We start from the raw sequence: 144,179 nt of genomic DNA, 5'->3' as shown, positions 1-144,179 counted from the left end.
CAAGGGCTCTTTCAGAGACCTAGATACCAAGGAAACAAGAACTTAACCTGACCTGGATTTTAGGCTGCCTGCCCTCCTCCCACCCTCCCTGGGGTACATAGCTCCCTGCAGCAGCTCATCATCAAGCCTTTTTGAGCTGATACTTCTCAGGCTTCCAGTCACTTCTATGTTTCAAATGAGCTCTCTCTTGCTTAAGTCCTTTGTTTTCTTCTTATTTTATTTTTCATTCTGCTTGCCTTTCGCTATATCTGGGTTGATTTGGTTTCATCTCTATGCCTGGCCAACAGCCATTGATTGAGCAACTGCTTAATATGCAAGTCACCTTAAGAAAGGGAAGTAAAAAAAAGAAAAGAAAAGATCCCCAGGATTAGCGACCACAGAGCAATATCCTCGTCCTGATACCTGCCCTCTGATGGTGCTGAGCAAGGAGCATTTGGCCATTTTCAACGCTCACCAATGTGACTGACTTCAAAATGAACTTCTCAGCCACCCTCCTTGTACTTTAATGTGTGTTCACATAGAGCCTGCAGATTATGCTCAGATTAGAAAATTTCAAACAAGTAATTGTGGTATATCGGCACTGTGTTTTCTTTGACTCCGTACGTCAAAGGGCCAATATTTCTGTTGTTTTCCCAAAGAGGCCTCTTTACCTGTAAGTCATGTGCTCATGTTCTTTATAACAATGCTCTTCCATAAAACCTCCTGTCTCCAAATAACCCTTTCCAAATGTGTACATCATTTAGAAGACTGTCCAATTAACAGAGATAAGCAAGTAGTTAAGTAGCTATAACACGAATAATGGAACTCGCCTCAAAAACTAGTTTCTAGTTAGTAACTACTGATCATCACAGAGCCAAGGGACTACACAGTGGTGTCCAGAATCTCAGACCCTCCAGAGCTGTCTACACTGTTCAATAAAAATTGGGAAAGAAAACCCCCCTACTCAAAGATCCCATTAAAACATGGCGGCTAAGAACACAGACTCTGGACCCAGACTGTCAGGGTTGAAATCCTGACTCTCGTTTACCAGCTGTGAGGCCTTGGGGGGCTTACTGGACCTGTCTGTGCTTCACTTTCCTCCAGTGTAACAGGGAAATGATGTTCCCCACCTTGTGAAGTTAGTCGAGGATTCAGCAAGCACTTGGGACAGTACCTAAACACAAAATAAGTGTTACATAAGTGTTTACTCTTATCACTTAATCGATTGATGGATCCATCAAGAAAAGATGATTACAGGACGAAAACTTTCCTACTGCTTTGTTGAAACTGGCACAGTTGTACGGTTTGCAGAAACGACATCCATGATAAAAATAATTTGATTTTGATATTACTTCAAAACTCAGCATAGAAAGGATCCACCCCAGCTCTGCAAAACTACAGCCCCTTCTCACTGCAGGCAGGTGCCAGAACTCAGAAGCTCTGAAAATGCTGGGGCATGTTCCAGAGGAAAGCCAGGTGTCAGTATTTGATGTCAACTTGTTTAGGTCTACACGGCTAATATATGGACACAAGAACAAAAAGTAATGTCCATACAGCTGGCCTGGGAATTATTTCTAACCTGCAGCTTTGGGCCTAAAAGAGGACTCTGAGCAAGTAGCTGAACTTCTCTGCTTTCCATTTCCCTGTCTGTAATAAATGTTAAAAACAAACTAGAATGAGAGCTCACAGACTGGAAAAGAACCTTAAAAGCCATCTGGTTGAATCCCACTTCTATTCTCAAAAAGACATGTAAGACATTATACCTACTTTCACAGAGTGGGGTGGGGAAGGCATGCAAAAGGCCAGGCCGAGGTAGGTGGCTATTCTGGCTGAGTAGAGCATTTGCCTCGGTGACAGGTGGTGTGGGAAGAGTCTGGACCAAGAGGCAGAAAACTGATTCAGGGGCCTCTGTCTCTATGTCCCTTAGAAAGTCATATTCTTTCTGAGCCTTGGATTCTTAACAGTAAAATTAAGGGAAAGGGGGAAAAATTTAAGGAAAAGGAAAAGAAATGATATGTATTATGTCTCGGTATTTATCAGGCACTGTACTAGGCAATATTTTCCCATGATTCATTTACTGAAATTGTTACTGAGATTCGGCTACATGCCAGTTGGTGGACTGTCTAAAATGCATATTCCCTATCCTCATCTGTAGAGATTTGGATCAGCAGGTTAGGAATTAGGCTCAAAAACCCACATTTTTAACTGAGGTAATACTAAGACAGATTATTGTGGGACATTATAGCTACTCCAATAGATGCAGGAACGTAAATATGAAAAAACATGGTCTGTGTCCTCTAGATGCTCATGTTTAAATTGGAAGGTAGCTGTGCTTGTGAAAAATTATAATAGAAAATGCTAATTGCTAAATTAGAGTTGTTTCCAAAGGAGGGCAGGAACATAAGAAGATTCCTGTCTATCAAAGGGCCTCAGTTAAGATCTCCCAAGAGAGGCAGTGTGTATGCAGAATCTTAGAGGAGAATGGCAGGGCGGGGGTCGGGGGGGCGGGGAGTGTGGTTTGTCATAGGGACACATGGAATGAGGCCACTCCTGGCAGAAGGAACAGTATGTACAAAGGTGCGCGCATGAGCATGACTTGCTTCAAACAGTCCAGTATTGAGGAGGGTAAGGGGCGAGGAGAAGGTGAGGCAGAGTGTGGAGGCAAAGCGGTGGGGTTGGTGTCTCTGATCATGAAGTTTCATAGGTCTTGCAAAAGAGTTTGGATTTCACCCTATAGGGTCTGGGAGTAGGGAGATTACATGTTCACTCTGGCTGCAATGTTGAAGAGAATTCCTAAAGTTCAGACCTAAACTAGGGAATTGGCCAAGTAAAGAAAAATGAGTATTCTGAGATATTTAGAAAGTAGAATTGTCAGAGCTTTGTGATTAATGATATGTTCAGGGGGAAATAAAACCAGAGTCAAGAGTATATTGCCTGGCGCAAAGGAGGCATCCAAACGTCCTTGCTGAGTTGGAGAGTTGGATGTAAACAGGTGCCATGCCTCCACAAGGGAACACGGGAGAAAGATTCAGTTTCAGAGGAAAGTTATGTTCATTTCTGAGCCTGCTGACTCAACAGGTCTAAACTGCAAAAGAATGGCCTGGCTGGGAGAAGTAGCTTAAAATCTCTTGGTTTATAGGAAATAGATGAAGGTCTTACATGGATAAGACACACACACACACACACACACACACACGCAGGCACACACTCAAGGAAATAACAGAGGAAGAATGGCTCACAAAAGACCTTCTCTTGTCTTGACTACCTCGCAAAGAAGTGATGAAACAGTATTAGGAGTTGAATGTGATTTCTAGTCCCCTATCTGGTCATATTCCCTCTGCCTGGTGCCTGCTAACCCCAGTGCAGATCCAGGGAACTCACTCCCAAACCAGCGCAAGACTTTCAAACCCAAGTGACCAATTCATGAGGTGTCTTGAAAACTAACTGGGTTCTCCACAGTAGCCATGACTACAGGATGCTGAAACACTTATTCAAAGAGTGAAAAACCCACTTCATCATAGCCAGCAGTTACAACTCATGGTTGAGGCAAGTAGGAGGGCACATAATTGAGGTGAAGGAAACAATAAGGCACCATCTCTGGGTATTGCTCACAGCCAGGTATTTTGTCTTGAAAACCCCATGCTTGCCAAATAAAACATTCAAACAAAACCTCCATGGGCCTCCAGCCAGTTTAAACCTCTGATCTCAGTGCTTCTAAATCCTTGTTAACATGTTCTAGGTCAACCCTGGGGAACTGCTGTAAGTTCTTCTGTCTTCATCCAGCATGCCAGATCAGCCTGCTGTGTATGTGGTCTGGAGGTGTTCATATGTTGAACATATGTTCATATGTTCTCTGCCCAGAGAACCCATTGCCAGTCCAGCATCCCTTCCCTTCTTCTCTTACTAGATTAGTTTTTAGGGCTTCCGTAAGAGAGAACCACTAACTGGGTGGCTTATTTATTGCCTCACAGTTCTGGAGGCTACAAGTCCAAGATCAGGGTGTGTGGACGGTTGATTCCTCCAGAGGCTGTGAGGGAAGGACTTCCTTCAGGCCTTTCTCAGAGTGTCGATGGCTCTTTCCCCTACATCCCTTCACACTGTCTCCCCTCTGTGTCTTTGTGTCCAAATTTCCCCTTTTTATAAGGACACCAGTCATGGATTAGGGCTCCCCCTAATGACCTCCTCCTAACTTGCCTATCTCTGTAAAGGTCCTATCCCAATAGGGTCACATTCTGAGGTGCTGTGGGGTTAAGACTTCAACATATGACATTTGGGGAAGACAGAATTCAACCCGTAACACTTATTCATTAACTCAAAGCAGATATTATCAAGAAAAAGCTCTCCTCTTATTTGGGGAGTGGAATTCAGAAGAGACCAGAAGATGTCCTTGAGCCCTCACCACCAGGAGGACAGAAGCACCGAGTTCCGCAGGCAAATAAAGTTAGGTAAAAAAATGCTTACTAAACTCATGGAGACACCATTGAATCCCTCTTCCCAACTGACTTCCCTAAATCATCCTCTCCCTGAGAAAATGCTGCCTTTCCTCCTTAAGCAATGAAACACTTTCCCATATTGGAACCGCCCCCTTCTCAGCCACTTCATTACCTCAGCGGCTACCACACGGAAGGGGAACAGGTCTAACAACTGGGAAATTCAAAATATGGGTCTTTTTGTTGGTTTTCAGACATCTTTCTTCTTTTTACCTCCTTCCCCAGAGCACTGGCCACCAACTCAACCCAAGGAATATATAAAATCAAGTCCCAGATGCCTCCTTTCGATCACGCTGGCCTAAGGGACTCCGTGAAAAGCACGGAACAGTCACTCTCTCAAAATTACAAAGCTTCCCACTTCACAGCAGAGAAGCCACAAGCCCGAGAGAAAGATTGTCTAAGACCCCCAAAGGGCAAAGACTCCAACAAGGGCATCTCTATTCTGTGTCAAGATCAAGATGTCTCTATCAACATCCTAGACCAATGCCCTGGTTCCAGCCCAGCTGGTGGGAGGGGAAAAGCACACACTGATGAGGCCAGATCACAGGATGCCAACCTAAAGCCAGACCCCAATGCTGGCAGACAAAGTCCCCTGAATCCCAGGGAATGTGCAGGAAATTTGAAACACGAGTCCATAACACCTACCTTCCTAGAGCTGTTTGTGAAGGTCAGAAATGCCCACTACCTCCAGCACAGGGTTCCCCCTGAGTCTGAGAGGTTGCTTAGTATTGGGGAGATATTCGGGCACAAGGAGTCCTTCCAGCCCAGAGGAGGACAGGAGTATGAGAACAGGGCGGGCTTCCTTCGTCTCTAACCACCTAGCATAACCTCACAAGAACATCTTTCGTACTCGGTAAAGAGATGTGTGCCTCAAGTAACTGCAGTAATTAAGATATATTACATATATATATATATATACATATATATATACACACACACATATGTCATTATATATATAATATTAGTCAATTTTATTTTAAACCCTCAGGTTTTTCTTTTTTTCCTTTTACGGGGATAGAATCTTTCACTGAATGAGCAATACAAGTATATGAAAAATGAGGGGAGAGATGAATCTTCTGAAAACACTTTAAGGGGTGCGCACATGTTGCTGATGTCAGCAAAACTAGGAATCTACTCTGACGACTAGACTTTTCCTGAAAGGAAAAATATGAAGGGTCCTGCTGAACGTTGGCCAACCCCTTTTCCTCTAGGAGGTTCTTATGGTGCCACCTGCTGGCATAAGGACATAGCTGTTCTGTCTCAGTTCACTTACAACGGAATAGGAACGCAGCTGGAAATAGGTATACTCATGGGTTCCATAAATAAAACCTGCTCACCCACCCAAGTCCGTCCTTCCTTCCTCCCTCCCTTCCTTCCTTTCTCCCCAGGCGGCTCCACTTAGTTTCCTCATTCCTGCTTTCCACCTGCTCATATCACACTTTTTGGATCCTAATAAAAGAATAATAAACAATTTACATTATTTCCTCTAACATTTCCCCCCAGGAAGAAAAGCAACCGATGAAGGCAGGCCGGGAGACAAAACTGATTCATGGACACTTATTTTTATTCGCACTGGCCCATGACCGCCGGGCTAGCAGGGGACAGGGTCCCCCAGTGTAGAGAAGCCCCTGCAAACTGCCCCAGCCCTTTATTATATCTTCACTATATGTCCTTCCTCCTTGTCTGCTCCTTAAAGCCCGTCTGTCTCCATTACAATCCCACTCCAAGGGTGAGTTTCCAAAATGATTTATCCCACTTCTCCGTGGGCCTTTGCTCTGGGCCAGCCACTGGAGGGCGCAACCATCAGCAAGGCAGCAGAGCGTGGCCTCAGCGAGGACCCCTGCTCCACACACGCCATCAAACCCCCCACTCCACGTACACCCCAGCCTTGTGAACTCGAGAAATAAACATCCGGCTCGGTGCTCGGAGTAACTGTGCTCGTGTCTTCCTGCATCAGACAGGCCCAGACCTGTCTGCGTTTCCTACTCCAATATTGCATACACTCTAACGTAAATGACAGGTCCTGCGTTGCCACAAAATTGTGCGTTTACAAATCTTCTAACCACACAGATTTTATATTCTCATCATTGAGTCCAATACATTTTCCTTCTTTGATACAACAGACACGATACTTTTATTCACACAGCTCAACACAATCAAGTGGAAAGCCGCTGCGGGGGGCCTTGGCTGCCCTAACTCATCACGTTCTGAAGGACAGTTCAAAGCCCTTGTCTTCGCAAGGCATTCTGAGCTCCAGGATGGAACACTGCCAGTCAGCTTTACGTCATTCATTCCTACCCTGGTCCCAACTGGGGATAAGTGTGCTCCCCAAAAGACACTGGGCAGTGTCCAGAGACAGTTTTGGTTGTCACAAGCCAGGTGAGGGGGTGAAAAGACCCCGACCTATATACCACTGCATTAAATCCTGGCAAAAGCCTCCGAAGGGTAGGAAATCAGTGAGATAGTTGTCTCCATTTTACAGAAAAGAAAACTGAGGCTCGTGATAAGCAAAATGACGCTCTCCATTCGGGAATGTGAATGAGGAACAAAGATGTATTAAGGAGAATGTCTTCTCCATTAGGAAAAGGGAGCTTTCACCTTGTTACCTGAACCCATCCAGCGAGCAGGGAATCCACGCTTCACGCGGAGGCAGAGGCGTCTGGAAACGCTGAGGTGGCCGGTGGCTCAGCCTCTCACCCAGGGTCCCAAGGTTGTGGAGGCTGCTGAGAAGGACCTCAAAGGTTCTGATAACCCTCAGTGATCGGGTAGGTGCTACCAGTAACTCCGGAACAACAGCCCCTCTGAGGGTGAAGGCAAGGCAGAGGGAGGGGAACCTGGAGGGCTTGGCCCCCACACCAAGAGCCCCGGGACCGAGGAGCCTCCGTCCCAACCAAGCAGAAGTCAACAGCCCTACATGGCCAACGACCGCCTGTGTAGCAAGAACTACCGCGAAACTAAAGGGAAGCCAGAGACGTGTGACCCCAGCCCGAGCCCAGCTCTGCGCAGGCGTTTGGACGCCGAGGGCAGAAGGAGGGAGACAGGGAGGCCGGGCCTCACGCGTGCGCAGAGCCCGACTGCACTGGGAGGGGGGGGCGCGTGGGGGGGGAAAGGACTTTAAATTGGACGAGGACCCTAAGTAATAATACCGAATGTGGTTGCAGAATGTCTCCCAGAAATAAAAGTGGTAAAACAGAAGGGACTGGAAGTTGTTGGCTCCGCCTGAGAGAGTATCAAGCAAAGTTGGTCGCAGTTCCCGGGAGAGAAGCCCCCGCCCCACGGTTACATCTCACCGAGTTGGGATTTCAGTCGGATCTGTATGGAGCGGCGTCGTGCTGGGAAACACTGAGTACAAGGAACACAGGTGCTGATCACACGTCCTCATCTCAGATGCGGCTGCGGCCCACCTGAGATTTATAGGAGAAAAGGGCTTTTCCTAATTAGATGTTACATGAACTCGATGCCAGTTCTCCCATCTTTCCGCCAGTGCTGTGAACGCGCCGCTGTTCTGGGTCCCGGTAAACCGGCACCACTTAGAAATTGCGGAGGAGGGGCGCCTGGGTGGCTCAGTCGGTTAAGCGCCTGCCTTTGGCTCAGGTCATGATCCCAGGGTCCTGGGATCGAGCCCCGCATCGGGCTCCCTGCTCCGCGGGAAGCCTGCTTCTCCCTCTCCCACTCCGCCTGCTTGTGTTCCCTCTCTCGCTGTGTCTCTGTCAAATAAATAAATAAAATCTTTAAAAAAAAAAATCTTAAAAAAAAACTCATTCATTAAAAAAAAAAGAAAATAGTGATAATGAAAACCAGAATCTATGAGAAATAGTTAAAACAGCTATCAGAGAAATATTTATGATACAGATACCTATATGAGGGGCGCCTGGGTGGCTCAGTCGGTTAAGCGACTGCCTTCGGCTCAGGTCATGATCCCAGGATCCTGGGATCGAGCCCCGCGTCGGGCTCCCTGCTGGGCGGGAAGCCTGCTTCTCCCTCTCCCACTCCCCCTGCTTATGTTCCCTCTCTCGCTGTGTCTCTGTCAAATAAATAAATAAAATCTTTAAAAAAAAAAAAAAGAAAGAAAGAAACTGCGGATGAAATTTAATGTCATTAGTTCAGTTACTTTGAATCACTCCGGTTTAATTCCACTCAAGTTGTACCATGAAGCTGGGCAAGGAAGAAACCTTCCCACTAAAAGGAAAACACACAAATACACATATAAAGACTCCAAACGTACTTACACACTGCTTAGAATCAAACCCAATGCTAGCATGGAGCTTCTCGACTCAAAATTATTTCTAATAAAATATTATTCCAGAAGTGTGTGATAGAAAATGTATGCAAGCTATATATAAAGATATTAAATTTTGCAATTCACTACGGGGAAATTTGTGCACACTCTTGCTGAAGTCTGACCTGGAGAGAGCCCCAGGAAGTAGGAAGCAGGTCCCTGTTTGTCTCTCAGCTTAAGCTCTAGCAACTAGGCTAGTATGAGCAGAAAATAATGAGTGATTCCAACAGTTATTTCAATGTTATTGCATCAAAGATTAGGTGGAGTTTTGTAGAATATGTATAAGAATTCCTATTTGAATGGTATTTTTCCTGAAGAATTTCCCTTCCTTTTTTAGGGGGTCGCACTCACACAAACGCGCACATACAACACCCTCCTGACCCGGGGCCCCGTGGTCTCCAGTGCTGGTTCACTACCCGGGCTGCCACCAACAACATCGCAGAGCTCGGCATGCACATGGGAGCTGATGCCGTTTCAGGGAGCTTCACCCTCAGTGTCGGACGGGAGATGTGAACCATTGCCCCAATGTGTCTTTCACATGCTAGCAAATTTGGGAAAATTTTTCAGCAGTGCCATCATCCAGGTCCATCTGGAAATGAAAGCAATAGCTATAACTTGGGTCTTGAAGAAAAGGAGATTCACAAAATTTGGGTTAAAAAGGAAGGCATTTAACATGTATAGGAAGAGAGTGAAAAGCTATGGATGGAAAGAGATCAGCAAACTAGGGCTCCTCTAGGAATTACTGGCAAGTAAGACATGCAATCTCATGGTCCCACCTCTGTCCCTTTCCAAGCCAACTGGGACCCTCGTAAGTGGAAAAGCTGACAGATCTGAGCTTTGCTGCCCCCGTTGCCCCTGTCCTTGGGGAGAGGCTAGCTACTGGTTTCAGGACCCAAGAAGAGGCAAGCCCCTGCATTAAAAACACAACAGGGACCTCAATTCTAAAATCAAGACTCTTTCATAATTATCTGAGCAACTCTAAGATAAGTAACCTTTTCTTCTATTGTAACAACTGATTCCCAACAGACATTCCTTCAGTATAGAAAACAAGCAATAATTGTCCATCCATATCTACTATACTTTCGCCTCAGAGCCAGCCCTGCAGAGGTCCTAAATAATTTACACTCAGGGGAACATGCCTTCTGAAATCTGACTCAGAGTGATCAGAATCCCTAGGTTGAAGAGTACTATAGCTCACCCTACTTTACTGTTTAATCCTAATTATCACGAAAAAGAAAATAAACAAGCCTGTGTTTGGTAACATACAAATAACCATCTTGTTTATACTGGTCATCTTGGAGTTTTTCCATAGTGTATTGGGGTTGGTAAAGGCTTTGGAGATAAACCACTTCAAGCTCAGTCCAGAGGTATGAAATGATTTTTTTGAAACAAACAGAAAATGAAAATACTTGTTCTCAGTGAATTTCCCACCAAGACTTTGATCTAGAGTTGAAAGTCTGTTCACTCTGTAAACCAATGACCTTCCCTAGTGGGGGAGATGGTAGGTTCGAGCATGTAAACTTGAGAGTCAGGGGTTATTAGATGACTGTTATTTCCCAGAGGGTACTCCCACAGATGCTGCAAAGTGCTAGAGAAAAAAAGGACTCTGGGTTCAACTAAGCTTGGGGACATACAGATTGCCAACAGACACATGAAAAAAAAAATGCTCCTCATCACTTGACATCAGGGAAATACGAATCAAAACCACAATGAGATACCACCTCACACCAGTCAGAATGGCTAAAATTAACAAGTCAGGGGCGCCTGGGTGGCTCAGTTGGTTAAGCGACTGCCTTCGGCTCAGGTCATGATCCTGGAGTCCCGGGATCGAGTCCCGCATCGGGCTCCCTGCTCGGCGGGGAGCCTGCTTCTCCCTCTGACCCTCCCCCCTCTCATGTGCTCTCTCTCATTCTCTCTCTCTCAAATAAATAAATAAAATCTTTAAAAAAAAATTAAATTAAATTAAATTAAATTAAATTAAATTAAATTAAATTAACAAGTCAGGAAATGACAGATGTTGGTGAGGATGTCGAGAAAGGGGAACACTGTTGGTGGGAATGCAAGCTGGTGCAGCCAGTCTGGAAAAGAGTATGGAGTTTCCTCAAAAAGTCGAAAATAGAATTACCCTATGACCCAGCAATTGCACTACTAAAGATACAAATGTAGAGATCCGAGGGGGAATGTGCACCCCAATGTTTATAGCAGCAATGTCCGCAATAGCCAAACTATGGAAAGAGCCCAGATGTCCATCAACAGATGAATGGATAAAGAAGATGTGGTGTATATACATACATACATATACATATGTGTGTGTGTGTGTGTGTGTGTGTGTAATGAAATATTACTCAGCCATCAAAAAGAATGAAATATTGCCATTTGCAATGGTGTGGATGGAACTAGAGGGTATTATGCTAAGTGAAATAAGTCAGTCAGAGGAAGACAAATACTATATGATTTCACTCATATGTGGAATTTAAGAAACAAAACAGGTGAATATAGGGGAAGGGAAGGAAAAATAAAATAAGATGAAAACAGAGAGGGAGGCAAACCATAAGAGACTCTTAATCATAGGAAATAAACTGAGGGTTGCTGGAGGGGGGGTGGGGGGATGGGGTAACTGGGTGATGGGCATTAAGGAGGGCACTTGATGGAATGAGCACTGGGTGTCCTATGCAACTGAAGAATCATAAATTCTACCCCTGAAACTAATAATACACTATATGTTAACTAAATTGAATTTAATAAAAAAATAAGTTTAGGGAAACGTGGGTTAAACAATGAAAACAAACCTCTCTCCTGGGGACCTCTTTAAACCTTTAATAGGCTAAGTTTATGATGAATGTCTGGGGAGAAATTATGTCATGCTGAATTCCCCTAAATGATATGACCATGACATTTTTGTGCATAAATCATCTTCAGAGACTATGATAATTCACTAATCACACCTTAGAAACACTGTCTTGGAATAAAAACTAGATTAGGAGGGGGGTTTTTTTCTCATGTAGGTCAAATAATCAGCAAAGATCTTACAAATTCCAGATGGCAATAGGAGGAACGACACTTTTCAAAGAGAATATTTTCCTTTTAAGTGTTCCCCCACACACGCGCGCACACAAACACACACACACACAGACACACACACGTGACAACAGCCTCATTCAAAAATTTTCTCAAGGTAAAATGATAAAAATGGTAAGAAGGTGAGGTAATGTTTGTGGCTGTTTCAACCACTTTATATAGGTTACATGTGTTGGGAGGTAATCTTTGCTTCATTTCACAGATGAGAAATCTGAATTCAGAAGTCCAGCTGGATCCTACTTAGGCAATAAATACAGAGCTGGGATCAAGCCCATTTCTGTGTGCCTCCAAAGCCCCTGCTCTCCCCACATCACACCACCTTGCTTACTTCCATCCGAAAGTTCAACAACAACAAAAGTTGCTAACACCAAGCACTGGGCAAGGGCCTACAGCACAGGCCAGACCAAAGATGAATTCAATTAAAATTGACATTGTAGGCGCGCCTGGGTGGTGCAGTCTGTTGAGCATCCAACTCTTGCTTTGGGCTCAGGTCGTGATCTCAGAGTCATGGGATCGAGTCCCACATTCAGCATGGAGTCTGCTTAAGTTTCTCCCTCCCTCTGCTCCTCCCCACCCCTCTCTAAAATAAATAAATAAATCTTTAAAAAATAAAATAAAATAAAATAAATGGTTGTCCATTCTCTAACACCTATTCTACCCCAAATGATCAAATAAAACCAGTCATGGTAATTCTATTCTGCCTGCCAGGAACTCATTCAGGAAAGGGCATGTGCCTCTGTTGCTGACAATCAGACTTGAGGAGAAGTCAACCGAGGGCTCTGGGACAGGTCTTCCCATCCCCAAGAAATCAACAGAGAGAAAATGGTTGAACTCATCTTTTAGACACTGTCATATCTGCCTGTGATTCCCTGACCTGTAGTCATCCTGCTGTAGACTGAGGAGGAAGCCCAGGCAGTGAGGAGCCATAGGCAGAGCTGGAGAAGTAGGTGGAAGGCAGATCATTAATGGCTTTATGTTTTGGGTGACTATGTAATCTACCATCCAACCTGGAGCACTTCTGAGAATGAGAAGGCATGCTACTAATAAATAAGCTGAGCTAACCGGCACAAAATGGACATCCCATGCTAAGGAGCATGGGCTTTGCCTGGGTCTGGCCACTTCACGACTTTGAAGGAAAGAAAGGTTGTAGCCCGTGGGCAGCTTAGATGTGCCTTTCTGGCCACAATGGCAAGAAGAGGTTCACAGGACAGGACGAGAACTGGGATAAAACTGGAGGCATGGTCCATACGAAAGAGGCTAAACGACTGGCTAAGCACAGGCTGTAGAGATGGGGAGGATGAAAAATGTTTAGGAGGAAAAGAGGAGAACCCAGTGGCTGAGGAGGTGTGAAGGGAGGATGCAATTTGGGACTGAGATGGACTCCAGTTCCTGGCTTGGACATCTACATGAAAGATGGTGCCACTTCCCAGGACTGGGGCCACATGAAGGGTACAGCCCCCGCCTCACCCTGGGAAAAGCCCAGGTGGCCAACCTCTGAAGCCCAGGGGAGGCTGAGCTCAGCTGGACCCGCTGAGTAGGCTTGTGTGTGAGATGCATCTTGATGGAAATCGTAGAAAGGAAATTAAGGGTGGGGGAAATTGTTCATTCTGGCAAAGATTAAGGAGAGAAAAATTTGAGGGAAGTGAATCCATTAGTGGCTCATCTATCAAACTATCAACAAGAAAAGATTGAGGGCAACATATTGTAATGTGTCCGTGGCCCAGGACACGTCAAGGAGACAACCTCGCCCCATGCCTGGATTTTAGATCACACCCCTGCTGTGGCTCTGGTCCAATCATTCTCTTTCTCCCAAGAATCAATCTCTCTCCCTCGTCTCTCTCCTTGTGATCTTATCAGTTTTAATACAACTAGGGGGCCCGACTTTTGTGAAGCATTCCAACACCCAGCCAAGATAAGAGATGCAATGTGGTAGTTGCTGGCCAGGGGACAAAACACCCACTGCCCTATTGCTTGAGAATTCAGTAATTCATTCATCTAACAAATATCCCTCCTGAGCACCACGATGTGATAGGTCCGGCCTTTCATTACAAAAGAAGAGGAAATGAGGCATGATCAGTGTATGCTCAGCCAACTTCCAGGCTATTTGTTCATGCCTGTGAATCTAATCCAGTAAAGACATCTGATAGGGGCGCCTGGGTGGCTCAGATGGTTAAGCGTCTGCCTTCGGCTCAGGTCATGATCCTGGGGTCCTGGGATCGAGCCCCGCATCGGGCTCCCTGCTCCTTGGGAGCCTGCTTCTCCCTCTGCCTCTCTCTCTCTTTCTCTGTGTCTCTCATGAATAAATAAACAAAATCTTTAAAAAAAAAAAAAAAAGACATCTGATAGGCTGGTGTTTGTCTGGAAAACACACCACTCTCTCTCTCCTCCCAATTTCCCTTCCAAATCGATGACCTCGCCACATACTTTACAAGAGCCAAGAGAGCAAAAAATGAAGAAGCTAACTGACTTAAGCCTTGGGTGGGACCACAATAAAATAACATACAGTTTTTGCAGGATAACAATGAGGTTTTCTTATTATAGAACCTTTTAGAGTTCTGAGTCTAAGAAGACCTTCCCTCTTTCTGTAGTCCATTTTCCGTGCCTTCAAAACAACAGCGTCTATTACAAACTACCAAAGCCGGTGGTGCTCAAAGTTAGAGCGGCTTTAGGATGACTTCAAAAGTAGTTCACCTCTTTAAAAAAAAAGTAGTTCACCTCTTAAGGGAAAAGTACTTTCAGCTAATCAGAGCTCTCCTTATTTGGCCGTTCATTCAAAGTGTATTTATTGTCTACTCTATATAAAGTTCCTGTCCCAGGTGTTGGGAACGCAGAAAACATGCATATGTAACCCTCCCTCTTGGAGCATTTTTACTCTGGCAGGGGAGCCAAACAATAAGAAAATGATTATTCAATTAGTTTTTTCATCGCAGTTATAACGAGCGCTAACATATTACAGATGCTAAGAAAGCCTAGAACAGGGGGCCTGACCTTGTCTGGAGAGACAGGGAAGGCTTCTTTGAGGGCCGATGGTTAAGCTGAGACCTGACAGGAAAGGAGAAGTGGGCAAGGTGAAAGGGGAGGGGGTGAGGTGAGTTTCTAGAAGGAAGATGAACCTGAGCAAAGGTCCTTAGATGACAAGAAGCATGGGGTTCGGGGTTCCTGAAGGAGGAAGAGTGTGGCTGAAGCTTAGAGAGAAGAGGCAGAGAAAGGGCTTGTAAAAGAGGCAGGGGCCTCGCTACTAAAAGTTTTCAGTTTAACAATGTTCACATAACTTACAGCTGCCCCTTGAACAACACAGGTTTGAACTGTGTGGGTCCCCTTATAAGGGGATTTTCTTCAAAAAATATTACAAATGGATTTTCTCTTCCTTATGATTTTCTTAACATTTTCTTTTCTCTAGCTTACTTGATTGTAAGAATACAGTCTGTAATACATACAACATAGCAAATATGTGTTAATCGACTGTTTCAGTTATGGGTAGGGCTTCCGGTCAACAGTAGGCTATTGGTAGTGACGTTTTTGGGGAGTCCAAAGTTACACACGGATTTTTGACTGCTCGGGGGAAGGTGGGGGTCAGTCGATGCCCCTAACCCACGTGTTGTTTGTTCGAGGGTCAAGTGTACTTTGGGGGGGGGGTTGATTTCATTGTTTCAAAGGCCTGTGGTAGTGCTGTGATGTTGGTGAGTGGACCGGGAGACTCCCACTTTCGCTGGAACAGGCACCACAAGAGAAGAAATAGGAATGTGTGTGACTCACGCCTACCCGAGCCGAGGGAGGCTGTGGCACTGTTCGCTGACACTGAACAACTTCCAGGTCCCTTATTCTTATATTTGTTCTTTCTCCAGGGATTGCATGTACCTGGAAAGTAAGCCAGAGGAAGGAAGTGGGACAAACTGATGAGCAGTGTCCTCGTGAATTATTTAAATCAAACAAAGTCCCATTATAGCTGTCTCCTTCCCTTAGGGTTATGGAGTTGAACTTAGCACGCCCTGTGTCAACACAAGATACAAATCCCTAATCTCCTGGGACTTGAAAATGGGTTGGTAAGACATGGATCTAAACAGACCCCTCAACCATAACTAATTCAACATGTGTTCTAGACATCACTTGGCATAGAATTATTATTCGTCTAGTTTTCCTAATAAAACTGGAGACCAGACACATCGAAACCCAGGTTAGACACATAATAAAGGGCTAAGCCTTATGCCTACTAGAGCAGCTCATCCTTCCCAAATTACCGAAGAGGACAGCAAACTGCCTCTCTCACACAAGCTCAAACACTGATGTGAGTATAGAGATACATACGCGCAAGCATGTCCGTTTATACATATGGAAATAGGCACATGAATATTCATTACCATATTTCATCTGACCCAGGACACCATATTTTATGACACACACCATTATTTTCTGTATGAAAGAAAAACATGCTGCCAATTAAACTGACATGCTGTTGACTGGAAGATACAGCACAATTTCAAAGAAGTTGAAATATGAAAATGTAAATTTTAGAATTGAAGAAACAAGGTCTGAGCGTGTATACTGCATGCATGACACACACCTACTTTTTCTCATGTCTGTCACCTGCAAACAACTAAACATCATGTTAGAACTGGATAAGGTCTTGGGTGATAGTCTCCTGTTGCCCAAATCATAAGAAATCAGGAAAAGGTCACATTAGCTAAACACTTAGATTATGCTGAAATCCCTTTATTCCTGCTGAAGTCACACCTGATGCATGAAGCCTTTCCGGACGATCTCCCTTCCCATCACCACTAGAATACCTGCCCTTGTACTCCTCCATCCAAAACTCGATAGAGAAAGTCTGGTTTTGGGCGCCTGGGTGGCTCAGTTGGTTAAGCGACTGACTGCCTTCGGCTCAGGTCATGATCCTGGAGTCCCGGGATCGAGTCCCGCGTCCGGCTCCTTGCTCAGCAGGGAGTCTGCTTCTCCCTCTGACCCTCTTCCCTCTCCTGCTCTCTGTGTCTCATTCTCTCTCTCTCAAATAAATAAATAAAATCTTTAAAAAAAAAAAAGAAAGTCTGGTTTTCACCTGTCACCATTTCTGTATTTCAGTGGTGTTTCAGGATAAAGGTCCCTGCAATGTGTGGGGGGGAGGGGAAGGGGCGGTCCACTGGGGGCCACAGTTTCTATCTACCACCTCCCACCCCCACCTCAGCTTTAGCAAGCACATCCATAAATACCCATGCTCTTGACTTACTCTCCCAATGCTCTAAAATGCAAAATGTGAGAGCTCCCAATAGGATGCTTACTAGTATTCCTGGCGATTTTCAAAAGGAGAGAAAGCCTCATGAGAAAATCAATGTAAGATTTCTCCCTCAGACTATACATTTCCCTTTCACTAAATCCTTTACTTTTAGTCCAGCCAACAATTATAAGGGACTAACTAGGAGCAAGGACTACTAAGCTAGTGTGGGAAATGCAAAGAGAAGAACTATAGCTCACTCAGCACTCGCCCTGTGCCAATGAGGGCCTGAGGCTGCTCCCAGAGAGCCTGGGGCAGGGGACAGACACACCAACGTGCAAGCAACAAAGGCTTGGCACATAGGTTCTTTTCTCATGGGCCATAATAACAGCTGCTTTTGGATGACAGTGTTAAGAAGGATCCTGAGGTTCTAGCGGTTACCAGCTCATCTGTGCCACCGGAAGGCGTCACTGCAAAGGAATTCACGGAAAGCACAGCTGAGCAAAGAGTGGTAAGTCACTCACTAACAACTTGCAATATTTGGATAGTTCAGCCAGGGTCATAAAGGCCTCATTTTTATTTAATCATTTTGTGGTTGAATCATGTATGTTAATTTAGATTTTTACGAAGTACAAAAAATGTTACAGGGTCCGGGGGTGGGGTTGCTAAAATATATATACACAGTTCCACCAGGAAGAGGCAACACTGTTAATATGTTAGCATGTTTCTTTCCAATTTTTTTTTTCTAAGCATTGTCAGAAAGGAGAAACATTAAAACAACAATAAATATACAGAGAAGCCCTCTACCTTTTGGTTTCTGTTAAAGGACGGAGAACAGTTCCCAAAGTGTATCCACAGGTCATTCTTGCCACAAGATGCTCTCAAAAAAGGAATCTGTGTTTAAATGCATTTGGGATACACCTCTGTTCTGGGGTCGGGGAGGGACCCTGGTAACACGGTATTAGCATAACAAGGATCTTGGGAAGTTCCACAGTAAACAACAAATTCCTCTGGAAATTTTCCCTTTTTCTTACTTTCTGTCTTCCTCCCTCCCTCCCACCCTCTCCCTCCCCTCCTCTCCCTCTCCTCCCTCTCCTATCCCCTTCCTCTCTTTCCTGCTTACTTGCTTTTATTACCAACTAGCATCTTGCAGCAGAATCACATTCCTACAGAACACACTTGGGAAATCGTTTCTCCAATGATGTGCCCATATTCCCACTTTTATAGGCTTCCCAGAGCCAAGGAGCCAACATGAGGGAAGCAGGCCTATCTCTTAAGACACGAAGTGCTAAGAGGCTTGCAGGCACCTGGAACACTGCCTCAGAAAACCCCCGTGGGGGCCCGAACATGACTGTCAGATGAAAACCCTGCCAGGCAGCACCCACTGGAATTGGTAGGATAAAGTCAAAGTGAAGAACCAATAAACTTGGAAAACTCTTGAAACTTTCAATTTACATAAAGATCTGCTTTCTCCCTTTCCCAAAGCTGAAATGCATCTTCTATGATCCAAAGTGAATGCCTTTTTATAATTCTGACAGTTCTTATTCGCCCACAGCACGACAAGCGCCAGCAGCCTCCACATGAAAGGAGGCAGAATTCCAAATGTCAGGTTGGCCGTCACTGCGCCTGGGCAGACTGCAGGGGAAGACAGGCCCGAAGGACACGGAGAGAGGGGCTGGGAGCCTCTGGGGTCCTCAGATACATAGTAAGTTGTGAGCATCTGCAAGGTACCATCCAAAGTAAGCGTTCCCCTAATTCCCTGTGAAAATGGAACTCTGGTCAACAACCCTGTGCTATGTGTCCACTATATGAAAAGAGATGGATTATAAAAGAAAGCCTCTACTCCCCCAGAAACTTGTAGTATAAAAACACTGGCAGCTATCCTGTGCCTTTACCTAAGAAATGGCTGGGGGATGGGCAGTGTTCCCGGAGGTATACTATCCATCCCCTCTAGCTTGAGGTAGGAACTTCCAGCACCAGAGAAGCCTCACACTGAGAGGCCTTGCCTGGGGCCCCTCACTCCAGAAAATTCTGCCCCTGTAATGAACATCTCGGTCTGCACAGAATTTATGTTGGCTTTTATTTATTTCATTTCATATAAAGGCACAGCTTGATCCTTGGTGATTGTTACCCACAGCAGAACTGCTTTGCTATTTTATCCAGTTTAATTTTTGGTGATTTATTTTAACTATGGATAATTTCTCTTAAAAACTTATTTATTACATGCAATCTTAATTTTAATTTATGTTAAATCTTAATTTTAAATAATTAAGATAACACTCATGTTATAGACATATATTATAGGAGTCTACATAATTACATTATATAATAACTATCATATGTAAACTTATAATAATTATTTTCAGTAACAAATGACTTTCATCTTAATTTTATTCATTTAAGCGAGGACCAGAAAATGCCAATGTATGAGAGGGAGCCCATGTTTGACCTATGCCCCAAATAAAAAAAGCCTACTGCCTTTCTTCCCCTAGTCAGCAGGACAGAAAGAAGTCTGTTATCCCTTACAGCACAACTCCTATCGAGCTCCTTATGTGGTTAAGCAAGAAGCTCATAATATGCTCTGGGGAAGATCAGGTAAATAGCCTTAGACTCAACATCACGGCCCTTGGCAACTCATTATTTATTTATTATTTATTTATTTTAATAAACACTAATATAACAGTAGCTAATGGATGCCAGATACTGTTCTAAGCATTTTATGAAGATTGACCCAGAACTTCCCCCAAAAAGAGTAATGAGTCCTATCTCAAGGAGAGCTCAGAATTGCTGAGAGAGCTGTGTTTCTATCTTATTTTTAGAACTAACACACGAAGTCCCTAGGTGGGGAAATCTCAGAACTAAAACTCGGGGTCTCCAACAGATCAATCAATATTAGATAAAAAAGAACAAAGGAGGAAGTCACAACCTAGTTGGGCCCCTCATTATAATTTAGTTACACCCACTGTTCTGACCGCTTCCAGAACTTCCTGGGAGGAAAAGTTTCCCTGGTGAACCTAGAGAAAACACCAAGAAGCAGTAGTTCGTCTAGAACAATGGTTCTTGAAGGAATGGAACAATGGTTCCACTGATCCAGGAAACTCACTCAGAGAGCCTCTGAGGTCGAAACGATTTCCATAAGAATACATTATGGCCTTTTCCACTCTTTTCTCTCACATGTGTATACCCAAAGTTTCCAAAGGCTCCATGACATGGGGCCCCATGACATTGCTCAGAAGTGTCCAGACCTCCCCGTGGAAGGAGGGATGACTCCTAGGTGAGATTAAGCAAAGGGAATGAGCAGGTGTGCTCAGCTCTTTCAGAGCTGGCTTGCCCACAAGCAGCATAAACTCTTCTCTTTCCTGCCTGCACACATAAGGCAGGCTCTGCCACAGGGGGAAGGCTGAAGACCTACATCCACGCAGGGTAATCTCAGTTCACAGAGAAAGGACTCGGAAAATCTACTTTTAGCCTCAGGTCCAGTTTTGCCAGAAATAAAGTTAATCTGGGAATCCCTGTGTGCCTGTTACTCAGTGTGTGAACTGGAAGGAACGGTGAGCAGGGGCCTATTAATGCCTCAGACCCCAACGTGTGACCTTAGGTAAGTAGTGTCCTCTCTGTGTCTTAGTCACCTCCTCTGGAATAGGGAGATATTCATAAGCTGCCTCACAGGCTTATGAGCTAATTACAGATAAAGAGTCCAGAACAGTGCCATCGCAGATAGCTATTGCTTTATTATCATTCATTAGATAAATGAGATGCCCCAGGAGAGCTTCAGAATGCCAAGAGCTACATGTAAGTAGAGAGCCATGAATTCCTTTTCACTGCTCCAGAGAAAGAGAGAGAGAACCATGGCTGCAGCTAGAGCTCTAAGGGGGCCCCTGGCTCCAGAATGTTCCTTCGTGCCAACTAGCCACACTTGGATTCTACCTTGTCCTCACAGCAATTCTGCTCAAGTGTCTGTAATGTTCTTTCTGAAACGAGGGCAATTATCGGGCGGTCAGTCTCATGATCAGGAATTCAACAGTAATAAAGAGACTCTTTCCCTGCCATTTCCATATCACCAAAACAGTCCGCACCTGTTGGTCCAAGTCCTTGTTGAAAGCCACAGTCAGTCAGTGGTGTATGTGGAAGAGCCATAAGGCTCCTTCGTGGCCTTTGCGGTGCGGGGGTCCTCAAGACTGAGGTGAGATTTCACGGCGCCTCAGGATGACGTCCAGATGAGCTGAGATGGACGGTCAGGGTGACATAGGCCGTGTTCCAGCTCTAGAAACCAAGGACACACAACAAACAAAACTGGATCTTGAAAACCAGCTCACTTGTAGACACGGTAAGGTGATACTGTGATTAAGAGTAAGACATACACATTTGGCCTTTGTCCCCCGTTCTTGGCACAGGGCTCCTAAAATCTTTGGCATTTCCTAAGTGAGAGGCAAGAAGAACAGAATCCAGAGAGAGAGAGAGAGAGAGAGAACCATGGCTGCAGCTAGAGCTCTAAGGGGGCCCCTGGCTGGCACTGTGGCCTCCGGTAATACAGAGCCTCTTCCGAACATTGGCCTAGCAGGGAGGGGCCCAGGAAGGAAATACTCCAGCTTTCCTTTCCTCCCATCTGCCATCTCTACCTCCTCCTTCCGATGGCTAAAACCAACTGGAAGCCAAGATGGGGGGGGGGTTGATCATTGATAATGGCAGCGTCTCCGGCCACACAACAGAGTAGACAGGGGCAGTGTGGATCTAGAGGTGTATACAAACCACAAGGACTAAGAACTGCCCCCAGAGAACCCCAACATTTAGAGTACACCTACTGTAATCTGGATGCCAAGGGGGAAAGGAACAATCGGCAGGTAGGAGGACAATCAGGAAGCTCTGCGAGAACGTGTCTGAACAAGGTAGAAGTGACCCACGGTGTCAGTGCCTACTGATGGCTCAGTTAAGGTGAAGACATTCCAAATAGCAGTGAGGGTCTTTGTTGTGATGCTAAGAGCTGTTTTTGGTACAGAGGTGAGAGCAAAAGTCTGACTGAAGTGGATTTAAGGGGGAAGGGAGGAGGAGCCTTGAAGACAGACATTCAAGACAGATCTTCTTGAGCTTTGCTGCAAAGCAGAGCAAAACAGCAGAGTAGTCCGGTGGACTGGGGCAATGGAGTAATAAAGAGTTTTTTGTTTGACTGATTTTTGTAAAGAAGGAAGACCCTGACACATTCATTTGTTCCATGTCTGACTAATTTCCTATTCTATCCTGAAAAACAATCCAATTTTTGTAGCATCCCGGAGACTTTGAATCATATTAAAACCTCCGTGCCCAGCAGCATTTCTCATAATAGCAATTTTCCTTTCATAATATGCAATACCAATTTCCACCTATTCATCCTATTCCGTGTCCCCTTATGTTTTGCCACCACTATTTCATACTTCAAGGACAAAACTAGGCAGAACAGTAGACTTTGACTCCAATGAATACATCTAGAAAGTCGAAGTTACCTTGAGAAGAGGTCAGAGAAAAACGCTTTCATGTTCAGCAGAGGATTAAGCAGGATTCCAGCATTTAGTTATGCATCGTGTAATCTCCAGGCTGTAAGTAAAACACCAGTGTGGTGTTGTTAGCTGCGACTAGAGAAACAAGGTTACGCCCCCCTCCCAAACAAGGGGAAAGCACTGTTCTCTTCAAAAGTAGACGGCCAAAGGGGGTGGTGCCCAGGATCATCAGGTTCAACAGTCTACCTTCCATCCAGATACATTTGCAAGCTCTTGTTGAAGGGACCTCTCTTGAAGGGAAGACCCTTAAGGACTTCCAATCAATCTTGATGTTTACCGCCTTGCAAGTCGGCACCCTTGCCCCTCCCTCAGCCACGTGAGACGCCATGTCTCCTCACGACAACCTTTCCCTGGGACTCACCCCCTCCACCCTCGCTTGACCTTTTACACCCTCACTTTGGGATGGTGTCAGGTAGGGGTAATTTTTCTCAGGTTCAAAAACCTGACTTTGACCATTTGCACTCCAGTCAGGAGCCCAAGGAGAGATTTTTGTTAAAACCTCACAAATCCCTTAGTGAAAGGGAGGCAGGAGCCCAAGCTCTAATAAGCACTTCCTCAGGATATTGGCAACAAAGGGGAGTCTTCCGGTTCCATTTCTCCACTGAGTTTATCCTAAGGCTAGTTCTCCTCTTGCACTGGTTGTGCAACCAGGAACCGAGAACCAAGAACCGAGGGGGATTAAATCCATCAATAGCAGGTGTAAAGACAGTAGCCCCATGACCCACTTTATCTACTTTGTATTTTCTCAAGCAGTTTTTGAGTCCTTTAGGGGCAAGTATGGTATCATAACTAAGTGTAATCACAGTTAGGAGTGAACAACCTATATTTTCCGCATGGATGTCTGAATGAATTCATTTTTCAGTCAGTATGAGCAAATAGCTAGTGTTAAGAAGAGGAGCTCAGTGTAATTAAGCCTGTGTTTGGCTTTGTGACACTCTTTTCCTTGAACCCATTGGAATTTCCGAAGGAAGAAGGAAGGAAATACAAAATGGGGACCAGGAAGGAGATGCTAGGAAGAGTGGGTGCCCAAGGATGCAGGCGTCCCGATGGCGCAAACGGGACTGTGTGTTTAAATGACAATAGCCGTGACTTATTAAATATATCTTCCCCCCTCCATCCCACACGGTGACAAATGTTTAAACATGCTCTAACACATGCTGTGAAACATTCCGTTCGGCAGCTTTGTGAGCCCCGAATCTAACGCCTTTTTTCACATTCATTCACACACACACACACACACACACACACACATATACACACAAGGATAAGCTGCACATACCATGCTGTCATGAGAAAGGACTTATTTTTTAGTGCAGTAGTTAGGATTACAGCATGTGGAACTAGACTGGCTGGGTTTGAACCCTGACTCTATTGCTTACTAGCTCTCGAGTCGTTGGGCAGAGGGGAGGGAAGGGCGAGGATTCGCTGGGTGCGGCCAAGGTGCTCTCATGCACTAAAGAGCCGTTCCAGTTAATAGAGAGTGTAGGTAAATATGATCAGTGCTGTGTAATTTCTATTGAACCCTTTAAATCTAGCACCCGCAGAGACTATAAATTGGACTCCAAAAGTAACAAAATGTATTGCTTGATGTCTAAAGCCTTTTCTCTCCATGGCCCTGCACTGGAAAGGCAAGTAAGAAACATCCAGGAACAGAGCCAGCATGACAAGGCACTGGCGTTCTGGTTGTCTTCGATCCTGTCCATGTTCAAAAGGTACAGAGTTCTTCCCTGCAATCGGTTAGTCATCGAACAAGAATTGACAGATACCACCGAGCGCTCAGCACAAGCTTCCCCAGTTTCTATCCCACTAGATAGTCGGGAGAGAAGCCGTACTCGTCACCCAACGGGAAACCATCGCCTGGTCTCGGGGGTCAGGCCTACCTGCTGGGGCTCTGAGCCGAGTCGGAGTCAGAGAGGGTGGCTACTCTTGTCCATCACACCTGGATCACAGCTCGGATCTGCGTGGCGGGGTCTCCGGTGGCAGCTGAATCGGGCTTCATTGAACTGCGCGCTCCCTGAGCCCCCGCACGAGGAGCCGTTGGGGGCCGAGCTGGGGGGCTGGGTGGCAGCCGCCTGGGGTGCAGCCTGCAGGTGCCTCCGGTGGGGCCCGCGGGGAGGGGCTCACCTGCTCGCCCCGTGACCCAGACCACCCTCCTCACCGGCGTGGCGGGCACGAAGGGCGAGTACCCCGCAGCGGGACCGCACCGCACGGTTTTCCAGAATTGATTTCCACCCGCGACGGATCCTGCGGCCCCGCCCACGGCGCAGCCCGGGGTCCCCGGCCCCTGCACCTGTGCCCCACGTGCCCCGCGCCGCACCCAGCGGGAGGGCGACCCCTCCTGGCCGAGCCGCGTGGCGGGGGGTGGCCCCTCCGGCCACCTGGCACCTGGGTCTGCACCTGGGTGCGCGCAGCCTCCCGTGGCCTCTGCACGCGTCCTCCGCCACAGGCTCGAGCTGTTCCCAGAGCTTTGTTCCCACGAGCTAACATTCTGAATCATTAGTCCACTTGTTCTTTCGCTTCGTTTTGAATGGAGACGTCGAGCCAGTGTGTCATTTTTGAGTCCACGTTCCAATCCGGCATCTCCTCCACTTTCCCTCCATTGCCACGACCCTCTAAATTGCAGTCACCCTCCAGAAAACTCTCCATTTGTCTTCATTCGGCTGAAGCGGGAAGTAATCTGGGTTTTGGTAAGGAACTGTATGTACTGTAACAGGATATATACTTTCATGGTGTAGAAGAGGTGATCCACTTCAACGGCGTGCAGTTAACACGGAACCTCTAGAAAATATTTCAGTCCATCCCCCACCCCCATCACTTTTTCTCTGCTTCTCAGGGCCGTCTTCCCAAATACCGCCCATCAGAGGAGGTGGCCACCCAATGTAGGATGCCTGGAGGCAGAGAAATCTGAACGAACCGTTTAATATCCTAGAGATTTTTTTTCTTTTTGAGTAATACATGCTGGCAATTAAAAATAAAATAAAACATATAAACTTCAAATTCAGTGCAAGAGAAATGCAGAGGAAAGCGCTTGTCTAGTTCAGCTTCCCAGAACAACCAGTCACTGTCATAAAACCTTGGTTTCTTTCAGTGCTTCGAGATTCTGTGTGTGTGTGTGTGTGTGTGTGTAACACAAATGGAAGCAAAATAGACACACTTCACAGCATCTTGTTTTTATTCACTTAATAACATCAACCCATATATTCCTACTTATATTCTTTTTACTTCTTTTTAATAAATTTTTATGACTTTAAATATTTTTCTAACATTTTTATGGCTATGACATCATTCTTTATCCAGTACCCTTGCGGCTGGATAAAGATGTTTAAGTTCTTTCTACTCTTTTGCTGTTGCAGGACAAAAAAAAAAAAAAAAGCTGCAATGAATGTTCTTGTCTAAAATCCCTTGTCTGCGATTCTAAAGCTCAAACAGCTTAAAAAACTGCAAGTCTTCTCAAATTTTTGGCACAGTCATTTGGCAGCTAAACTATAGCTGAACGAATGTGAAGCTATTTATAGTCTTTATACTACTTAATGTGAATTCATATATCTTTTTGCTGACATATTACTGGGTTTGATTACAGGTTGCTATCCCAACTCCCACTAGAGTTGTTAACAAAAAATATTGTGTTGTATGCACGGACTTATCTTTCTAAATCCAAGCAATTTTAAGTTCTGAAGCGCACTCAGCACTAACAGTTTTAGCACAGTGATGGGGGCCCTGTATGGATATCTTTGTACATATTTATGAGTTGTATCTTTAGGATAAATTTGAAAAAGTAGAGTTGCTAATGAAATGTGCATGTTAAACTTTGACAGATAGTCTCAAATTGCTCTTCAAAGGAGTAAACGATTTACATCACAAGCATTATTAAATAAAAATGCCTGTTCTGGGATGCCTGGGTGGCTCAGTTGGTTAAGTGTCTACCTTCAACTCAGGTCACGATCCGGGGTCGTGGGATCCAGCCCCGCATCAGCTCTCTGCTTGTCCCTTTCCCTCTGCCCACTCCCCCCACACCGCATGTGCTCTTTCGCTTAAATAAGTAAATACAATCTTTATTTTAAAAATGACTGTCTGCCCGAACCATGAGAGACGATGGACTCTGAAAAACAAACTGAGGGTTCTAGAGGGGAGGGGGGTGGGAGGATGGGTTAGCCTGGTGGTGGGTATTGAGGAGGGCACATTCTGCATGGAGCACTGGGTGTTATGCACAAACAATGAATCATGGAACACTTCATCTAAAACTAATGATGTAATGTATGGGGATTAACATAAGAATAAAAAAAAAAAGAAATATCATGAATGCCACACAGTGAGGACTGCAAGCAGCACAATGCTTATTTGGGTGTCTCGTGTGCTTTGCATAACTGGGACCACTGGGAGAAGGAATCATAGATTGCACAGCATTCTCTCCAGAGACCAGAAAGTGAAGCACCAGCAGAGAGTCTAATGCCCTTTGTACATGATAGGTACTACAAAGAAGCATGATTGGAGAGTAGTCTGGAGGACTTCCTATGGGCACGTGTAAAAAATCTTCTGGAGACTCCCAGAAATACTGGAGAGAGGGGCTGTATTTTGAGGGGGAGTGAAGACCTGCCATCAGCAATTTTTGCATTAAAACAATAAAAAGTGACATTACAAAAAAAAATGACTGTCTGCCTGTTCTTTCACATGCAAACAAAACTTTTTGATGTTTGCTAATATGATCAGTGAAAAGGTGATAACTCATGTAGTTTTGAGTTCATTTTATTATGGGTGAGATTAAGCATCTTTAAAATTTACCACTGATTTATGGACATTCTTTAAGCATTAGGTTAATTACCCCACTGACTCTCAAAATGTGTTCCAGATATTTTTTCCCAGCTTGTTGTTTGTATTTTGTTTTGGTTTTATGATAATTTATTGTACAGAAGTTTTAATTATTTTGTAATTATATTCATTCCTCCTTGATCCATCTGGAATTTATTTTGATGTAACAAATTGTTTGCATGCCATAACAAACTGTCACAAACTTAGCGGTTTAAGACAACACAAATGTATTCTCTCTCAGTTGTGTAGGTCAGAAGTCCAGCACAGCCTGATTAGATTCCCTGCTCAGGGTCTCACTGCGCTAAAATCAAGGTATTGGCCAGGCAGGATTCCAGCTCCTTGCACAGTAGGTGAGAGGTCCCTGTTTCCTTGCTGTTTGTCAGCTTCTAGAGGACACCTATCCTCTCTGGCCACATGGCCTTTCCCCAGTGTGGTGATTTATCTCTCGAAAGGCCACAGGACAGCATCTACTGTGACTTCAGATTTCTCTGACTTGAGCTCTGCTATCTGTCTTCTGCTTTTAAAGGCTCATGTGATTACACTGGGCCTGTTTCAAAAATCTGGGATAATCTCCCTATCATAAGGTCAACTGTGCCACAAAGATAACACAAACAAGAGAGTCACTCTGGGCAAGGATCAGGGGGCATATTTTGAATTCTGCCTACACATCAATGAAGTAAGAAAGACTCCAACTTCTTTTGATTACTAGCCTGTTGTCCCAAAATTATTTTGAATAAACCACTGATACCAATTTGTTTGGCTGTTTGAAATTTGGATTGCTGGACGATTCAGAGATGTCATTGATCCAAGTGGAACTCAGCCCCTACCTTTCTGCCACTTCAACTCCTCTGGGGGCAAGAGATTAGTATTTGAGAGCTCCAAAACTCCTGGAAATCAGATAGTCCCATTCCGGGACCAGTCCCATAGACTCGATATGAAAGGTCCAGGGCTCAGGGGTGCCCCGTGAGGGAAGAAAGAGTAGAAGCTCAGGGGTCTGGTTGTTCCACGAAGAGCTCACCCCTGTAGAGAGGAGGGAAGGGTCTGGATCTTGTAGGTTCGGTGCTCATTATACTCTGGGAATGACAGCCGGAGAAAACTGAGCTCCAGGAAGCACCAGGGCATTGGAGCCCACCCACACCAGGTAAGAAAGACCGAGTTGCTTGTATTCCCAGAGACTTGGCTTCAACTTCAACTTGAAAGTGGCAGAGGAGTCAGGACAGAACTTGGGATGCTTGCAATGTCATTTATTTATGCCATTAAATTGCTGTATGATGTAAAGGGTAGTTGTCATAATATTATCCTTTTGTCCATGTCTCTATTGTGCTTTCAACAACTCCAGTGTTTTCACCTTGATTTTTGTTCCGTTGTTGTAGATATTTCCGTTTCTGGACACTCAGAAGAACAGATTGGTCGTGATAACCCTATTCCTGTACAATGTTTGATCCAGTCCCTTACAAATAATCTACCAACTCTGTCTCTGGCTGGTGATGTACTATTTTTCTCATCCATTTCTACTCTGAACTTGAAAATCTAGCTCTGATTCCCTCCGTGTGCCTGAATTCTCATAGATGGCCACAAATAAAATGACTTATCCTTAGCTCTTTATGACAGAGAACATCCGCTTCTCTGTTAATCTCTCTGGAATGAGCTTAACCTCCAGTTGTAAGGAGGGGAAAGGGAGAAGCACTGCCTTGAAATCAACTACTCCCTCCTTTCTTTTCCTTCCCCCCTATCCCTCGTATCTGTTCTTTTCAAATCCCCATCCATCCAGCCTGGCTCAGAACTAATGCACGTGATAAGATTGTTGGTATGATATTTTTTTTAATATTTTATATTCTTACTCATAGTCGACAAAATAAAAAAATCATTTTTCCTTTCTAAAACTCTCAGAAATGAGAAAATGTGTGCTTGCAAACATGCTTTCTTTTCAATTACAGAATGTAAATGATAGTTATAAATGGAAATCATTTTGCGATCAAAGACATAGAGAATATAGTATGATTCCGGAGTTGTTAAATAGAAAAGAATGGGATAGAGGTACTTCCTAGCCAAAGGAAGAAAGAAATCTATGCCTTGCCTCTATCTAAAGCTGTATCTAGGACACCTATCCACATTTAAACCCATTTGTGAATCACTAACAACAACAACAACAAAAATGTGTGTTTCTTGAACATCAAGAGTCTCTGGGACTTTTCTTTCCCACTACAAATCCTCCATAAAACCTTCCAGAATTCCTGTCCTTGAAGCAGGAGTCAAATTAGATGCAAGGAATGGTGAGACAGGCTCTCTCTAACCCAGTATGTTACTTTCCATCATCAACCAACCCTTGTCTCTATTCCATAACTATAAAAAACATGCGACTTATCAGATAATGGAAATACCTCAGATTTTTGGGTGCCAAATAAAAAACATGGAATTTTTTTTTTTTTTTTTTTTTTGGTGGAGTTTCATTACTAGGAATAAGACTCATTCTACACTCAGGTTGTTCTTAGTACTTTTTTTTTTTTAAGATTTTATTTATTTATTCATGAGAGATAGAGAGAGAGAGGCAGAGGCAGAGGGAGAAGCAGGCTCCCCGCGGAGCAGGGAGCCCGATGCGGGACTCGATCCCAGGACCCTGGGATCATGACCTGAGCTGAAGACAGACGCTTAACCGACTGAGCCACCCAGGCGTCCCTGTTCTTAGTACTTTTTAAGTCTTTCCCTTGAGGAGTAATTATATGTATTAGCACAAGGTGATTTCTAAGAGGACAGTAATAGCAGAGCCTCAGTAAACTCTGGCTTGGTACTCCCAACACCATTCCAAATCAAGAGTGTGAATTGTCATCTAATTGGTTTGTTTCCATTTTAATGTGGCTACAATAAAACAGTTGATTAAGGCCATAAAACAGAGAACTATCAAAGAGCAAGGTATTTTTATTTAAATAAACTTTCGTTTAATCCATTGTTCATACATTTATGTATGCAACAAGTATTTAGGTTTTCTTTATTTTTCTTTCTTGTTGTTGTTGTTGTTACCTTCTTGTAAACGCATTGTGGTCAGAGAACATGGTCCAAATAATATACATTCTTTAATATTTGCTGAGACTTACTTTGAGGTCTTAATGTTTGATTAGTTCTTAAATTGTTCCATGTGGATTTGAAAGGAATAAGGTTCTCTGCAATGGTGAGTTCCTTGTACATATTCATCAGAAAGAGCTTATTGTGTTCTTCCGTATGGTTCCTGAATTTTTGTGTGATTAAAACCATTGAGGTCTATTAAAATCATTAAAATTGTGAAATTGCCAATTTCTCCTTGTAATTCTGTAAACTTCTGCCTTTTATATTTTAAGCATTAAAGATACACACAGGTTTATAATTATACTAACTTCATGGTGTTTTATCTTGTCATTTGGCATGAACTCACTTAGTCCTTAAAAATACTTTTGCTTTGAAGTCTATTTTATCTGGTATTTGCATCCCTATGCAGCCTCACTGGCTTCCATTAGATTTGCTGGGCATACATTTTCTCAACTTCCTACTTTCAACCTCTATATACTCTCACATTTTAGGAGTTGTTGTCAAAAAAAAATTTTTTTAACCCACTCTGATAATTAGTCTTTAACTACCTTGTTTATCCCATTTATATTCATTTTGACCTGTTTAAATATATTTTAAAGGTCTAATTTGATTATTCTTATTTTTTTCTATGTATCCTACCCTTCTCCCCTTTTCCATTCTTTTTTGGATGGCTTGGGTGTTCCTTTTTTTTTTTTTTTTTTTAAGATTCCATTTATCTATTTGACAGAGAGACACAGCGAGAGAGGAAACACAAGCAGGAGGAGTGGGAGAGGGAGAAGCAGGCTTCCCCCCAAGCAAGGAGCTCAATGTGGGACTCGATCCCAGAAGCCTGGGATCATGATCTGAGCTGAAGGCAGACACTTAACGACTGAGCCACCCAGGCATCCCATGGGTGTTCCTTTTTTTAAACCACTTTTGATCTGGAAATTGTATATCCTATTTGTGCATCATAAGGTTGCTATTAAAAGTCTAATACGTACCTTAGATATTTTGTCTAAAGCTAACCAAAGGGGCGCCTGGGTGGCTCAGTTGGTTAAGCATCTGCCTTTGGCTCAGGTCATGATCTTAGGGTCCTGGGATAAAGCCCCGTGTCGGGCTCCCTGCTCAGCAGGGAGTCTGCTTCTCCCTCTCCCTCTGCCTGTTCGTGCTCACTCTCTCTCTCTCTCTCTCTCAAATAAATAAAATCTTTTAAAAAAATAAAGTTAACCAAAATCTCTTTCTTCTGAGTGGTATCTTGAATATCTTTTTTTAAAGATTTATTTATTATTTGAGAGAGAAAGAATGTGCATGAGTAGGGGGAGGGGCAGAGGGAGAGAAAGAGAGGGAATCTGAAGCAGACTCCTCACTGAGCATGGAGCCCCACGCAGGGCTCAATCCCAGGACCCCGAGATCATGACCTGAGCTGAAACCAAGTCAGCCACTTAACCAAGTGAACCATAGAAGTGCCCCTGATGTCTTGAATATCTTTAGTCGACTAAACTCCCCCAGCTTGCATATTGACACCTTGCCTTTTTTCCTTCTGAAACTAGGCATTTTTATTATTGTTTTATAAAGTCAAAGTTGAAGGCTTATCTACATGTTTGCAAATATCTTTACTCATTATTCTTTTTGCATCTCACTTCTCCCTTGTAGGATCCAATTTTCTTTTTCAAATACCTCTTCCAGGTATCTTTTTCAAAAGAGGAATGTTAGAGGTAACCTCTGTCAATAAGGGTTAGAAATAAACTTGCAACTTTTGTCTCAAAATTTTATTTCAGCTTCACTCTGAAGTTACAGCTCAGATGGGTTTGACTTCACTCAGCACTTACTTTTTTCTTGTCTTCTCAAAAGTAACACGGGAAGAAATCTGCCCTTAGTCTCAAGAACTCTCAGTGATCTCTTTTCTCTGGTTGGCAAGTCAGTTTCTCGGGCTCTCTGCAGTTTCACCGTATCTGAGTTTGTTTGTGTTTGAGACTTGTCATTTTTCCTCAATCTGATTATCATAGCTGCCATCAACTCTGACAAATGCTCGGCTTTTCTCTCTTCGAATATTGCCTCTTTCCCATTTCTCAATTTCTTCTTTCTGGAACAGCTATTAAATGCATTTTGAAATGCCCCGTTCTATCTTCACATGTCCACTCTCTATCCTCAAAACCCAAGAGTGCTGGGCATAGGGCCAGTGACTGATACATAGCTGCAGAATGAATGAATGACTTGTACTAAATCCACCATGGAAATCAGAGTAAGTGCAGCAATCCAAAGAAATCTGATTAGCCAGTTATACAAGAAAAATCAGGCATCTCCTGGAGCCCAACTCCTAGTAGTTGAATCTTCAACCTAGTAGCCAAGTTCAGGTATAAAAACTGAAATCTGGGATAATTTTAGCACAAGAACCAAGTGCTGATGTATGCCACTTAGGGTGTGCACTTGGGAGGGGCAAAGGGGGGCTGCGATTTGTTCTCCATTTCAAGGAAATTTGATAAAATGGCTCAGAAAATACACAGAGCATCAACCTACTGACACATCATGAATGGCATGATACCAGGATTTAGTTCCCACTTAAAGCCTCCTTTGGGGCACTTACAGTAGAACGGGAATAAATAATCCAGTTTGTACTGACTATGCATCTACTAGGACATAGTCTTCCAATTCTTCAAGGTAAGCACTGGTAGCAACATTTTTGTAATTAAATCAGGGTATAAACTGAAGTAATCTGCCCTAAGTTAGCAAGTTAGTTAACGACTAAACCCAAATTTGATCCAGTGTCCTCCCCATCCCAGTGCCCATGCCCCTGTCCCGGTGCCTTCTTGCTCGTCTAGATGCTGCCTCCTGAGTGAAGGTTCAACGTTCAGAAAACCGAACTCTCAGTCAGACAGGACAATGTCACTCAGAGCCTTACATTGCATCATTTGAACCATGACACTCTGGCTTATCCGTCTCTAAGAAAAACCGTATTGTCATCATTCTCAAAAATGCTCTTTATTCATTCACATGTGTTGTGGCATTTAACGTTCCTCCACACCCGCGAGCAGAGGAAGCAGAAAGAGCATGACTCCACTTTACAGATGAGAAACCTGAGATTCACAATGAAGTGCTTCTCGCACACTTGCAGTGTGAGTGATCACAAGAGCACAACCCAGCGCTGCTCTCAGCTCTCCAACCTCACCCTTCTCAAAGACAGCGGGGAGCGTGCAGAAGCATTCAGCCCTCGTTTTCACATACAGAGGCTTAACTTTATTAAAAATATCTTTACCAACAAAATGAGGGGAACTATAACCAAAAAATTCATACTTAGAATATACAGAAACTATATTTCTATACAATTTTTCACTTTTATTAAGTCATCCAAAATTTTGCTCACTTTATTATATTCCAGGTACAGTGGTTATATGTAGGGTAAAAACATCTAGGCATTTTAGCATTTTTGTCTTTATATGCGAACCACTTCCAACCACATACCAGCAGACACCCAACCTGCAATTATTCAGTTGGAAAATTTTTTTGAAACAATGTGAATAAATAAGTTTTTGCTGCACGTCTGCATACATTAAAATATAATCATGAAAAACAGGCTGGTCGGCAATGAACAAATTTGCAAACGGTGTTAAAGGTCAGGCCCAACATTAACGCAGACCACCTTGACATCAATGAAAGACACTTCCAAAGGAAGAAATAATTCAAGTGCCCAAACACATATATAATTTTGTTCCTGCGATTAACTACATGGGTATCTGTATTAGGACTGTTAGGATTCTAACAATCTCGGGATTTTTAAAGATTTTCTTTATCTGAGAGTGAGAGCGCGTGTACGCACGTGAGCGGGGGGAGGGGCAGAGGGAGAGGGAGAGAGAGAATCCCAAGCAGACCCCATGCGGAGCACGGAGCCCAACTCGGGGCTCAATCTCTCGCCCCTGAGATCATGACCTGAGGTGAAATCAAGAGTCGGACGCCTAACTGACTAAGCCATGAGACGCCCCACAATCTCGGGATTTTTAGAAGCACCATGAGGAGGAAGAAATAAGGTACAAGACCTAGAAAACTGTCCATAAGAAAAGGAACAAAGCTCAGATTATCACTCAGAGGGTGCCCAGAACTTCCTCCTGCTCGGGCAGGCCAAAAGCAGGGCCGGTGAGTGCCTGAGTCATGAGTACTCGAGTCCACACCTCATCCCACCACGTGGAGCCTGGGCTCCAGTCGGCAGAACCAATAAACACATCCTTGGTTGGGTGACTCGAGCACAATTTTGATGTGACACCATTCTGGAGAACAGCTAACTCGTATTTTCCTTATCGATCTTTTTCTCACATGCACGCATCCAGTCTTAGAGATAATCCTGAAAGGAGGGAAGAGACAATTCTAGCTCACTGTTTACCACACAGGCACATCACCCAACTCAACAGAAACCCAGAAAGCACAGTAGATATGCGATGTTTCAGAGAGTGCCACCGTCAGCTCTGATGATTTGTTTTTTGAATGGTGTCCCTAATACGCTTTTCCAGTTCCAGTAAGTTTTGGTAAAATTTTTCAGCAGTGTCTTCATCTAGGTCCATCTGGAAAAGAAGCAAAGACAGGGATGAACAGAAAGGAAAAATAAAACGAATGGCATTTGTGTAAAAGGAAGGTATTCAACATACATAAGAGAATAACACATCAACAAAAACAACAGGGCTGGTAGGTCAGGGCTGGGGTTCCTGACTCTGAGATCCTGAGGACGTGTTCAGTCCAAACTCCACCCCTCAGCAAAGCTATCGATGCTGCCCTTACACAGCAAGACTGAAAGATCTGGTTTTGCTCGCTCCCCAACTCCTGTGTATCCAGTCATAGGAGGCCCCAGCCAAATGAGATATGAGGACAAAAGAGAAAAATCAAAAGTTTTTTTGCAATTAAACTGCCATCCACCTAATGTCCACCTTCTTCCCAAGCTTCCAAGAGCCCAAGCTTTAGCCGGGTTTGCCGGCCTCCAGACTAAAAGCCTACATTGCCAGGCTCCACGGAAGTGACTCTGCTCTGGCCAATGAGATCTGAGTGGACGTGGGTAGTCCTGCCCACGAGTCCCCTTCGAAGGTATGGGCACGCCCATCTTTCCCCCTTCTTCCATCTTGCTCTCCTGAGCCAAAGAATGAGGGTCACACCCCAGGGATGGCAGAAGAGTGACTGAAGGACCCTGGGTGCCTGGCAATTTGGGGAGCTGCCACACCAGCCCAAGGGGACCACTCTCCAAAACTGCTTTTACATGTGAGAAACCTGAGCTTCCATCCAGTTGAATCTGCTGTTAGTGCACACCCTCTGTTTCATGTAGAAAATCTAATTTTAACTGACACACTGTATGTAAAAGCAAACTCTCAGCTTCTATAAAAAAATAAAGTGATACCTCTTTTCAGGTCAACACAGAGCCTAAACTTTTTAAAAAAGGCTCTTTCTTCACAAAGCTGAAAGGCTGAAAATTAAAAACTTTTGAACATTTTTGGAACTAACACTTACATTCATTATAAATCTCGTCAGAGTTTTTCCATATTGGAACTGGATCCAATAGAGAGCTCATTCAACCCCACAATCCCACCTCTGAACAGAGAAGAAAGCGGACTTCCCCAAATTAATCAACGTTTTTAAAACACTTTCTTCAACACATTTCCATAAAATGCTAATACAATATTTTGGTTTATAGAATGAAGCATTTTCTCCCTAGTCATTCCCTCGAGATTAATTGATAGTATGTTCAAACAAACTCTGAGGGCCTTTTTAAAAGGAAGCTTATTAACTTATAATAGAGTTTCCAAGGCGTGTTCTCTGTGATATTAAGTACTACATAAAATGTGAAGGAAAAAAAAGTCACGTAGTCAAGAAAAAATTATAAACGGTAGGATGAAACATTGCGCACGTGCACACACACACACACACACACACACACGTGAACTGTGGCAACTCCTCGGAGCCTTCCCTGGGCAAATGTGCTTTGTGGAAGTCTCTGAAAGTGGGAAGTAAAATATGAAGCATTTCTCAAATTTACTTGGCCGACAAACAGCTTTTTGCAAATCTTCTCAAGGAACTAGAATCCCACAGAACATATTTTGGAAAACACTGGAGGTTCATAGGTTCATTTTTAGTAAAGAGACACCATGGGAAGCAAGAGAATGGTTCCCCTTAGACCTCAAACTACTGACACAGACAAGATCACTGCCAATTATTTGACATCGCCGAGAGAAATTATTTGTCTCAATCTAGTTTCATTTTATGCCAGCACCTCCCACATAAACTAGGCAGTGGAAAACAGGAGGCTGATATAAACCTTACTCATGACAAAAATACAAGAAAAACAGCTTTATAAGTTCAAAATAAATTTTCTCATTTTCTTATATGTAACTCCATGTTTGGCTTCTTTTTAGAAGACTATACAGAGTCTAAAAACCACAGCACCAAGGGTTCTTTTTTTCCATACTTCATCCCCTGACTCTTGAAAATACCAATGGATTGAAGCTAATAATTGTCACAAGCAGAACTGAACACTCAAAGGGAAGTGAACTTCCAGAAAGACACTTTATGTGTCATCCACCTTGCAACACGTTTCTTGAGCACCTACTATGTGCAAGGCAACATGCTAGGGAAGGGGGTATAATCCTCCCCCTCACAGAGCTTATATTCAGACAGAGGAGTCCAGCATTGAGCGAATCCTACACAGAAGAGGTATGAGATGTCAAGAAAGCCTATGATGGAGGCACCTGACCTGGTCTGGTGGGTCACAGAAGGCTGAGGTACAAGCTGACATCTTAGGCACAGGCAGAAATCAATCAGTTGAAAGAAGAGGGGTAAGAGGTATTCAGGTGGACAGAAGAGGACATGCGAGGCTCAGAGGCGGGAGAGAGAGCAGACAGGGATGAAAACAGGCCACTGTGTTGCTAGCGACCAAAGAGGGAAGCCAGAGAGGGAAGCCAGGGAGCCGGGGACCAGTTCAGCAGCCGAGCAGCAAACGGTCTCCACGCAACAGTGTGAACGCGCTTACCTTCTGGGTTGTTACGTAATTGCTTCCAAAGCCAGTGGTGGCACTCAGATATTTGGTCAGAGGATTAAGAGACTCGGGCTTTTGGTGGAAAAGCCATACCTGGAAAGGAAGAGGATGTCAATGATTTTTTTCTTCTTTGGCCCAAGATGAGTGAGGCTGTGGGGAATCTATAATCAGCACTTAACCATGCTCTAAACAAACTCTAAGATTCTCCTGAACATCATCAGCTAATGGTGATGTCTTCATGAGCCACCAGTGTAACCTGCTTAATAGTATCCTTTGAACATTTATTTAAAGCAGAAAAACCCTCATATTTTAGCTGTCTCTTTCCTTAATCCCCAAGTTAGAGTTCACAGCACACTGACTAGCTTTTTCAGAGTTGATACTCGGCCCATGCCACAGTAAGTACAGGTCACTGATGTAATATTTCATTTTCTTAGTAGATAAGCATGACCATGCACACCATTCAGAGGATGTACATGGCAAAAGGTGAGTCTCCCTACCTTCCCAATTTTCCGGCCACCTAGCTGTCCTCTCTGGAAGCACGCACTCTTGCTAGTATCTTACATATTCTTCCAAAGAAAATCTGTTTACTTAAAAACACATATATCCTCTTCTCTTACTTAAATGGAAGCAAAATATACATATTATTCCATACTTTGCATGGAAAGTTATCAAATTTTGCGTGACTAAAATCCTCACTATAAATACACTCCAAAGACTGACCACGATGTGGAAGAAAATTAGCTGCCACTCGTATCATAGGAAAGGGTTCATTTTTATACCAGTTAAGGAGCTTCAGCAAATCAAGAGAAACAACCTGCTGGAACAGTGGGCAAAGGGTATGAACAGAGAATCTTTAAACTGTCTTAATCCCATGAAGAGGCGCTCAACCTTATTCATGCTAAGAGACATGGAAATCAAAACTAACGAAAGACTGTTTTTCAGCTCTGATTAGTAGAGATAAGGAAGCTTGGCACTTCACCATCCTGGCAGGGCCGTTGGGAGCGAGCACTCTCCCGCACTGCTAGGGGGAGATAGACTGATGAAGCCTGTATCCAGGACTGTTTAGCAAGATCATTCAAGATAACACACACCCAGCCCTTTGACCCAATAATTCCATCTTTGGTAATTATCTTATAGAGGTACTCAGATTCACATGAGGTGATGTATTCATCATTCACTGCAGTGTGGTTTGTAATAGCAAAGATTGGAAATAACGTGTATGTACATCATTTGGAAATTGATTACATAATTGATGGTCCATCCATGAGATGGAATACTGGGCATCTTTAGCAACGAATGAAACAGCTCTCTATTTGCTGATTTGAACATATCTCGAAGGGCTAGTATAAAAATGAACCCTTTCCTATGATACAAGTGGCAGCTAATTTTCTTCCACATCGTGGTCAGTCTTCGGAGTGTATTTATAGGGAGGATTTTGGTCACGCAAAATTTGATAACTTTCATGTAATCAAAATGTTCAGGGCGCCTGGGTGGCTCAGTCGGTTAAGCGTCTGCCTTCGGCTCAGGTCATGATCTCAGGGTCCTGGGATCAAGCCCCGCATTGGGTTCCCTGCTCAGCGGGGAGCCTGCTTCTCCCTCTCCCTCTGTCCCTCCCCCGCCCCACCGCTTATGCTCTCTCTCTCTCAAATAAATAAAATTTTTTTTAAAAATGCTCAGTCTTTTTTCTTGCAGTTCCTGGGAATAGCTAAGCCCCCACACTCTTAAACTATTTAAACATGTCCCCATATTTCCTTTTAGTAATCATATATTTTAACTTTTATGTGTAACTCTTTTATCTAGAATTTTATTTGGGTATGACGTATGAAGAAAAGATCCTATTCTCTTTTTCGGCAACATTGGCTGAATAACCCCTCTCCCCCCCTAATTTGGAATGCCATCGCTATCATACACCAGATCCCTGTACGGTGAGGGCCTGTCCCAAACTTTCTATTCTATTCCACTGATCTGTCAAGTCACATGCCAACACTATACTGTTTTCATTGAGATAGTTTTCTTTGAAATCTTAAATGCTGAGGAGGGCGGAGCCAGATGGCGGAGGAGTAGGAGACCTAAATTTTGTCTGGTCCCAGGAATTCAGCTGGATAGGGATCAAACCATTCTGAACACCTACAAACTCAACAGGAGATCGAAGAATAGCAGCAATTCTATGAACAGAAAAGAGACCACTTTCTGGAAGGTAGGAGAAGTGAATCCGAGGCGATATTCGGGAGGATAGACGGCGGGGGAGGGGGCCTCCATCAGCTGCTACCCGCAAGTGATAGAGCCGCAGAGCACAAAATCGGAACTTTTAGAAGTCGGCTCTGCTGAGGGACATCGCTCCAGTGGCTAAGCAGGGGGTGGAACCCACCGGGACAGTGTGGTCTCAGCACCCTCGGGGTCACAGAAAGACTGGGGGTGCCTGAGTGCGGCAGAGCTCCCAGGTATCGGAGCGGGGAAGCCGGCTGCAGTGACGGAGCCGAGGAGCGGGCTCTCAGCTCAGGGCTGCCATAAACCGTGATCCGTGGCACAGTCGGGCCACTGCTCCTCCAGCAGGGACCCAACAAGTGGCAGATCCTTCCTCCCCCGGGAGGAGCGGCGCGGGAGCGCACCACAGGGATCTGCTGGGTTTGGAGACTCTGCACGGGGTCGGGTGCCAGAGACAGAAACGCTTGGTCACAGGCTGGGTGAGCACGGAGTGTGGCCGGAGACCGGGGAGACGGCAGTGACTGACTGCTTTTCTCTGGGGGCGCACTGAGGAGTGGGGACGCCGAGTTCTCGGCTCCTCTGGGGCAGAGACTGGGAGGCCACCATTCTCACTCTCGACCTCCAAAGCTGTACGGAAAGCTTGCAGGGACAAAAGCTCCCGAGAGAAACCCGAGCAGATTACTTAGCCCGGCCCGGCAAGGGCAGGGCAATTCCGACTCCGGCAAGGACATTTGGGAACCATGGCAACAGGCCCCTCCCCCAGAAGATCAGCAAGAACAGCCAGCCAAGACCAAGTTTACCCATCAATGAGAACGGCAGAACTCCAGTGCTAGGGGAATAATGCACAAATTATATAATGACAAGACGGAAAAACTCACCTCAAAAAAAAAAGAACAAGAGGCAGTACTGACTGCCAGGACCTAATCAATACAGACATTAGTAAGATGTCAGAACTAGAGTGCAGAATGACTATTCTAAAGATACTAGCTGGGCTTGAAAAAAGTATAGAAGATACTAGAGAATCCCTTCCTGGAGAAATAAAAGAACTAAAATCTAACCAAGTTGAAATCAAAAAGGCTATTAATGAGGTGCAATAAAAAAATGGAGGCTCTAACTGTTAGGATAAATGAGGCAGAAGAGAAAATTAGTGATACAGAAGACCAAATGATGGAGAATAAAGAAGCTGAGAAAAGAGAGAAAAACAACTACTGGATCACAAGGGGAGAATTTGAGAGATAAGTGATACCATAAGACAAAACAGTATTAGAATAATTGGGATCCCAGAAGAAAAAAGAGAGAGAGAAGCAGAAGGTATATTAGAGCAAATTACAGCAGAGAACTTCCCTAATTTGGGGAAGGAAACAGGCATCAAAATCCAGGAAGCACAGAGAACCCCCCTCAAAATCAATAAAAATAGGTCAACACCCTGACATCTAATAGTAAAACTTACAAGTCTCAGAGACAAAGAGAAAATCCTGAAAGCAGTTCAGGACAAGAGGTCTGTAACCTACAACAGTAGAAATATTAGATAGGCCACAGACCTATCCACAGAGACCTGGCAGGCCAGAAAGGACTGGCATGATATATTCAGGGCATTAAGTGAGAAAAATATGCAGCCAAGAATACTCTATCCAGCTAGGCTGTCACTGAAAATAGAAGGAGAGATAAAAAGCTTCCAGGACAAACAAAAACTAAAAGAATTTGCCAACACCAAACCATCCCTACAAGAAATCTGGAAAGGGGTCCTCTAAGCAAAGAGAGAGCCTAAAAGTAACATAGACCAGAAAGGAACACAGACAATATACGGTAACAGTCACCTTACAGGCAATACGATGGCACTAAATTCCTATCTTTCAATAGTTACCCTGAATGCAACTATGGGCTAAATGCCCCAATCAAAAGACACAGGCTATCAGATTGGATAAAAAAACAAGACCCATCCATATGCTGTCTGCAAGAGACTCATTTTAGACCCAAAGACACCTCCAGATTTAAAATGAGGGGGTGGAAAACCATTTACCATGCTAATGTACATCAAAAGAAAGCTGGGGTGGCAATCCTTATATCAGACGAATTAGATTTGAAATCAAAGACTATAATAAGAGATGAGGAAGGACACTATATCCTACTTAAAGGGTCTATCCAACAAGAAGATCTAACAATTTTAAATATCTATGCCCCTAACATGGGAGCAGCCAATTATATAAGCCAATTAAAACAAAATCAAAGAAACACATAGACAATAATACAATAATGGTAGGAAACTTTAATACCCTCCTCATTGAAATGGACAGATCATCTGAGCAAAAGATCAACAAGGAAAATAAAGGCTTTAAATGACACACTGGACCAGATGGACTTCACAGATATATTTAGAACATTCCATCTCAAAGCAACAGAATACACATTCTTTAGTGCCCACGGAACATTCTCCAGAACAGATCACATCCTGGGTCACAAATCAGGTCTCAACCAGTACCAAAAGATTGGGATCATTCCCTGCATATTTTCAGACCACAATGCTTTGAAACTAGAACTCAATCACAAGAGGAAAGTTGGAAAGAACTCAAATACATGAAGGCTAAGAGCATCCTATTAAGAATGAATGGGTCAACCAGGAAATTAAAGAATAATTTAAAAAATTCATGGAAACAAATGAAAATGAAAACACAGCTGCTGAAAATCTTTGGGATGCAGCAAAGGTGGTCCTAAGGGGAAAGTATATAGCAATACAAGCCTTCCTCAAGAAGCAAGAAAGGTCTCAAATACACAACCTAACCCTACACCTAAAGGAGCTGGAGAAAAAACAGCAATAAAGCCTAAACCCAGCAGGAGAAGAAAAACAATAAATATCAGAGAAGAAATCAATGAAATAGAAACCAAAAGAACAGTAGAATAGATCAACGAAGCTAGGAGCTGGTTCTTTGAAAGAATTAATAAGACTGATAAACCCCTGGCCAGACTTATCAAAAAGAAAAGAGAAATGACCCAATTAAATAAAATCATGAATGAAAGAAGAGAGATCGCAACCAACACCAAAGAAATACAAAGGGAAAAATGAAGGGGGGGGAAATCGGAGGGGGAGACAAACCATGAGAGACTATGGGCTCTGAGAAACAAACTGAGGGTTCTAGAGGGGAGGCGGGTGGGGGGATGGGTTAGCCTGGTGATGGGTATTAAAGAGGGTACGTACTACACGGAGCACTGGGTGTTACACACAAACAATGAATCATGGAACACTACATCAAAAACTAATGATGTAATGTATGGTCATTAACATAATAAAAAAAGTTCAAAAAACAAACAAAACAAAACAAAAAAACCAAACAATTATAAGAACATAGTATGAGCAACTATATGCCAGCAAATTAGATAATCTGAAAGAAATGGATGCATTCCTAGAGATGTATCAACTACCAACACTGAACCAGGAAGAAACAGAAAATCTGAACAGACCCATAACCAGTAAGGAAATTGAAGCAGTCATCAAAAATCTCCCAACAAACAAGAGCCCAGGGCCAGATGGCTTCCCAGGAGAATTCTACCAAACATTTAAAGAAGAACTAATACCTATTCTTCTGAAACTGTTCCAAAAAATAGAAATGGAAGGAAAATTTCCAAACACGTTTTATGAGGCCAGCATTACCTTGATCCCAAATCCAGACAAAGACCCCATCAAAAAGGAGAATTACAGACCAATATCCCTGATGGACATGGATGCAAAAATTCTCACCAAAATACTAGCCAATAGGATCCAACAGTACATTAAAAGGATTATTCACCACGACCAAGTGGGATTTATCCCTGGGCTGCAAGGCTGGTACAATATCCACAAATCAATCAATGTGATACAATACATTAATAAAAGAAAGAACAAGAACCATATGATCCTCTCAATAGATGCAGAAAAAGCATTTGACAAAGTACAGCATCCTTTCCTGATGAAAACACTTCACAATGTAGGGATAGAGGGTACATACCTCACATCATAAAAGCCATCTATGAAAAACCCATAGCAAGTATCATTCTCAATGGGGAAAAACTGAGAGCTTTCCCCCTAACGTCAGGAACACGGCTGGGATTCCACTATCACCACCGCTATTCAACATAGTACTACAAGTCCTAGCCACAGCAATGAGACAACAAAAAGAAATAAAAGTATCCGAATCAGCAAAGAAGTCAAACTCTCACTCTTTGCAGATGATATGATACTTTATGTGGAAAACCCAAGACTCCACCCCAAAACTGCTAGAACTCATACAGGAATTCAGTAAAGTGGCAGGATATAAAATCAATGCACAGAAATCAGTTGCATTTCTATGCACCAACAACAAGACAGAGAAAGAGAAATTAAGGAGTCGATCCCATTTACAATTGCACCCAAAACCATAAGATACCTAGGAATAAATCTAACCAAAGAGGCAAAGAATCTGTACTCAGAAAACCACAGAATACTCATGAAAGAAATTGAGGAAGACACAAAGAAATGGAAAAATGTTCCATGCTCATGGATTGGAAGAACAAATACTGTGAAAATGTCTATGCTACCTACAGCAATCCACACATTTAATGCAATCCCTATCAAAATACCATCCACTTTTTTCAAAGAAATAGAACAAATAATCCCAAAATTTATATGGAACCAGAAAAGACCCCAAATAGCCAGAGGAATGTTGAAAAAGAAAAGCAAAGTTGGTGGCATCACAATTCCGGACTTCAAGCTCTATTACAAAGCTATAATCATCAAGACAGTATGGTACTGGCACAAAAACAGACACATAGACCAATGGAACAGAATAGAGAGACCAGAAATGGACCCTCAACTCTATGGTCAACTAATCTTTGACAAAGCAGGAGAGAATGTCCAGTGGAAAAAAGTCTCTTCAACAAATGGTGTTAGGAAAATTGGACAGCCACATGCAGAAGAATGAAACTGGACCATTTCCTTACACCACACACAAAAATAGATGCAAAATGGATGAAAGGCCTAAATGTGAGACAGGAATCCATCAAAATACTTGAGGAGAACACATGCAGCAACCTCTTCGACCTCAGCCACAGCAACTTCTTCCTAGAAACATCGCCAAAGGCAAGGGAAGCAAGAGCAAAAATGAACTATTGGGACTTCATCAAGATAAAAAGCTTTTGCAAAGCAAACAGTCAACAAAACTAAGAGACAACTGACAGAATGGGAGAAGATATTTGCAAATGACAGATCAGATAAAGGGCTAGTATCCAAAATCTATAAAGAAGTTATCAAACTCAACACCCAGAGAACAAATAATTGAATCAAGAAATGGGCAGTAGACATGAACAGACATTTCTGCAAAGAACACATCCAAATGGGGACGCCTGGGTGGCTCAGTCGGTTAAGCGTCTGCCTTCAGCTCAGGACATGATCCCAGGGTCCTGGGATCAAGTCCCACATTGGGCTCCTTGATCAGCAGGAAGCCTGCTTCTCCCTCTGCCTGCCACTCCCCCTACTTGTGCTTTCTCTCTCCCTCTCTATCTCTCTGACAAATAAATAAAATCTTTAAAAAAAAAAGACATCCAAATGGCCAACAGACACATGAAAAAGTGCGCAACATCACTCAGCATCAGGGAAATACAAATCAAAACCTCAATGAGATACCACCTCACACAGGTCAGAATGGCTAAAATTAACAAGTCAGGAAATGACAGATGTTGGCGAGGATGCGGAGAAAGGGGAATCTTCGTACACTGTTGGTGGGAATGCAGCTGGTGCAGCCACTCTGGAAAACAGTATGGAGGTTCCTCAAAAAGTTGAAAATAGAGTTACCCTACAACCCAGCAATTGCAGTGCTGGGTATTTACCCCAAAGATACAAATGTAGTGATCTGAAGGGGCACCTGCACCCCAATGTTTATAGCAGCAATGTCCACAATAGCCAAACTATGGAAAGATCCCAGATGTCCATCAACAGATGAATGGATAAAGATGTGGTATATATATACAATGGAATATTATGCAGCCATCAAAAAAATGAAATCTTGCCATTTGCAACGATGTGGATATAACTAAAGGGTATTACGCTGAGCGAAATAAGTCAATCAGAGAAAGACAAGTATCATATGATCTCACTGATATGAGGAATTTGAGAAACAAGACAGAGGATCATAGGGGAAGGGAGGGAGAAATGAAACAAAACTAAACCAGAGAGGGAGACAAACAATAAGAGACTCAACCTCAGGAAACAAACTGAGGATTGCTGGAGTGGAGGGGGGTGGGAGGGATGGGGTAGCTGGATGATGGACACTGGGGAGGGTGTATGCTAAGGTGAGCACCGTGAATTGTGTAAGACTGTTGAATCACAGACCTGTAGCCCTGAAACAAATAATACGTTATATGTTAATAAAAAAAAAAGTTAAAAAATAAATAAATAAATACAATTTTTTAAAAATCTGAAATGCTGAAATACACAAAATCCTTTATGGTAAGCCTCCTCTCATGTATGCCCATAATTCCTGCTTTACAGATAATAAAAGGCTTAAATGAGTGAAAAAATGTGCCCAGTACTTCATAGCCAGAAACTGGAGAAGTGGGATTTGAACAGAACCAGTCGAACTCTAAAGTCCACATGCTGAACCATTGTGCCTTCGGCCACTCCAGCTTATTAGTCCACGTAAGGAGCTGAAACTCACCTGAGGATTGCAGAGATTCTTACCACACGTGCGCTAGGCCCAAACCCTCATCCATCCATATCTACCAGCATTTACAACCATTGCTAAGTGGCAATCGAGGCATCCATCCACATTTTAGGAAATTCCAGCAGGGTCACAAAGTTTTTAAACTGTGTCATGGGTCATGCTGTCCTATCCAGATCCAGCTCATCCTTCAGGGCCCAGATCAAGCCCTACTTAGTGAGGAAAGCTTGCTCCCACCAGCCCAGCTTTCAATGATCCTCCTTTCTGATCAGTCCAACTACTCACCACCTGATGACAAAATGTCTTATTTTCTCGCCTCTCTTCTATATTCTTTTTTTTTCCCTGAAACATGACCCTAAGCACCTTAGTAAATGGAGATTTTGTCTTCTAACTATTCTTCGCACCACTGATACTCAATATATACTTGACCTCCACACTTGATTTTTAGTATCTGAGTACATGTGTAGAATGAGTAATCTCTAAAGGACCACATACTATTTCTAATGCTTTGGCAAATATATGAAGGACTAATTAAAACTGGTTTAAAAGCACTTGCTTTGACAATCAATTTGTGTTCCTACGACAAATGCATTTATTTCTGCAACGTTTATCAAAACAAGAGTGCCAACTGCTTCCCTCAATGTTTTCCTTAGTTAATTTCAATGCAGCCAAGATTTAAGAATCTACTAAGTATGAGCACTACAGTGACAGAGGACAAAGAAGCTTCATCTCGTGGGACAATTCTGATCCATGAGCAGAAGGTGCCTTTGGGACCTTTTGTTGACGAATCATCAGAGACATGGTTTGAGTAATGAGTAATGTCTGCCATTGATGAGGAAACACATGTAATCCATTTGCCATTTAAGGAAATGCACTGCCTTTCTAATAAAGTCACAACTTGATTCTCTTCATATTTAAACAGAGGAAAGAGAATCGTCCTATAAGGAAATGGAGTTGGACTGTGTCACCTTTACTCTTGGCCTACAAGACGCACCTTCTCCATGGGAACGGGAACCGTTGGCCTGGCTACCATCTTGCTTTGCCTGCCCCTGCAGTATTCCGCTGCTCTGCCCTCTAGCTGCTGTGTACCTTGTTTCTGCAGAGACACTGTCCCTACGACACGGTATCCAGCGCTGTGGTAGATACTACACTTCTAAATTTCACTCCTCATCCTCTGTCCTCAGGCTCATGGCCCCCCTTAGTCCAAAACAGGACCTTGATTATTCACAGAGCTTATCTTTTCTGTTGAGATTGTTCCCACTCCCAGTGAACTTCAGTTTATATCCGCTAAGCAACCCTACACGCAGCTGCAACTCCAGCAACGTACCAGGGCTTCTGTTCCGTTGTGCGGCGTCACAGTGAAAGCATTTGCAAAAAAGCGAAGCTGAGGAAAAGAAAAGAACCGTCATTTTGTGGCGGTGTAGAACAGAGTCACAAAAGCATTATTCATTTATATACTAAAAAAGATAATCTGCACTTCTCATCAGAGAACATTTTTTAAGTACCGAAAACTAAAGAAGTCTAAAAAAGAAATATCACTTAATCTCCATCACTCTGAGCCAACCACTTTTAACATGGGGGCATAATTCCTTCTCATCTTCTTCTTATACCTGCCATCATGGAGGGACATTTTTTCCAGAGCTCTGCAAGAGAGAAACATTTCCTATAAGTAGCATTTTCTAATGGGGAAGGAACGCTGGTTCTGCAAGACGCTCAAAACACAAAACTAAAGAACAAGCAAAAACATGGTTCCGTGGCCATACAGTGCACAACCATCCCCTTCTTGGGAACTTTTAATGCATATGACCACATTGAGAGCTCGGAGAAATCTAGTTGAATAGCACTTAACACAGGTTTCTCAAAATTATGTCATCCTAGAATTCCTGGGAGCTATGGTGTGTGATCAAAGACACAGCCGCTGACAGAGAAGGGGACATTCGGATGGTGAGGCAGGGGGATAGCAGGGTGTACAAAGCAGAGGTTACACCGTGAGGAACTTCAAAAACCTCAAATGAAATGAAACTCTGCCACCTTCTGGTTCGACTTCTTAAATCAGTTCCCAACCCTTAAACACACCTTTTTGGTCCCCGGTCGAAGAGCTGAAGTGTTCATCACTTACCAGCCATATGATGGGCAGCAGTACTGTCCACACACAGGGAGGGAGAATTCCACAGGTCATACTGGTCACCATTGTGCCTGGGCACACCACGCTGGAATACAGACCCTGGGAGCACAGGGAGGAGCCAAAGTAAGATTCAAATTCAGTGTTTACGGACGCAGCCCATCCACGTGCTTGTGAATAAAGGACATATGCAAATGAATCAGGAAGCCAGGGCATGAAGGATTTATGCTCTGAGCTGCCCCTGAAGCCTGGCAAACCGTTTCAGTGAAAGAATCATGTCCGGAGGACACACGAGGAGAGGCGCTCAGGATGCAAAGATGAGTAAGACAAGGTCTCTGTTCTCCAGAAACTCACAGAACAAAGAATACCCCAACTTGGGGCTGGAAGAGAAAAGGAGGATCTGGTTACTGGAGTTTGCCAGGTATTGGCTTAATTGAAGATCGGTTTATTGATCATAATAAGCACTTCAGATAAAAAAGACATCTACAACACAGTCTCTGCCTTCAAGAAGTTTCTGGTCTAGTAGAGAACAGACAGCTAAACCTAAAGTTTGTGTCTATTCCCCTGCAGGTACATAAGCCGCACACTTGTAGCTTGAGGAGGGAGCTCCTGTCATGAGAGGTGAATGAAGGGCTGCATGTGGTTCCACAAAGCACCTCCCCCAACTAAAGAGTTCTACATCAGGTCCTTAGCCTGGGACCTGTCATTTTAGAAAGATCTGCCCTCGAAACAGAGCCCAATTAACACACAGCGTGTGCTACCAGGGAGGGCCCTGTGTGGGCTTTACGAATCCTTGGAGCACTGGGATTGGTTTTACTAGCTGACTTAATTCAATTTTTACTACATTTTACCTTATGTAGCTATTGACCATTTAAACTCTTATTTTTATTACTTTTAATTTTATTTTTTCTTTCAAATGAAAATAGGAAGTACCAGTATGACACAAACAGTTCAGTGGGCAGAAAGCACCCCGAGCAAGAGAAGCTGGAGCATTTTCTTCCTTTATTCGGGGCTGCAGAGGCTCCGTGGTACCTGACAGATTATCCAATCCCTGGAGGTCCCCTTGATTTACCAAAGGTCCTCTGAAAAGAAGTAAGAGCCTGGACTCAGCAGAGACCAAAACTTCTCCCCAAGAGAGTAACAGATTTTCCCCCAGCGATAGCTAAGGAAGATTTCTTATTCTGGGAGCTAGCTAGGAACAGTTAGGGACTCTTCAGTCCTAAGTAAAGACATCTGTGAACTGAAATCCTGGGTCTCTGACACCTGTAATGTTCTGATGTTGAGCGACAAAAGAAACAAACAAGGAGGCAGCCTCATCCGAGAACCCAGTCCCCCTACATGTCGCAAGGATCAGCTGTGACAACCTAAGTGTTGTTATGAGACGTGGGTGAGGGGTGATGACTAAACTCTAGCAGGTGGCCCCATGGACCAACAGCATTCCCAGTGATACAAGCCTTCAAGAGGATGTCGGTCCCCCTTCCTAAAAGCCAAGGAGGAAAAGCCGTGGGCTGAAAACCAATCATACAGGTTTTAGGAGACAGCAGTATTAGCTAAATCTCTCTTTCTTGTAAAAGATGAAATCCCAAAGCTTCCTTGACAATTAAAACTTAAGTGAAATCCCAGAACATTTTATGAAAAGAGAAGCTAATCCACTCTGACCTTGTCCCCAAAAGGAAGCTTCCGGAGCACAAGCAGTCGTGACAACTTTTGAAACACCTCAAGAAACCTCAGAAGGAGGCTAACCACCGGACCAACACACTGAACTCAAATAATAACAATAGTAGTAATAATAATCGTAATGATGATGATAGCCAACATAAACACACACACACACATGCACACACGTGGAGACCACACGCCTCCCATACACACAAGATGCCCATACACGTGCACATACCACATGTACAATCACAGCACACACATATACACACACCCACAAACCCAACGTGTGCACACGGATAGTCGCTCCCCCCACTCAATGACACCCACGTGTGCACACATGTGCAGACACACACATGCTGAGACTACTAGCTACTGTGAGTGCTTCACACCATCCCTCTCATTCAACCCTCCCAACAAATCTGTGAAGCAGGCACTATTTTTATCCCTATTTTTCAGATGAGGAAACTGAGGCATTGGGAGATGAAATAATCTTCCAAGGATTCAAATCCAGTTCTAGGAGATGCTCTTAGCTTCTACGCTTAGACCATCCTCTTTCCTAAGAGGGTTCCAGGAGAGAGAGTTCTATCTGACAGACAGGATAAACCCATTCGAGACCATCATAGGAGGCTCTGACTGTGTCTGATGCATCACCAGAGAAGGTCCTGCAAGGGCAGAAAGTTTCTTGGTCACCTTTTTCTTTCTGCTTTCTCCTCAGCCCTAGGCCTGGCCCAGTGCCCTAAACATGGTAGGTCTTCTGTAAATATTAGTGGAATTAAATTTCTCCCCAGCCCCACACTCAAACAGCAGAGTCAAAGCAAACAAAGGAAAATGCCGTGGGAAAGACTAGAGATTTTCAGTGAAGATTTTAGGCCTGAGCAGGAGAGACATCCAGAGAGCAGTAAGCTCCAGACCAGAGGCCACAATGAGCCTGGCAAGGCTACTTTCTGCAAAGAAACACCCCCAAAACCCAGAGTCCTCAGAAAGACAGAGCTCTGGACTCTCACCAAAGACCACCACTATCCAGAAGGCTCTGTAACTACTGAAGGTCCAATAGCATCTGATATGACAAACACTGGGACACAGCGTGGTTTAGTGGGAAAATTCCAACCTACAGTCAAATAGCCCCAGGCTCAACTCTGAGCTCAACCATTAACTAGTTGTATGACTCTGGGTAAATCACCTAACCTCTCCAAACTGTGGTGTCCTCACATGCAAATGGGAATATTCAGACCTACACTCACTGTGACAGGAAAGGCACTGAACGCCATACACAGGTAAGGAGTACAGCACCTCAAGTACGTGCTTTGTCAAGCTGAGCCAGGCCTCACCCGTGGGTTGAAGTTCCGGTTCAGCGCCACGCTCAGGAGGTCAATTGCGTATTTGGAGGAGCTGTAGGGCTCCTGGCCTCTGCTGTGCTGGATGTCCTCAAGATGGAAGTTAGATTTCCTTGCATTGCGAGATGATGTCCAGATAAGCCGGGAAGGACTGTCGCTGTGACAGAGGAGAGCTTCCAGTTCCTGAATCTGATAAAAAAGGAACAACAAAATGGATCAACACCTGCTGGAGTAGAGGATAACAGCTGTGAAGCCACTGTAAACGTGTCCTGGAGCTGAACAGGAATGTCACTGCTGAAGGGGCTACTCCAGACACGCGAGAGAGGAGGCTGGAATGACCCATGCGGGTTAGGGTTAGGGACATCGGTATGAACAGACGTTTAGCTTCATAAAAATAGAGATGGTTACATATAGAAATACTTATAGGGGTTACCATGCACGTATATCTCCCTGTTCTGTTAGCCTAGAAGCTACTGATCCATCAGTAGTAACAAGCACCAGATCTTGGTTTCTAATACCATTGTCTAATAAGAGGAACCAGATCTTGGGATGCCCGGGTGGCTCAGTCAGTTAAGCATCTGACTCTTGATTTTGGCTCAGGTCATGATCTCAGGGTCCTGGGATAGAGCCCCACGTGAGGTTCCACGCCCAGCAGAGAGTCTGCTTGAGGATTCTCTCCCTCTGTTCCTCTCCCTGCTCAAGCTCTCTTTCTCTATCTCTCTCTAAAATAAGTTAATAAATCTTAAAAAAAAAAAAAAGTGGAACCAGATCTCCTTAGGGAAATGGCTGATTCTAAGACTGGGGCAGGAAATATATCCGATGAGCCTGAACCATCTTGTAGTGCCAGAAAGAACATGCTCAAAACAGAAAACCACACTGATGAGGCTATATCAGAGATATGCAGGATCCAACATGAAGAGCACCCAATGGCCCAAACTGGAATAATTTGAGCAAGAAAATAAAGTAGTGTTTCCAACTCAAAGTAGAAAATAAATATCCACAAGCCCACAGGAATACAAGTTATTTTCGCAGCTTTATTGAAGTATACTTGACCAAGAAATGACTGAGTAAAGCATTAGATAGAGAACAGACAAATCTCTCTTGCAGAAAAGTTCCAAATCATTTATGTAGCTAATCGACCCTTTGGGGCATCAAACACAACCCCTTAAGTGCGAGCTACACATAGTAAGTCTCTTCCAAAGAGAACAATATGGAAAGGGAGAGAAAAACAAAAAAAGAGACTTCATGATGAAAAACCTGACAAACACGAGCTGGGAGATCAGAGAGAACGTCAATGCTGACAAGTCACAGTGACATTTCATGTGATGTGATGTGACGAGAATGGTCTTCACCTCTGTGGTCCTCCTCCCGCAAACGTGTTACTCAAGTCTAACCATGAGAAACATTTCAGACAAATCCCAACTGAGGACAAATACCTTAGCTGGAATCCTCAAAACTGTCAAGATCATGAAAAACAAGGGAAATCTGAGAAACTGTCACAGCCAAGGGGAGCCTGAGGAGACAGCTAAATGTACTGTGGTGTCCAAGAAGGGGTCCTAGAACTGATGAGGGGACATTAGGCAGAATGGAAGAAAGCTGAATAAGTTTGGACTTCCATTAATAAGGTATCAGTATTGGTTCTCCTACTGCAACAAATAGTAGTAGTAGAGAAAACTGGGGCGGAGGGGGATACAGGAACTCTCTGTACTAGTTTTGCAGTAATTCTGTAAGTCTAAAACTATTCTAAAACAAAAATTGTGTTAAAGAAAAACCTAGGAAAGCTTCCAGATGCGCTCCACGTTTGCAATGAACAAATAAGTCAAATGCAATCAAGATAACTCATACACATGAGATTAAATCAGTTAACTGGTTCCTGGACTGTAATACTATGCTGTGCTTGGAACTTCACGGAAATTACCTCTACTCTTCATAACAACGATAAAAGTTTGGTCATGTTACAGATAATCAAACTGGGGATGGATGATCCATTTATACAATGCATTTACACCTGAACCTAGAATCCAAGTTTGTGTTCTAGAAGAAGTGGTAAGATTCTTAAACCTAATCTGAAAGGAGTGGGAAGCATTCTAAGCCCTCTGACGACTTTATTAGATAAATCCATTCCAAAACCCCTCCTGATATGCCTCCCTATATAAGGATACACAAGGATAGGTCATGTCATCAGGACACCTATGATCATCATGCCCACAGCCATGACTCTCCTCTGCCATTCCCCCAACCCAGATGACCCAAATACCTGATCTTCTGAACAACTTAATTTTTATTTTATTTTTATTTTTTTTAAGATTTTATTTATTTATTTGTCAGAGAGAGAGAAGGAGAGAGAAAGAGAGCACAAGCAGGGCGAGCAGCAGAGGGAGAAGCAGACTCCCCACTGAGCAGGGAGCCCGATGCGGAACTCGATCCCAGGACCCTGGGATCAAGACCTGAGCCGAAGGCAGACGCTTAACTGATGAGCCACCCAGGCGTCCCACAACTTAATTTTTAAACACTAGATTTATCAAAAATTTAACAGACTAGTGATAATTATCTTCTATCATTACCAATTAATTTAATAATTCAAAAAGAAAGCAAAGAACGAGTATTATAAAAAGATAAAGGAAATATTAGATAGAGAATCTGTGTAAAGGTATAAAGAAAGACCAGACAAGAATTCAATCCCATTCTAACTTTACATTTTAATTAACTTTTGTCATTGAAAAAGTGACACCACATCGCATGAAATGAATAGCACTAAAGGTTATAGAATGAAACATGAAGCTCCCCCTCATCCCTGATATCCTGGCACCCCAGTTAATCAAGGCATAAAACTGCTCCCAGTTTTATCTGCATCATTCTAGAAATATTATATACATTTATATACACTACATAGAGATGGATTTTCTTCTGTTTCTACAAATGAGCTCACACTATACATACAGGCCCCTGCTATTTCTTCTTCATAATAAAATATGAGAGGCTGTCCCACATAAGTGCAAAACATTTACCTCATTTCTTTTAGTGGGTCCACAATATCCCAACATTTGCCTACATCTTCATTTACTGTAAATACAGGCGAGTGCTCAAAGAGTTCCAATGTTAAGGGAAATGGGGCTGAAGGTGAAGAAGAGTGGCGGTGAATAGAGAGGCGTCAGAAATACAGGCTCTGTGCAGGCCAACCCAGCATCGGGGTTCCTCCAACACCGGGCAATGACAGGCCACCAGCGACACTGTTGGGCATTATTTAATCTAGACAGTAGAGCTGTCCCCTGGGATCATGCCTGAGCAAGAGTGCAGAACAGGTGAGACAAGCTACATGTCTCTTGCTTACATGCATGTGTGCCTGGAACTATAACACACGGTATAGATGCCAAAGAATCAGAAGTCAAGATAATAAGAGACTAATTATGGATTCTTGTTTAACAGTGGCTTGCCCACTCCCCTCTCCTATCTGGCACCAAGCCCAGTTTCAAAGACCGTTCAGAACAGGACTGGTACACTTCCTCACAGTTCTGTATATTGTTTCTGAAGGCACCTGTGTGTTTCTTTCTCACTTTGTCTCTGCTCTCTAAAATTGACATCAAAAGGAAAAAAAGAAAATATATCAATCAAATGCTTTAGGGAAGCAATGTTTTCACAGAGTGCAGTGATCACCCCATTTAAATACTCAAGGATTTCATGCTAGCCATAAATTAATGAGCTTAACAAACAGGCCTGGGACATGTCCATGCCAGCCTTTAGGATTCTAGCACTAATATGAGCTTCTTGAGCCCAGTCCTTTTACCAGAATAAAGTGGCCAAAGACGTTGGTTTCAAACACCTCCTGGAGCCCATCGGCAGTGACTTTATCTTCCTGGGTCAGCAGTCCTTCAGCTGTGGAGAACATATGAATCACTTTTCTGAAACAGGAGAAGACAATTGTATGCCTTTTAAAAGCTTCTTTAACTGAAAATACTGGAAAACCCTCCCTGCCGCCCTCCCCGGCCCAAAACTACATTTTCCTTGATCCTATAAAAATACCTATTTCTCAGACTGTGTTATTGTGTGTATATAAATAAGATGCAAAAATGCTTCCTTTCCCCCAATTCAGAGAAGTATTTATATTATAACTCATACTACCCATTGGACCCTGACTCAAAAAAATCTGCTGCTAAAACTCTTTTCACTTTTTTTCCACATCAGGTTGCAGGTGAACTTCTCTGGGGGAAATAACAGCCGTGCCAAAGGAGAAAAAGTCTTCCCCTGAACAAACTGATGGTTAACTGCCCAAGTTACACAGGTTGGTTTTTTACTGGGAATTCTTAAAGCACCAAACACATTAACACAGTAATTTGCTGTGAGATCCATTTACTAGGTCAAGACCTGTGTGTGTGCGCGCGCGGGCGCGCACGTGTGTGTGTGTGTGTGTGTGTAATGGAAAAGAAGTAAAACAAAAGTAGCAATGTACAAAGAATGCCCTAAGTATGTAAGTCACAAGATAAGATTTATTTCTCACTGTAGGTTGTGATCAAACATTTTTGGAAGCCACTGTGCTACTGTGTGTTAAGAATCTCCCGGGGAGACCTTTGGTTCTACGCATTTCCCCCGCCTCCGGGGCAGAGTACCTGCCACAGAGCTGGGAAATGCTTCCAAAGCAGCTTTGGTACTAACAACTCGGACAATCTCACTGACAACTCTGCCCAATTCTGAGATGTTCTTGCTACTAGACACATCCCGGCAGATCAAACATGGACCTTCCGAAGCATCTAGCCACTTGGGATGTCCTGGAGACCTAGAGCACCCATTCCCTGCAATACTTCCTGTCTTTATTCTCCTCAGCCGCCCCTCAGCCCCCTAACTTAACCTACTGAGGGCAAAACCAGGCAAAAACAAACAACCGATTCCTTCCACTCAGTTCATCTAGAAAATGGACATTACCTTGAAAAGAGGCCAGAGAAAAGTGCTTTGATATTCAGCTGTGGATTGGGCATGATCCCAGCATTCAGATAGACATAGTCTAATCTCTGAAACCTGCAAGGAAAACACCAAGACAAGATTGTTCATCTTCTCTAGAGCAACTGGACTAAAGAAAGCCTACGAAGGACAGAAAATGCTTTCTGAAGGGGACGCATGACACATCAGGGTTACACCACTTCTTTCCCAATGCTGTTTCTTCAGCCACAATAAATATTTGAGTATTCTTTTTTTTGACAGTGGCTTCAAACAGAATTTGGGGAACTATAATGGGCTTTGAAGTTAAATCTTTTCAGATCAAGACTCCTTCCAGCTCTGTCCTCCCAATTAGGAACCACAGGTGGTAACCCTCTGCCTGTTAAACCCACTCTCCATCTGGTCTTAGAAAGTTGTCTACTTTTTTTTTTTTTTAAGATTCACATCTTCCCTATTGATAAGTAGAATTTATATAATATTAGTAATGGCCCAACCTGAGCCATCAATGCTGGAACCTGAATGCCAATATATCTAGTAAGGCAGCCGATCCATGTGGAAACCGCTCACTGCTCGTGGCCAGGGGCTCTGTATCATAAAATGGTGAAAGCTCACAAGAATACAATCACATGACAGAAGCTGAGTGGGGGTACGGCACTCTTGGAAAGCTCCTTCCAGGACACCTGTCATAGAGAGAACAGTGACATGCTGACTTGAGAGTGCTTTTTCATTTTTAAACCTCCGTAGGCCTTAATCTAGCATACTCCTCTTGAACAAGGGCCAAGCCTGCCCTCATGATACTCACAGGCACCATGAATGTTCATAATATCTCCTACAATTCTATGCATTACGCTATCTCCGTGCCCTCTTCTGTAGAGTCCAAGACAATACGGGCCACAGCTACCTTAAAATACATCCATGTTACCAGGACAGATGGCACACAAACATTTCTTGATCATTCTGTAAGTAATTACCAGCCCCAAATGACTCTAATTACTAAACTTTCTGTTTAAAATGCTGATGTGGATACTACTGGGCCATCCATGTAAGTGCCATAAAGTCTATGTTTTTCTTTATTTAAATTCAATTTAGTTAACATATAGTGAATTATTAGTTTCAGGGGTAGAATTTAGTGATTCATCAGTCTTATATAACACCTAGTGCTCATCACATCACGTGCCCTCCTTAATGCCCATCACCCAGTTACCCCATCCCCCCACCCACATCCCCTCCAACAACCCTCAGTTTGTTTCCTAGAGTTAAGAATCTCTTATGGTTTGCCTCCCTCTCTGTTTTCATCTTATTTTTTCTTCCCTTCCCCTAGGTTCCTTTGTTTTGTTTCTTAAATTCCACATAGGAGTGAAATCATATGGTATTTCTCTTCCTCTGACTGACTTATTTCGCTTAGCATAATACCCTCTACTTCCATCCGCATCATTGCAAATGGCAATTTCATTCTTTTTGATGGCTGAGTAGTATTCCATTGTGTGTGTGTGTGTGTGTGTGTGTGTGTGTGTGTGTGTGTGTACACTGGGGTGCAGGTGTCCCTTCAAATCACTATGTTTGTATCCTTTGGATAAATACCTAGGAGTACGATTGCTGGGTCATAGGGCAGCTCTATTTTCAACTTCTTGAGGAACCTCCATACTGTTTTCCAGAGTGGCTGCACCAGCTTGCATTCCCACCAACAGTGTAGGAGAGTTCCCCTTTCTCGGCATCCCCACCAACATCTGTCATTTCCTGAGTTATTGATTTTAGCCATTCTGACCAGTGTGAGTTGGGATCCCATTGTGGTTCTGATCTGTATTTCCCTGATGCACGTGGGCCCATCAATTGTTGGTTGTTCCATTACCTAATGTGCAAACTGCCATCTAAGAACATTAACAAATTTTGCTCGAAGTGGAAAGGCAATGCTCAAAAGAGTGGAAACTGCAGCAGAACACCAAATTCAGGTCTGCGCTCAGTAAAATGGCATATTTACTACTCTCAAAGATTAAATGATCGACACAATCGCTCTCTTCCAGATAAAGCAGAACTGCAATTTCTCACTAGTTTTTCCTCTGCACATAGCTTACAGAAGAGAGGCGCACAGCCAGAAAGCCCAGGTGTCAGGAATGGTGCTGTGTTAGCCAACAGACGGGCCCTTCCCAAGCTCTCTTCAGTTGTAATTTACTTCAGGTCTACAATGGCAGACAATCACTTGGGCCATTAAGGGCGGGAGAGTCTCGACATAAGCAATAGATGTATGTGGAATCGGCACACATTCCCACATCTGTGAATATCACTATAACTAGCATTTGGTAAGTCTGGAGGAGAGCACTCATCCCAACAGGAGCGCTTCTGGGGATGAAATGAACACACAGAAGCTGCACTGAAATGCTGATGGCAGGTGCGCTTTACCTCCGTGCTCCCTCCCACCTTACAGCCCTGCTGCCTCAAGTTCTTCTAAGTGTCCTAATACTCTGAATGTTACAACCTAAAATCTCGAAAGTCGCTATACTGGAAAGGGCTATTCTTTTTTATTTTTTTTAAATTCAATTAATTAACATAGTGTATTATTAGTTTCAGAGGTAGAGGTCAGTGATTCCTCAGTCTTATATAACACCCAGTGCTCATTCCATCGCGTGCCCTCCTTAATGCCCATCACCCAGTTACCACCACCCCCCCACCCCTACCCCTCCAGCAACCCTGTTTGTTTCCTATGCTTACGAGTCTCTTATGGTTTGCCTCACTCTCTGATTTCATCTTGTTTTATTTTTTCCTCTCTTCCCCTATGATACTGTTGTTTCTTAAATTCCACATGAGTGAGATCATGTAATTGTCTTTCTCTGATTGACTTATTTCGCTTAGCATAATACCCCCTAGTTCCATCCACATCATTGCAGATGGCAAGATTTCATTCTTTTTGATGGCTGAGTAGTATTCCATTGTGTGCGCATATATATGTATGTGTGCACATATATATATATATATACACATACTACATCTTCTTTATCCATTCATCTGTCAGTGGACATCTGGGCTCTTTCCAGAGTTTAGCTATCGTGGACACTGCTGCCATAAATACTGGTGTGGAGTTATTCTTAGAAAATGTATTGTCAGCCCTCAGGTGTGACTACGGAAGCAGCTGAAACATCAACAGCGTTCCTGGTCTTGGGCTACTGAATGCAATAGCCTGGTACGAACAGGAACCCATGATCTCCTGGGGCAGGGCACAGGTTAAGAGCTAGGAAAGAAGGTAAGCCTCAGGCCCCCTTCCTGCCTCAGGTGATTGCTAGCACAAACATCCCGCTTCTCCCTTATCCCGTGCCTGCCTTCCTATGTGCCTGCTTGTAGGGGAAGGTGCAGGCCTACCTCACGTCTTCAAGGTAACTGCCCTTCCTTTGTACTCCTTTCCCATGCTTTGAGGCACCTGTCCTTGCTTTTCTGACAAAACGAAACAAAAGCTACGCGCAGAATCCAGCTGCTGCCCCCTCACAGAGGTGGGTCCTGCCCGTCCTCCCCGATCATTGTCTGAGAACTTTATTTCAGTGCGTGATGACAACTGGGGTGCAGGGGCCCCTTCGGATCACTACATCTGTATCTTTGGGGTAGATACCCAGTAGTGCAATTGCTGGGTCGTAGGGCAGCTCTATTTTCAGCTTTTTGAGGAATCTCCATACTGTTTTCCAGAGTGGCTGCACCAGCTTGCATTCCCACCAACAATGTAGGAGGTTCCCCTTTCTCTGCATCCTTGCCAACATCTGTTGTTTCCCGACTTGTTGATTTTAGCCATTCTGACTGGTGTGAGGTGGTATCTCATTGAGGTTTTGATTTGTATTTCCCTGATGCTGAGGGATGTGGAGCATTTTTTCATGTGTCTGTTGGCCTGGAATGTGCTATTCTTGACTGAGGGTGAAAGTTCTTTTCTGCTAAATGAGGAAATATAACTAAATCTATACAAAACAGAAGGACAGCTGGCTGAGAAGGTTCGGGGAAAGGAATGCCTGAAATCACCTGATTTGAGCTCAAAACTTCCATACTAACTGTAGGGTCTTTAACTCAGTAAGGACGTTTACTGTGCAGCTTCACAGACTTGGCAACTCAAAAGTTATAAAAGAGAAGGGGATATGGAACCTAGAAAATCTCCTCGGTGTTTTAGAAAGACGATGTGGCAAAAAATTCTAGGAGAAATGACATTTCACAAGAGGCTAAGGCTGAAACTAGAAGAGCGGGGTGAGAAAACCAGCTCTACCTTTGCTCTGTAACTCGTGCATTTGCAACAGGGAAATGCAAATGGGCTAGCAATCCCCATACATAAAACACAGAGTTGACAGGGAAATGCAAATGGGCTAGCAATCCCCATACATAAAACACAGAGTTGTCTTCTTCAGCAAATGCCTTTACCAAAAAGGCCTTTTGTGTCTTTACTGTACTTCATTTTACTGTCCAAGGAAATAAAGCAGCTCTTGTTCCTTAAGGACGTCAATTACAAAAATGTTTGAAAATTAATTATTCCCCATATCCTTAGGGCTGAGTGTGGACTAGTGTGGGGCTCCTGACCTTTTTGGACCATAAATTCCTCCTAGAATTAAAAAAAAAAAAAAAAAAAGCATGCCTCCTTCCCCAGAAAAAATGCATTGTGCACCTATATGCAATTTTGTGTACACTTTCTAGGGAGTCATACATCCAAGGACTCTATTCCTTCCTACACCAAATATTTCTCAAATGCCTATTACATGCCAATTACCATGCAGATGTAAACAAATCTTTAAGGGCCTGTGGGGGAAAAAAATCTCTGAAGAAATAGGGTGCAGATGTGGGTTCTCAGACCAACCCAACCAATATCAAGTCCTAGGCACCTGTCCAACCTACTTAACAAAGTCGTTACACGGAGGAAAGATGCAAAAACTGTATTCAGAAGGGAGTTACCATAATGTCCACCCAACTAATCACACATAAAGGTGTATTCAAATTAATCCTCATAAAATAATCGCGATTATGACTGAGCATGAAAATGTGCTCCTGAGACACCACGGGTCACTCTGTACCGATCTCCTCAGCCTAACTTCTTACACTGCACCTGGTGTGAGATGTTTAGGTTTTCCTCTCCTTTCTTATTTTATTCACTGCTGTCTCATGCAGTCGCGTGAGAGAAAACCCGTCAACCAGAGGCATACCTTTGCTTGAGCTCCCTGGCGGCCCGGATGACTGACTGGAGGTTGCTGACATCCACCTGCACGACGCTGACCTCGGCGGCGGGGTGAGCGGCCAGCAGCGCGGCGCGGACAGCCTCCGCTTTGCCCACGTTCCTGCACGCCAAACACACGTGCAGCTCATCGTCTTCCTCCAGCAGCCGCTTGCAGAGCGCCAGGCCAACGCCACTGTGAGGACAATTCGGAGACAGAATATGCATTCATTCAGATGGCGCCAAATAGGAGGCTTTGCTCTCTGGTCCAGAAAACCACTGTTGTCAACATGGGCTCCCATGAGGAGCCCAGGCAGAGGAAAGAAGACTCAAACATTATTCACAGAAGAAGGAACACCCCCCCCCCCAACTTGAATAGTCAGTCACTCGCCCAGGAGGCTGTCCAGTTTGTGTTTCTGAGAGCACATGAGCGCTGTCTTTTCATCGGGCGGTTTGCATGCTGTACTTGTTACGACACTCATGAAAGGGAGTCAGTACATCACCAGCAAGAGCCGACACGAGCATCGTATTAGCCGTTTCCTGCGTGCATGTTTTACTTTGCTGTCTAGGTTCCTCAAGGGCAAGAGCTCTACTACCTGTTGGTATCGGTGCCACCATCCGGAGCACAAGCAATTCCCAACAAGGAATGGGTGAATCTTACAGTAACACAGCAGGAGGCAAGTCCCTCTCAACTACTATGATCGAATAACCACCAGGAAGAGAAAAAACTCAACTTGATTAAGCAGCAGGTACGAAGAGGAAACATAAGATGGGCACCAGGGAAGAGCAGGAGGATGAGGGCACAAGACAAAGACAGATAGACTCCTTCAGAAATGGCATTTGAAACCACACAGTAAATGAGGACACCACTCAGACCAGCTGGGCTGAGCACAACCAAAGCCTGGCCTTGCCAACAGAGCATCAAATATATTTACCTTTACTCCTCCTCACTTGAGAACAGTAGGTCTTTACAATAAATATCCAAGTGCATACATCACAATATACGTTAAAAAAAAGAAACACACAAAAACAGTTCCGACTCGGACTTCAGCTTAGGAAGCACCCTATCAGTTGTTCAGGGCACTCACAGACACCTGCCACGCCGCTGAGCTAACATGGGTGTGTCTAGGTAAGCGAAAGCGGACGTATTTTAGATGACATTTGACATATCCTCTGCCTTAATCCCTCAAAACCTCCCACTGCAACAGGCAGAATGGTTTGGTTGGTGTCATCCTCCCCACATTCTTCACAGAAGTGCGGATGAGGAGTAAAAGCGGGGGACAGAAGAGACCGAGAGTCCACATGGGCGGCCCTGGAATAATTAGGAACTGGCGGTGATGGTTATTTGCACTCCTGCCACGCCTCGCCAGATAGAGGTTTACTTTTTTAAGAGCGTGTCTAGCTCTGTCCTGGGTGGAATGACACCCCCACCCCCGACCCCGTCCCACTGCTCATGGGTGTTGAACCTTATCTGGGGGGCAAAGTCCTGCACAGATACAACACTGGGAGCACACGACGGTCGCGACGCTAAGCGCCGGGCACCGAGGTCGACACGGACCAGCTGGAGGAGGCGGGGTCCGCGTGGGAAGCGCCCTCGTCCCGGACATCAGCAGGACCCCCGCGACGCTCCAGTTTTCCTTTCCGCCGTCACGTTCAGTTCCAGCACTGGTTACTGTGCGCCTCGAGCCGCCGGACGCCCGGAGCGGGCGCAGCGAGGACCCGGGGACTGCGGGGCAGGGGCTCGCCCGAGGCCCCACCGGGCAAGGCCGGGGACGCCTGCTCCGGGGGGGGCGGGGGTCGCCTGCGGTGGTCCGGCCCTGTACTTCCTGCTCCCTGCGACTCCTGACCCGCCGCCGCCGCGGCCACCGAGGACGCCTCACCTGCTGGCCCCGGTGACCACCACCACCTTCCGCATGGTCTCCCTCCCCACCGCCGAGCCGCGCAGGGGCCCCGCCACCGCCTCCGGAGCAGAGGAATCCAATCACCCTACGCGGCCACGCCGCCGCCGCTGTCCAATCAGAGCCCGGCGGGGCCCCCGCTCCCCTCGCGTCATCGACTCCGCGCTGGGCCCTCCAATCGCGGCCCGCCGTGCGCTCCCGGAGCCGGGGCCCGGGTGGGGTGAGGTAGGCCGAGGGGCGGGGCCGGGCCCGAGCCAATCCGGACTCTCGTCGTCCCTAGGCGGCGCAGGCGTGCCAGAGGACGCGCGGGGCTCCTTCAGCGCCTGCGGGATGCAGGGTGGGATGTAGGGCGGGATGTTCCCTCAGCCGAGGACTCGGGTGCGAGGGTCTTGGCTCGCCGGGGATATCAGCCTGCCTCTTTATTGCAGGAAGGGCTCAGGATATTTGCACAAGAACGCTTTAATTTTAGAGGCACGATTTGGGTCTAGGAATTAAAGTTTGAGTATTATCATCTACTTTGCTTTCCACTCCTTTTTGGGAAGTGTAGATCCAGGCACTGCGCCATTTTACAGACCAGCTTCTGATCCCGGACCAGCTCTTTCTCTTTAAAAAATCATCTTTGCAAAAATGAACATTGATTTCATTAAAAATTTTATGTAGACTCATGCATGAATAACCAGTTTTCAAAATTTGGAACATGGTATGAATCAGAGTATCTAAGAACTTCATAGGACATTGCGAAGGTGTACTGTAAGCTCCTACTTCAGTGTTTCTCAGACTCTGTGGTAAAGGACCCGTTTTGTTTTTCCAAGCCATCCCAGATGGGTACTTTTGGAAAATACAGTAACAAAGCATTATTAGAAAAATGAAATAAAAAGCGAAGGATACAAAGTACAAGCCCCAATTTTTTATTATTAGATATAACACATAAAAGAATCTTCTGCCAAACTGCTGTTAAAGTTTCTAAGGCTTACTCTAGGTTTCTCTACTTATCGTGCATTGGTAACAAGGTGACCATTACTAGTCTAGGTTCACACTAAGTAACTCCACACCTCATGTATGTTCTAGGGAACGTACTTTAATCTACTTCATGGCCTCTTTCAAAGTTTCAATTATTTATGCAAAGCAATGATCCCTCAGCAATGTGAGACTGATATAATTTATACTGGCTTTTGAAATCATAGAGGTCTTGATTAATTTGATATTGTAACAGCACTCCAGCTCGCTTCAAGTTTATGGGCTCCTTGCTTGCTGACCTAAGTCCCTTGGTCTGCAACAGAACTAACCTACTTTCCTTGCGATTTGCAGACCACTGGCCTTAAGGAGTGAAGAACCGAACTTTCCCGGAAGATAAGGTCTGACTACATTCAAAAACAGGTGCCACGAATACCAGCAGGTCTGTTCAGGGTCATGTTGACATACACCTAACTGCTGGGGCACCTGCTTCTCCTCCATGTGGCCCCCCCCTCCCCCTTGTCCCATGCCTTCCCTTTTAAAAGCCTCCACCTTGGTCTGGATGGGGAAGATGGTCTTTGAGAAGCTAGTCCACCGTCTTCCCAGGTTGCTGGCTTCCTGAATAAAGCAACCTTTGCTTTCCCACCATCACTTGTCTCTCGAGTGTTGATTTGGAGTGGCAAGCAGCTAAACCTGAGTTCAGAACTGGTACTCTGTCCAGGAACAATATCGGCTAGTTTAGTAATACTTTATCTTATACCAATAAAATTATATTCAGAAAATAAATCAATTATTTGAATATTAGATTCCTAAATCATTAAAACATCTTTACTGTTATCTGCGTGGTACTCAGCTCCTACCCTTATGCCACTTACAACTATTCTAAAGAGACCACGCTTTGACAATATTTTCTGGGAGTCCTAGAGTAAAATTAACCCCAATCTTTACAGTCTAGACCCAAAGCCTCCTTTTAAAGTGTCCTAGGGCTGGGGCGCCTGGGTGGCTCAGATGGTTAAGCGTCTGCCTTCGGCTCAGGTCATGATCCCAGGGTCCTGGGATCGAGTCCCGCATCGGGCTCCCTGCTGGGCGGGGAGCCTGCTTCTCCCTCTGCCTCTGCCTCTCTCTCTCTCTCTCTCTGACTCTCATGAATAAATGAATAAAACGTTAAAAAAAAATAAAGTGTCCTAGGGCTCAGAAGTGACATGTAGAAGGAGTAAGAGTTGTGGGGCTGTCCTATGAAAAACTCATTCCTACAAAGAAGGGGGAGGGCCCAGGCTCTGGAGATTCAGCATCACCACAATTTTGGGATGACAGCCAGTATAGGACCCAGTGTGAGTTAAGTGAAAACAGGAAGACCAGAGCAAGAGTGGCAGTCCTCTACTAGCGTGATGTCCATCCAGTCCAAGTTAGGAAACCTTGCTCTTTGCTTCCCTCTTTCAATTCAGGTTGGGCCTTTCAAGGTTCTTCAACCTTCACAGGATGGGCTGAACCACTAGAGGTGCCAGAGAGACCAGGAGAACAGAAATCTGTTGAAACAGATGGCATTGAATTTTGTATTTTAAAAATATTTAATCACATGTAGGACACCTCAGTAACGGTTATAATATATAGTTTATTGAAAGGTGAGTAAGTGTGGCTTTCATCGTCCCAAACTAGTCATCTTGAGTTTATACTGTTTATGGGGCTGTTTTCCTGGAAACCAGAAGAGGAACCTCGTATGCAACGATTCCATGTATCCCTGGCAAACCTTGGCCCCTTGAACAGAATAGTAAATATAGCACTCCTACCTTTGACTATTTACTACCTTATAAGTAAATTTGCCTCTCCCCTAAATGCTGAAACCGATCTCTGGTTCCTTTGATGGTGCCTGAAACAGTCCTTAGGTAGACAAAGATGAGTAAAAGTACCTTTAGCACCCAGGACAGAGCTCTATTCTGGGTCCTTAGAAACCTCTTCAGAAGCGGGGGAAATCGGAGGGGTAGACGAACCATGAGAGACAATGGACTCTGAAAAACAAACTGAGGGTTCTAGAGGGGAGGGGGGTGGGAGGATGGGTTAGCCTGGTGGTGGGTATTGAGGAGGGCACATTCTGCATGGAGCACTGGGTGTTATGCACAAACAATGAATCATGGAACACCACATCTAAAACTAATGATGTAATGTAGGGGATTAACATAAGAATAAAAAAAAAAAAGAAACCTCTTCAGAACTGACTTGCAAAAGAACAGCTGCTGGTGGGGCCATATAGCTCTTCTCGTGGGTCTCTTTCATCTGTCTCCTCTTCAAATCACTACACATTCAGCCTGGCCCAAAGCTACTCTGAGAACATGATTTTACCCATTTCACTAGATATAAAGAGGTACATATGTTGCTTATACATAAGGAGTTACTCCATGCGACTCAAGGACCAGAAGATAGGTGTGTAGACTTCTTTATCAAATATAAAACGAACATAAAATTCTAAGTGGCAATCAATCAGTAACAAATTACATACTCAGATCAATGCCTGGCATATAGATGCCATATCGTCTACAAATATGTATCACGCATACCTTCCTTTAAAGTTTGACAACAGGTGTTGACAATACAATTGTATCTCTTTGAACATCTCTGCTGTTCCTGTTTACTTTTTTCTCCTTTGCCTCCAACCCCACTCCCACCGCACAGATACTTGAATCCCTGGCCTTTAGCCCTGGAATCAAACCAGACACTCTGAGGGTCAGAGTGTGCCTTCGTGAATTATTATTGTCCTCTGAGTATTCTCTGAGAATTTCTATCCATTCTCTTATCTATCATAGCTATTGCTGGAAAAAATATGTAATTATTCAGAAAATTAAAAGGATAAATATATTCTTCAGGAACCAAGTAAGAAACATGTTTTTTCTTTGGGGTGGGGGTGGTGGTGGTTCATCTTAGTTTCTCTTACAAAGACTGTGTCTGTATTCTGGTTGCTCATAGTTTTTGTTGCTTTTTGTATCCTGGGTGGTCTTGAGCCAGATGACATTTGGATTTAGAAGAGATTTCTATGTATCAAACAAGACCACTTTGTAACAACAACAATAAAGCATCTGCAATTAATTCTGGACTGGATTCTCCAGAACTGGACTAATGAGACAACCCAGAATCCCAATCTCTAGTATGTTTGGATGTGCCAGAGACCAAGATGCTTTTCTTCCAATAAACAGTCAAGTAATATGTGAGAAGCCTGTGTAAGTAACCCTCTGCTGGATATCCCCCAATGAACAGGCACGCACAGCATGCACACCACACCACACTTCCTTGGCTCCGTTCCCGTGCCCCATCAGGTCTCCAAAGAGACTGTAAGGAGTAAAGGTAACCAAGCCCAGAGCTGCTGACACAGAAAGAAGGATCCATCAGTAGCATATTTCTTTAATCATTGTTATTTACAATTTATCATCTGACAGACTTACAGAGAATAAATAAAGAAAAGAAAATATACAATTGGTATCTTGTTTCTTTTTCTAATACAGAGAACTTTTACGTATTCTATTTTGGAATGACTATGATAGTTTTAAGCAGAGATCAATTGGTTTGCTCTTTACCCCTTGACAAGACACATCATCCTCCAAAGCCTACAAAACGAGGCCCAGATATTCCCTCCTCATAGGAAGAGTGAGCCCTGTTGGTTCAGAAACTCAATCCTCAGAAAAAGTTAGCAGACAACAGGGTAGAAGAACAGGGTATCATGAGTAGTAAAGGACATAAAATGTATAGGCTAGGTTACAAACTCTTGGGTGTGTTTACAGGAATCCTACCCAATTCCAACCATTTCTAAGCCTCTTTTCAAGAAAACAGGTGATTGCCTTATCACATTGTGCTTTCCCTTGAGTCTCTTTGCAAATTCTTCCCTCATATGCTTTTGTGAATATGGGTAAGCACAGGCTAGCTGGGGACTCTGATCCTTCTCCTTTAGAGGTTCTTGACAGGTGTCTGCTGGAGAAACCAGAAAGCTTGTTTCAAATAGGCTAGGCTTGGGGCCAGAGTCCCTCCCTGCTCTTGATGGGGTGTCTTGTAGAGAACTGCCTTGCACTGCTGTCTAACTACCCCAAAGAATGAGGTATCTCCATAGATCTATTTCATCCTTAGAAAATATACAAATGGAGAATGTACTTCACCAGGTACGAGTCTGGGCACTTTTCTCTCTTTCTTCGTTTGAAAATAAACCCTCTGCATTATAGCAAAGCAGTTCTCCCTAAATTCACCCCAGTTATGCTGGATGACAAGTTTCGGTTTCTGCCTTTTATTCATTCCAAAAACGACACTCAGCAAATATTTACTGAGTGCTTGCTATGTGCTTGGAACTTGATAGGGCATGCGTTAGGCAGTGTGAACACAGGAATCATCTTGTGACCCACAAATAGGGCAGGTGAAAGATGCCATCACAAAACTCACAGCTGTTTCAATCCCCCCCCACCCCAGGTTATTTCTGTGTTTACATTTAATTTGGTCCAATGTAGCTGTTATTCCACTTAAGAATTGATATTTAGGCAAATGAAATGTCTCTACTATTCTGAACTTTGTGTTTCATCACACACTAGAGGACTCTTTGCCATTGTACCCTATTCCTTTCACAAGCCAGCCCTGGTGCCATTAACTAAGTGCCACCCAGCTCCTGACCAAAATACTGGTTTACCCTAAGTCCCCCGCCTGCCACCATTACAAACCCTACTCACTTATAGGAACTGCGGTGACCATCCAGAATGCCCCACACCTGATTCTCTAGCCAGCAAGCTCCATGCAGGTCTCACTGTCTCTGTGTTTCCAAATCCTTCTAAGTTGTTCTTGGATTGTTCCAGATGCTAAAGAGCCAAACTAGTCAGAAAATGTAGAAGCAGTCTAGGCAGGATAATGCTCATTGATAAACGAACAGATTAATGTGTTATATTCTCTTTAGAATTTTGTAGAATTGTGTCCAGATAGTGTTTTTCCTGCTGCATCCAAGCAAGGCCAGGTTACAAATTAGAAAGGAATGAAGCATCCAGAAACTAAGTAAGTACATGTAAAAAAAACTGGTGAAATCTGCGTAAGGTCTGTAGTTTAGTTAATAGTATTACAAATGTCAACCTTCTGGGCTTGAAAATAGACAATGGTTACAGAAGATGTTACCAATGGGGAAAGCCTGGTGTCAGGGTAGGGCTGCTCTACTATTTTCCCAACTTCTTACGAGTCTTAAAAGTATTTCAAAATAACAAGTTTTGTGGGTTTTTTTTTTTAAGATACAGCAAGTAAATAATTACCCACCACTTGTCTGCCACCAAGCGATGCAGCTAATTGTGCCAGAGAACTCAAAATGCCAAAAAATCCAATCACCATTAACCATTCTGGTCTTTCTGTCTTGATTCAGCATTCCAAGACATGTACCAAGTGGAAAAGATATTCATCTGTTTCTATAAAAATGTTAAATTTCAATTCAGAAGGATTTCCCAGCATAGATCAGGATCTGCAAATTCCAGAAATATTTTGGGACCTACCATATGCCCTGCCAGAAGTCAGGGGTCTTACTGAAGAGACCAAGATGGCAGGTATATCAATATAAATTCAAGTTCGGATCAAAGACTTATGTTGGAGTAATCTAAGCCCTAACTATAAGTTTCTTCATTTTTTTTTCAGTTTTGGGCAAAACAGATGCTGTTCTGTTTTAGAATATTTCCTTGGAACATCTTCATGTCCCCCTCTTGCAGACACTCCCCTTCTTCTGTTCCCCGTTACTCAAAACACATGGCTTAGCCCCACATCATGGCTTTCTTGTGGGTCTGGATGGGACTAGAAAAACACATGGTTCCAACGTGGCACATACCTCTTTCCATAGATATCAAACAAGACTTAGTCTTGTCTAACTTCAGCCCATTGTTTCAATGTTTCCCTGTGGCCTTTCTGGGCACAGCATTGATGGGCATTATTTAAAGTGGATATGGTTAACAGAAGCAAGAGAAGGGGGAAAGAGACCCATGAAATGCCATAAATTCCCTATCTCTAGGTCTTCATTTCCAAAGTGGCACTTGGGAACCAGTCTAGTTCAGGCAAAGGGTTGATTTCTTCCCACCACCGGGATCCCCAGCACCTGCAGGGGTCCAAAAGCCACCGATGCTCTAACGGCCCCCTCCCCCACCACCTCGCAACCGAGAAGACCCTTCCCTGACGGCTGCTGCTGTGTTTCTGTCAGGACTTGCCCTTTCTGAAAACTCTGAAAAGCTCCCCTCCTTTTCATACGTCACACCTGCCTTTTCATTTTTCAATAAATACGTTTATAATCTCTATCATTCAGAATTTCCTTCTCTATACACAGCTATCCTTTATCTTCAAGACGCTTGCTCTTCCTGCCCTCTCTCGGACCTCTCTTCAGAGATTCGCTCTCATGCTTCAGCATGGGTTCTCACCTGCGCCACCTGTTTCTACCTTGCCACCCTGCCCCGCCCTGTGTCCTTCCCTGCATACCCTCCCTTACCTCTTTCTGTGTCGCCTTCTCTCTGGATCCCACCCACCTCCCCCACTCAGCCATGTGCACATTCACTGCTTCACTTTTGACTCCCAATTCCATACAATGCTCTTTGTTACACTGTCTCGTGCACTTGTAAGTGACCTTTCCAGGCACGAAAACCACATTCTCTCCCCGGTGCCTCTTCCCACTCCAGATCTCATCTGATCGCATATGTGTCTGGACAGCACATCAAGATGTGGACCTAGTTGTCAGCCCATTCACTGGCAAAAGTATGAATTTAAATCTGCCAATTCACAAACACAATCTGGACATAAACTATTTCACGTATGTCTTCAAGAGGACAACTCACTACACACGTAACAAAGCCCCCTGTCTGGCTGTCCCTTTTCCTATGTCCCTTTCTAAAAATTCCCAGCTACATTCTTCTCATCGAGGTTGGACCTACCTTTAAATTCAACATACTAAGCCTTCACCGTGTCCTCTATTGGGTTTGTTGGGTCTGTGCAGCGAGGCTCTGTGGGTCCGACCCGGCTAGACACTAGACCTGTGTCTGTGATCAAGAGTCTCGGTGCCGGAAAATGAGTGTCCTCCTCCCGGGACAGGGTCACTGTACGGGAGAACGCATGCTTGCCAGCCACTTGAAACAGATCACTCTGTGACTCAAGGCCAGGGAAATCCAGACACACTAAGTTGATTTTCAGTATGATTTTTTTTTTTAATATGGGATCATGGAATGCAGTGAATTAAGGCAGAAAGGTAAGAAGAAAGAAGTGGCAAGATGAGGCGAAGATGGGGATATGATGTCTTCTCTTGCCACACAAGAAATCGTGGGGCACGATCTGCATGGAGCCCTCCCAAAGGCATGAGGATGAAGGAGGACAGGCTGCCTGCCCTGATTTCAAGGCCCTTTGATTCTACTGAAGTGAGGTGATTAGGCAGGGGGTGCCCAGATAAAACACTACTTCTGGATGTTTCTGTGAGGGTGTTTCCAGATGACATTAGCATTTGAATGGGTGCATTGAGTGAAGCGCATTGCCCTCTCCCATGTGGGGGGGCCTCATCAAATCCATTGAGAGGGGTGGGGGAATAGATGAAAAAGACAGCAGAAGGGGGAATTCGCGCTCTCTGCCTGACTACTGAGCTGGAATGTCAGTCTTCTCCTGCCCTCTGTTTCTCAAAACTTTCCTGGGTCTGCAGCTTGCGGGAGGCAGATGGTGAGACCTTGAAACTCCATAATCATGTGGGCCAATCCCTTATAATAAATTATATATATCTATGTATATATATCCTATTGGTTCTGTTTCTCTAGGGAACTCTCTAATACATGAAGTTAACCCTGGTCTTGAAGGCAGAGGGTAGGGGATAAGAACATGTCTGGCCCTGCACGTATGAACTGAGATATGTCTGTGGAAATGCCTGGTAACACTTCAAAGCACTGTACCCCTGGCAGCTGTGTCCGTTACTATTATAGTGAGTTCCCTGCATGATTCCTTCCGCTGACCACGATTTTCAGAGCAGGAGAGGACCAGATAAGGGAATCCGTATCAACTGTAGAATTATCCAACGCGCCCTGCACATATCAGGACTGGGAGAGGCTTCAAGACCATCTAATCCAATGTCCTCATTTTACAGATAGGGAAACGGAAGTCCAGAAAGGTAAGGTGACTTGTCCAAGGTGACACGCTTGGCTTGGGGCAGAAGTAGGACCAAAGCTCCCAAACGAGTGCTCTCCTGACTCCCAAACCTACAATCTCTACAGAATTAGTCCTGGGAGAGACTGGAGCCCAGAGTCAAAGGACAGCGATGGGGGCAGGTATTCCCTGGGGGTAGGTATTCACTAGGGTCAGAAGATGATCTGGAGGATTTGGGAACTTTGCTTCTGCTGCAGCCTGGAGCAATGCTGAAGGCTGAACAAGGGAGAACAGTCAAGTCCCTGAGCGACTGTGCACAAGGGGGACCAGGTGAGGGCTCCAGAAACAGACCCAAGGACTCAAGACTATTTCTTCTGAGCTTGGGAAGTTTATTCTATAAGTTTTTCTTATAGAAAAACTTGAGAGGCCCCCTTTCCTGCTTCTCACTAAATCTGAGCCCTTGTGGAGCATAAAGCTCACAGTCCGTTCTGAGAGGACTCATTTGACAGTGTATCAGTCTCCATGAATTCTGAACCCAGACCATCCCGATTTCTCTTCTGCTGGCCACACCATCTCTGAGGCCAGAGTGTGTATGAAGCAGAAGCAGTGAATGACTTCTCTTTCGTGCTCACCCTGTGTCTCTCTGAAATCAAGGACTCTTAGGGTTAAAAGGACATTAAATATCATCTCATACAACCATATACCTTGTGTTTGAAAGCCTACATCTCTCTTGCCTATTCTTCAGCCTACATCTGAAGCTCTTCAGTGACGAAAGACTCCCCCCACCCCCCACCTTCTGGAGGTGGCCCATTCACCCTGTGCGTTCTGCTGGCTAGGCTTTCTCTAATAAGGAGTAGAAATCTATCTGCTTGTAACTTTCCCTCACTGGCCCTCATTGGTCAACATTCTGGAAATGCGCAGATCTACTCCCTATTACACACAGCCTTCAGACATAGGTTCCCTAGGGGATGCATTCACTAAAAGAGCTGAAAGACTTAGAGAAGATGAATTAAAGGGCCTGTGATCCAGACATCAAAACACCAGTCTTTACTGATTCAAAACCAGGCTCTCACTGAAACACACACCTGATAACATCTGAACAAGAAGAGGACCCTCTGCAGAAATCACAGGTGACTAGCACACCTGTTACCTGTCCTCCACAGACCTCTTTTCCTATATCCATTCTCTGTTCAAGAATCCTTCCATGTACGAGGTTCTTTTTTGGCAAGTGACAATTCCCCTTCATACAGCCTTGCAGTAGACATTCTCTCCTATGCACATCCTCTGTGTTGCCTACACATATAGACCATATCAACCTTACCCTTGACCCCCGCCCACAAAGGAACAAAACACCCATTCCAAGAAGCGGGAGTTTCTCAAGCATGTATCATCTGCCTTGACAGGAGAGGGAAACACAGAGGGCAGGACATGTCCAGAGGGTCAAATTAGGAAACCAAGAAATCCATGATCAGTTGCTGAATACCAACCATTGCATCCAATTCTCCACACTTACCGAGTGTTTTCCCTAAGCTTCATCTCATGTTTCCTAAGACATTAGTATTCTTCAAGTTTTTCGTTCGGAAAATACGTTTTAAAAGGTGACATGGGAAAAATATTGTAGCATCTGCACATTTATAAACATAGCATATTTAACCTGTATAAATTATCTAAATTGTCTAGGCTGCTATCCAACACTTTGGTATATTAAGTAAGATTTCTTTACTAGATTTTATCTGCCCTAGGCTTTTTTTTTTCTTTTTTTAGTTCTTTAATGTAAAAAAAAGAGTATATATGGGATGGGAGGAGAGAGTGAGGGAGTGGAGTGAAGGGAGGCCAGGGAGAGAGAGAAGCCAACAAGCCTCTGCCTCCCAGGCCCATTCAATGTCCAGATGGAGTGGCTTAGGCGTGGGTGAGGGGTAGGTCTCATGAGAAGGACCTGGGCCATTGGAATGTCGCCAGGCAGTGAAAGCATCACTCGTCCCCTTGTTGAAGGAGCAGAAGGTGGATTTCCTGGAATGAAGGACGGTGCTTGGTGTCTCTTCTCCAGCAGCTGAGCATCAGCTTATACACAGAGTCAGGGCAAATGGCAGGCTGGGGGAGGTAAGTCTTTGAAAACAAAAGTGCACAAAAAACAAGAATGTTAAGAAGAAGGGCAAAAAGGAAGTGTAGTTGCATTGTGATTTTATTTGCCTCCCTCCCTGCTTGAACTTGAAACAGGCTTGGTGTCTACTCTTCCCATTCCTGTCTCGGCCCTGTCCCCTTCCCTTGTGCCTCGTTGTCTGGACTAGGATCTCCTGATGAACCACTCTGAGGTCCCTATCATCACGCAAAAGATGAACCTGAAGCAAAAAGAGGTCTCAAACTGAAAAGCAAGTGGTTAAAACACGAAATCCTCCATTTATGGCCCACGCACGTTGTGGTTGATCTTGGCCGAGCCAATTGTGGTGGTGGGGAGGGCGGTGGTGGCGGCATGCTGTCTCAGCTCCTCCACTGGAATAGGACCCTAGCCGGATACAGACCCTGCAATGTATCCATGTCCCAGAATGTATCCACGTCGCTCCTACTGTCATGTTCTCTGCGACCCCCTCCCCCAGACTGGGCCACGGAGAGGAGTCTGCTGACCACAGAGTCCACCTCGAAGCTGGTAGGGTTGAGAAATGACTGTCCCTGCACTCTAATATCAAACATTTAAAATGTGAATACTGAAATGTTAGTAATAAAACTTAAAGTAATTAAATGTTGTAAAATGTAATCAAGTGTAAATTTGATAAATTATGTTTAGTAATTAATGTGCTCAATTTAATAAATTTTTATTGACAATTTAAACTCACACCTACAGGCAAGAAGCTTACTCAGCATATAATACTAATATTTGATTTTGACCTTGGCTTCACTCAAATACTAAACTTCACTATTCGACTGTTTGGTGGTTGGTGAAAATATATTTGGTTCACCACTAGTATTTAGTGAAGATGAAATAGTGGGCCCTTTTAAGCAGAGTATTCAAAAATAAATAAGAAAAAATCCTGGAGATTGTTAGAAATTAAAACAAAACGAGGTCAACCTGGGGTCATGACAGATTAGTCCAGGAGAAAAAACATTTTTTTCCTTGGTCCTCTCACTTATCTCTGCACACAGGAGTAAATTTGCCCTTTGTCATGGTAAGAAGGCAATTATTTTTATAACCAAGATAGATAATTTGGATCCCCTGCTCCCAAAATCTCTACAAAGTGTCGAGATAAAATGAAATTCCAGGACCTCTCCCTCTCATTTTCAACCTCCTTATTGTCTTATCGCTTGTCCTTCCCTTATCTTTTCTTGCTTCAATGTATTTAAGCCATTTAAGCCATCAGAGAATCGAGCTTTTCTTTCTGCAAAAGCCTTCTCCTCATCCCCGGCTGTCAGCTTGAGCTGCCATGTTCCAGGGCGCTGTGGCCAGGCCACTCTGGGGAGATTCAGTGCCGCAGCCACATCAACAAGCCCTAAATCCTACATCTCACAGGGACTTTACAAACTGAGCCAGCCAAAGAAATCTTAGACTATCCTGACTGGGAATTGGGATCCTTGTCAGCATGGGGATCCAGCTTTTCCCAAGTTCTGAGAGGCCACAGTCCAGGATGCACCTGATCATCTCTGGGCATATAAATCTAGAAACATTGCTAAATATTTAGTCCAAACCAAATTATTAACTACTGCCAATAAATCCCTTATTCACTTGAAAACTTCTATTTTTGTTTGTATGTATTTCAACCAGGAGGACAAACCACATAGTCTAGATCAAGAAATAGAGCAAACATGAGAGAGAGAGGATTTTATTTCCTGATGCAACTAACCCCTCATATCCTCCAATGACCATGGGTTGCCATATGGATAAAGCAGAGTGTAGGGCTGGCCGGGCAGGAATCGGGATACCTCTCGGTCTTTCACATTATCTGGATAATTAGTGACCAAAGACTGCCATCCAGGTGGCCCATCCCAGCTCAGGCTAACCTGCTAAGTCAGGACTTTCTTCCTCTCGCCTTCTGAAGCACCCAGATCCAGACCTGGCCATCCCCAGCAGTTCTCACCTGCCTCCCTTGGTCTCGGAAGAACTCTCCAGTATTCTCGATGACCTGCTCATCTGACAGCTGGGAATAGGGCTGCTCCTGGCAAAAGGTGAATGTCTCCCACAGAGTCACCCCAAAGGCCCACACGTCACTCGCTGTCGTGAATTTGCCCTGTTTATGCAAGGAAAAGAAGAGGAAAACGGAATAGCCTATGAGTGACAAGAGCAGGGAAGATCCACGTGACCTGCTTACCCCCTTCCACTACCCAGGGCAAGGAACACTAAAAGTGCCACCATGTGTATGGAGAATCTAAAACGACAAAGTCAAGTTGTTCTGACATCAAGCTGCAGGCCACTGTCTCGCCCTCCTGTTCTCAGCTTAGGTCCGCTTCTCCTGCAGATGAGATCCCAGGGCTGAAAGAGGTGCAGCCATAAGCTATCTGACTCTCCCACTGAGTGTCAGAAGCTCAAACTTCAGGCCAGAGGGCAGCCTTGGGAAAATGCCCGTGGGAATGGCAAAATAAGAATGGGAAAAGGCAATCATTTTTACGTTCGAGGTAGAGGAATCTAGTTTAAGTGCCAGGAGAGGTCCCTGGGAGAATCCAGGACTCTTACTTCCCAGGTCACAGTCTTGAAAGGGCAGACCAGCATGTGACAGCAATGGGATTCAGGTGTAATCGGCACGGATAAAATTGTGCACATTTCCTACTCAATAAATACAATGCTCAAGTACATGATGTTATTCATCCTTATTTTTTCAGATCAGAAAAGTGAGACAAGGGAGGTTTACTAAAATCACCTAGAGAGTAAGGCCATGAGTAATGAAAAAAACCGAGATATAGAACAGGATCCTGTGAATCTCGCACTAATCCTCTTTCACAACACTATACAATACCTTTAATGGGACCAATGCTCACTAATCACATTAGAGACGGGTAAAATATGTGCTTCTCATACAGAGGTGATAAAGATCCTTGTGAGGATTTATGTAAACTGGGGTATATCACAGCATCAGTCGTAATCGTGGGAAACTGGAAAGCACTTACATATCAAATTGCAGAGATGTTATTAAATTATTGGATAGATACATACACTGGAATATTACTCAGCCATTAAAACCGTGTTTTTGAAGAATATTTAATGACGTAGGAAATGCTAGTGATACAGAATTATATGCGCATAGCATCGTCCTGGTTATGGAATGTAATTATCTGTACCCAGCAGTCCCCCTTATCTGCAGTCCCCCTTTCCACGATCTCACTTACCCACAGTCAACAGTGGTCCAGAAGCAGAGCATCCGCCTTCTGATGGATCATCAGAAGGTCAGTAGTAGCCTAACACTACATCACAGTGCCTTGCAATGCACCCACTCCACCTTGTCATGTAGGCACTGCAGCATCTTTTATCACCACAAAAGGAAGGGTGAGTGCAGTGCAATATTTTGGAGAGAGAGAGAAACCATACTTACATACCTTTGACAGTATATTGTTAGGATGGTTCTATTTTATTATTAGTTACTGTTTTTAATCTCTTACTGTGCCTGATTTCTATATTAAAATATTAAAATATATATTATACCTTTATCATAGATATGTATGTATGGGAAAAAAACATAGCATGTATAGGGTTCAGAGCTGTCTGCAGTTTTAGGCATCCACTGGGGGTCCTGGAACATATCCCCTGCAAATAAGGGGGAGACTACTGTATATACATTCATATACACATACACAGAAATGTGTGTATAGAAAACAACCCTCAAAGGAAATATGCCAAAATACTAATAATGGTTATCTGGGTGAGAGAAAGGGAATGACTATATATATTTTTTCATTTCAAATTTAATTAATGAATCCTTTAAGAATATGAACAAGAGATAAACAGATCAACTATAAATGAACAAAGCTAGATTGCTCTCAGGCTTTTCTCTGCAATACTAAATGACAAAAGACAAAATTACATGTACACAGCATTGTAGGAAGTAAATGTTTAAAGTCCAATAATTCCATAAATCAGCCAAGTGGTGTAAAATCAACAATAAAATGTCTCAAACATGCATGGTCAGAAAATATACCTCCAAGAGAGACATTTGGAAAAAAATTATTTGCTTGTGGTCCAGAATACCAAGAATTGAATAAAAATTATAAAGCAAAGAATGATGAACTTAAAATAAAAAGTAAACAGTGAAAATCTTTAAAATAAACATATAGACATCAGTCTAAATACTTCATTAGAAACATGGTTATGAAGTTAATACAGAAGAAAAATATTTTGTGTGGATATCATTTAAGTGATAAGGTTTTTAATATCCTAGATTAATGAAGACCAATCAGTAGGTCGAAAAGGGTAGAGAGAAAAAAAATGATCCTAAATCCCTTATGATGATAGGTGCATTTTTAACCTTTTCCCCAAATTTCCTGTAGTGAGAGTGTTACATTTTATCAGCAGAAATAGGCAAGTGTTAAAAAATAATAATAATTAATACACCAAGCAAATTATCTCAAGTCAGAGAAAATATCAGCATCTGTTGTTTGCTTCCTACTGTCTCAGGTTTGTCCCTATGGGCCACGTGCACCTGCCTACACGTCAGTTGCCGAGATAGGGCTTAAAAACGTGAGGAACTCTGGGGTTCCTGGGTGGCTCAGTCGGTGAGGCGTCTGCCTTCGGCTCAGGGCATGATCCCGGGGTCCTGGGATCAAGCCCCGCATCCGGCTCCTTGCTCAGCAGGGAGTCTGCTTCTCCCTCTCCCTCTCCCTCTGCCCCTCCCCCCACTCATGCTTCCTCTCTCTCTCTCTCTCACTCTGTTCTCTCTCTCAAAGAAATACATAAAATCTTAAACAAACAAACAAACAAACAAAACCCGTGAGGAGCTCACCAGCAAGATGCTCTCCCAAGACATCCAACGGATGGGGAGCACTGCCCGGCCCTGGATCCGGTAGTAGTCACCACTGTACAGATTTCTGCTCATTCCGAAGTCAGCTATCTTGATGGTATAGTTCTTACCCACTAAGCAGTTTCGTGTGGCCAGATCTCGGTGGACAAAATTAAGGGAGGAAAGGTACTTCATGCCAGAGGCAATCTGGGTAGCCATAAACTTCAGGCTGGCATAACTGAGGGAATAAAAAAGAAGAAAGTAGCCTATGGGAAGAGGAAGCCGTGAGAGGAACGCTTTCTGCAGGTGGTACCAACGAACTGGAGTTTCAACCTCAACATCCCTTCTCTGTTCCCAGTGAATCTCTTTGCTTTCCCCCAAAAGGCAGCGGCACCATTATTTCCTGCGTACTAGCCTCCCCGCCATGCCAGAACACTGAGGAACTTTAACATTCGCTGCTCCCCATCTTCAGAGCCCAGGTTAATCTCATGAACACAGGGAAGAGTTGGGAGACCTGGCTTATTTACCTGACAGTGGGTGCGTTGCTGGAGGCAGAACTGGGGGGCTCATGGCGGGAAAGAAACTGATTGAGATCTCCATTCTCCATGTACTCAGTGATCATGCACAGAGGGTCGTCGGTGATGCACACAGCTAAGAGGCGGATGATGTTTGGGTCCTTGAGCCGGGACATGATCTTTATCTCCTTAAGAAAATCATTCCTTTGGAGGACACAGACATAGGTAAACCCAGAGGTTGCCAGGGTTAGAGACATGAGGGGGAAGAAGACACAGCAAAGCCTAGTCCTACCCATTATCCCAAGCCTTGTTTCCCTTGGGATAACCTTTGAGAGGACAGAGAAGTTCGTACCTAGAAACTATATTATTCTATACATCCTGGAATAGTATGCACCCTTATGCAACTATAATCTTTTTGAGAACACGAACCATGACCTGCTCACATTTGCATCCCTAGAATCCAACAAAAGGCTCACCACATAGAAAGTGATTACCATTTGCCGAGTCAAATATATGCGCTAAAAACTAGTCTGCAAAATGAAATCTTTCCCTGGAAATCATATCTTAAGTGCACTGGGGTATTTACCTTTTTAAAAGCCATGGACTCACTCTACTAATAAAGCAAAGAAATCTTTTATAAAGTGAATAATGATCCTTTGGTTTGTCTGGTAAGTCTTTATTTTTCTCATACTGGCTGTTTGTAGTACAGGACACACCAGCAGTCACTCATAACACACACTGAGCAACCTGTTCAAAACAGAGCTGTTTAAAGCTCATGGTAGTAATGTGGAGTCATTTCAAAAACAGTACTCACTTGACCAAGACTGGAACTGTTTGAGTACCCCACCCTTGAGTCTCAAAATGTGCTCTCACCTGCCCAGGAACAATATTTGGGTCAGTGAGACCACCAGCCCACATTCTTAAAACTATCAGAGCAGATGAGTTATGAATCCCCGTGAGTTTTCTAAGAACCCTGGACTGGGAGTCATACTGTGTCAATATAAAACCTTTGAAATCAATGCAGTCCTGATGTGACACACCCCCTCTTTCATTCCCCCTCCACTCAAAACCAGGGGTTTCCACAGCTTGTGGAGACCAGAGTCTAGGCCATCCTTCACTGCTAAATTGCAGTGGGCACAGGTGGAGGGACACCAAACCTCACCAGCCAAAACAATGGGCAAACGCTTTGTTATATCCTATGTTTTTTTTTCTTCTTGCTACTCTCTCCAATTGTGTGCTAAGGTTAATATTAAGAATATTCCCTCTCTTTAAGGGACCCAGAGGATGTCATTTTTCATGCATACTAATGTCTTTAAGATTGAGGTTCTCACAGTTAAAATTCCAGTTCTGTTCCCTCACCTTTCTTTCTTCTTCACATCCTGTCTACTGTAAGACTTTTTTTTTAATTAATTAATTTATTTATTTTTAAAATTTTATTTTATTTTATTATGTTATGTTAGTCACCATACAATACATCGTTAGTTTTTGCAAGACTTTTAATGAAACTCTACCATTCTTGGCATTTCCAATAATTTGGGGAAGAGGACTAATAAGCTTTCTCTCACTTTGGATATCAGTGAGACAAATCAAGTCAACACAAATGGGAAAACACATACGTTACCCAGATGTGCAGACTTTTCTGAGACACAGACAACCAGCTTTCAACCAGCATGCCTCTTTGGGTGAGGATTAACTCACCATTACTGTAATGGAAAGGCTGTCAGACAATGGAGTATGGCTGGAAACTTACGTAGAATTTACGTAGAATTCCCTAGATCCTATTCTACGCAATTTACGTAGAAAAGGACCCAAGAGACTATTAGCCAGTTTGGGACACTGCTAAAGGACTGTAGGATCCTTTTGCTTTGAGGTCCATGGATACTTTTCCAAGTAGAGGTAGCTTCTCATTTTGGGGGTTGCTGGACATAGAAGAAAAGGAGCATAAAAGAGAAAACAAAGGAATGAGAAAGTAAAAGGAATAAAGGAGAAGGGAGGAGACTTAGCAAGAAAGTTGTGTGTGAACGTGGAAGCCAGCCAAGAGGCGGTAATGACATTCGGGAGTACGTCTGTTCATCATGGTCGAAGGAGCACATATTCAGGCTCTGTGCAAAGGGAGTTCAGAAGTCAACCCGCTAATTCAATGGAAAGTGGACACCTGCATTTGCCAGAGATAGAGAAGAGAGATGAGGCCTGCAGGCCCATCAGAAAAAGAGAGCACAACAGTGAAAGGTGAGGCAGCTCACAGACCTTCCCATCTCAAAAGAAAAAAAAATTGCTCAAAGGTTTCTAGAAGTATTCCTGATCCTGAAGGTGAAATACATAAAGGAAAATTCAAAATGCAGACCACAGACCTGGCATTCTTGTTGGCATCTGCTCGAAGCATTTTCACGGCCACCAGGACAGGCTGGTTGGCACTGACATCTAGGGCAAAATCTTTATCTTTGAATTTTTCCATCCCCTCCACTTCACAGAGATGAACCTAGACAAAAGTCATCTAGTCTCAGCATCATCGTTTCTCCGGAAGATGGCTCAGTACTCTTGCTGGGCATTTCCTGGAGATAAGCTAACTCTTACAACTCAAGCAAAATCATCAAAAGACTATTAAGATACACGTAACATACCTTTAATTCAAATAGCCGAGACAAACAGGGGTAAATTACCCAGCTAATATGACATGTTACTACTTTATAAAAGAAACATACATTGATTGGAATGCTAAATTTGTGAATGAATCTACAACATAGCATTTTACTCCAGTACAGTCCACTATAAAATGTCGCTCGGCATAAATGCTCCCATTTTGATTCAAGGAAGTTTAGTTACCGGTTCATACAAAACATTTCTTCTCTAAGGTAATCCCTTAGTATGGCGTTAGCATTATAAGTAACCCCTATGTATTAGTAACAGAATAATGAGCCTGTGTTTTCAACCCCGGGGACAGGATGAGTACATATGACATCACAAACAGATGCCATGAACTCTTCCACCAACACCAAACCTACCCAAGGGCAAAGCATACCACCCACACTGAAAACCAAGAACACGTTCTTCTATCTCATCTGGTGTTCAGATGGCACCATTGAAGGGCTCCTGTTGCCACTTAAATCATGGCTTTGGATTCTCAGAAGGTTCACGTGACTGATGTAAGAGTGCAAAGTCACTGTGACATGGAGGGCGACTGGGAAGAGTGCTCCTCCTTATCTCAGTTGGCAATTCATTCCCTCGTGGCTGAGTCTGGGACTCAAGTCAGGGGCGAGGTTGTTTTTGACCACTTTACACATAACTCCCATGGAAAAGAGGAAAACAAAGTGGCTATCAAGTAGCAGCATGTTCTTGGACAGTTTATCAAAGATGATTACATCTTACGGGTCCCCACCCTCTGTAACCTATTGTAAAAAAAATTTGAAAATACTGAATGTTTTTCAGGATATCTGAAGTCTAGTGACTTGCTGGCTTTAAAAACTATACAGAAATCAGAAGACCCAGGAAGCTTTGTGAGCTCTTTCACAAAGATGAGGTGGACCCAATCCCAGCCTTCTAGAGGGCAAGGAAAGGAGAGATGAGTGAAGGAGACATTCTGGTATGAATCCACTTTGGAAGGGGCACTTTTCTGCTCTCCTGGCTATTTTTATTCAACCACCATCTTTGGGATACCAAGGACTGGAGACCCCCAAAAAAGATTCAACTCACCTCCCCAAACTGGCCTTCTCCCAGCTTCTCCTTGAACGTTAGGAGTTTCCTGGGGAACTCTTCCACAGCCACATCTTTCCCTGAAAGCAGGTCCATGGTAACAGCAGGCACTGAGTAGGTGTTGCCTCCAGTCACCCCCTGCAGGTTCACAATGTCAGCCTCTGCGTAGTGGGGTGCTCCCTCGGGCCCGCTGGTCTGGGCCGGCTTCACAACGCCACTGCAGCCTGGGAAGACACCCGCAATGAGCCCAACTCCAAGGGGCATCTTTGGAGATCCTTCCAGGAAGAAAATCTGAGAGGAAGGCCAGGAATGCCCTGAAGACAGCCTATGCTACTCCATGCCATTCTCACTCAGAGAAGGGTCCCTCTAGAGACCCTTTCTTGTGGCCTTCGGAATGTGGAACATCACTTTCTCTCTTCTTCTTCTTAAACTACGTGATCATTAACAACCTCCTTGGCTAATCTTAGGGGAATTGTGGTGAAGCTAGAGGACAGTTTATGTTATATAAGGGCAGGAAGTTGGAAGACTTAATCGCGTATTTCTATAATTTTAAGACACCGTCATTGATTTAATAACCTATTTTAGGGATTAAATAACTTTCTGATGATCTAGTTTAAGATACATCCTTCCTTAAAAAAATTAAAATATGAGAGGGGAAATGTTTTAAGACTTTAGAAAATAGGTAAATTACTTTAGTTCAGCCTAGGAAATAAATTAGTTTACATCCTTTATTCTCGCTATCTCTGTAAAATTCCCTGAGTTCAATGTGCTCCTTCAATGTTTGCTATCCACTGAGTGATAAATACATGTGAGTTTCCTCTCTTCCTTTGAGAAGAGCCCTTGAAAAGCCTATGCGCTCCCAGTCAGTCCTGTCTACTTCTCCATCTGGCTCTCCCCTGAACACAAATTCTTCTACTGACTTTGGTCACTCTTCAGTTGCTGACCTTCTGGAAAAGCTGCTCTGAGCCTCAGTGATGACCCCAGAGTCCCTTCTGATGTCATTCTGCAGCACTTTTTTGAAAAACACTGGATGTGAATCATTTGGCACTGCTTTACCAAAGCAATGCTTTTCTTGAAGAAAGGCAAGAAATATTTGCTGTCATAAAAGATCTTATATTATTCTAATAAATTTCCACCAAAGAGAAATAAACAAAAATTAGATAAACTCAGTTATCTTGAGGGCTAGAAAACTGGGAATTCCAGGATGTCTTTAGCTTCATTAATTTATTTTCTCCAGGTGAAATGCTAGTCCTGAATTTACTGCTAATGATGTTTGGTATTGGGTGAATAGCCTATCTGGGCCTCCTCATCTTCTTCCTATGGAAAATGAGGAGACCAGACTAGTTGGACTGCTTAGGTTCTTCTGGCGTTAACACTTTAGTGACACCCTTTATTTACTTTCTTTCTCTTCTGACCTGAGGGTCCCTTTAAACACCTACTATTTGATTAAACACTTGAGAAGCACTCAGATTAGGGTAGGAGCCATGGTAGATCAATCTGGAAAGACAGTGTGGACTTATCAGGGAAATGTGGACTTCTCTTGATGAAAACCAGATTTGGTTGAGTAGGAGCCAAGTGTCACACCTTCATAGTGCCTGTCATTCTCTGCCACTGTGTCATCCTCACCTGACTCTTCCTCCCCTGGAGCAAACTCTGGGAGTTTTCGTATCAGCCTCGATGGCTCCTGGTAGTCAGGTCGAAGGGGAAAGATGCGATCGTAAGTGGAATTGGACTCCTGCTCACTTGGTGATGAGGAGCGGTTGTTGTTGAACATGCTGGACTCACTGGGCAGAGAAAGGCTGACTGTCATTTCATCATCCAGCATCCTCCGGGAAGCCTGAATGAGAAGGATGGGGAAGGCATGTTAGCACAAAGGGGATCATGGCTTCCTCCTCTTCTGAGACCCAGCTCTTCCACTCAGGTGAAATACCTCTCTATTACTCTTCAACTCTGCAAGCACAAGTGACAGGGATGCAGTCTGGCTCCACAAATGCCTGGGTCGTAGAAACTTAGAATAATCCTTCATTGACCCCCTAACTTCTGTGCTACCAACATTCATTAACTTTCATTGAAGCATGTATAAGCATTATTTACATGACAATATGAGAACCTATCAGTAGCCAATCAAAGATCTCAATCCTGCAGAGTTTTCAATGTTCTATTAAGTAGTGGGTTTTTGCAGACCTATCCCTTAATTGGTTTGATTTTGTGTAGACACATTAAAATGCTCATTCACTCAACAAATGTGCTGTAACATGATGGGTCAGTAGTCTACCTGATCACTCTGGCACTGTAGACTAGGGTAATATGCCCTCAATCCTGCATTTTTACTAACCAAAAATAAAATGGCTATAAAATGGGAAAGGAAATCCCTGGGGATACTGAGGTGAATTACACCCAACAAAAGAAGAAAAAGAATAAAATAACAAATTGTTTTGGCATCCTATCCAATGTGACCTGCCTGTTCCTTCCAAAGGAAAATGAATATATGTGACTATTTGGATTTGAACACGTAAAACGTCCCACTCCAACAAACACACTTTGGGTGCTCAATGGAGAGACTTAGATGTCTGCTTCATCCCCTGGACTGAAAAGTCCTTTATTGCAGTAACACCCCCAATACTGAGCACGGAACCCAGCACATAGTAGGTACTCAATAACAATGGGTTAACTCTCTCAAAGAAAAAATGTTAAGGACACTGCCAAAAGGATCCTACAAATAATGGTTAGTCTAAAGCTATTTTGAATAGCTTTCTTGGAATACATGTGTATGCTTAAGGGTTTTATACACACACACAGACACAAAACATACACACAAATCTGTCACCAGGAAAAAGTCCTGTGTCATTCCAGAGCATCTGGAGTTGTCTTACTAGGATATACAGGGTAGAAAGAATTTCTTGAAGGACCAAGTTAAATATTTCAGGGCAAAATTGTTGCTCTCCCTTTTACTTGAAGGGTCTCCAATCCAACACTCCTCTTCCAGTCCGTGGACATATTCCAATTAGACTCCCAAGAAAGACCGAGAGAAGTGTGGCAAATTCTGGCTCCAATAAAGAGAAAAATAGTTCATAGAGTATAGAACGCAGATTCCCTCTTCCCAGTTAAAACGCAGTCATAACAAAATACTCAATAAGACACACCTCAGCTTCAAGCCATCCCATGAACCTGCAGTCCACCAGCTTCTACTACCACCAGCACCCTTTGTTGCCCCTCACCCTGAATTTAGACACCTCGTGTGTTCTGGCATTCTAGAAGAAAGGTCTTGAATTGCCTCAAAGCTCAGAGCTTTTATAACCTCTCAGTCCACACCCATTTGAACTCATTGATCAGTGAAGATGTCCATGGCCAATTATAGAAACACTTAATCATCAGCAGACCCCAAGAGCATCAGATACTTAGCAGAAGTGCCCAGAGAATTGCTATCTAGCCTAAGAAACCAAGAAAAGTCATAGATAATCCATCTTTGCTGGGATATATATATATTTGGAAGTTGACAAATTTCAAGACTGACAATTGGAATGAGCATAGAAAATAGGATATCAGTTGTATGATCTTGAGCAAATCACATTTTCTCAACAGAAAAAGAGTTAAATATAACTACTAGGCCCAGCTCACTGTTATTCAATGAGGTTCAAGTAAAATAATACACATGAAAAAAGGCCTTGCAGGTTGTCAAATGTTAGACAAATGTGTAAAATCTTATTCAAATAAGTTAGATTGGACAAAGCAAATCTGAGGAGGGACCCAGAAGGAGGCATAAGCATAACTTCCAAGTACATAAAGAAGTAGAAATAGGACTATGAAAAACTTGGCTTGGATATTAATGAGGCTAAATGTTTTTCTGCACCACACATGCACGTGTGTAAATAACAGAAGAAAAGGAACAGCATTATCAGAAATTTTAGGTAGGTAGCAGCTGTGCATCTGTTAATTTTTTAAAAAATACAGATGCCTGCACTCCCCTCCAAACCCAGTGGATCAAAACCTTCAAGGGAGATGCTTGAGTTGAGATTCAATGTATTAGGAAGAGTTTTCTGGGTTTTCTAGGGAGGTTCCAAAATCCCCATTCCAAACATGAGAAAATGGACTTAGCTTATTCTTTTCTGACTCCCTTCAGCACCAAGCTTCACCACTCCCAGGCTTCTCAGTGGCCTCGGTTAACACTCTAAGCATTTATAAGTTCTTATAGTTTGCCTTTTCTCCTGGGGTAACAATGGCTTAGGCAAGGCAAATGGAGCAGGTTCCTATCCCATGACTGCTCTGCACTTCCTCACCTTCTCCAGCATTTTCTGCCAGAACTGTCTCCAGAGGATGATGACAATGATGGCCAGGAGGATGAAGATGATGGCCACCAAGCAGCCAATCAGGATCCGGGTATTGCTGTCATCGACTTTAAGCATTGGATCTGCGACCAGGAAGAGAAAGATGGAGAACACCATCATCTCACGGGGCAAGGAAAAGCATGAGGTACTGGGCCAGAGACAGAAAGGTAGAACCTTTTCCTTCAGGATAATTCTGCAAGATGCCAACTTAACACTTCTGCTTAGTTTCGGTCTTGCTACTCTGGTATGACTTTGCTCCTCCATTGTACACACCTCCTCCTTGGGACCATAGCCTCCTCCTCCACATGTATCAGACTGGATAATGGAGACATTTTCCTTTGGTCCCCAAATTTTGTTCCTTTATTACCACAGCCTAGATCTACTGGCTCATAATCACACTTCATGAAAAATAGGTGAAGAGTCCCTTTGGAGACACTTGATCATATGTGTTTCCCAGATTGCTGACTCGTATGGCCAGTGACCACCTGAAGCCCTGGATACACTTTAGCATATATCTCCAATTAGAGAGACTACCATTTTGTTTAATGGACTTCCATCCATTCATTGAGATCCCCACTATGGGTCTTACCTAGAAATGTCCCTTTCCTTGTTTCTGTTCCAAGCTACCCAAACTTCCATGAAGCAATTGGAACAACTCCAGACTCTGCTTTAGCTGAAGAGTCACATGAACCAGCAGTGAGGAGAGTGAGTTTGGGCCCTTTACTTTGGAGCCTCCCTTTCCAGAAACCCCTTCATCCAAAGCCAGCTGGTATAAAGCCTCCTACACAGACAGTCAGGCTCTTGCAAATTTCCACCCTTCTTCATCCTCTAGAAGGCCTCTTCAACTTTAACTTTTATAACTAGAAATCACACATACCATAGGTTGTGGGTGCCACAGGTGAGGTGGGCAGGGCCCCAGAGTTGTTGTACATTGCAGCATCTGTTACAAAACAAGCATGAGTCAGAGCCAGGGAGAAGACAGCTAAGTAGTGGTTTTTCTGGAGGTAGATTGTGACCTAGCACATTGTGAAATCAATCTAGTAGGTTGCCATCAGCCTTTCTTAAAAATAAAGTCATATAATATTCTAAATTTTAAAAATCACCATTCATCTAGACAGTAAGGGCAACTCTTGTTTTGTAAAATGTTTGTTTAAATGATACTAGGTGTCATGGTACAAAAAAAGTTTAAGAAAGAGTGGCTCAGTGGGCTGTGACCATGCATTATCATAAAGCATGCACAGGAAGTCAGACTCAAATTCAGGAAAATGTAGAGAGAACATGATGGGTAAGCAGGCATGGGACAGATAGTGCTAAGAGGCTCTTTCTTTCAAGGAAATTAAGTTGTTTTCACTATGCTCATTGACCTAGCCCTTTAATTTATAAATCAAGCCTTCACCCTTATAGGTAGATTATTGATACTGGGGTGTCCTTTACTGTGATGTACAAGCTTCTAAAACTAGACCCCAAAAGCATATTTGCTAGATTGACGTTGGCAACTCATTCTCCCCTCTGATTTGTCTAACCAAGGAGGTCAGAATTAGAATATGCATTTCCCTTCAAGAAGCATGCTCTCCATAAGTCCTAATTTTTCTTCTTCTTAGCAATATTACACAAATTGGGAGGTTTCTAGCATCTACATGTACTTTTCTGCGTTGAGTCCTCAGGCTCCAATGGAAATGAACATTGTCATGATATCAGATTTAAAACTCAAGAGATTCCCAGGAGTCAAAAACTGTAGTCCTTAGCTGCAATTACTCTGCCAAGAGAATAGAATCCCTGAGGATGGATGGGGAATCTGTGGTCTTCCAGTTAACACAGTGTAATGACACTGTTTTTGAACATCTAAATAATCTCTACTCTTAATAAATACTTCATATAAAATAATCAATCCATTTATTCTTAAATTAAATCTTTATAACAGAAGGCAGTGAGGCGCCAAACCTGTTTTTCTAAACAGATGTTCTATTTCCTTATCAGTACATCTTAGTGAGCAAAACATCTTGAAATTCTCTTCTTTTAAAAATTAAATCGGGGGGGCGCCTGGGTGGCTCAGTCGTTAAGCGTCTGCCTTCGGCTCAGGTCACGATCCCAGGGTCCTGGGATCGAGCCCCGCATCGGATTCCCTGCTCTGCAGGAAGCCTGCTTCTCCCTCTCCCTCTCCCCCTGCTTGTGATCCTGCTCTCACTGTGTCTCTCTCTGTCAAATAAATAAATAAAATCTTAAAAAAAAAAAAATTAAATCAGGGGAGCCTGGGTGGTTCAGTCAGGTAAGCGTCCGACTCTTGATTTCGGCTCAGGTCATGATCTCAGGGTCAGGGATCAAGTCCCATGTTGGGCTCCACGCTCAGCATGGATTCTGCTTGTCCCCTTCCCTCTGCTCATCTCTCTCTCTCATAAATAAATAAAATATTAAAATAAATAAATAAATAAAAACTTTAAAAAATAAAAGTTAAGCCAGGAAGCATGGGGTCTTTGCTTTATCTTCACATTAGTCTCTCCTCCTATCTTCCCTTATTTTTCGCCTATATTTCTTGACCAGGTCCAGTGCAAGGCTCACTCTTTTGACTCTGTTAAAAAGCCACTCTCTACTGACCTCTCTCTTGATCACTTATTGTTGGTATCACTTGGAGCATCTTTTGGAAAATCGCTGTGTGGGTTTTGTACCCCATCTACATTGCAGTGGTATAGACAATGTCCTAAATGCCTTTTAACTTTTCAGGACTCAGCACAATCTCTACTGTCCAGTTTGTGGTCTCTAAGCACCATTCTCCACTAAAAGGAACCACAACTGCTTAAGGAAATGGTTGGCTTCATATCTGGAACAAAACGTTCAAAAAGAACTTGGGTAATTTTGTTCTTCCAGAAAATAAGACATTTATCAAAGGCTTATAGGGTCAGATCCAAAGAACACAGAGCCAGCTTAAAGGTGTGTGCTCTGGTCAAATGCAAGACAATGTGAGCATCAGAAAGAATTAATAATTGCAATTGATTAAAGATTTTGTTTATTTTTATTTATTTGACAGAGAGAGAGAAACAGCATGAGAGGGGATAGGGTCAGAGGGAGAAGCAGGCTCCCCGCTGAGCCGGAGCCAGATGTGGGACTCGATCCCGGGACTCCAGGATCATGACCTGAGCCAAAGGCAGTCGCTTAACCAACTGAGCCACCCAGGCGCCCGATAATTGCAATTGATTAAACATATTGAATTTATTTTAAAAAAGCAATGAGTCCATAATGATACTAAAAAGCAAAACAAGTATGAAAAACAAAAACAAAACTCATTAGACATTACTGAAGGTTCCTAGGGCATCAACTCTGAAAACTGATGAAGGGAAAAAAATTAATCATGTATCCTGCCCTTCCAATGTGAACTGTATCTCAGAGTAAGCAAGTTCATGTAGTCAGAAGAAATTCAGCTGATAAATGCAGAAGGAATGCAAGAATTAGAAAAATCACCATTTAGCAATCCCTAATGAAATAAGTAATTCAAGCAGTGGTCACCAGTTTGTGGGGATAACCTGAGCCCAGAAATCAACCTTAGCATCACTAAAGGTGAAAGAATCTAACACTACATCCCCATGATGAGGTTCAACAGCGTTATCTATGATGAGGTTCAAAGGACACAGCTAAATTAAATGTACATCACAAAAAGCAATCAGCCAAACCAGAACAGATTTTTTTTTTTTTAAAGGACTCTTTTATATTAAAAGAGACACTTAGGAATATAATAAAGGAAATCCCCCAAGAGGGCCTTATTTGGATCCGAATTTGATCAAGCCAACTGTATGGACAATATTAGACAATGAGAGATACTTGAATGTGGGCAGCCTATTAGATAATATTAAGGAATTACCTATTAACAAATGGTGTTAGATGTTATAATGCTTTATGCTTATAAGGCATGATGCTTATAAAGAAGATGTTATTTTCTTAGATGTATTCTCAAATTTTTAGTAATGAAATCAAATAATGTCTCAAATTTGCTTAAAATACTACAGTGAAAAGGGAAAAATATATAAAACAAGATTGGCACATCATCAGTGGTTAGTAAGGCTGAGAGACTGACGAGGGTTCATTGTTCTCTACTTTTGTATATATTTATAAATTTTCATTTAAATATTTTAATAGTGTGCTTCCCCTTAACTGGCTTAATTTATACCGTTTTAACTCATTGTGCTCTCATGTTCTAATCCTTTATTTTACATGCCTTTTAAACAAATACGTGAGAGCCCAGTAAATATTCTAGTCGTGCGGAAGATTCCTCTATCCACCAATGAGAAACCACCGTGCAACCCTCTTCCTCAGATACCCGCCAATGAGCAGCTCCAGCATGCACCTGCCTCCTTCACCACCCTGCTCCCACTTCCACAGGAGGCCCCCCGGCTCCCAACCTGATTGGAAGGTGATCTCACTGAACATCATCCAGGTGTCAGCAAAGTGGTATTGGCACTTGATGGCGCTGGCCATGCGGTGGTGGAGGGGCACGGTGACGAACCGAGCACTGGGGTTGACGTCGTCCAGGACGAGGGGGAAGGACACGGAGTTCGGTTCCCACTCATTGGCCTCCGAGCGGAAGTAGCACTGCACCTCCTTAAAAATCTTCACACCTTTGGCAAACATGTTGTTGCAGTGGACCTGGCAGAGAAGGAGGCATGTGAGGGACAGGCTGACACCCAAAAGTGGCACGGGGACACAGGGCAACCTAACCTGGTAAAATCTCCCATCTGCCCATTTCTCTGAGCCCCGCACTTGGTGAATAGTTGCTCTGCAGTCTCTTGGACTTGCCTTTCTATCTTCTTCACAGCGGCCGTGATACGTTGGTCTGACCCTCTAAAACCGGGGCAGTTCCCCCAGTCCCCTCTCTGCAACTGTGTGTCCCCGGCCACCTCATTTCCTGTCGCCTCATCAGTTAAGTGAGGGCTGGACCAGCATCCTCTCGGGGGCCTTCCTTGCCCTTAACACTCCCACATCTCTAACCCTCCCCAACACACTGTCTGTCCACCCGGAAGCAAGCTATTCTGGACTGAGGTAAGGGGACGCCCTCCCTCCTCGTTCCTCTCAGGTATGCGCTAAAGCCCGTCTACTCCTTCCAACAGGTTTAGTTGAGAAACCTGAACTCACACACATTCCAAAACAATTTCATCTTTCTCTTTAGAAATCTCATTTCAGGGGCCGTGTATTAGCATGTTTTAGCCAGAGACACAAGACTTAATAATCTGTCTTAATGAAGTTCAGTTTAGGTCAAGCCCTTCTGATGCGGGCATGGAATCTTCCTTAGGGATATTTTCTGAGATGAGAAAAGAAGGTCTTTCGGAAAGTAGCTTGCATCCTCTTGCTTGCGGCCCTGACTCTTCCACCAGGATATTTGTATGGCTTTTAAAAGGGTCATAAGAGTGCTCGCTTCGGCAGCACATATACTAAAAGGGTCATAAGAAACAAAGAACCCACAACAGTCATCTGGAGCACCTTGGTGTGTTCAACATCCTTCAAAAATGGAAGGTACATATTTGTAACTAGGTCAGGTCCCTGGTGGTAGTTCACTCACATTTCCTCTGGCTCAGTTGTACGTGGAAAATGGAGCTTCACTGGTCACTAGCCCCTGAATTAAAAGACCTCATAGGTTGGAAAAGCCTCATTGCCGTTCTGGGAACATATTTGGCTATTTGAATTTTAATGTCTCGCTTAGGCCCTGCACTGTAACCCTCCAACTGTCTTTGATACCCTCCTCTGCTCTCTGGATGGCAACTACAGGAACTACTGTTGAGAATTTATGTTTAGCTGAAGAAACAGCAGCAGTGGGTGTAGAAATGTTGTGATCGAAGAAATGAGCAGAGATACTCTGAAAGAATAGAATAAAATCACCTACTCTGACTCTCTATTTCTTAATGAGCTAGTGCTCAGGTAGGTGTGACCTGCCTATGGCCCGTCAACAACAGAATGGAGTCTAGAACCCTAGATTCCTAGTCCAGGGCTTTAGCAAGTACCACGCCACACAGAAATGGAGCAAGTTGCCTTAACTTCTCCATTTGGATTTTCCTGTAAATAGTTCTAATGATGAAAACATCTATTAGTATCTTCCTTGGGACGAATTAACCATTCCGGTTTACTGAGCACAAGTCAATGGAGCAAGGCTAAGAAAAAAAAATCCAAAAAATACCATCTAGAGCTTCAACAGATTTTTCAGATTTTTTTGCAATCTGCAAAGTGTTGGATAAGTAGCCTGTGGGGGAGGTAGTAATCTCTCCTACAGATGTTTTGGGAATTCTCCTGGAATGCAAATAAATAGTATAGAATTTCATTCCCCTGTGGATTCACATATTTATTTAATAAATACATTTTAAAAGGACATTAATATATTTCAATAGAATATTTTGACTGTATTTAAGGGGTGGGGGGATTCACAGTAATTTGCCTAGAAACCAATAACTACTTTCTAGAAGATACTAAGGACCTGAAAGTCATCTTTTATTTTTTTTGTCTCAGAAAAATTAAAATATGCTACAAACTTGTTTGGCCTCAAGAGGACTGACCCTAAGATAGCTCTTAGAAGCTCCTTGCACCTACTTACTGCACAATATGCTTCTGAATAATTCTGACCTGCGATAAACTAATTAAACAGGAGCTACGGGGGACTCAGGAAGATCAAAGTCTATTGACTAAATATTATAACTTTGTGGAGAGCTTAAAATACACTTTATTATTTATGAGACTAAAAATTATCCCAATGGTATATTTTTGTGAGTTGAGATACTTGTTCATAGGTTCATGTGGATATCTCACTATTCGGCAATAGAAATAAGTTTTCCTTGGAGGTATATTTTTGTCACTATGCATATTCCCCTCCTCCCTCCAGAAAACCCTGTGAAGAATAATGTGTCACACACAACTGCACACACTTATGTTTTACAACCTGCCAAGGAGCCATCCTTGAACAATATACAGGCAGATGGGCATGTGTTGATCCTTCTGTTCTCATCCTAAATGTTTGTTCATTTAACTAACAGCTATTAATCCAGTTAGGAGATATTATCACATTAACATGTGAGGGTAATATAATAGACATGGATTTCCTCTTTGGCTCCAAGTTTGTGCCAAGACTAACAAATTTTGATTTACTAGGGACCCTTAATGATAACACAGATTTCACTCTTCTGGGTCCTCATCTCATCCTACATACCTCCTTTTGCAAATAAATAGTGCCTTCCTCCACTGAACTGCAAATCATCCCAAGGGGATTTAGATAGAGGCAGCATCACCAATTTGTTGGCCATTAATATTCTGTACCCATCTATGAATAGGGAAAATAACAGATAAACAGGGATCCATGTGTGAGGTCAAATTCACTTGCCCACTCTCTTGGGCCTCATATTGGAGTCCTCTCATGCTCCTCAATAAACCAGTAAGAGTTATACATGAACCACAAATACTTCAGGGGTCTCCTTTACATTCAACAAAGGACTTTCTACTGTTAAGCCCCAGTTTTCCTCAAGCTTAGAGTTCAAGTTGGAGGAACTTGAAATATAGTAGGACAACCAGACAGATGTGCTGTTGCAATAGACAAGGAAACAAAGAACTCTGGAAACAGAAGCGTGCAGAGCCTTCTATCAAGATTTCTCAGTGCCCAGGGAGGAAGAAACAGGGTAGGTGCAGAAAGTGATTCCAAAGAAAAAATACAAATTCTCAATTTTCCAATTTCCAAAGAATTTCTCAATTCTTCCATTGAGAATTAGGGTGGCAATGAGCCAGCCTTACTGATAAAAGGCTGTCCCTGGGGAGCACTGGGCAGGGCCATAAAATGATTTCCATGGGCCCTATTTACTTTTGCTTTTGTGAGCCCCTCCCTCCATAAAAAAATTAAAATTGTATTTTAAAACCATGTCGTTAAACAGATGAAAATGATGTTTGACCCTAAAAGTTCTTTTTTCCCCTTGATGTTAAAAGAAGTTAGGTCTTCAAAGTATTGTGGGCTCTAGACACTGGACCCACTGTGCCTGATGGTATGTAGACTCTAATGTTGGAACAATAACAGAAAACATTGAGAAACAGTGACCTAGTCTAACCCCCTTATTTACAAATGAAGCAAGAAGCCCAGAGATGAAATGACTTGGAAACGCATGTAGCTTGTTAGTGGCAAAATACCGATTTGAATCCAGTTCTGCTGACACCACCCAAGGTTCTTTCTAGCATGCCTTTTCACTACACCATTATCTTGGCTTCCTTGGACACGTTCCACCACACCTAACACCACTGACCTTCATGGTCGTGAAATTCCTGATGCGGTCAAATTCAAAGATGATCTCGATGTAACCACTGGGGGCACTTTCATTCCTCCAGCCCACATAGTCATAGCCCGGCCACACATGGTATTCATGGGTCTGAGTGAAGTCGTCCAGGCCAGACACCCCATCTGTCAGCTGGCCCAACCCTTCAGTCATGCTGCTCAGGCCAAGGGAAGAGAAGGGAAAGGGAGAGAGGAACCTGGAATTAATTGCACATTCACAGAAGAGCTTTTATTCCCAGCTTCTTTACCCCGGGTTTTGTAAGAGTTGATTATCTTGAAGGTCGAAGGATTATGAAAAATCCAGTATATTTTATAGTATTGATGCATGTATCCTGGCATCAATGGAGAACAAAGAATTTCATATAAATGAATTTTACAAAATACTCAATGCTTACTCCTTTAGTAGCAAAGCTTTTAAACAATATTTTATCATTTTATAAGAAAAGCTTTCTTTTTTTTTTTATTCTTATGTTAATCCCCATACATTACATCATTAGTTTTAGATGAAGTGTTCCATGATTCATTGTTTGTGCATAACACCCAGTGCTCCATGCAGAATGTGCCCTCCTCAATACCCACCACCAGGCTAACCCATCCTCCCACCCCCCTCCCCTCTAGAACCCTCAGTTTGTTTTTCAGAGTCCATCGCCTATAAGAAAAGCTTTCTATAATCTATTGTATCCTTACCTATTCTTGTATACTGAATATAATATGTTTTTATATAATAATTCAGTATTATCAAATGCATTTGATTAATTCATCCATTAACGAGTAAATGAATGGATGGACAGATGCATAGAATGAACACCATAGTAGATATAGCACTTGACCATCACTCAGTAAATAGTCCCAGAGCTTGTTGGAAATTTTTCTGATTCTCCTTTGACTGTGTGTTATCATTTTTCAGTGAGTCAATTCCAGAGAAGCCAGTCATGCCCTCTTCTACCCCACATCCAACAACCCAATTTGATGTCAAACTAAAGGGAGGAAAAAAGTAATCAGTGGCAAATTTAAATACTAATTTATATGTAATTTTAATTAGATTTGTAGAATACTAGATTCATAGAATAAAATGCATGAATTACATGAGGGTCTCAGGCATTGGATTTAGTCTTGTTTTCTAGCTTGGCAGGCTTTCCACTTCTGATTGTAAGGCTCTTCTTGATTGGTATATGTGATGATTGTGTATTTATGTTAATTTGGCTATTTCTTTTTGGATTTCTATTCTATTTGGCTTCTTTTTATGGAGACACAGAGCAAGAACTCTCCACAGCAAGAACTTCTCTCTTCCTAAGCTCTGCATTTCAAGCTGTAAACTCTAAGTCAGGAGTCTCCCAAATGAAGAGATTGGGATACTCACCCTCAAGCAATAATACATGTGCCCTTTGAGGTAATGTAAAAAGTTATCAATTCACAAAAAAAAATAATAATTGAGTGATTATGCCAGCCTTACAGAAACACTTTTAAATTTATTTGTTCATTGACAAATGTTTGGCAAATTATAAAATTTGACTGGCCTTATCCACAGTGACCAGAGCCTGGATCTCCCTTCCAAGGATTTGCCATCTTTTTCTTCTCTCTACAGATCAGAAGGCTAGGAGAACATAAGTTTACTTGCAATAAATATATTTCCCATTGTCCCCAGAACAATAAATCCCCATGAAACTTACAAAAAGCAACACAAATGAAAAGTTAATTTCTTTTAGTCAAAATTAAATCAAATGGGGATGGGTAAGGACAAAAACTTCCCCCAGTTTACTTCATATCTTTTAGAATTGTTAGAATTACTATAACAAGCATGTACTACTTCTGTAATTTTTTTAGTTAAAAAAATAACTTTTGCTACTAAAACTATCTATTCCCAAGACTCTGAATCAGGTACTTATACCTCATCATTCAGGCACACTCCAAAGAGATAACCCCACTACCTAAGTTACCAAGTGGAAGGTGATTGTGTCGAAATCTCTGCAATTATTCTTGACCTTTCCTCTGTTACCAGTACCTGCCTTATTTATCCATTTGAATATCCTGCCAGTCCCTTAAATTTATATCCCAAACTAAATCCATCACTATCTCTTTCTAAACTAAATCTTTCACCTAAGTTTCCCATTCCTGCCCATTATATTCTCTTTCATGCTCAGTGGCTCATTGAAAGTGCCTGGCACACCATATGTACCAAAATAGGACTGTTGATGAATAAATGCCATCCCCAAGGTTTCATCTACCTCTTTTACTCATTTACACCCAATCAGATTGCAAATGGTCCCTACATGAATGTCTCCTCCTCCCGTTTTGGCCTTGGTCCTTCATTCTTTTCATCGGACAGAGGTTGCAATTAGAAAATGTCCCTCATCACCTCTTCTTATCACTTACATCTAACCTTTGCGAGCTGCTTGATTAGTCTGTCTAAAGCACAGTTCCAATCTTGTCCTTCCCCAGCTTTAAAAATCTTCAATGACTTGTTCTGTTGATGATTATGTTGATGAAGAAAAAACAACTCCTCCTCCTGGCCCTGACATTCAGGTTCCTCCAAAATATGACATCATCTTTCCAATCAAGCTTTTCATCTACTATTTTGCTACATAAGTATGACTGGTGGTTAACTAAATGATTGATCTTTAGCAGTCATTCCCCTAAACTTTACAGTGTGATTCTTTTGTCATTATGCTATTCACTCTGCCTCAAATGCCATTTCAAGATTCTTTACCTGTGAAAGTTCCACCCATCGTTTGGGGCCCACTTCAGTCCATCATGTCTTTTCTGGTTTTCCAAATCAGATAAAAACTTACATGTATTTAGCACTTTACCTTTACAAAATGCTTTTCTTATACATTTTTATCACTTAAGCAAACGGAAGTAACTTTGATGACATGAATCCAGGTGTTTTCACTCCCAGTGCTGTGCTTTCCTACCCTAGCTTACTCTTTCCTTTGAACCCCAGAGCACTCATAAGATTTCTCTTACCCTTATGCTTGTATCACAGTAATTTGTATCCTGGTTTAGTCCCCATTCCTAACTGTGAGCTTCTTAAAGGTAGGATCCAGGACTTCTTTATATTTCTGAATACCTACCAAGTCTGGCCAAATTCACTGTAGGTAGCAACAGTGGATTAGCAAAGATTTATTAACCTAAAATGAATTCAACTGATCTCTGATTTTCTCTATGCCTTGAATAAATGCTGGTTAGGGAGCAGCTGAGTGAAATGATGCCCAGACAATTTAAGTGAACGGGGAGCAACAGTGACTAAGCAGATGGAAAGGAAGTAGCTGGAAATCGACTACTGGATGAGTCAGGTCTTCACTCAGGGGATGGCAGCTGGGGGAGGGAGGGGCAGGAGTTTATTCTTTACACTTAAAACAATGGAGGTGCTGTAATCCCTCACTCCTCTTCCTGAGACTAATTTCATCCTCTGTCAACCACTAGAAACCTCTATCATCTAGTCTGAACCTAACCTCTCTCCCAGGCTCAATCTTTGCAGACAAAGACCAAGCTAAGAGAGAGAAGAGTGTCAAAGTGGACTAGAAGAATGGCAAGGCTCAGGGTGAAGTGAGATAGGTAGGAACATCTCTCATCCAACCCTAAATTCCTACTGTGTCTGATCAGTTTCCTCCACCATGGCCCATTTAAGGACTACCCACTGGCCCTTTCTGCTGCTCCCAGCTCAAGTTTCTGCTATAGTCAGGCCATTCCTGTCCTCAGCCCTGTTCCCTTTCCTCTGCTCCCTTCTACCTGCCTCCTCTACTCTAAATCATATCATCCTAGAAACTCTCCTTGTTTATCATAAACCTTACGAGTCTCCTTTTCACGACTGCCAAAGCATTTACATATATGGGGTTCATTCTTCCTGAACTTCTTGACCTGTCCAATTTAGTATACTTATAACTTCAATTCTTCTGGTCCTTTGTCTCCATAAGTAGGCCATTATTTGTGTTAGACCATATTTCCTGTTTTAAGGGTCAAAAAAATTATGGCTACCATACTTAGAACTATACCACAATTTCAGCTCTTGTTTTGTGTAATTTATTGTTTCCCCTGTCTTCCCAAACATAGGATCTAAGTTCCTTGCAAATAAAGAATCCCTATTTTACTTCATCTACATTATTTCAACAATGCCTAATACAGGGTCTAAATAAACACCAGTTGGTTGACTGGTTGATTAATTATTAATCCCAAGCCAAACTAAAATATTATTCTCTTCTAGTGGCCACTTTCCCATTCTGATGACCAAAGGTTCCCAGAATTTACCTGTACCCAACAGCTCCATCATAGACGGAATCATTCAGGTAAATGATGGAGCCTCCAGGGAGTACAAACTGCTGTCCAGCTGGAGCATTGTAAGACACCAAGCCATCTGCCAAAGGAAACACAGATATGTCAGTGCCTTAGGAAGGAGAGGCAACTACTGCTCAGACCAACTATCCCAGGGAGCCACACGAGACTTCAAGGGTGCAATCTTGTTCAGCGTGTCTGCACAGGACTCAATCTGGGCACAAAGGGAGCACCACTGAGGAGCACTCCTCAGTGGCAGTCAGTGAAATGACTCAGAATGCATCATTTAGTGTATAGAGCACCAAGCCTTGGTGGAGGAACAATGTCCTTTCTTGACTCTAACCTAGAGGGAATCGCTTCACTCCAGAGATTACTAATCCCATACCTTTCTGACTTGTCTGCCTTTATTTTCCAGGGGTTGGGGTTTTTAATAAGGTCTATAAGCTTTCTCTCTGGAGACCTACCTAGCCAGACACAGCCATAAAGCTCCACCCGCATGCACACATTCATGGAGTGGTCAGTGACTGGAATGAAGCGGACAAATCTGGCCACGATGGGTGGCTCCAAGTCCTTTAGGAAAATGTCATAGGGGTTACTATTCCCATCCAGCACCTGAGAAGAGAGAAGAGAAAGAGCGGGAAGATGCCTCATATGAGGTTATGCTGACTTTTCCTCATCACCCCTTTCATGGACCCTCTCTTTTGAATTGAAGGAGCAGAATGCATCCTTTCAGCTTTCTCAGCAGCCTTGCTATTCCTCCCGGTCCCTCCACCCTGCCCTCCCTCATCTTCGGTCACACATTGACAAGGGCATGCACATACCTATAAGACAGCCTGTGTACTTCCTCTTCTAGCCTAAGTCAAAATATGGTCCTGGACATCTCAGGGTCTGGATGTCTCTTCTTCCTACCTGTTTCCCATGCCGGTTCCGCCAAGAGATCCAGCGAGTGCCATCCCGACTGTAATTGATCTTGTACATGGGGGCAAACTCAATGCCATGGCCCCCAGCATGGCGCCCTTGGGTCCCCACCAGAGTGATAAAGTGCAGGGTGTGCAAGTCAATCTGTAGGAACTCCTTCAGGTCATCGGGTTCCACTGGAACCTCAGGGCACCAGGCTCCATCCCCTTCTTCTGAATCCAGCCTTGAGACATGGGGTTGGAGAGACAGAGAGGAACCATGACACTAGAGTTATTTACCAATCCACAGCAAGAAGCTGCCCCATCCTGAGGGGAGAGAGCAGGCTGGGACCCCACTCTGAAAAGACTCTTCAGGTCTCCCCTCTGGCCTGACTGCCACCACCTGTGGTCAGTCCCCTGTCTCCGGGGCACTATGAAACCCAGAAAGACACTTACCACCAGGACCTAGAGGCCTTCAGATCAGATGTAGTCTTTATTTCTCATCCTGATTTAAAGACCTCAAGGGAAGTGAAACCCGTTCTACCCTATATTACCCCATGAGTCATTTTACCACCCCTTTCCACTTTCAGTCCCAGCAGAACAAGGGTGGCCACCCCTTGCTTGGATATGAAGCTATAGGAAGGAGGAAAGAGGGATCATAAGATCCCCAGTGTGGGCTATGTAATGCAGTGGAATTTTAACCAACAGGATGGGCATGGCAGCCCAGCAAAAAGCCATGGGAACCCATGATGAGAGTGAGGGGTAGGAGTGCATTAGGGGAGTAGTAAATAATCTGGTTTCATTTTATTACCTCCAAGCTGAGCTACCAGTGAGCAAAATTGTGAAATCAGTATAAGGCTTATTTTGGGAGCCTCTTACCACTTTCCCTCTTCCCTAGAATGTGCCTTTTCTCACAGATGTCACCTACTCATTGCTGTTCTCGTCCAACCCCACCAACCATCACTCTCACCTTTCACATACTAAGAAATTATGGGGAAGATTTACTAAGGCTGCTTTTCTTATGGGTGATTCCATCTTAACAGAAATCAACACTTTACAACAAAAGAATTAGATTCCAGGAGGAGGAGGATTATGCCCTCACAAGCAGAGTAGTTTTTGACACGGGGGTTCACTGCTTTAGAGGACCCCTGCAATTAGGGCACTAGGAACCCACCATACTCTTTATGGATGAGGATGACCCTTCTATGAGGTATCGTTGAGAGAAGGGAAGAATTTATTGGAGGCCTCAGTATATGCTTAAAGCCTTGATGCTTTGCACTGTGAGTGATGTTTCACAGACACCCACTAAGAAGAGGACCGGGTCTCCTAGCTCCCAGTGTCCTACCTCATCTGCACCTCCCTACCTACCACTGTCGCCAGCTTCCTGCAGTTGCTCATAGCGAGAAGGTGAGTAAAGCAAACCCATTGCACATCAGTGAACCCATCTGTTGTGGGCAGTGCCGCGCAAGGCCCTGTGACTAGGATGGGGTTGCCAGACCAGCACATGGTGCCCAGCCCTGAATTCTCTTCCTGAAAACATACAGGACAGGTGCACTTGATGTCCTTCCCTCACGCCTACAGCTCCCACCAAATACCACCCTTCTTCCCCAGTCCCTTGAGTCAGAAAATGGATCCAACCCAGGACTCAGGCTTTCTTGGGGTATCCAACCTCACCTTCCATATTTGGCAGCTGTGGATTCTGACCACTGACTGGAAGCTGTGATGTCCTCGTCTGGAATGTGGCCTCCTGACATTCCCAGAGGATAGCGGCATATGGCTGGACCAAGAGAAACCAAAGAAAAATAGAGAGGAAATACTTTTCTTTTTATTTCCAAAGATTCCCTGCCCCTTGTAGGAATAACATAATTGATTATTGGACAGGGAAACAGAGGACTTAAGTTTTCCAAAGTCTTTCTATGACCCCAGTTTGATCACCCTGACTCAGCCTTTTCTCCCTGGCCCTGCCTCCAAACTTACTAGCATCCAATCCCTTGAGCACTGACCTTCAGCCACACCTATCTTTTGGTCCAAAATTTGACAAGTAATGTAATATAATGCAGTGTGCTGATTTATCCTTTTATTTGGTAATAAGCCCATGGCCCATCCCCATTCCCCTCTTAGCAGATGTGCACTTCTAATCAGTTTCCCAACTGTGCTGAATCATCCTCACAGTCACCAGGTACCACCTGTGACCCAAAACATTCTTTTTTCTAGGTAGCTGATTGCACAAAATTATGGCACAAAGCCAACAAACTCTCCTATGAAGGGACTGAACACCCAGCTTTGGCCCCCATCAGCACCATGTTTTGGCCTCTGGCTAAAAATAATAGCCTCTGAGAAGGATTTCCACCTCTAGCCAAGACAGAGTAGCAGGAACCAGACTTACTCTCCTGGGTGAAACAACCAAAAAAATGAACAAAGTATACAAAAGACTGGGTTTCAATACAACGAATATCAGACAACAAAGGACAGGGAACAAAAAAGATGAGTCCTACAGTGGCATCAGCTTACTGCTGTGACAGAGTCAGGCTGTAGCACAGTGAGTGAGAACTCAGACAGCGTCTAAAGGATTCCCCAAATCAAGGAGACAAAGAGAAGAGTCTGGAGAGGCCACGGGGATCTAGGGTTGCCAGAGAAATACAGGATTCCTAGTTAAACTTTAATTTCAGATAAATAATGAGTCATTTTTTAGTGTAAATATGTACGATGCAGTTTTAAAAGTAGCAGGTGTGTAAAGAAGAGAACTAGAACCTCTAAGTGAGAAAAAAATCAATCAATTGAAACTGATTCAGAACTTATATAGAAGTTAGAATTTAAGAAGAGGACTATTAAAACAGTTATAACTATATTGTACATGTTCAAAAATACAAGGTCAGCCACTGTGGGAAACAGTGTGGAGGTTCCTCAAAAAATTTAAAAAATAATTACCACATGATCCAGTAATTCTACTACTGGGTATTTACCCAAAGAATATGCAAACACTAATTTGAAGAGATACATGCCACCCATATGTTTATTGCAGCATTTCTTACAATAGACAAGATACAAAAGCAGCCCAAGTATCCATCGACTGATGAATGGCTAAAGAAGAAGTGTTGAAATATTACTCAGCCATAAAAAGAATGCACTTGCGACAACATGGATGGACCTAGAGGGTATAATGCTAAGTGAAATAAGTCAGAGAAAAGCAAATACCATATGATTTCACTCATATGTGGAATTTAAGAAACAAAACAAATGAACAAACAAATCTTAAAAAGAGAGAGAGACAAACAAAAAAAAAGTCTCTTAAATGCAGAGAACAAACTGGTGGTTGCCAGAGGGGAGGCAGGTGGGGAAGATGGGTGAAACAGATTAAAAGGATCAAGAGTACACTTATCTTGAAGAGCATTGAGAAATGTTGAATTGTTGGATCATTATATTGCACATCTGAAACTAATATAACACTGTATGTAATTATACTTGAATAAAAATAATAACAGAAAAATAAAAATATAAGGAGAGCTATAGGTGATATAGAAAGGATATATATCAAACTTGACTGTGTGAGAAAATGCACTGGATAAGATTAAAGGAAGATCACACATTAAAGAAAAGATTGGTGAACTTAAAGACAGCAATAGAAATTATCCAAAATGAAACTGACAGAAATTGATCAAAAAAATCAATTAATCAATCAACAAAAAAATAGAATATTAGTAAGTTCTGGAACAATTTCAAACATCCTGATACAAATGTAAATGGATTCCTTAAAGAAGAGAAGAGAGGAAGACAAAAAAAGTATTTGAATAAAACATGGTGGAAATTTTTTTCTAATTTGATGAAACTATAAACCCAAGAAGCTCAATGACCTGAAGCACAAGAAACATGAAGAAAATTACACTGGAGTACATCATAATCCAACTGCTTAAAACAGGTGATAAGGAGAAAAGTTTTTAAGCAGCTAGAGGAAAAGAACACATTATGAACAGAGGACCAAAGATAAAAATGACAGCAAATGTCCCATTGGAAACGGTAATTACATAGTAAATATGTAAGATGAGTTTTAATGTTATTTACATCTCTTTAAATGGTAATTGACTATTTAAACAAAAACAGTAACAATATACTGTGGGGTTTATAATATACATAAAAATAAAATACATGAAAACAATAGCAGAAGGGCTGAAAAGGGAAAAAATGAAAGTTATCCTGTTGGAAGATTTTTATATGTGAAGGGATATAATATCACTTAAAGATAGACTTTATTTAATTAAAGATGTACATGACAAATCCTAAAGCAAGCACCAAAATAAAATTTTCAAAAAGATTTATAGCTAATAAGTCAACAAGAGATAAAATGGAATAAAAAAATTCAATTCACTGAAAAGAAGGCAGAATTTATAAATTACAAGGATGAAAAAAGATATACCATGAAAACTTTATTTTTTTAAAAAAAATTTTATTTATGTATTTGACAGAGAAAGACAGAAAGAGAGAGGGAACACAAGCCGGGGAAGTGGGAGAGGGAGAAGCAGGCTTCCCGCTGAGCAGGGAGCCCGATGTGGGGCTCAATCCCAGGACCCTGGGATCATGACCTGAGCTGAAGGCAGACGCTTAACGACTGAGCCACCCAGGAGCCCCAAAAACTTTATTTAAAAAAAAAGCTGGATCACAGCTTTGTAATATAGCTTGAAATCGGGCCACGTGATGCCCCCAGCTTTGTTTTTCTTTTTCAACATTTCCTTGGCGATTCGGGGTCTTTTCTGATTCCATACAAATTTTAGGATTGTTTGTTCCAGCACTTTGAAAAATGTCATTGGAATTTTGATCGGGATGGCATTGAAGGTATAGATTGCTCTGGGTAGCATAGACATTTTAACAATGTTTATTCTTCCGATCCATGAGCATGGAATATTTTTCCATCTTTTTGTGTCTTCTTCAATTTTTTTCATGAGTGTTTTGTAGTTCCTAGAGTATAGATCCTTTACCTCTTTGGTTAGGTTTATTCCGAGGTATCTTATGGTTTTTGGTGCTACTGTAAATGGAATCATTTCTCTAATTTCTCTTTCTACAGTTGCATTGTTAGTGTATAAGAAAGCAACTGATTTCTGTGCATTGATTTTGTATCCTGCCACATTACTGAATTGCTGTATGAGTTCTAGTAATTTGGGGGTGGAGTCTTTTGGGTTTTCCACATAAAGTATCATGTCATCTGCGAAAAGAGAGTGTTTGACTTCTTCTTTGCCAATTTGAATACCTTTTATTTCTTTTTGTTGTCTGACATTAGGAGAAGGAAGGGAAAAATGAGGGGGAGGAATTGGAGGGAGAGATGAACCATGAGAGACTATGGACTCTGAGAAACAAACAGCGTTTTAGAGGGGAGGGGGAGGGGGGATTGGTTAACCCGGTGATGGGTATTAAGGAGGGCACGTACTGCATGGAGCACTGGGTGTTATATGAAAACAATGGATCGTGGATCACCACATCAAAAACCAATGATGTATTGTATGGTGACTAACATAACATAATAAAATTAAAAAAAAAAAAAGCTGGAGTGGTTATATTAATGCCAGACACAACAGATTTTAAGAGAAGAAATAAAGATGGTATTTCACAATGATAAAGGGGTTAGTTCATCAAGAACACATGACAGTCCTAAGTATTTATGCACATAACAGAGCTTCACAACAAATGAAGCAAAAAAAAAAAAAGACTGCAGGGAAAAACGAACAAAACTACAATTATAGTTGGAGATTTCAACACTTACATCTCAATAATTGGTAAAACAGGTAGACAAAAATATCAGTAAGGAAATTGAAGAGTTGAACAACATTATCCACTAGTTTTACCTAACTGACATTTATAGAACTCTACCCAACAAAAGAGTATACATTCTTTTAAAGTGCATATGTAACATTTACCAAGATAGACCATATTCTGAATCATAAAACAAGTCCCAACAAATTTGAAATATTCCAGTCATACAAAGTATGTTCTCTGTCATAATGCAATTACTATTTAGAAAAATAAATAATGGAAAGATACCTGGAAAATCTCCAAATATTTGCAAACTAAATAACACTCCTCTGAATATGCCATGGGTCAAAGGAGAAAGCAAAAGGGAAATTAGAAAGTATTCTGTACTGTAAGATAAAGAAAATATAAAATAACAAAATTTGTGGATACCACTTGAGAAATACTTATGGGGAAAATTAACCACAGTAAAAGCCTATATTAGAAAAGAGGGAAGATCTCAAAACTTATGACCTCAGTTTTCACCTTCAGAAACCAGAAAAAGTAGAGCAAATAAAATACAAAGTAATTATAGGAAAGAAAATAATAGATATATTAGTAGAAATCAATGTAATAGAAAACAGAAAAACAACAGAGAAACTCTATAAAACCAAAAGCTGGTTCCTTGACAAGACTTAAAAAAAAAAAGCAAAAAGAATCTCTATCCAGACTGATTGGAAGAGAAAAAAAGAAAACACTACAAACATCAGGAATGTGGGAAGTTATCTAGTAACAGATATTACAGATGTTAAAAGTATAATAAGGGAATATTATAAACAGTTTTATGCCAACAATTTCAACAACTTAGATAAAATAGTCAAATTTCTTGAAAGATACAAACTACCAAAGCTTACTTATAAAGAAATATATAACCTGAATATCTCTTCATGTTCTAAAAAAATTAAATATATGGTCAACAACCTTTCTAAAAAAAAAAAAAAAAAAAACTCCAGGACAAGATGGCTTTACTATTGAATTCTACCAAATATTTCAGAAAGAAAAAGTACCAAGCACTCACAAACTCTTCCAGAAAATCAAAGAGGAGAGGCTATTTCCTCATTCATTCTATGAAATCAGCATTACTCAAATGGGATTTATTCCCAGGATGCAAGGGTGGTTTAATATTTGCAAAACAATCAACATGCTACATTGCATCAACAAGAGAAAGGATAAAAACCATATGATCATTTCAACAGATGCAGAAAGAGTATTTGACAAAGTACAACATCCGTGATGTCATCTGGTACTTCCAGAAACAGTATGATGAAGCAAAACCATATACAGCTACTTTGGCAAGAATTATGACCATCTACACCACTAAAATACTTCTAGGTTCCTGTCCAGTGCATTTTCCAAGTCAAATTTGATTCAAGGGATGATTGTGGGATCTAGTATCATTTTGTCTATTCTGGTCAGATGTATAATTTCTCTACTTGAGGTGACAGGTTCTATAAATAATCATTATGCTTGAATCTCAAGCGTAATTCTGGGCTGTTCAGGAATGAAGCATCAAATTCTCAAATTCTAAACTCTCTGGAATGTGAAATTGAAGGGAGGAGTAGGGATGAGGAAATATTGATACAGGATGCCAATGAGGCCAAAATTACAATGAGTGAGGTCAATGAACATTTCAGAAATCACTCACAGGGTGTGCCCTCTCTTGTGGTCCACCCCTCCATGCCGTGGAGGCCATTCCCTGACTCAATGCCTATGCTAACTGTTTTAGCCCTGGTGCTTAGTGCTTCTCAGTATCAGTGCCTTAATGGCAAGGAGAAGCTTCTAGACACCTTTATCCCACATACCACATGCCCCAGTCCAGTTTACCAAAACACTCACATTGGCATTTGGGACACAAGCCAGCTACTAATAAACTAGACCTTTGCTTTCCCTTTGTTATTGTTCCCTGTGTGTATATTTCCCTTGAGGACCTGCTAGGGAGGGGGCCTAGCTGGCCAAAGCAGGAAACCCCTGTTCCTTTGGCTATCATTCATGTCATGGTGCCCCCAATTGCTATCTTGACTCCTAAAATACAGTTCTTCACAGTTTTCAAAGTGGTGTCCCATTGTTTACATCTGGTTGACCCCCTATGATAACCCTATGTGGTAGATAGGGCATGTATTATTATTCTCATATTATACACGAGGAAACAAACCAGTTAAAGTCCCACAGCTATTAAGAGGTCCTGATCCAAAATTAATCCCAATGTACCCGACAGACCCCTCTGCCTTAACCACAGGTGCAACTCAATGTAGGCTGTCTCCCCCACGTGCCAGGCTGATGCGCAAGGCTCACAGCTTAGTAAGAGAGTAGGCCTCTGGCACCTTCCCTCCCTTCTGAAACCGGAGCTTTGTTCATGGATCCAGTCCTATCTCCATCCCCAGCATGATAATCTGCTTGTTTGCTTATTGCTTTCTGAGTCCATGTGGTTTTTGAGTTCCTATTTTCATTCATTCATTTATTCAGCAATTTTTTGGAGCACTATGGGAATATAGCCATAAACAAAACAAAGTGCCTTTTGTCAGAGTTTACATTCTAGTGTGGGGAAACAGACAACAGGCAAATAAATACGTAGATGAGAGAACAGGGTAAGTGTTGTGAAGAAAATTAAGTGTGGAAAGGAAATAGGTGCTCTTTCCTGTAAAAAGATAAGGAAGGCCTCTCAGATGAGATGACTTCGAGCAGAGGCCTGAGTGGAGGAAGACAGGGAGCCACATGATTCTTAGAGGGCAGGATGTTTCGTGGAAAGGGAACAGGAAGTCGAGAAAAGAGCCTTCTTGGTGGTTTCAGGTACAGCAAGGAGGTCGCACACCTGAAGTGGAAAGACTAGCTTAAATTATTATCCAGCATTCTCCTGCTGCCATGTAACAAACTTGGACGCAACTAAACCAAGCGTTTTTGAGAAAGAAGAGTACCAATTTTGGTAAATTCTCCTTCCTCCGATTTCCGACATTTTTAATATTTGTTTTCTAGCCCTAGGTACATAGTGCTTTGTCATAATTATTTGTGTGGAAATCCGATCTCCCCTGCAGATGGCAAACTTTTTGGAGAAAAAAAGGGGGGGCAGGGGGATTATATCTTATTCAATTTTATTTCTCAGTGCATATCTGGGGAGACAATAGGTGCTCATAATATTGATTGAAAAAAGAGATAGATATAGATTAGGAATAAGGATAAAGTTGAGTAAAATATGTCTCCCTGCAAACCTTACCCCCTGGACTATTCCATTTCAAACAACTCCATTCTGCCAATTACTTGAGCCAAAAATCTTGAGGCCATCCTTGAGTCCTTTCATACTCCATATCCACCCCATCAGCTGATAAGAAATCCTGTTAGCCACCCTGAAAAGTTCCCATAACCGATCTATTTCCCACTTATGCTACTACCATTCTAGGCCAATCCACTGTCTCCTATCACCAGGAATAGAACAATAGTTTCCTATCCACACTTCCTCTGTCCGCCTTGTCCCATGTATCTATGAAAATATAAATCAGACCATGTAACTCTTCTGCTCATCACCCTCCAGGAATTTCCCACCTCATTCATAATAATATTCAAAATGCATGTGTGGTCTCCAGGGAGTTGAAGAGTTGGTCCCCAGCTGTCCTGGACCCCCATCCAGTGCACTTCCCCATCTGGCCACCCAGGCCTCCTTGCTGTTCCTCAAGCACACTAAGTACGCTTCCTCTTCTGGCATTGAAGTATTTAATTTAGTAATGGGAATAATCTGTGCAGGTTGAGGAAAGAGAAGTGAAAGACCATATTTCCTATTATTTTTCACACATTAACATATCTGAAATCTGAATGCATCTTACAAGCAAATGGTGAGTCATTGCTTAACGGTCTGGGGGTTTTTTCTTAGAGTTACACAAAGTAGTGAGACATGGTAGAGTCAGCAATGTCTTAAATTTAATGAAGTATAGTAATAACAGCATCCATTTAAAGGCATTTGTGGGGGAGGGAAGGAGTAACTGGGTGATGGGCATTAAGGAGGGCATGTGATGTAATGAGCACTGGGTATTATGTAAGACTGATGAATCACCTCTACCTCTGAAACCAATAATACATTTTATGTTAATGAATTGAATTTAAATAAAATAAAATAAGAGCATTTGTCAAGTATCAGACAATGTGGTATTTTCTCACTCATTACTTCATATTTCTCACCAATCACCCATCTATAGGTAAGAGTTTAAATAACAGCCCAAGGGGGTGCCTGGGTGGCACAGTCGGTTAAGAGACCAACTTTTGGTTTCGGCTCAGGTCGTGATCTCAGGGTCATGAGATCAAGCCCCATGTAGGGCTCTGTGCTGAGTGCAGAGTCTGCTTGGAATTCTCTCTCCCTCTTCCTCTGCTCCTCCTGCTCATGCTCTCTCTCTCTCAAAATAAATAAATAAATCTTTTTTAAAAAACCTGCCCAAGGCCATTCATCAAGAAAGAACTAAGTCACTTTAGAATCTGACTCAAAAGACTGCCCTCTCGGCTACACAACCTCTGAAAATAAAGAGATTTCAAATCCACTCCGGGATCTAAGCAAAGTTCCCATCTTTGCTGGGTGTTAGTTTTCTCATGTGTAAAGCAAGGGAGCTGCATTAGATATTTTCCAAGGCAGGGGTTCCCTAAAGCCAGTCCATGGACCAACTGCTCTAGAGTTGCTTGGGAAGGTTGTAGAACATCTGGTGTGAGCCCCCTCTTAGAGACTTGTCTTTGGGAGATCTGAAACTGCCCAGGAACCTGCATATTTAAAAAATTTCCCAGGTGATTTTGCTGTGCAGCCAGGCTTGGGAACCACTGCTCCCAGGTCCCTCCAGCCTGGACACATGATGACTCTCTGGGGCCATTCCAAAGTCCAGAGACACCCACATTCACAGTCCTACTGGGCTTTCATTCCTGGCTATCATGCATCTCCAGTCACTGGGCCACAAGTGTAGTGAGAATTTCTGTTTCTCTGAATTTCTAAAGTAAACCAGAAATGGGGAAAGAGGGTTGCATGGGGTGAGTCATGATATTGTTGCAAATAACTTCTCCACCAGGGCACTGCTTATCTTGGGAACAGCAACCAGGAAGTTTTAACAGAGCTGCTATAGCAGAGCTGCCTTTATGAAATGTGTCGATAGCTGCCGGGCTCAGGAATCCTGTCTATTTTGTGTTCTGACTGTAACTATGTAGGTACTTTCCATATTTAACAAAGAAAGGGCAGGAAAGAGAGGGAGCGAGATCCTACCTAGAATACTCCATTTGGTGTCGGAGGAGCACCACCTCCCCCCCACCCCTCAGGCTCTTTGCTCCCTTATCTACTACGGTGTTTGGGATGCAATCCTCCAAGTGTGCTCGGGGATCAGCGGCACTGCCACCACCTGGGAACTTGGTACAAATGCAAAGCCTCAGTCCCCACCCCGGACCGACAGAATCACTCCGAGGGGGGAGCCCAGCCAACTATGTGGTCACCAGCCCTCCAGGTGACTCTGATGCAGCCCCAGTTTCATAACTGGAAGAACTGGGGGATGAAAGGAGACTTCAGTTCTCCACATGAAAAAAAAACACAGTTCTAACTCTGTTGGTGTGCCCCTCCTCCCCGTCCTCTCCAGGCCTTGCTTCACACAGCCCCGTGTGGACAGCAGTGGCAACACCATGATGAGAACTGGAAGGCCTCCCTGAGCCGTGGCACACGTGGCTCTGAACTTCTGCCTGGGGACCAGGACAGGAAGGACAGATGACATGTTTATTCCTGCGAGGAGGCAGCTGAGGAGTGAGAAGTAAACCTGCCTTTGGGAGTCAGTCATCCAGTCAATTAGCGAATCCCACAACTCCTACTTCCCGCCAATTTCTTGAGTCCAGCTATTTGTCTCCTCTCCATGCAGGGCCCAACCTCCACCACCTCAGAGCTGAACTACTATAATGCCTTCTAGCTCTTCTTCCTAGTTCCTCTACCACCCCTTCTCCACACAGCAGCCCAAGAGAGCTTCCTAAAACCTTATTCTGACAGGAACCTTCTAACCGCTTTCCAAACTTCCTGGGACAGTGTGGTCCATGAGGTCTGCGGGATCGGGCCTCAGCCTACCTCTCCAGCCTCACCTTGGGCTATCCATACATCTCCGCTCTCTAGAACCCAGCCATTGGTCTCATCTCAACTTCATAAATGCACAAAGTACCTTCCAGCCTCAAGATCTCTCTGTATGTCCTGTTCCCTTTACCCGGAATGTTCTTCCCTTCCCCTCCCTTACCTGCTGACTCCTACTCATCCTCCAGCTTTCAGAGAATTCCTCTGAGCCCTTGGGGAAATTAGGAATCTCTGTTACCTGCTCCTATAATGCACTGGTTCCCTTTTTAGTGTTCCTCACACTTGTAATACAAATAATTATTTGTTTAATTTTGGTCTCTCCACTAAACAGTAAGTGTCATATGGCCAGGGAGACTGTCTATCTTTCTCTCTGTTGTTTCCCTAATTTCTAGTAGGGTGTCTGGCATTAACTGAGTGCTCAGTAAATATCTGTTAAAAAAGCAATAAAAGAAGAGTTTTCTGTTGTTCATAATTATGGGGCTTAAAAACAGAGACCTGGGAAATCAGGCAAAGGTAGCCCTGACTAATGATGTTTAACCAGCCAATAGACACATAAGACTTCCTGGTAATTCCAGGTCATTACATATCTATTGCAACCCATCTTTTTGTTCATGTATTGATTTAACGAATGTATGTATTTAATGTCAATGTTAATTTATTTAATGTTCATGAATTTATCTAACAAATAAGTTCCTGATCTGAAGAGACAGTATTGAACAGGACAGATAAAATGACTTAGCCCATGGATCTTACATTCTGGTAGAGGAGAGAGACAAAAGGCAATAGATTTTTAATAATCAAATAGGCAATCAAACTGTCTATTTGACCATAGCTATTATTAGTTGGTACTATTTCAGACAGTATGACAAAACTATGGAAAAACACTAAAATATGATGGGGAGATAAAAGAGGTGGGTGGGGGTTCTTTTGGATAACAACCTTCACCAGAGATTTTCTAGTTCCCTTGTCCTTGTTTACGTCCTTATTGAAGCTGTAAGCAATTTTGAGAATTGTAATCATGTCAGATTCTTCCTTTTCCTCCTCAGCAACTGCCAACACATAGTGCCCATTAGATGCTCAATACACATGTGGCAAATAAATAAGCAAAAGGGTAGAGGGATGGATGGATGGTTGGATGGATGGATGGATGGATACAAGGCTGGATGAATGGAGAGCTCACATGTGTTGAACTCTCAAGGGCAGGTGCTGTGACTGATTCATGTCTCCAGAAATGATTTATTTCTCAACCATCTCCAAACGACAGCAAGCAGTAGGGATGCTCTTTCAAGGGCTTTGTGGGCATTTGCATGAGAGGAAGAGAAGCTCTGGCATGAATATTAGTCAATGGATACTGGATAACTGTCCAACAAGCTGCACTAAGGAGGGATCCCCAAACTTCGGTGACAAGAGGCACAGAAGATAGGAAAAGAGGTGGGAATCACACTGTATGCCTTGATGAGGATCCCCAGCTCAATGTCAGAGCAAGACTCTGAGCCACAGGTATCACAAACCTTCTTCAGACAATGGGAGTGGGTCTGGAGGTCTAGATGTTGGGACCAAAGAATATAAGGATAAGGATGAGGAATTCAGAGATAAGGGCCAGAAAAACAGCCATTAGGCAAAGTTTCTTGGTGAATCAGTATTCCCAGGGGCCTTGGAGAAAGGGCATAGGAAAATAGACAAGCTGATCTTGGATGGCCTTTCTCATCCTTGTGGGTCTTTGGAACAGGATAAGCCTTGGCCCAGGGCAACCAACGTGGCACTTCTCAGCAGTACCACTGTGGTTTTCCTATTGAGTATGCCTATTTTTGGTAAACTCCTTCTGTGGAAGGGATCCCAGCCAACAGCAAAGACTCAGAGTGCCAAGTCCTAAATGTCAGGCCCCCTTGCTTTTCCCCAAGCCCACTTCATTTTTTATCAGATCCCATCCATGTGTCTCTGAACTCCACATTATGAAAGATAGGGAAGCATGAAAAGGCAGAGAATAGCAATACTTCTTTGCGAAGTATGTCCTGATTTTGCCTGCTGAGTTGTCTTGGTGGTTCTTGATGGTTCCGCTACCCGCCAATCGCCTGGACAGAGAAGCCCATTCACTTTCCAGTTTCCCAGAGTGGAAAACTACCAGTGCCGGCTGCCCATGCCCAGGCAGGGCTCGCTCCATCCTGAGCGCTGGTAGGGCCTGGCAGGCAGTCCAGGAGAAACAGCTGCCACTAGGCCCCAGCTTCCCAAGAATTATTTTCACACCATGCTGCCAAGGTTGAGAGCCTGAAAGGGCTGCTTGTTCCATGATGTTTACCATCTCACTGCTAGCTTCACACCACGGGCTTACCCATCAATGAGTGTCCTATATGCCGCTTCCAGGAACACACACACATGGCGCACGTGAGGCCCGAGGCATGGGGAGCTGACACCTAGGGCTCGCTGGGCACCAGGAAGATGAGACTGACCAGGAGCAGGGTTATTGGGGTCAACCAGGGGACCCAAGACAATCTATGGTCTAAAAGAACATCTGCAATCATAAACTTTAAAGCCAGGAAGGGACTTCAGGAACCAACCCCTCCAATGGCTCTACATTAAATATCAGAACCTCTGAGCCCCCCAAAAGTGAACTGACTTACTCAAGGATGCACTGCTGACGAGTGTAATTAGGACTGACATTCAGGTCCCCTGATCCCTGGTTCCTCTTTCTTCAACCTTTAGCTACCACGATCGAATTCTTCCAATTCCAGAAAGGACAAGATGGTCCCATTAGAGAAGCTGTCACTTGGGTCCCTGCTCCCCACAAGCTCCACATTGGAGGCTACTTCAAACTGGTTATTCAGGTAAATACCTACACAATGGGATCCTGCTAGGAGCCAAGGAAGATTATTTGGGTTCCTCTAGGTACACGGGGCTATTTTGCCAACACCACTTTTGCCCAAGTTGAAATTCTCCTTAGGATTAGCCCTTTTGAATTGCAGCTTTCCTAGAAGCCCAAAATACTTCCCAGAAACAATTATTGCAGAAGAGGGGTCCCCAGGCTGTATGGGATTCCAGCATAGTAAAGTGAGAGTCAGCCAAAATACATTCTTCTTCCTGGCTCACAAAGTCAGCAAAGGCTTCACTGTGAAATGGAACGTCCTTCTCTCCAGCAAGGAGGTGAGTTGCAGGGACAGCAGGATAGCCATGAAGGTCAGGAATTGAGAAGACAACTGGGGCATGGTTTAGAAGCTTAAAACTGGATTCTGCCACTTCCAAATCATGGGACTCCAAGACAAGTTACTAAACCTCTCTGAACCTGAATCTCCTCATCTTTAATAATATTACCAAGAGGGTTGTTATAGAGATTTAACATAATGAATACAAAGAACTTCATGAAATATAATAGGGCTCCAGGAATGACATCCAGAAGGAGGAAGAGAGGGGACTGTTTGTTTTAAATATTACATTCACTCTTTCCTAAGCAATTCAGAGGTTTTATGGTCTTGGGAAGATTACTTAACTTTCAGCCTCTCAGCTTAATGGTAATAATAGCATTTGTTTATAGGAATACTGTCAGGAAATAGGAGTTAACATATATCAAGTATTTTGTAAGGTTTAAAGCAGAGTAATGCTTAGAGCAGTAATAACAACGGTTAGATGTTATGTATTTTTTAGCTATTTTTACTCTCATTCTAAAATAAAGATTGGAATTGGCTTCCAAAATTGTGTAAGATAATAAAAAAACAAATAAAGGTATGCTAAGGGGAAAGAGAATAGGGACAATAAGATAAGCCAGAGAGCTAAGGTTAATATTGGAAATATATTACATTTGGATCTAGACCTTTGCTGGTGATGGGCCACAAATTTGGCTCTGAGCTTCCTGCCAGCCAATTCAAAAAGCCCACCATAATCAGTTAACATGAATCACAATGGCAACAAGGTAAAAGTGAACTTTTTAGTTCTGTTTCCAGGTGGGATGGAGTCACTTGCAGGAACCAATATTCCTCCTGAGAATATCTGGAAGACCTAGATAAAATTCATAAAGCATCTATTTGAAAGCATCTGCTTGCTGCCTGAGGTTAAAAAAGTTAAAAATGGGCAGAATATCCACACAGCTACTTTTCCAAAGAGGTTGTGAGCACAAGGGACTAGGACTTCAGAGAAGGGAGAATCTGAGAGGTGATATAACTCCTGCAGCCATGTTTAGCCAGTCCTCAATTTGGAGCAGGGACAGAAGGCTGACTCTGGGCTTTGCACAGGCAAAGTGTCCCCATGGGGCAAAATCCCAGAGCTCCTGAACAAGACTGGGGATCCCTCCAGCTAGCAGCACTTTTCTTGCTGAGTACATTTGCCAAATGCATAGCTATCTATCACTGGTGAGCAAGTGTCTCAATAAGAAAAGCTCCAATAAAGGCCTAAATATTGGTCTAACCTACTAAAAGCCAACAAATTAAAATTATCAAATTATCACTTTCCCAAGGTGGATCTGCCCTACCCCCAAGGCCAGGGCTCCTCCAATACTAGGATGAATCATTTCTTACGTTAGCCAGGCTTGTCCATAGAAAATACACTTCATTGTTTGGCCTGATGTCTTGAATAGAGGCTATGGCACCCAAAAGACTGAATTTCTCCCCTATAATGCCAAAAGTAAGAGCTTTACACATATTTAGGTAAATGGAAGCACATTTCCCCCTATTTACAATTGCTAAAATGCTCTGCTGATAGGCCAAAGCAGGGAGACTTGAGGCATTTGGGAAAAAGCACAGAGACTGCTCTCTCTCTGCACAGTCTGTAGCTCTCCCGGCCCTCAGACACCAGGAGGCTGGACCTCTGACTCTTCACCCTAGCAGCTGCAGCTAGGGCACTTCAGTCCCTCATCCTCCTTCTGGCTCACTCCCTCTGTACTTAGCATCCCCATCCTTCAAAGGGATGATATTCTAATGAACTCCTTCTCAGGTTCCTCACATCTTTGTGAGATCAAGTCTCAAATGACATAATTGAGATGTTTTTTTGCAGAAAAATACAGAGAATCCTGGGAGCCCCTTGACTTCCTTCCTTCCCACCTTCTCCTTACTCCTCAAGCACCTATTGATTGCCTGTGTAAGCCAAGGACTGTGGTAGGTGTTGTTCATGAATATGCAAGAGATCATTGCTGCACCAAATAAGACAAAGACCAAAGTCATAAACATCTGTGAAGCAGGGGGAAAAAAGTTGCATATTTTTTAACAACTCATCACCTCCTACTTAAGCCCCCCCAAAACCTCACTATTTTGAATGTCTTAACTTTTACTTTACTTTACTGTGTATGAGTCCAAACCACGAAAAATTCTGGGAGGCCTATCTTGCCACATCCATGCTCTTCAGAGGCCTGCTGGCTAGGACCAAAAGCTAAGTCAACAATCACACTATTCTCCCCCAGAAAAATACACTGCTGTGGATAAGCTTGCCTGGGCACAGGGCCCTGTGTTCCCTTGGAGTTAGGATGGCCAGAGTTCAGGGTTGTTAGAAGCCCCCAATTCCCAAAGGTAACTTGAGTCTTTCTTGGAAACCACAAGGGACCATAATGGTCACTAATGAACTCTTTTTCTCTTTCCTCCCCCATCATCTGTTAAATAGAAACCATTGTTTTATGGTATTTGGTTTATTTTATTTTCCTTTTCTTCCAAAAGTAACAAATCACAACCCTCAATATTTGCATATAATTTTCCAAAGCCCGTTAACTTCCCTTAACTCATTTGGGCCCCTAAAATAGCCATGTGAAGTGCAGAGAGTGAAGTTTATTCTCCCCATTTTATAAGTGAGCAAAGTGAGATACAGAGTTTTATCTAAAGTCACAAAGTTAGATAGTGACAGAGCTGGAACCAAACTCTAGGTCTCTTGATTTCCCTTGCCGTGGTCTATTCACCAACCACATTGGCATCACACTCTGTGTCCACACTCACTCTCCACACTATCTATAATGAGACCTCAGGGTCAAGAGGAACCACCAATTTGGGGAACAATCTGGGCAGAGGACCCAGGAGGGCTTACTGCTGGTCTACATCTTACAACATATTGGTCTCAGATCTGTTGAAATATGATAGCAAGGGGCGCCTGTATGGCTCAGTTGATTAAGCATCCAACTCTTGATTTCAGCTTGGGTCATGATTTCAGGGTCGTGAGATCAAGCCCCACATTGGGCTCCATGCACAGTGGGGAGTCTGCTTGAGATCCTCTCTCTCTCTGCCCCTCTGCCTGCTCATGTTCTCTCTCTCTAATAAGTAAATAAAACCTTAAAAAATATGATAGCAAAAGGAACCTGCATTCTGGTTACAGGATATAAAAACAATACACAAAAATCTGTTACATTTCTATACACTAAAAATGAGGTATCAGAAAGAGAAATAAGAAAACAATCCCATTTATAATTGCATAAAAATAATAAAATACCTAGAAATACATTTAACCGAGCAGGTGAAAGACCTGTATATCAAAAACTACAAGACATTAATAAAAGAAATCAAAAAAGATACAAATAAATAGAAATACATTCCACGCTTATGGATGAAAGAATCAATATTGTTAAAATGTCCACATTACCCAAAGAAATCTACAGATTCAATGCAATCCCTATCAAAATCCCAATGGTGTTTTCAAAGAGATAGAACAAATAATCCTAAAATTTGTATGGAACCACAAAAGAATCTGAATAGCCAAAGCAATCTTGAGAAAGAAGAACAAAGCTGAAGGCATCATGCTCCCCAACTGCAAGATATATTACAAAGCTATAGGAATTAAAACAGTATGGTATTGGCATAAAAACAGACATACAGATCAATGGAACAAATGGAGAGCTTAGAAATAAATCCACACATACATGGTCAGTTAATTTACAACAAAGGAGCCAAGAACATATAATGGGAAAAGGACTGTCTCTTCAATAAATGGTGTTGGAATACTGGGCAGCCATGTGCAAAAGAATAAAACTTGACCGCTATCTTACACCATGCACAAAAATTAACTCAAAATTAATTAAAGACTTGAATATAAGACCTGAAACCATAGAACCCCTAAAAGAAAACATAGATGACATGGGTCTTGGCAACATTTTTTTGAATCTGACACCAAAAGCAAAAGCAACAAAAGCAAAAATAAATAATTGGGACTACATCATACTAAAAAGCTTCTGCCCAGCAAAGGAAACCATCAACAAATGAAAAGGCAACCTGCTGAATGGGAGAAAATATTTGCAAATCGTATATCTGATAAGGGACTAATATCCAAGAAATATAAAGAACTCGTGCAACTCAATTGCAAAAAAGCCCCAAACAATCCAATTAAAAAACAGGCAGAAGATCCAAACAGACATTTTCCAAAGAAGACATACAGATGGCCAACAGGTACATGAAAAGATGTTCAACATCACTCATCATCAGGGGAATGAAAATCAAAATCACAATGAGATATCACCTCACACATGTTAGAATGGCTACTATCAAAAAGACAATAAATAACAAGTGTTGGTGAGGATGTGGAGAAAAAGAAATCCTTATGCATTCTTGGTGGGAATGTAAATTGGTGCAGCCCTTATGGAAAACAGTGTGGAATTCACTTAAAACATTAAAAATAGTACTACCATGGGGGTGCCTGGGTGGCTCAGTCAGTTAAGCATCTGCTTTCAGCTCAGGTCATGATCTTGGGGTCCTGGGATAGAGTCCTCTATCCAGCTCCCTGCTCACTGGGGAATCTGCTTCTCCCTCTCCCTCTGCTGCTCCCCCTGCTTGTGCACTCGCTCTCTCTCTCTCTCTGTCTCAAATAAATAAATAAAAGCTAAAAAAAAAAAAAAATAGAACTACCATGGGAGCTCCTGAGTGGCTCTGTTGGTTAAACATCTGCCTTCAGCTCAGGTCATGATCCCAGGGTCCTAAGATCAAGCCCTGTGTCGAGCCCCCCACTCAGAGGGGCGCTTGCTTCTCCCTCTCTCTCTGCCCTCCCTCCATCTACTCCCTCCCTCACTCCTGCTTGCTCTCTTGCACATGCACTGTCTGTCTCTTTCTCTCTCAAATAAATAAATAAAATCTTAAAAAAATAGAACTACCATGTGATCCAACAATTCCACTTTTGGATATTTATCTGAAGAAAATGAAAACACTAACTCAGAAAGATGTATGCAGCCCCCCATGTTCATTGCGGCATTGTTTACAAGAGCCAAGATATGGAAACAACTGAAGTGTCCATAAATGGACGAATGGATAAGGAAATTGTGGTATCTTATACAACAGAATCTTAGTCATGAGAAAGAAGGAAATTCTGCCATTTATGACAACATGAATAAAACTTGAGGGCATTATGCTAAGTGAAATAAGTCAGACAGAGAAAGACAAATACTCTTTGATCTCTCTTATGTGTGGAATCTAAAAAAATTAAAAACAAACAAACAAAAAAACAAGCTCACAGATACAGAGAACAGATCGGTGGTTGCCTGAGGCATGGGGTAGAGGGTGGGAGAAATGGGTGAAGGGGATATAAATTTATTAAAAAGTAAAATAAGGAATCTAACTGTTGTGGGGGCAGTGGAAAGAACCTGCATCCTCGGAGGAAGGACATGGCATAGCATTTTTTTATCACAGGGTGAAGACAGAGCCTGTTATCAGAAAGCACTTGTCACATACTGAGGATCCCAAAGTTATGTGGCTCCTGGTTTGGCTGCCACCCTAACCTCATTTTTGTCCTCATGACCCCACGATGACAAACATCTCCACGCTCTTACTTTTCTATTTGTGCTCTGTGCCTTTCCTTAAGCTCGAACGTTCTCCTTTCCTCTTTTCCCCTAGCCTCACAAATGCTTTCATGTCCGGCTCACTTTCATACCTTCAGTATTTCAACCAATAGGACACTGGAGACCTGACCTGGTTGGGTAGCACATGAACATTCTGTGAGTCTAACACTTCAAGAGACAGTACAGCACAGAGGTCAAGAATATGCTTGCTGCAGGTGGATCACATCCTCGCTCTGCCCCTTAGCTAGCTCTGTAATCTTGAGTGGGTTACCTAATGTTTCTGGGCCTCAGTTTCTCCTTTGTAAAACTGGAATAATAAGACTACCTAATTCATAAGACTATTGTGAAGATTAAATTTGCTGACACCCACTTAGAATGGCACCAGAACTATATTAAGTGCTCGTTGGATATTAGTCGGTACTCTTTTTTGAACTCTGCATTCTCTTTTTCCCTTTGGCACAACCAAGGATGTTTGAGGGGCAGATGAGCTTCTGTTGTCCCCAGAGAAAGATACTTTTACTGGCAGGAAGGATACCAAAGGCCACCCTCAGGCTAGACTTGACAAACAAACATACAAGCAAGAAAGAGCCAATCTGGGCAGCATCAGGCATTGCTTGCTTAAGAGAAATTCAAGCAGGGAGGTCTCTTCCCAGACTTTTTATCTCCCTCCGAAGGCCCTGTTCAGGCTGAATAAAGCAAGCAAGCAATCTCTTTCTCTCCCCTGACCCCAACTCTCTCTCTCTCTCTCTCTCTCTCTCTCTCTCTCACACACACACACACACACACACACACACACACACATACAGGCACAGCACTAGCACCTCATATCTGGTTTCAGCAATCTGAAACTAGTACTACAGTCTCATTAGATGAGGCCCCACAAACCCTCTCACACATCTCTGGGGACATGAATTATGAGAGCCCATGGAAACAAAAATGATTCTCCAATTTGGAAATGTGTGTACATAACTTAACATGTATCAGCTTTGGTGGGAGACAAGGTGTTGAGGAGAAGGGGACAACTCTGTGCAGAAGGGAACCAGAGCATCTCTAGTACTTTGGTTTCTTTGCAAGGCTGAGTCAGTCCTGAAGGGCTCCTAGTTCCAGCCTTGCTTGCTGGGCATGCGAACAAGACCAAGGCTCCAAGAAGGAGCCCTGTATGATCCTGTTAGTCTTCTTCTATTCCTCCACCTCAGGCTGTCCCTCAAACCCCAGTGACCTCTCACCCCCATAAATGCACACTGGCAGTCACAAAAAGGAAACCATGAGGATGCCCAGCTATTATATGATTATTGGAGAAAGGTCATTTCCTCACTAGTTCCCTCGCGGGGCTGGGTGGTTTTAGTGGAATGAACTCGGGGCCGAGAGACTGGAGCCTTGGGTTCCTGCTTTACCATAAGCTAGATCTATGCTCATGGACAAATCACTCACCCCCTTTGACACCACTTCCTTTATGTGTAAAATGAGGAAGAGAGACTTGAATATTGCTAAGGTCCATTGCAATACAAACAGCCTAAGATCCTACTTGCCTAGACCTGAAGAACTCACTGGAAGGTAGGACTGATGCTGGAAATAACAAAACCACAACGATGAACCTAAAACAAATTTGGAGTCTATAGGAGAAGAATTCCTCCTCTCAAAATCCCAACCCCCTAATGTCTTTGTCCCTCCCCTGTAAGTAGAACATTCTAGACACTGAAAGAGGACTCCCCCACCCCAGGGCTCTGAATTGCTAGTAAGTTGCCCGCTTTCTAGGAGGGGAAAACGTGGAATGGAAATAGAAAGCCCCAGCACTGCCCTGCCCTGGCTCCGCACCATGGATCCTAAGTGCCTGGGTTGCCTGTTAGGGAAAAGAGCTGTTTCTCCCTTTTCCAAGTAAAAGCAGTTATCGCAGGCCAAGTCAGAGGGTGGGACCAATCGCCCTTGTGCTCCTCACATAGAGCAATTATCTGGTTGGTTGGGTGAGTCTTTAGGACCTCAGACCCCAGGGGCTCTGTGTCCAGGGTAATCAGGTCACTTTTACCCATCCTCCTACCTAGAAATCCATGAGATTCTGGGCCCTGACTGGCCACCGAAGGAGAAGCCTGGAGGAGTCTGACCTTGGTGGCTGATCAAACAACTACTACAGCCCAGAGTGTTCTTATGCTTCATTGTGAAGTCCAAAGACTTCCCTTTCTCCTGGAGGTACTCCCAAGCTCTCCAGTTAAGTCCTGTAGCCCAGCCCAAGTTGGGAAGGAGGGGAAACTTGACCCAAGGACCCATGGGAGGATGGAAAAGCTGCCCCTTTGGGTCCCTCACTCAGCGCCCTCCACCAGGCAGCCCATGTGTACCTCTCCCTCCCTCCCAGCCACTGGGTACGCTAGTCCTTCTTCCTGAAAGACTTCTTCTTGGACCCATGTCCACAGAAAAAAAGCCCTACAAAAGGCTTCTAGTACTATGAAACTCCTGTAGGTTAGGCTGTAGGTTGTCTGTACCCAACCTGTCATAAGAGGGCATTTCAGGGTTTAAATTTTAAAAAATATTTATCGGCTATCTTCTTCGTGCTTCACCTCAAAGGCAAGGTTGTTTTAAAGTTCAGATTTTAGATCCCTGAGTCTGAGAAGTGCCAGGGAGTTGGAAACAAGTGGATTTTCTTACAAAGAACAGCCATGCAAGATCAGGGACCCTTCTTCTAAGCCCAAAGCCCATCCACATCTTCCAATACAGGCAGGAAAACTCCCACACCATAAAATCATAGTGACAGAAAGGCTCTCACAGATCATCTAATCCAACTTCATCTCACTACAGGTGAAAGGATTAAGGGAGTGCGAAGAGAAGTACAGTGGCATGCTTAGTGTCACACAACTAATTTAAGACCAAGCCAGAATTGTAACCAGGTTTTTCCTCAAAATAACTTTCTAAATGAGTTGAATACTATTTTCTAAGTGAACTGCAAATCATTCATCAGAATGTTCTAGTCATATCCAAATCATTTATTGATTTGTAGAAATGTTTTTCAGAAAGTGTTGGTATGACTGTTTGACAGGGATGCTACCAGCTAACTGATACTCCTGAGTCACGATTTTGACAGAGGAAACTGCCTCAAACTTTTCCAATGACTTCCCCATTGAACCGACAGTCATTGGGACCTGGTCCCTTGTGCGCTGTTAGAACTGGAAGATGGCTCAGCACACTGCACACTTTAGAACGGGGTACATAATCCTGCGTGTCAGCATTTCCCACGGGGACCTGCAGAGCCTACGCTGCAGCCCCCAGGGACAATGCCGCCTTCAACACTGCCACTACCAGGAATGCCACCATTACTGCCTGCCCCACCCCCTGCTCTGCTGCCCCTGTCAGAGTTCTGCTGCTGTAGAGCAGCGAGTCAATAGACCTGCCATCATGTCATGACCTACTACCTGTATCATCCTAACACCACTCTGCAGCCTCTGTGGGGTGACGCCAGCAGCCATGATGAAATCTCCAAAGTGGGCTTAAATGAATGAGCTTGTTTTAGATTAATTATATTATTAATTAAGTTTAATGCTTAACCCAATTACTATTTGCCAGCCAATATTTTATATCAAATAATCTATTAAAATATGTGTTGATATTTTAACAATTGGCTCTACACCAGATCTGTTTATAACCCAGTTCTCCTGCCTTAAGTCCAAGATGCCATCTATTTATACCATGTGACCAACCTATGGGGAAAACTTAACTGGCCAAGAATTTCCATCTTTCAAGAAACACCAATAAGGACTTCTAAAAAGCCACCCATAAATCCATAAACATGTGTTTACTATATACCTACTCTATGTTAATCAGTGTGCATGCCCTAAGACTCCATGAAGCCCAAGCTTTGTGACCAGATCCTTTAATACAGATTACAATTTCCCATTGCTTGTCTCTAGCTTACCTTGATAAAATAGAAGACATGGAAGAGAGAAGGATTAGTTCTTCAATATACCTCAAATATGCTATGTTCCTATAAAGATCTTTGCAAGTCAAGACCTTTATTTCTTCTTCCGTGGCAGAAAGAGCCAATAGAAATAGTTGACAGCAGGAATAGGGAGAAAATGTTTTAAAGATAACTGTTTGCTGTCTTCAAACAGCTCATTTCCTGCTGGAGGGCTACCACAGTTTCCTCTCACACAGATGGCTAGCTCTTTTGGTGTATTCATGAAAATGCCCTCATGTCATTTCAGTCTCTGTGAATGTGCCTGGCACCAAAACTTTCTACCATTCTGCACACACACAGTGACACTTCCTAGGAGATCTAGTCAGGGAGATGACAATGGGTTTGTTACATTGAGCAGGAGGCAACCACCCTTCAACCAGGTGAGAGGAACACAGACGAGAAAAATGAAAGACTGGTGAGTCGAAGTTCAGACCTGAAATGTACCAACTAAGCTCATTACAAGAAAGTAGTAAGACACTGGGTTTATTAAACCAGTAAATCTTTGATTTTAAGGTGTTTTGATTATACTTCCTTTTCAGGTATGAAGACTATCCCACGGAGACGGAATTCTTGTGAGAGGAAGAGGGTGAGAATGTTCACAATGTACCCTCATGCTATAGGAAAAGGACAAAATAAAAATGTCCTCAAAAATCCAAATACAGCACGCAGCAACTGGAACTCTCATATGCGACCATGGAGGGGCAAATGGGTGAAAGCCCTTTGGAAAACTCCTTGGTGGTATGTAGAAAAGCGATTGTATATGACATATAACCCAGCAATTACACTTCTAGGTGTACACTCCAAAAGGCTCAGTACATACTTCTACCAAAAGACCTTTACGAGAATGATTATAGCAGATTTATTCATAATGGACGCAAACTGGAAACAATCCACATTCCCATGCACAGCAGACTGGATAAATAAAATAGTCAAACAAAGTAACATTATACAACAATGAAAACAAATAGCTGCCAACTGCATGCAATGAACATCACAAACAACACACTGAATGAAAGAAGCCAGACACAAAAGAGCATTTAGGCATCATCTGCTTCCACTTATATAAAGTACAAAAACAGGCAAAATTAATCTATATTGTTAGAAAGCAGGATAACAATTAGCTTGGGGTGAGGGTGGGGAGAAGTGGCTGGAAAGGAGCGCGAGGAGAGCCTCTGACGTCTGGTGAGGTTCTGTTTCTTAATCTGGATCCTGCTGATGGAGGTATTCGGTTTGTAAAATTCATCACACTGAGCACTTATACTATGGGTACTTTCCTGTATTTATATTTGTGTCCACACAAGCAATGGACAGCTGTCCTCCCCCTTCCCTGTACTCAGGCCTGTCCCAGGTAACTCTTTATGCCCGCCCACTCTGACACTGGGTGTGGCCACGCCATTTGCTTTGGCCAATGAGATCTCAGCAAACACGACAGACGCATCGGCTTGAGAAAGGCTGCACGTCTCTGCTTCTGCTCTTGCCCATGTGCAATTTCCATGAAAATATATCCACACTAGTCTGCTGGAGGAGAGCACAGCAAGGTGCCCAGTCGTCAGAGCCAAGGCCGTCCTAGACGAGCCAATAACCAGCTGACTCCCAGATATGTGCAGGAACCCAGAGATCAGAACAACAGTTCAACCAGGCAAAGTCACCAGCACTACACAGGTCATTAAGAGGCACTGCTGTGTAATAGACAAGTGATAAAACTGAACGCTTCAATTTAAAGTTAAAATATACAACTAATTTTTTAAAATTGGGGGAAACGAAAAGATTTCTCTTCACACATCTATTTTTGAGTATGGCCACACCCGGTAGGAAAGACTGCCAAGATCCGGCAAGACCAGGGTCCCAAAAGCACAACATGACATCCAAGTAAAACAGAGGCCTGAACCAGAGAAAAATAACTGGAAACCCAATCTGCAGAGGTTCTAGAAGACATCTAAAAGTTCTCTCCTTCTGTTTCCTAGAAGATGCAGAAGCATATGGATGCTTCTTCCAGTTCCCTTTCTTTCTTTCTTTTTTTTTAAATTCCCATTCACTCCACTCTACTTGATATCAGGAGCCCTTTCACAATAGTCAAGATGTTACATAGACACAGGACATTAGTTTCTGATTCTGCTTTGGACATGTTTCATCATGAAAGTAAAAGGAAGGAAGGAAGGAAGGGAGGAAGGGAGGGAGGGAGGGAGGGAGGGAGGAAGGGAGGGAGGAAAAGAAAGGAAGGAGGGAGGGAGGGAAGAAGGGAGGGAGGAAGGGAGGGAGGGAGGGAGGGAGGAAGGAAGGAAGGAAGGAAAAGGAAGGAAAGAAGGAAAGAGAGAGGAAGAGAGAGAAAGGAAGGAAGGGAGAGAAAGAGAGGGAAAGAAAGAAGGAAAGAAGAAAAGAAAAGTAAAGAAAAAAGAAAGACAGACCCTGTGGATACCCTTGGCAGGGCCTTTCCCAAGATAAACATTGATGGACTTGAATGTCCAGCTGGTCTTCTAGCATGTGGCTGAGCAATGGCTGTGTTACCTGGATTAACCTGAGCTTTTGCAGAACTCAAGATGGGCAGCAGCAGGAGCAGCACCAAGGGCATCCTGGGAACGGAGGTCAGCTCAGAAGATGGTGTTGGAACTGGAGCCTGCAGCCCACCAAAAAATGCGAGAAAACAAGAAAGAGGAGAGGAAATGAGTGAGACAAATACTATCAATATGAATGAATATGATTTTTATGATTATATTTGCATTCTTAGAGTCTTTATTTCTATATCTGGGACTTCAAATCACAGACTTTGAGAATCAAGTGGGATATTCAAGAGTCACATGATGTAAGAATTCCCAAACTCTATTAGGTCATGGAATTAAAATTAGCAAAACTATAGGCAGGTAACAAAGTTTTACTACAATACATACTTACCCAAATTGTGAATGGTGATAAACTAAAACTTACATTTATGAAGTTTTCATAATTTTGATACTGATTCCAATATTAAACCAAGAAAAACATTCAATTATGTTAATGTGTTTGCCTTTCAAAAGATCTAAGATCAATATTTATCGGTACCTGGGATTCTGTATCTTTAAATTTCCCCAAATGACCTGTGTGGTAAGGGCTTAGAGTTGAGACATTAGTATGAACTCATGTTCAGCTTAACAGAGATACATATGGTTACATATGGAACACTTAAAGATATAGCATATATACAGGTTAGTATACACACAAGTGTCTCTTTGCTGTATCAGCCCAGAGGGCCTAGAAGCCAGATACCACAACAGCAGCAAGTAAGTCTGGTGCCGCCATCTTGGTTTTTAATACCATTTTCCAATAAAAGAAACCAGAGTTCCCTGGAGAAGTGGCTGATCCCAGGCCTGGGGTAGGACACATACAGAATCTTTTAGTGACAGAAATCGAGAAAGTATACACCCAAAAAAATGATGGGGATGTGTCAAAGGGACACAGGAACCAAGTGAAAGAGTTCCCAGTGGTCAAAGCTGGAACAATGTGAGTGACAAAATACATAAAGTAGTTTTGGACTATAACTCAAGGTATAAGAAATATCTACAAGTCCATGTTGATATAAACAAATGACTGAATAAACAAATGGGGGAGAACAGAAAAATTTCCCATTCAAAAGAATTGTAAATAATTTATGCAGACACTTGGCTCTTAAAGAGGTGGCACATAACCTCACCCCTTAGGGTGAACTACACACAGTGACTTTCTCCCAAAGAGCCTGGAACGGAAATGGAGAAAGGAACTTTTCAGTGGAGAAACTTGATGAATACTACCTCAAGCCAGGTGATGGAGGTTAACCTCACCTTTGATAAGTCATATTGATACAACATCTCCTGGATATGATGTGATGAGAATGGCACTTAGCCTCTGTGATCTTCCTCCTAAAAACTCATTACCTTAGTCTAATCATAAGAAAAACATCAGACAAATCCCAATTTAGGGACATTCTACAAAATTCCTATTGAGTCATCCCCAAAACTGTCAAGATCACAAATACAAGAAAGTCCCAAGAAACTGTCCCAGCTAAGGGAGGCTAAGGAGATATAACAACCACATGTAACATGGCGTCCTCGGTGATGACCATGGAACAGATAAAGGACATAGGGGAAAACTGAGGACATCTGAATGAAGTACAGACTTTAGTTAATAATAATTTATCAACATTGGCTCTTTCACTATGACAAAGGTACTGTACTAATGTCAGATGTTAATAATAGGGGAAACTGGGTGTTGGGGAAACAGGAATTCTATGCACTATCTTTGCATTGATTCTGTAAGTATAAAACTGTTTGAGAATAGAAATTTTATTCAAAAGTTTCTACCAGGTAACACTAATCCAAACATTGGATCTACTGTTATAAAAAATACATAATTATAAAGGGAGACAAAATCCATTCAGCTAGGGTGATTAAAGAAGGCTTCATGGAGAAAACTGATCTGATCAGGTTCTTGAAGGCTGAGTAGGATTATAATGGGCTATAGTGGGGATGAAGTAAATAATACGCTAACAGAGCCAAGACCCCTTTTGAGGAAACAGAAGCTTTCTATGATATTTTCTAGGCAGTAGAACTCTGACCTGCTCTCCTCAAAAAAAGTCATTAAAAAAAAAAAGCAGATATTCAGATGCCTGAAAAGGATGGAGCCAAAACTAAGCAAGCACACAAGACTAAAGTGGCCTTACGGTGAGGGGTCAGGGGTGGTTTCATGGCATTGATTGGATGGGCTAAAATATGTGTCTCCCAGTGTGCCTCGTCACTGCCAGCAGCAGGAACACAGTGTTTCCATAAATGAGTCCCCAAACTAATACGCCCAAGAAAGAAACACAGGCAGAACTGTGGTTGGAGACCTTGGTCGCGGCTATAATCCAACACTGGCCATGGCCATGATCCACGATGTCCTTCCACAAAGACCCGAGCTCCTTGCGAGCAACCATTCGGCCTTGCAAACTCTGCCTTGGCTAACCACCCTCTCCCTTTGTAGAGGAGTCCTACAATTCTCTCTTGTGGCACCTTTCTCATGAGCTGTGGGCCATGACTGTCTCCCCTCTATAACCTTCCCCAGTGGTTCCTTCTACGAGGAATGTCTTTCACACCTCACTCCCTTCACCAAAATACACACTAATTTTGCCTCCATTAGGTCCTCCATAACATAGTTATAAAATGATCCATGTAGTCATTACCTTCAAAATAGCTTATTATTGTATCTCCAAAAGAATGCTTTATATTTTGTACAAAGCAGGTACTCAAACATGGTTTTTAACTGAACGAAGCAGAACTCACTGGATGTTCAAAATTTTTTGACTGAATTTCCTTTTGGAAACTGTTACTTGGTTTCAGGCTGTGAATCTCCAAAACAAAGTGATTATTTCTGCTTTGCTTGCTGAAAAGTAAGGTGTCAGCAGCTAACAAACAAAGAAGAACAGAAGTACTCTAACTACACCATGGATCTCTAACATGTGCCAAAGACTCTTTCATGTAATATTCACGGTAACCCAATGAGGTTAGTTTTCATGAGCAAGGTAATTGAGGAGGAGGAGGTTAAAACTGATCTGGTTACACAGTTGACAGGTGCCAAAACTCACGTGAACCCAGGGTTTGTATTACTCCAATATCCACACAGGTTTTGTTGTTTGTTTTGTCTTTGTCCTCATACTACACTCTCCTTTGATCTGGCCTCTGCCGACGTCACCCAGAGCTACACTCCTCAGGACCTCTGCCAAAATGCTTCATGCTCTCTTTGTCTGGATCAAACCTCCGTTCGACAGTCACTTCCTCCGTAAAATACTCCCTGGCCCTCTCACTTGTTACGTGCACTAAAATCTTATTATTTTTCTAAATAGAAATGATCCTAGTTTCTAATTATGTATTTATTGCTGTCATGTCTAATTAGGGTCTTCCTCACCCCCCACCCCCATAAGTTCCATGTTTATTCTACTCACCATTGCTTTCTCAACACCTACCAGAGTGCTGGATAAATATTTGCAGCATGAATTAATGATTGCCTTAAGCCACATATTCAGTGACTACATCTGGCCACACTAAATTCCATACCCTAAAAGGAAGTGTACCCAAGGTTTATGATAAGTGTACATCACCCTTTTCTGCCCCTTTGAGTGAGTTTTTCCAAGGGTTCCATATTTAAGCAATGTGACACGTGAAAGGAACCCACAAACATACATGGAAGAGCTTCAAGGAGGTAGAAAGGCCCTTCTGTACCCACTTCTTTGGTTAATAGTACAAATTCCTTTGACAATTTATTCAAGCTTTGAAAATAAAGCTCAAACTGCAAATATCGCTAGTCAGGGGGTGTTCTTTCATCCATTTTTTCCAATAACTGTTCTCTAAGTGTCTACAGGTGCTATTCCATGTGCTAAAAAAGGCAGCTTGGAGCTGTCCTCATGGAGCATGTAATCTACAAGCAAACAAAGAAATAAATAAGAACCCTAAAGGGATATATGTGCCATGAAGAAAATACAGTGGGGTGAGGTGGTAGAGAGTGAATGAGGGCTACTTCAGGTAAGTTGGTCAGGAAAGCCCTGTCTGAGTGTGGGATTGGCACAGAAATATATAAAGAGAACAATGAAGAGAATAGGGACCCAGTAAAGACTCATATATAAATGGGAACTTACTATATTATATAAGGGGTATTTAAAATCAGTGAAATGGTTAATTTGTATTCAGAAACAAATAAAGGTATATCCATAACTCACACACAAAAGAGAAAGCCCAAAATGTAGAAGTAGAACTCTAACAGTATTTCAAGAAAGTATAGGAGCATTTGCTAGAAGACCACTGTAAGGAAGGCCTGCACAAATGAGACAGAAAACAAAATCCAAAAACAAAAACAAACGATAAAAATCTCCATCAAAATGTTAAATGTCTTTGAGACCAAAAGCATCATAAACTTAACAGCAGGCTAAGATAGTTATTTGATGTTTTATAACAAAATAATAACCTATGCTCCATATATTCCACTTATTATTAGTTACCCTAGAGAGAGACTTATGTATCTGCACAATGAGTGTGTGTACAAAGAATTGCTTTGCAATATTTTTTAAATTTTACTTTATTTCATTGTGGTAAGAACACTTAACATAAGATCTACCCTCTTAACAAATTTTTTAGTATTCAATACGTATTGACTGTAGGTACAATGTTGTACATCAGATTTCTAGAATTTATTCATCTTTCTCAATCTTAATTTTATGCCTGTTGTCCTGGCAACCACCATTCCACTCTCTCATTAGATAAATTTGACTATTTTAGATCCCTAATATAGTAGAATTATTCAGTATTTGTCCTTCTGTAACTGGTTTATTTCACTTAACATAATGTCCTAAAGGTTCATCAATGTTGTTGATATTACAGAATGTCCTTCTTTTTAAAGGCTGAATAATATTCCATTGTGTGTATATACCACATTTTTTATTCATTCATGTATCAACAGATATCTAGATTGTCTCCACATCTTAGCTATTGTGAACAGTACTGCTATGAACGTGGGAGTGCTAATACCTCTTCAAGATCCTGATTTCAATTCTTTTGAAAAAATACCCAGAGGTAGGATTACTGAATTATATGGTAGTTCTATTTTTAAATCCTTTAAGGAACCTCCATACTGGTTTCCATAGTGGCTGTGGCCAACTTATGTTCAAGAAGTGTGCCATGAATACACAGTGGGGAAAGGATAGTTTCCTCAACAAATGGCATTAAGAAAACCAGATACCCACATGTAAAAGAATGGAATTGGACCATTATCTTACACCACACACAAAGATCAACTCGAAATGGACTAACGACTTGTATGTAAGACCTGAAACTTTAAAACTCCTGTTAGAAAACATACGGGAAAAGCTTCATGACATTGGCCTTGGCAATGATTTCATAGATATGACACCAAAAGCAGAGGCAACAACAACAAAAATAAACAAACAAGACTACACCAAACTAAAAAGCTTCCGCACAGCAAAGGAAACCATCAACAGAGTGAAACGCAATCCATACAATGGGAGAAAATATTCATAAAGTATACATCTGATAAGGGATTAATAACCCAATTTTAAAATGGGTTAAGGACTTGAGTCTCTCCAAAGAAGACATACAAATGGCCAACAGATATAAGAAAAGAATGCTTAACATCACTAATCATCAGGGAAATGCAAATCAAAACCACAATGAGGTATCACTCCACACCTGTCAGGATGGCTAGTATCAAAAAAAAAAAGGAGAGAGAGAGAGAGAGAGAAAGGTGTTCTTGAGGATGTGAAGACACTGTTGGCACAACATTTTTTTTAAATAACAAAAACATGGGGAGATTTCTATGAAGAGGGGAATGCTAGAAACTATGATATATTCCTACTGTGAAATACTATGCAAGACTTTAAAAGCATGAGCTGGGTAGTTATATGGTTAGGCGTCCATGACATGTGTTTGGATGAACAAAGAGGTTACAAGATTTATGTAAAGCACACTGTATTTATGGGTAAGCACACACACACACTCATATACATTTACATACACAAAAGCTCTAGAAGGGTAAACCCCATGCTAATAACAAGCTTCACTCTGGTACTCACTCCAGTGCTCAAATAAGAGGGTAAGTAGAGGCAGAGCGAGGACCCTCAGGAGACAGTGCTGGTAACAGTAGGGCCCTCACTGGAGATTGGAGTGCTTGGCAGAGGAGACTGGGAATGGTGATCAAAAGGAAACCCTAGCCTTACTGGTCGTGTTTCGATTCTTAACAAGGAAAATATGTTCCTTGTTAATGTCTTTTATATTGGTTTTTCTGACCTAAAGCAATTTCCCAGGGGCAGTCTATCAGCATCTGGAGGGTGCTTTCCAACCAATCATGCATATCCCAGAGGTTAGAGGTACATGGGGAATTCATATCTGAAGAATCACTTGTGGGGCTGAGCGGGATTGTTGATTAGTACATCTTACACATGAATAAAGTAGAAGCAAAAAAAACCATTGAGAATTGCTGCTTATACCTTACTTTGTTTTTTTAGAACACTTGCACTTCATTAGGTGTTTATAAATGCATTATTACTGGGCCTTAACGATAATCCTAAGGAGAAAGATTAACACCTCCCTTTACAAAGTAGGAAAGTAAGGACTGATGTCACTCTACCCACTCACGGCCCAATATTTTCCAAAGAATATCAATGGATATGTAGCTCAGAAAGAATGTGTCCCGGGTGCCTGGGTGGCTCAGTTGGTTAAGCGACTGCCTTCAGCTCAGGTCATGATCCTGGAGTCCCAGGATCGAGTCCCACATCAGGCTCCCTGCTCACCAGGAAGTCTGCTTCTCCCTCTGACCCTCCCCCTCTCATGCTCTCTCTCTGTCTCATCCTTTCTCTCTCAAATAAATAAATAAAATCTTAAAAAAAAAAAAGAAAGAAAGAATGTGTCCCTTGTAATAAAGAACCCACTTCCCTCCTCACAGTCAAAATCCCCTCCCCTAGCCAAGCTGGATGAACACACACTCCAAACTGACTCCATAGGGCCAGGACTCCCCAGGCCTGACGGGAGACGGTTGGCTCTCCATGTCAGGTCTGCCCACACCAGGATCTGCACAAGCTGTGGGGCAAAGCCATCAGGAAAACCAGGAAGCAAATGCAAGGTAGATGGGAGTGTGGCAGCCCCAACTAGAAATTAGCAAGAATGAAAACAAACCAACCAACCAAGAATCTAGAAGGTCAAACTTCTTACAAGTTGTCTCGGTAATTGGGTGAACTTCTAAAAGCCTCCTTCTGAAATACAGAGCCACATTATGGTGAAAAAGCAAGTCATCGGCACATTCTGCCTGACACCATCCATCCTATGGAGAGTTTGTTCACACAGGGAGGGCTCGCTCCTGGTCAGTCCCATGTCGTCCGCAACTCCAGGTCATAACACCTGGGGACGAACACACTCCTCTTCTCCAACTGCCTTGAAAAGTTACACAGTTTCCCTAGTAACAGGCTCTACTCTAGGGCCCAAACAGGGTGGTGAGCGAGGATGGAGCACAGAGGAGAGGGGTGTGAAATGCCTTTGGGCTGCTGAGTGAGCAAGGGTGAGCAGCATGGTCAAGTCTCTCACTCTATACTGGTCGAGCAACAGCCTTTCAGGGCTCCCAAACACGAGCCCTGTGCCTTGTCTCTTCCTTTATTATAGAATTGAATACACATGATAGATGATAGATAGATGATAGATAGATAGATAGATAGATAGATAGATAGATAGATAGATAGATAGATAGATATTTAGATGATACATATTTAAATATAAAGAGAAACGCTTTTAGAAATGTAGCTATCAGAGGTAACTGCATTTATGTGGGGGGGAAAAAGCACCATCGTTTCTGCTCTGTGATAATATGGCAAGTTAGGGAGAGCAGGCAACCCTTGGGATCTCTTGCCCTAAAATGGATGGAAACTTCGAGCACTTCTCTTCCTCCCAAGTACCTTTGAAGTGACCCTAACTTACAGACAGTAGAGCTTTCTTCTTCCCCCAAGTCTGAATATTAGCACAAACAGTCTCTTTCTCTGAAGCAGAACTAGAGGTATCCCCCACTTTAAGAAGTGTCTGAACTTGCCAAACTCATCAATCATGAAATGCTTATCCACATTACGGAATAATTCTTTGCACAACACTGAAGTGCCAGGTACCTTTGAATAACAAGTTTCCACAGTGTACGATTACACTAACATTCAGCATACAAAAATGTTCCATCTACTTACTGAACTCATAAATCACTGAGTGAGGCTCCGCATTACAAAACAGTTCTTCACTTTACACAAGGATCCAGTGCCGGGTTCCCTTGAACAGAAAATCCTTCCGATACATTCAAAATATGATTCCATATACTTAAATCCAGGTCGTGATCGAGTTTTCAGGAATACAGCCTGGGTATGAAGCGAGGCACATCTGCTTTGGGAGATGGGCCTTCTCCCTGGACAGTCTGTCTTCCCAGATGCAAAAGCTGGAGACAACATGAAGTGACCACCCCTTGGGGGGGGGGGGGGGGGGGGGGGGCGGAATAAAAAGGAATAAAAAGTCACAGATTTCCAGCGGAGATCTTCCTGCGGAGCCTGTGATAGGGTCTGAAGAGGAAGTGTCTGCCCTCCCAGAAAATTATCTATAGCCTCCAGCCTGGGCCCCTCCACCTAAAGACAGGCCTTTTGCGGAGGAAAGGGCGGGGCTCCGCCAGGCAGGAGTGGGAAGGGCACAGAGATAAGGTCTCCGGGGCCGATGCACGAGGCGGGGTGCACACAGCTGTGGCGGGTACTTGTGTCTGTGTGTGTGTGAGATTCGGACCTGGGCGGGTGCGGGGGGGAAGGGGAGAAGAAAACCCACTTGCTTTAGAGCTGTATATTTTCACTCAGGGGCCATTCTGGGCCTTCAGGCTTGTTTTTACTCTCTGCTGACTCATTTTCATTTCAGATTCAACAAATCGAAAGCAATCTTTGGAGTGTTTAATACTCAGCAAACAAATATGCAGAAATGAGCCTGGTTTTGGCAAGAGATGGGCCCCAAACACACACAAACACACACACACACGTGCATGCGTGAACACGCTCACACACCAGCCAGCCTTGTGTTATTTGGCTCCCCAAAACTTACTGAAGCCTTCCTCACTCTCATCCTGCCTCTGAGAAGCTCCATCTCATGCTTCTCAAAGTGTGGCCCACAGTGCTAAGCCAGAGGCCCCGAATGGCCCGATCTGTGAGTGTTTACACACAGGACAGGCCCCAGACTAGCCGAGGTAACCCTCACAGCTCAGAGGCGGTGAGACAGCGAGCCCGGATCCTGCTGCCTTGGTTAGACGCGCACTTCACTCCTCTCCTCCTTGGACTGTAAAACGGAGACAACTTGAGTCTGTCATTGAGGTGAGGGGAAAGCCAGGTAGCTGTCATTTTCTCTCCCTCGGCTTCTGGGGAGAGGAGAGGATGCTGAGTGAGGTCCCTGCCACCTAAGACATTCCCCCCACCCGGGACAGAATGGAGCACAGAACACTGACTGTGTGGCATCATTTGATGTTACTTTCTAGATCAGAAGCATTCAGGACATCAGATCTAATGCCTTCACACTATGAGCAGGAGGAAGAAGGAGAGGAAATACATAGGTGAAAGCAGGGCATTTTCCCAACCCAGAAAGACCTGTGACCCAGTCCCCTGGGCCTGCTGAGTCCTTGGGCAGCTTACTTCGCCTCGCTGAGCTCCAGCAATCCCTGGTTTTTCGTTTAGATACTTCCCTGCCATCCCGGACTTCCATCATCGTGCACTTGAGCATTTTCCCACGCAGCCCCCCATTCCTTCCCCCATCCACGCTCTGTCCCAGGCTCCTCACACCCCCAGCGTGCGTGCTGGGGCACAGAGGACTGCCTGTCTGCATTACTGGGCACAGGAAGGTTGGTGTGAGGGACTAGGGGTCCGAGGGTTTGGAGGTTACGAAAGAAAGACACTAACTAGTCCTCAAAATTACGGACCCACCCCAGTGGGAGCTTAGGAGGCCCGAGAGCTCACCCATCTCCATCGCCTCTGGTTAAAGGCGAGGAAAGTAGGGCAGCCCGAGAAGCAGAGAGGCCTCGTCACAGGCGACCACCGGTCAGAGGCAGGGCCCGGCCCCTGGTCATCCACACTCTCTCCCCAGCTCTGCTCTCCTGTCAGCACCGCCTGTCCCAGCCCTACCTCCTCTTTTCCTTCCCAAAACTCCGAGCACGCACACCGTCCTTAGGCCCTGTCTGGGAAAACTGATTTCTTTAAACCAGAGTGAAGTTATGTGGAAAATACCTGCGGTGGTTTTCCAGTGCGTCCACAAATTTTGCCCCCTTCTCCCAGCGAGGGCAGGTACCCCATTTCGCTCCTCTTGAACAGGCTCGGGGGAGTGACTTGCCATTAACAGAATGCAGGAAACGTGATGGTTATGGGACTTCAGAGCTGCGTCCCAGAAGGGCGTACACCTCCACTCGGCTCTCACTCGCTCGCTCTCTTTCTCTCTCTCAGCACAGCTGCCCAGGGAACCTGGCTGCGAGGCCACCAGGGAGCCCAGGCCCCGTGGGAAGCCACGGCCTGCAGGTGATTGGGCCCACAGTCCTCGCCGAAGTCCCAGCGAACAGGAACCTCCGCTCTCACGCCGAGAATGACTGGAGGCCCCCCTAGTCTGCTGCAAGCACAGCCTCGCTGAGCCCAGTCACCTCAGGAGCATGAGGGATGGTAACAGTGATGTGGTGCTCCTTTTACACTGTGAGGTGACTGCACAGTAAGAAGTAACTGGAACAACCTCCTTGAGTGAGGCCTAGCCTCCCACAAACACAGGTATTGGTTGTGGGGTTTTTTTAAGATTTTATTTATTTATAGGACAGAGAGAGACACAGCGAGAGAGGGAACACAAGCGGGGGGGTGGGAGAGGGAGAAGCAGGCTTCCCGCCGAGCAGGGAGCCCGATGTAGGGCTCGGCCCCAGGACCCTGGGATCAAGACCTGAGCTGAAGGCAGACGCTTAACCACTAAGCCACCCAGGCGCCCCTTTTTTTAAGATTTTATTTATTTGACAGAGAGAGAGAGAGAGCGTGATCGAGTGAGCACAGACAGGGGGAGAAGCAGGCTTCCCGCCAAGCAGGGAACCCGATGGGGCTCCATCCCAGGACCCTGGGATCATGACCTGAGCCAAAGGCAGACGCCTAACGACTGAGCCACCCAGGCGCCCAGGTAGCGGTTTTTGGAGGTTGCCTTGTTTTTCCTTATGGCCAATCTTCCCATCGCCTCAAATGCCTCGGAAGAAGACGTAGGCCGCATAAAAGGGGTCACATGGAGGATAATGGGGAGCAGGGGAGGCATCTCTCTCCTCATTCCCAGGCGTGAGGTTAAAGGCAGTGTCTACATATCAGACGCCTTTCCCGGGGGGAGTGGGGGGCTCCACCGTGACTCTGGGAGCAGCACCTGACCCAGTGGGGCCACCGCTTCCTGTGGCCCCTGGGCCCCGGAACCCGGTACTCTGCCTCCGACCTCCCTGGTGGCTCCTTCTCAGTCACCTTGCCAAAGCCACCCTTGCTGGGTCTCAATCGTGTGTCCTCCTCCATGGGCTGTGTGGACCTGGCCGCACACCGGAACCTTGGTACCTGTTTCCTCACCTGCAGAGTGAGGGCAGTAATGGCACCCTGCTCCTAGAGGGTGTGGACGGAATGAGTTACCATCACCCAGGAAGTGCTTAGAACACCGCCCGGCTCCAAATGTCTGTGTTTATCTGTATTTCTGCTTTATTTTTACTGTGCCTACACCTTGTCTCCTCAATAAGTTTGCAAGTTCGAGGCAAAAAGCGCGCTTCCCTCCTCCACGCCTTTCTTTTTGGTATCAGCCAGCACCTACATGGGGGGACTCAGAGAACACTGAGGGCTGACTGACCGGTCACCTCAATGGTAATAAAACCGGCGAGAACAACACCACAGACTTGCCTTGGACCGGCACGCTAAAGCGTGCAGGGTGCATCCTATGAGTGGCTCTGCCTCGGGAGCAATCGACTTTGTCCTTCACCTGCAGCCATTTGGAAGTCACAAAAGACCCGCATGCTGAACTGTGAACCAGCCCAGCAGAAACCAGCCTGGGGCCGAGGAGAGCTGAGCGGTGGCCACATCCGGGGGGACAGTGACGAGATCATGCTGTTCGGGGAAGGGCTGTTCTGTCCCTGTGTGTGATCACACACACCTCCCAACAACTTCCAACCCACCACCCAAAGCCAGTGAGGCCAAGAGCTTGCACTGGTTGTGCCCTACTCTGGGGGTCCCTGGCCGTGCTGGTCCCTTAATAATGCAGAGCTATCGGGCTGCTTGCCTCCTGCATAAGCCCCATCAACATGGACTCGCAGCATCTCTGGGACGTGAATAGATTCTATCTCATCCAGCCATAGGAAACTCTCCAGAACCCCAGATTAGTGTGATGCCAGCGAACCCTGTTTTCTGTTCTGCAGGAGGTTCTCCACAGAGGGAGACTTGGATCCTCTTTCCCAGACACCAGCCAGGACCTCCCCTTTCAGCAAAGCAATCTAAGTGTCTTTCCCTTCACATCCCCAGGCCCTCCCGACAGGTGGGCTAACCACTGGGTTTTTGCCACAAAGAGCTGGGAGATCCCTCTCCTTCTCTGAGACCATCAGCTGAAGGAGGCAGGAAGGGAGGATTTCACCTCTTAGGCCCCTGCAACCATATTCTGTGGTGAAAGCTTCAGCCATAATATAGGTCAGACCCTTTATTTATTGGTTTATTTATGTATTTATTATTTTATTTTTAAGTAGGCTCCACACCAAATGTGGGGTTTGAGCTCACGACCCCAACATTAAGAATCACATGCTCTCCGAACTAAGCCAGCCAGGTCCCCCAGGTCAGACCTTTTAAACAACCAGATATCAATTAATCTCTTAGTTGAAAGGTACTTCTCTAGAGATGAGGGAAGTATGAGATATGGGTACAAGTTGAAAACGATGTCACTGTTACAATTAGATGGGATGATGCATATAAAGGGCTCACAGCGCAGTGCCTGGGAGATGGTAGGTGCTTATTAACATTTAGTTATTATTTAGTGGTGGTATTACAAGTAGAATGGTGCACAAGAAGAAAACAAGGCCAGCAACTACAGTGAGGGCACATCCAGGGCATCTGCAGTGAGTTCAGCCAAGTTGGGTCACCTGAAGACAATATAACAAAGAGCATCAGTCCTGGTTCTTGGTGGGAGATATACAAGCCTGGTGCATACAAACAGGTGGAAAAACAAACAAGACAGTGGGTGAGCAAGTCCCCATCTTGCCCTGACTCTCGGGCTGGCAGGGCAATGTGGAACATGGGGTGTTACACAACTGGGACCCCAGGGACACAGAGACACCAAGGCTCATGGGCCCCACCGCCTTGGACAAACATGGCCCAGGAGTTTCTGCCCAAATCACAGAGCCCAAAAGCCTTGTTCATCAGTTGGGTTTGAACCAAGTGTCTGGGGCTCCTTTCCTGGTCCCTACCCCTTCTTTCAACAAGTCATTCCTTCAGTACCTGGAGCTTCTGCAACCCTTGCCAAAATACGAATGGCACTCATCAAGAGGAGTTCCGTTTCTCACACTTTCCATTTCAGGCTTCCTTCACATGGCTGGCTAGACCCTCCTCTGCTACTTTCACTGGCAGCCTCTGAAGCAAGAGGTGTAGGAAATATAAGTTTATTTAAGGGTACGAGACATCTGCAGACTCCATCTGCCTTCAGGAAGTTCCCCATTGAGTCACCAGTGCCTGGAGCTTACCCCTGACATCTAAAGAGCCCCCTCCCCAGTCCACCAGGCCCACTCCTCCCACTTCCCAGCCCAGCTCAAGGATGCCACATCACCAGGGCTGAGTGTGGAACCAAGGGCCTGCCCCCATCCTGGCCTTGGAGCCTTCTCCACGTCAGTCAGAGAACACTCTTATTTAAAGCAACCAACCCCATTCCTCCACAGAAGGCTCACACCCACCAGCTCCTTTGAACAAGGGCTCATGGGTTTTGAGTTGCGCCCTTTCACCAAGTAGACCCGTGCTTTCCTTCAAACTTGTTCCAGGCTCCTGACTCACCTCATCCCACTTGGGGCTCAGATGATTGGTTTCAGGATATAAATAAATGTGGATATAACATCTGTTAGCTGTAATCTTTCTATAGAGGCTAGGCTGTGAGTTCTTCCCCCAAGGGAGGGACCTCATCAAGGTCTTCTCTCAATTTTCAGTGCTGAGTGGAGAGTCTGGAGATATGCAGGGAAGGTGCTGGGTGGGTGAATAGGTGACCTGAGGGGTCCTCAGTGTCCAGGAATGTCCAAGAGTGCCTGTTGGCCAGCTAACAGCTGGGAAGATGGAGAACACAGGCTTTCTCCTTTAGTCCCTATTCCTGTTCGGCACTTCTTCCAAGCCTAAAGGAGTCTCCTCCCTCGACTCGACTCCATGGCATCAAGACCCTTAGCAAATGCCATATAGGGGCTTCTACTGCTCCCTAATCATGCTTGCATATGGTGTGAAAACCTTGTCTCTTCAATAAGACTATGAGATCCTGCAGGGCAAAAATATTTTGCAACCTCTCAGGACTTTTGAGAACATGATAAACAGTTATGGAACACAGATTCTATACCAGGAAGCATGCTAAGTTTTACCTGAATTTCCTCACTTGGCCCTCATAATAGCTCTCTGAGGTTATTACTATTATTATCCTCATTGTACAGATGGAAAGACTGAGAAGAGAAAATTTGCCCAAGATCACCCAGGTAGCAAATGCAATGGCCTTCGATCTACGGTTACTTACAGGATGGTTGACATGGTTCTGCAGCGGTGCCTGCCATGTTCTCCCCAGCCAGCCCTACTACCAGTCTGATGGGATGTTCTCATCAGGCACAAAGGTATGGTCAACTCTACTCCACTTGCAAGATTTCCATTACACCGCCAGCATGTGACTCTGACTTGAGGAGGGAATTCCCACCTGACTCCACCATGGTGCTCACTGTTTCCCACTGACCGACGGGAGCCTCTCAGGTACCTCACCTCGGAGATGGCTTTGGCATCCCAGCATCAGAACAGCTCAGTGGTCACATGTGCCTGTTCCCCTCCCACTCAAATTCACACGCACAGTCGGTTCAGGGTAGTAGAAAGTTCTGGTCAGGGGGCAGCTGTTTCTATGGCTCTCAAAACTTGGACAATTGGAAAGGCCTACTTTGTTAAGAACTGTCATCTAAAATTACAAATACAAAATTAGGTTCAGGGCCTCAGAAGGATCTTGAACAAGTGAGAAGGGCAGACACAGAAGCTTCACCACCTGACAGCAAATCCACCTCGGGAGCTGAGTTCTAGTCCCAGCGCTGCCTGCTCACCGCTCTGTCACCTGAGTGGCAATCCCCTTCCCTGACTGGACTCAGCCTCCCCCTTGTTCAAATGAGAGGTTGGGATGAGAAAGAGTGGAGTTGCTCTGAGGCCCCTCTCAGCCCTGACACGCTGAATTCCATCAGGCGTGGTGCCAAACATGTCCCCAGACTGACCACAACCTAACAGAATTGCCCCCTGATCCAGGAGGGATTCTGCTCCTCCCTCCAGCCCGGGCACATACTGTATTACAGTAATGAGAGCTTTGGTTGCTTTAAATATCACAAAACAAAAACAACGGGCAGCCCACGTCCATCATCATCCCCTGTCCAGCCCACAGAGGAGAGCGCCGCCAGACCGAGGCCAGAGCGGAGATGGAGAGAGAAGCCCACAGAGTCCCTTTCAGGAATCCATTGGCTCATACCTGGAATGAAAATCACCAATGGCAGGGGCTGTGAAGAGCCAGTCAGCGGGAGAGCCTGAGAGGTCACTCTGGGACAAAGAGGCCCTAGCCATTGTGAGATTGGAGACCTGGGTTCTAGATCCACCAGAGATG

General features: G+C 43.5%; 3 protein-coding genes across 4 annotated transcripts in view; 1 reads left to right on the top strand and 2 right to left on the bottom strand.

The window, feature by feature from the left end:
- Positions 1-5,283, top strand: part of CCDC190 (coiled-coil domain containing 190) — a 5,555-nt gene extending 272 nt beyond the window's left edge. Inside the window, exons 2-3 of the mRNA XM_044916029.1 lie at positions 4,301-4,424; positions 4,695-5,283. Coding sequence (XP_044771964.1) covers positions 4,301-4,424; positions 4,695-5,283 — 713 coding nt within the window. The remainder of the gene's footprint in view (positions 1-4,300; positions 4,425-4,694) is intronic.
- Positions 5,284-34,300: 29,017 nt separating this feature from the next.
- Positions 34,301-63,439, bottom strand: HSD17B7 (hydroxysteroid 17-beta dehydrogenase 7). 2 transcript variants are annotated; one of them, XM_021698411.2, is made up of 9 exons: positions 63,373-63,439; positions 61,485-61,688; positions 56,317-56,409; positions 55,184-55,325; positions 51,394-51,588; positions 48,401-48,505; positions 47,609-47,665; positions 37,406-37,504; positions 34,301-34,958 (listed from the first exon to the last, which is right to left on the bottom strand). In XM_021698411.2, exons 1-9 carry the CDS (start codon positions 63,405-63,407, stop codon positions 34,857-34,859), a joined length of 1,032 nt encoding a protein of 343 aa, XP_021554086.1. In that variant the 5' UTR covers positions 63,408-63,439; the 3' UTR covers positions 34,301-34,856. The 2 variants fall into 2 exon arrangements, with proteins under 2 accessions (XP_021554086.1, XP_021554087.1); XM_021698412.2 differs by having other exon boundaries at positions 55,184-55,298.
- Positions 63,440-74,406: 10,967 nt separating this feature from the next.
- Positions 74,407-128,422, bottom strand: DDR2 (discoidin domain receptor tyrosine kinase 2). Its single transcript, XM_021698428.2, has 16 exons — positions 128,320-128,422; positions 102,997-103,099; positions 101,336-101,567; positions 100,891-101,038; positions 100,403-100,508; positions 96,129-96,312; positions 92,268-92,511; positions 88,757-88,819; positions 87,832-87,962; positions 85,181-85,391; positions 83,555-83,778; positions 82,216-82,343; positions 79,877-80,068; positions 79,353-79,587; positions 76,503-76,652; positions 74,407-74,541 (listed from the first exon to the last, which is right to left on the bottom strand). The coding sequence occupies exons 1-16, from the start codon at positions 128,381-128,383 to the stop codon at positions 74,407-74,409; spliced, it is 2,550 nt and encodes an 849-aa protein (XP_021554103.1). The 5' UTR covers positions 128,384-128,422.
- Positions 128,423-144,179: the final 15,757 nt, after the last annotated feature.

Source organism: Neomonachus schauinslandi, chromosome 6 (assembly GCF_002201575.2).
Source record: "Neomonachus schauinslandi chromosome 6, ASM220157v2, whole genome shotgun sequence".
In the NCBI taxonomy this organism is placed as follows: domain Eukaryota; kingdom Metazoa; phylum Chordata; class Mammalia; order Carnivora; family Phocidae; genus Neomonachus; species Neomonachus schauinslandi.
The sequence above is the reverse complement of the archived record's forward strand: the minus strand, read 5'-3'. Positions and strand labels throughout refer to the sequence as shown.

Coding starts and splice junctions, on each gene's coding strand:
- DDR2 (XM_021698428.2), bottom strand. CDS start 128,383: ATGCCCTTGGTGCTGCTCCTGCTGCTGCCCATCTTGAGTTCTGCAAAA. Junction 85,392..87,831: donor GGCAGAAAATGCTGGAGAAG/GTGAGGAAGTGC, acceptor CTTCTCATTCAG/GCTTCCCGGAGGATGCTGGA. Junction 80,069..82,215: donor GATGCCAACAAGAATGCCAG/GTCTGTGGTCTG, acceptor TGTCCTCCAAAG/GAATGATTTTCTTAAGGAGA.
- HSD17B7 (XM_021698411.2), bottom strand. CDS start 63,407: ATGCGGAAGGTGGTGGTGGTCACCGGGGCCAGCAG. Junction 61,689..63,372: donor GTGGTCACCGGGGCCAGCAG/GTGAGGCGTCCT, acceptor TTGTCCTCACAG/TGGCGTTGGCCTGGCGCTCT. Junction 47,666..48,400: donor TGCTGCCCATCATATGGCTG/GTAAGTGATGAA, acceptor TCTTTTCCTCAG/CTTCGCTTTTTTGCAAATGC.